We start from the raw sequence: 142,325 nt of genomic DNA on the forward strand, positions 1-142,325 counted from the left end.
GTAGCCTACAGTATATAAGTGGGATTGTTAGCCTGGATGCTTTGATACGTGAGGAATGGCGAACCACTCCCTGTACCCCCGGTCGGAGGGGGGCCCCTCCCCGGTCGGTTTTGCTTATGCTTTATACGAACCTCAATTATACTAAATTACTTACTGCCAAATTTTGTATATTCTTAAATATATGCACTTTGATTGTTTCATCTCCAATACTTTAATTGTCATCTCCAATACTTTGATTGTATTCATTTTGTTACTATTAAAAACTTACTATTAAATTTAATCTTGTTGCTTGATAAATTGAGAAAAATAGAAAATCATTCATAACAGCCCATTTCAAGGTTGAAACTTTCTATTTCTAGATGCTGCTTGTCAGACCTACGTCCTTCTACTATTCTTGTTTGACTTTCTTCCAACCTCCTTCTTCAACTCCCAACATCTGGAAGATGTCCTGTGTCCTGTCTCACCCATCTCCCCCCTCACTCTGTAACAATTGTCTTCTATTGATCTAAATACAATTTTGCTAAAATAGTTACAATTTAATTAGCATGAATCACATTTATCACACCTTAATTTTCTCTTTATGTAAAAAAATCCATACATTCTTGGCGACCAAACATTATTTTGGCCATTGGTTCTAAGTAACACAATTCCCTTCATTAATAAGTGACCACTATTGGCTATGGATTTCTCCAGCTTTATGATTATTAGACCTATTTTAGTACCATTGTCATATTTTTAATCATTTTCTCAGTCCGCATAAAAGGGATCCATTTGGGCTTCATGGAGACATTTCTGGGGTACATTTGAGGCAGTTTTGGGTCTGGAGAGGGAATTTAGACAGAACCTCAGAGTGTGGAGGAAACTTGGGGGACCTGAGATGACACTAGGAGGGGCACTGAGAGATTGTGATGGACACTTAGGGGTCCAGGGGAGCTCTTGGTGGTTCAGGAGGGCTCTTGGGGGTCAGGGAGGAGAATTTGGAGCCATTCAGAGTCGGAGCCGGGACTTGGGGGGCTCTAGCAGGGCTCTCCGTGGCGTGGGGGATGATGGGAGTTGTAGGCGCAGGTATAATAGGGTTTAATAGAGCCGTGGAGCATCATGGGAGTTGTAGGTGCAGCTACAATGTCTCTCGGTGGGGCGCGGGTCATGATGGGAGATGAAGTCACAGCTGGAATTACACTCTATGGGAACTGCGAAGCATCATGGGAGCTGTAGTCCCGGAAGTGGCTCTGACAAAGAAAGAAAACTCCTCTTTGCCAGACCTGGGGAAAGACCCTGGATCAACATCTAGCACATAATGCTGCAATCACCTCTGCTATAAAAAGAACAGTAATAAAATACACCCTTGAAAACAGGAATGGATATTTCTAAGAAGCTCTTTCAGATATTTCTCCATATCTGGAGTTGAAAACCTTCCTAAAATGAATTGCACCAGAGCAGAGGGAAATCAAGGCAGAGCCATGGTTTGTCAGGACTTGCTTGATCCCAATCAGCCCCGTGGTGCATTTGGTGCTGCCAACCAGCTCCAAATGATATTTTGGAAATATTGGCTCTCTCTCTGCAGTGCTGCCTTTGCCAGGAGCCCAGCCCAGCTCAGCAGCACAGACACAGCACAAGGACTTTAATGACCCTCTCGGGGTTGGGGCTGAGCCCCTGAACATCAGTCCCTGAGAGGGAGTTGAAGAAACCTCTCAAGAATTCAAAGTCAGACACAAACTCCAAAGTTTTTCTTACTTTTAGTAAGTCCCACTGATAAACATGAAAGGGAAAGGGTTGAATTAGAGCAGAAAATTGATGGCAGTGATGTCAGGTAGGAAAAAATAGGGGAAAGGAGGAAAAGAAACCTCTGAAGAATTCAAAGTCAGATTCAAAGTCCAAAGTTTCCTGAAGTTCTAATGGCTCTCACTGAGAGACATGACTGAAAATGTGTCCCTGGTTGCAGATTTATTGTTTTTACATTATATTTTTTAAGTGTAGGTTTATTGTTTTTATGACATATTTTTTAAGTGTGTGCTTATTGTTTTTCTGTTAGAATTTTTGGAGGGGATTATTTCTTTTTTCCACATGAAGCAGAGAGACAGGACTTCTGAGTTTCTTTAGAAAGTGTGATTTATTTTTTTTATTTTCTATCCAGGCTGAAAGTGTAAGTTTGTCTTACAGATGTTCAGAGCATGGCTAAGAAGTCACAACACTTATGGTACAAGGTCTTTTTAGGATTTATTAACCAATAAAACACTGTTAACAGAGATATTTAAGGTTCTAATTCAATACTAAGATATTTTGTCTTACTGACTCATATTACAGTGTGAAATTTCTTAGCCAATTATATCCCGACACACAAACTTACATTGCTACACTCTAAAACTTCTTGTTCCCTTTATAAGTACCTTTGTTTCTTCTATATCTTAAATTCTAAAGCTAAACCTATCTCAACTGTTTTTAGTTCTAAGCTTTGCCTTACAGACCCTTGCATTTTGAATTCTAACACAGCAATGAATTGACTTTGCTCTGGATGTTGCCTGCAGCCTCCATCAGCTCCAGCTGGGCTTTGCCTTTCCTAAACACATGAACACACACTCAGGGCAGATTTCTGAATTCCTCCTCTGTACCTTGTCCTCACTTCCACCTCCTGGTCGTTGTGCTGTGGCTCATGCCTGTCATTTGTCCCTGAGGCAGCACAGCCCCCCTGGCCAGCACAGGCCCCACATCCCCTCATCAGACACGGCACAGCACAGGGAGTGTTTTGGGTGGGCAAATGTTCCCCACCAGAGTGTCCACTCCACACCTCAGTGTCCAGTCCCAGCACCCACATCCCGTGCAGGGGTCACAGAGAGCCCTGCTCTGGGCTCTGCCAAGGGCTGGGTGAGGAGGGAGCCCGGGCAGGGCTGATGCTGCCCCTAGAGCAGTGCTGAAATCGGCAGGAGGAAGGAGATGAGCACAGAACAAATAGACCAAGAAACTGGGGTGAGTGCCCAGGTGTGGAAGTGGCTGATGGAAGAGGCTGGAGGGATGCTCAAAACCCTGGGGCACCTTCTCACACTGGCCATGCCACCAAGGCCACAGACCAAGCCCCTCAGTGCTGCACCTGCCTGTGTGAGATCCCTGCCAGGGGACTGGCACAGCAGCACACACCTGCTGGAACGTGTCCTGGCCCTGCAGAGTCACACAGCTCAGCTGACACGAGTGGGTTTTATCTCCTGGGCACTTCCCAGTCTATCCCAGCTTCTGCCCAGCTCTGCCCACCTCCCCTGCACTCACCACAGCCCAGATCACCCCAGCCCAGCCCATTCTGGGTGAGCCCCATGGCAGTGCCTGCTCTGGGGTGCTCCAGCACTGGGGGCACTCACCCCACTGCCCTGACCCCCTTGAAGGGCTCAGCAGTTGCTGAGGGGCAGAGAGGGAGCTCAGCCTCCACATCAGCCCCAGGGCTGGAGCTCCCCATGGCAGGGGAAATGGAGCTCAGGGACAGTGCAGAACTGCTGGTCCTGGCTCCAGGAGATGCCCAGCACAGGCTGCCTCTGCCTGCTCGGTGCCAGCCCCTGTCTCTCCCCAGGCCAGCAGAGCAGCCCTGGGCAGGGGACAGAGGGGCCTGGCCAGAGCTGGTGCCTGCAGCAGCAGCAGCTTCCTCTGCATTCCTCCCTGCAGGCACAGAAACGCTCCCTTGCTCCTCTCCCTGCACATCCCTTTCCCCAGCTGAGCGTGTCCTGCCTGGCCGGGCTGGCTTGTCCTGCTGGCCCAGCCCCTGCTCCCCACAGGGCCCTGAGCTGGCCCTGCTGCTCGGGACACACCAGGTTCTGCTGCTGTCCATGTCCGGGGCTGCAGGGAAGCAGCAGCTCCAGGGGGAAGGTTGCAGAAAGGCTCTGGGCACTGAGGCTGAAAGGGGCACCCCAGGGTCTGCAAGGTCTCTGTGTGGGAGCTGAGCTTGAGACTCCTTGAGCCCTCCCAAGAGCTGGGGCTGCACCTGCAGCTCCAGAGGAGATGTGACAGATGAGAGCAGAGATAAACAATTCCTGCTGCATTTTTTATTGTGTTTGCTTATGCAGGTGAGCTGGATCCTCATGTAGAAGAAGTGTTTTGTGTCAGATAACACTGCTAGAGTGAGAAGAATAATATTTTTTAGCTGAAAATAATATTTAATTCATAATACACAATGAGAAGTAAAAGACATATGATCAGAAGAGCATCTGAGTTTTTCAGAGGATGAGACACTCATTGATGTTCCAGTAGTCAAACCTGTTCAAATACTTTCGTCAGGGCTTCCTTGAGATGAGAGCTGACCACCAGAGGCCAAGGCCAGCCAGAGCTTTCCTGTCCTGGAAGCTTTTGTCTGGGAGACCCCTTGCATATAGGGAATTTTTCAGGGGGAGTATCAGTTTTGGCTGTGGGCATCTGGCAGGACAGATGGTTCTTTTCCATAGGAAGAAAAGCACAGGGCCCCAATTCTCCAGGGGCTGATGAGAAGCAGCCCTCAACATTCCAAATTCAGATGGTCCAGTCAGGTGGGCCCTGGGAAGTGAAACCAGCCAGATCAGTTCCATCTCCCCTTGGTTCCACGAGGCCCCAGAGTGTCACAATGTTCTCCTTGTTTCTGCAGGGTCACAATGGCCCCTTGCTGCCATCAGGCCCTGCAGGGTCACAATGGCCCTTTGGTTCCCCACAGTGTCACAATGGTCTCCATGATTCCATGGGGCCTTGCAATGCCACAATGGTCTCCATGGATCCACGGTGCCCTGCAGGATCACAACGGCCCTTGGGCTGCACCAGGCCCTGGAATGCAACAATGGCCTCTTGGTTCCACAGAGCCCTGCTGCTCCACACTGGCCCCTTGGGACCATGCAGCCCAGCAGGGCCACAGTGATGTCCTTGGTTCCATGGCGTCCCCACAGTGTCACAATGGTCTCCACAGGAAGGAAACCACAGATCCCCAGTGTTTCAGGGGCTGATTAACTGCAGTCACCAGTAGCCAAGGCCAGAATGACCTGTCTTTCCTGGCAGGCTTGTCTGGGAGCAACTCTTGGATATTTGGAATTTTCAATGTTGAATCCCAATTTCAGCTTTTTTTGCCTGGTTCAGAAGGCCAGTTCTTTTCCATACAAAAGGAAAGCATGCAGCCCCAGTATTTGGAAGGCAGGTGAGAGCTGGCCCTCAGGAGGCCAAGGCCAGTCAGACCTATCTGTAATTGCAGCTTTCATGTAGGAGCAATCTTTGGATATAGGACTTTTGGAGATGAAATCCCAATTTTGGCCATGGGTGCCTGGAGAAGGAGGATGGCTCTTTTCAACTGGAAGGAAAGCATAGAGCCCCAGTGTTTCAGGGGTAGATGAGCAGCAGCCACCAGAGGCCAAGACCAGCCAGACTCATCTGTCCTGGCAGCTTCTGTCTGGGACCAATCCTTGGATACACAGAATTTTGGAGGCAGAATCCCAATAACAACCATGAGCACCTGGAGAAGGATGGTTCTTTATATAGGAAGGAAGCACAGAGCCCTAATGTCACAGGGCAGATTAGAGATGACCACCAGAGGTCAAGGCCAGCCTGAGCTGCATGTTCTGAATGCTTCTGTCTTGGAGAAACCCTTGAATATAGGGAATTTTGGAGGAGAAATACCAATTCTGGCCATGGGTGCTTGTGCAGGAGGCATGGCTCTTTTCCATAGAAAGGAAAGCAGTGAGCCCCAGGGTTTGAAGGCAGGTGGGAGCTGGCCCTCAGGAAGACAATGGCAGCCATGCTTGTTGGTAATGGCAGCTTTTGTCTGGGAGCAATCCCTGAATAATTGCAAGTTTTGGAAGCAGAATCCTGTTTCAACCATGGGTGCCTGGATAAGAAGGGCAGTTCTTTTCACTTTGAAGGAAAGCCCAGAGCCCCAGTGTTTCAGGGGCACATGAGAAGAGACCCTCAACATGCCAAGGGCAGTTGGACCAGTCAGGCCAAGCCAACCAGTCCTGTTTCCTGTTCCCTTGTTTTCATGGGGCCCTGCAGTGTCACCATGGTTGTGTCATATTGGATCCTTGGTTCCATGAGGCCTTGCAGTGTCACAATGGGCTTTTGTTTCCCTGGGCCTCCTTAATGTCACAATTGTCCTTTGTTTCCATGATCCCTTGCAGAGTCACAGGGGTCTCCTTGGTGCCACAGTATCCCAATGGACCCTTGGTTCTGTGGGGACTCACAATGGCAGAAGGGTCTCCTTGGTTCCACAAGGTCCTGCAGAGCCCCTTGATTCAACGAGGCCTCAAAGTGTCACCATGGCCTCCAGGATTCCATGAGGCCCCAGAGTGTCACAATGGACCTTTGTTTCCATGGGGTCCAGCACTGTTCCATGAATCTTTAGTTCCATGGAGCCCTGTAGTGTCACAATGGACTCCTTGGTTCCATGGGGCCACAAAGTGTCACAGTGGCCCTTTGGTTCAGTGAGGCCTGTGATGCCTTAAGATTTTAGCCTTTATATTTTTCAAATCCTCTACTGCATTTGGGCATAACTCTAAACTCCATATATAGTGTTAGGAAATTGTCTTCACATTTTGGTCAGACAAAACAATTCCTCTAGGACTGAAATTCAAGGACACTCTACAGCCTCAGTCTCCAACAAATATAATCAAAAGTGAACTGGGGGGAGCAAACTGGGGGAATATGGCTTCATTACCTGAAGCTGTAATTGGAGGATTAATCCCTGATATGTAAATTGACCAAACTTAAATCTGTCTGAAAAACTTGTTACCACTGTCCATCTTGGATGCAGCCCCTGGGAGACTTTTGACTGCCCAAGGTGTATCTACTGAAGGCCTGGAATAAATACCCACTTTATTCTCTTAACCTTGTCTAGCCTCTGTTCTAGGTAGCCACTCCAAGGCATCACCTGTAGTGCCACAATAGTCTCCATGATCCCATAAGGCCTTGTAGTGTCAAAACAGATCATTGATTCCATAAGACCCCACAGTGCCACAACAGACCACTGGTTTCGCTGAGCCCCACAGTGTCAATATGGTTCCCTCGGTTCCAAAATGCCCTGAAATGCCACAATGGCCCTTTGGTTTCAAAAAGTCTCAAATTGTAAAACTGGCCTCCATGGTTTCATGAGGCCCTGCTGTGTCACAATGGCCTCCTTGGTTCCATGATGCCCTGTACTGTAACAAAGGTCTCCTTGGGTCCATGATTTCAGAATGGCCTCTTTGTCCCATGGAGCCCCACACTGACACTGTGGTCCCCTTGATTCCATGAGGCCCTGCCGTGCTACAATGGCCCCCATGGCTACAATGGTCTCCAGTGAGACTCTCTACAACCACCTGAATAGAGGCTGTAGTCAGGTGGGGTTCAATCTCTTCTCCCAGGCAACGACTGACAGAATGAGAGGACACAGTCATAAGATGAGCCACAGGTAGTTTAGGTTTGACATCAGGAAAAAAATCTTCATGGAAAGAGTGATTGAGCAATGGAGTCTTCTGCCCTGGGAGGTGGTGTACTCACTCTCCCTGGCAGCATTTAAAAAATGACTAGACGTAGCACTCATACCCATGGTTTAGTTGATGAGGTGAACTTAGGTCACAGGTTGGACTTGGTGATCTCAAAGCTCTTTTCCAACCTTGTTAATTCTGTGATTCTATGTCATAATGGTCTCCATTGTTCCATGAGGGCCTGCAATGTCACAATGGACATTTGGTTCCATGAATCCCCACAACATAACAATGGACCCTTGGTTCCATGAGGTTCCTCAGTGTCACAATGGTCTCCTTGGATCCACAGTGTCACAATGGCCCCATGGTCACAATGGACTTCTGGTTCCATGAGCTTTCATACTCGCAGCACCAGTTCCGCAATGTCACCATGAACCCTTTGTTCCACAGGTTCTGTAGTATGGTCATGGTCACCTTGATTCCATGATGTTCCACAGTGTCACAATGGACTCCTTGGTTCTGTGAGGCCCTGCAGTGTCACAGTGCACCCATGGTTGCAGGAGGTTCCACAGTGTCACCATGGCCTCCTTGGATCTGCAGTATAACAATGCACCATTGGTTCCATATGGCCACACAGTGTCACAAGGGACCATAGGTTCCATGTGGCCCCACTCTGTCAAAAGGGATTTTGAATCCCTGAGCTCCCACAGTACCAAAACTCCCCTTTGTACCTGCATGTTCCACAGTGTCACAGTTGACACCTTGGTTCAGTGAGGCCCTGCTGTCACCAAATCTCCAAAATATCAGAATAAGACTCCTTAACACTAATTTGGTGTTAATAAGGGCATCATTTTTTCAGGCCTCAGGTCCAATGTGGGATAACTCCTAACCATACGTGGACACGTTATTCTACAAGTCTGGTTTTTATATTGAATCACTACATGTGTATTACAATTTACCCATTTCCATTAAACCCACTCCAAGTTTCCTCATTCAGTCTTTGTTTCTTCTGTCACTGCACCCTTGAGCCAGATGTCTTCTTCCTCTCTTCCAACTGTCCCTGCTGAGAAAGCAGCTCCTCAATGCCTTGATCCTATGCTAAAATTCAAAGGCACAGGAAAAACTGAATGAACTCTTTTGGTGTCAAGCCCAAGGCTCTGTGTGTGCAGGCAGAGGCAGGCAGGAGGCAGAGCTGTCAGCAAAGGAAGGGGCCAGCGAGGTGGGGCAGCCGGGGGATGACGACAGCCTGCAGGGACAGAGGCGCAGGGCATGGACACCGTAGGACAGCCTGGGCTGCAGAGGGCACAGGGATGGGCAGCAGCTGAAAGGCCCTGACACAGCCAACTCCTGCAGCACTTGGGCCATGCAGGCTGGCCCTGGGCCTGAGGCCAGCAGGGGACAAGTGAGCCCTGCTGTGCTGGGGCCTCATTGCCTCCTTGTCCCTGCTCAGCAGCCTGGCAGGGGCCGCCCCATGGTGCTGCCCTTGGCATTGCACATGGCCAGAGCCCAGTGGCCCGGGAAGAGCCCTGAGCAATGAGGGAGGGACAGGATCTGCCTTGCCAGGGGCTGGGGCTCAGCCCTTGGCCCTTTGCATTCCTGAAACACATCCAGGTTTGCTCAGCATCACAGACACCTTTCCCTTGTTTGTCCCCCTCTGTCTTCAGTGCCTCCGATGTTTTGCTCTAACTGGAACTTGGAGAGATTTTCTGAGTCATATCCCTCAGTGGGACCCATTAAAATTTCAAGAAATTTTGGAATTTGAATATGTCATTGAGTTCTTGAGAAGTTTTCCTTCAGCTCCCTCTCAGGGACAGATGTCCAGGGACTCAGCACTGTTGGAAAATCCCAGCTCTACAGAGAGGGGGCAACTGAGAGGGGTGTTAAAAAGATTTTATTCCATTATCAGAATCCTTGAAAGGTGAAACATATGAGAGGTAAATCTTAATGCCATTCTATCAAAAGCCAAGTTATTTCCCGGTTACAATATTTTATAAATGTTTTTCAGCCTATCACCTTTTTCCACACAATGGTGCTAATAATACTAACACCAATCACCTAGTATTTTACTCCACATGGTCTTGCCACAATGCATCATTCACAGTTCTAATTCTCCAAAATATCTGATCTTTTTGCAAGGCCATTGTTTGAAACTTGTTTCTAGTTCAGTCTCTCTCTCAACAATGTCTTCTCTATTCCATGGCCTTTCTCAGTCAGCACACCTTATCTCAGAGTTTGCATCCAGATGTACAAGACTGTGTGAGCTTTCAGTCAGGCTTTGAGAATCCCTTACAAATCCATTTCTCACAAATATCAATCACAGAATGCTGCAGTCATCTCTGCTCTAAAGAGAACAGTAATAAAATACACCCTTGAATATTGGAATGGATATTTCTAAGAAGGTCTTTGAGATATTTCTCCATAACTGGAATTGAAAATCTTCCAAATGAACTGCACCAGACCAGAGGGAAATCAAGGTAGAATCATTGTTTGCTAGGATATCTTGAAGAATTTGGTCAAAATCGAACTCCAAAGTTTCTGATATTGCTCATGGGTCCCACTGAGGGACACAAAAGAGAATGGGTCCCCAGGTTCCAGTGTGAGCAGGAAATTGGAGGCAGAGATGACAGGTGGGGTGGGAAATGCAGGCACGGAGAGCTCTCAGGGCCTTGTGCATACAGGCTCAGAGATTGAGATGGATCCAAGGTTTGACCTAAGAACTTGGAGAAGGCTTGGGGAATCAGAGCATGAAAAGGGAAATTGATATAAAACAAGAATATAAGTTTTTAGTTTAAGTAGAAATATATTTTAAGCAAACAGAAATATGCATTATGTAAGCAAAGCAGTATGTTAAGTAAGATAATAAAAGATTTTAAAGCTTAGCAATAGAACCTGTTATAAAGTTAGTTAGAAGTTTATGTTTTATCAGTGTAGGTTTGTGAAGTGTTCTAGGATTGGTTGAAAAATGATGCATTGCAGCAAAGCCATGAAAAAGAAAGCAATTAATGATTGGTGTAAAAGGATGCTGGCAAACTTCACAGAAATATTTGATTGGCTCAAAAACTAATATAAGGCATTGTAACTAAGAATGAGGCAGCTTCTGATATGATGGCTTTGGATGTAACACCTTTAATGTCTCACCCTTCTATGGCACTGACACCATGAGGCCATAAACCATCTTTTACAACGTCTCTCAGTTGCCTCATCTCTTGTAATATCAATCTCCCAAAACACATTTTTTTGACATCAGACATAACTAATGAAATCAATAGGGACTTATGGACACCAGGTCTATTCCATTAAAGTCAATATGGATTTAGGTACACCTGGTTTATCCATTAAAATCAAGGGGGTTTTGAGGAAATTTGGCCATCAATTAGGGAAATTTGAGTAAATTTGGAGGAAATCTTGGGCTGAATTCTGGGAATTTCCACTCCAGGATTGCAGTGCCAGTACTCTGATGTCCTGGATGAATTCCTGGAGGCCAATCCCCAGTCCCTGATCCTTCACCTGCTGTCCATGCTGGAGTTGTGCCTCCAGGTAAGCCCAAAAATGTCCATTTTCAGCCAGAAAGCTGGGAATTCCAAGCCCAAAATTGGGATTTTTGGTGCCAAAAATGTTGGGACATCAGCTCTGCCCCCTGAAGTAAAAAGGGATTGAAGGACACCAGGCCTACACCAGTGAAGTCAATAGGGATTTTAGGGACACCAGGTCTACCCATTGATAGGGCTTGATTGGGAAGAGTTACTGTTTAAACTGGGAGCACTGGGAAGGGCTAAGAGGGGACACTGGGGTGACTGGGAGCACTGAAGCAAAAGTGGGACCACTGGGAGGGATTTGTAGAGATAAATGGAGATAAACAGGACTCCAGGTCTATCTCATTGAAATGAACAGGAATTTAGGGACAGCGGGTCTAGCCTTTAAAAGTCATAAGGTTTAGGGGCACCAGGTCTACGCAATCAGAGCAATAAGGATGTTTGAGACACTAGTTTTTGGGGGGCCCAGGGGTTTTTGGTGATCCAGGTGTCCAAGGGGTACCCAGGTGTATCCAGGTGATTTCTAGGGGTACTCAGGTGATTTTTGGGCATACCCAGGTGTACCCAGGTGACTGCTTGGGGGGATCCAGGTGATTTTGGGCAGTATCCAGGTGTACCCAGATAATTTTTGGGGATATTCAGGTTATTTTTGGGGCACCCAAGTGCCCTGACTCACCCTGACAGGCCAGGAGAAGATGATGGCCACTGTCCTCCCAGTTGACGCAGACACAGATGACCCTTGGCAGCTGCGGAGCTGTCACAGGGCACTCCAACATTCAGGGGGTACCCCAAAAGTCCAGGTGAGGACATCAGGGGTGAGAGGGAGCCCTGAGTTATCTCGGGAGAGGATGCAGATCAGGTACAGCCAAGTGCTTTGCTCCTTGGGGTTGGTGAAGATGGTATTCTGCAGCAGCCCCAGCTCTGGGGTGGGCAAAAGAGGCACCCCAAAATCTCAGGGGGACACCAGGGGAACTCCCAATATCTCAACAGGGGCACCCAGGTATCCAGGAGTTCGGGTCTACCCATTAAAGTCAATGGGGATTTAGGGAAACCAGATCTACTCATTGAAGTCAATAGGGATTTAGGAACACCAGATCTACCCATTCAATGCAACAGAACCCACCAGCTCCCACTTTAGGCAAGGGACGGGCTGGAAAATTTTGGGGATCTCGCAAAATTGGAGGAGTTTTTTTGAGGAATCTCTCACCTTCCTTCAGCCTTCCAGGGGGCAGTGCCCTTGCTGTAGTTCCTGGTGGGCATCAGCAGCCACAGGCAGTGTTTCCAGGCTGAGAATTTGGAGAAGCTGCAGCTCAGCAAGGCCCTGGTGAAGTCCACCTCAGCCTTGAGGTCCTGCCTGGCCACAAGTGCCTACCAGTGTTCCCAGGTGTGGGCTGGGAAGGCACCAGTATAAACCAGTAAGCACTTGGAGCCACTCCTGAGCTCCTGAGGCCTGTGGCAGCAGCTCCCATTATAAACCAGTAAGGCCTCATGCACCCAAACCCATTCCCAGTGTGGTCCTGGGGCTCCCAGGTTTATACTGGGAGGGCACCAGTATAAACCAGTAAGCACTGGGAGCCACCTCTGAGCCCCTGAGCCCATTGCGGCAGCTGCCAGTAGAAACCAGTAAGCACAACCTGAAGTCACTCCCAGTAGGTCCAAAGTCCCATTCCAGTATAAATCAGTAAGGCCAGCATCCCCAAAAGCTGCTCCCAGTGGAGTGCCAAGCATCCCTAAGCTCCCTCCCAGTATAACCCAGTACACCCCAGTGTAACCCAGTAAAATCCAGAATATCCCTGTTGAACCCAATATAAACCACTACAATCCAGTCACTCCCAGGACCACATCCCAGTATAACCCAGTGACCCCCAGCACCGCATCCCAGTATTAACCAGTATAACTCACAGTTGGCCACCAGGTCCTCCAAGCCAGCAGGGGGCACTCACACACCCCTGCTCCCTTTCTCAGTAGAACCCAGTACAAATCAGTAACACCCCAGCACCCCATCCCAGTACAAACCAGTATAACCCAGTACAGCCAGTACACACAGTGCTCAGTCTTCCCGGACACTCACACACTCTCTCCCAGTATAACCCAGTATAACCCAGTGACCCCAGCCCCATCCCAGCACCCCCTGGACCCCATCCCAGCACAAACCAGTACAAACCAATACAAACCAGTACAACCCACTCACAGTTGCAGGGTTGGCCACCAGGAGGTGCAAGCACAGTGCCTGATCCTCCCAGCCAGCAGGGGGCGCTGCAGCGCGGCCCAGCACCCAGCCCTGGTGGTGCCACACCCCGTAGGATTTGGGATTCAGCCCCAGGATCTGCCCCATGAACGACAGCTCCAACAGCACCCTGAAACCTGTATAAACCAGTCCAGACCAGTATGGACCAGTATGAACCAGTATAAGTGGTAAAAACCAGTAAAAAACAATAACCGACTGTGTAATGCAAACCAGTAGTAACCAGTACAAACCAGTATAGACAGGAAAAAAAACAGTATGGACCTCTACAAACAAGGAAAATGGGTAAAAATCAGTATAAACCAGTGAAAACCCTTGTCTGTGTCAGGAGCCAAGCTGGCTGGGCCTGGTAACAAACCTGCTGCCCAAAGTCAGTAGAAATGCTATGACCAATTTCAGAGACTTTAACACCCATCCCTTCACCCACCAAATGATTTGTAAAGACATTAGCAAACCTCTTTCCTCTCACATTGATATTTCCTGTGCTGGTGACAGTCTTTTAAGCCCACCCTTCAGCCTGACCTGTGTAAGGGTTGGTCTGAAGTTTCCCTCGATTTTGCCTCTCAACCGTTGCAAGGAGACCTCGAGGACCCCCACCCAGGCTGGCTCTGGACAATGGTTTCCTGACCTGGCCACGATGGATGCTTGTCAGGTGCCTGTGTGCTGGTGTATTGTGTTCACTGGACTGTGCTGTTGTGGCACCAACCAGAGATTGTGTTGTACCAACTGGAGACTGCATGTACTGCCCAACTGCACCTGTCTCCTGCAGCACCACGCAATGGTCCATAAATCTTCCCACTTTTTTGGCCAGAGGCCACTTGCTTTGGAGAAGGACTATAAAAGAGCGACCCTCTGGAGCAGACCCTTGAGATCTCCCCACGGATGAAGACTCGTCCATTGGCTGGTCCATGGGGACATCCATCTCATCTGTTGGTAGCTATTTTCCCATCCCCTTCTTTTTCTCTCTCTATACTTTGTTTCCTGTATCTCTCCCCTCTATCGCAACTGAGTTGTTGGCATTTAATAAAAATGCATTCCTGTTGTTGAATAAACTGATTTTGTCCCTTGCTATTTGCCTGTTTGCACCTTTGAGATCAAACGAACCATCACGACCCCCACTCTGTATTAATAGCGGATCGTGACAACCTCTCTGCTGTTGTAGTTCCATGCACAGAGGTTGTTGTCTCTCAGCCCTTCCATGGGCAGGCCGGTGTTCAGCCATCTCCAGGACAGCAGGGCCCCAGCCCACGTCACTGTGCCCTGGGAAGACAAAAACCATCACTCCAAACATCCCCTTCTCCTTCTTCCCAGTCATTTGGCCCTGCCAGTGGGGTTTGCTGCTGGGTGCCACAGGAAAAAGGAGACCCCTGTGACACAGTGGGGCCCCATGGAACCAAACATCCATTGTGACATTACAGAACCTCACAGAATCAAGAGTCCATGGTGACACAGCAATGCTTTGTGGAACCAAGGACTCCAAAGATCTCTAAGATTCCTTGAATATCTCTGCCCTGGGGAAGAGAAACCTCCTTGGTGGAACCTTGGGCTGGCACACACTAAAGGAAGGTGTCTATTTTCAATGGGGAAATTAAAGAGCTTTAGATTATTAAAAAAAAATGAGAAAAGGAAAATATCCTCTTTGGCTGTGTACAGCTAGCTCTCCAAGCAAAGCAGGTCCCAGGTGAGTGAGGACAGACAGGATGGGGTTGGGCAATGTGCAGCAAGGTTGTTCAAACTAGGTCACACCTCAAGGCACAGCTTCTGTGAGCAGGCCAGACCTCCTGAGGAGAGACCCTGGATCAATATCAATCACAGAATGCTGCAATCACCTCTGCTCTAAACAGAAATGTAATAAAATATACCCACTAGAATATTACTAAATATCTCCTAGAAGCTGTTTGAAGTATTTCTCCATAACTATAGTAAGAAACATTTTTAATTGACTGCCCTAGACCAGAGGGAAATGAAGGCAGAGCCATGGTTTGTCAGGACTTGCTTGATCCCAATGAACTCCCTGGTGTCTTTGGTGCTGAGCCCTTGAACATCAGGGCCTGCGAGGAGATTATACAAATCTTTCCAGGAGTCCAAGTCAGAAGAAAAACCCAAAGCGTCTCAAAGCATTAATGGGTCCAACACAGGCTCCACATGGACTCCTTGGAGGAGAGAATTGGAGGCCATGATTGCCCAAAACTCTCTCAAAGACTCAGAGAAGAAAGGAAAAGGAAAGTACCTTAAAAAACTGAAGTACCTTGAAGCATTAATGAGCCCTACTGAGTGTTGTTACTGACAAAGCCTCTCAAGAGACTAATTAAAGCTGATAATTGGAGGCCATGATTGCACAAAGCTCTCAGAGACGCCAAGGAAAAAGCAAAACCCAAAGTCCTCTGAAAAACCTGCAGTCCCTGGGAGCATGAAGGAGCCCCCAGGGCCATTCCTGACCAAGGCTCCCCAGGGACTCGTCCCAGCAGATCCCTGAGGCCACTGGGATGTGGGGGGATGCTGAGGGCAGGACAAGGGGTGACAGTGGCCAGCCTTGCTGGGGCTGTGCCAGGAGGCCCCAGTGGCTCAGGACAAGGTGTCTCCTCTCAGCCCTTGGTGGCACAGACCCTGCTGTGCCCCAGGGCACCAAGACTTGGCTTCTCTTTGTCCCCACCTGTCATCTCTGCCTCCAATTTCCTGCTCTGACTGGAACGTGGGGACACTTTCTCAGTCATATCCCTCAGTGGGGTCCATTAAAACTTTAGGAAATTTTGGAGTTTGATTCTGACTTGGAGTTCTTGAGAGGTTTCTTCAGCTCCCTCTCAGGGACTGATGTTCAGGGCCTTAGCACAAACCCCAAGAGGGTCATTAAAGTCCTTGTGCTGTGTCTGTGCTGATGAGCTGGGCTGGGCTCCAGGCACAGAGGGAGATCCTGGAAACCAAGAAGAGCTTCAAAAACACATTTCTCTTGATGAGCAGCTCTTCTCCCAGCCCAGCAGGGCTGGGGCACTGCCTGCAGCCACCCCGGGCACAGCACAGAGGCACAGAGAGCTTCAATCAGTCAGGGCTGGGAAGATGCTCAGAAGTGCCTGGGGCAGAATCACTCCCAGCCCTTGACACAGGAAGCCTCTGGCTGCAGGACAATGCAGCTGCAGCTCCTGCAGTGATCTCCTAAAGCTGGAACATCCCAATGCCTGCAGACTGTGTGAGTACATTCTCTGATGATCTCTTGTGTAGAGCAGCCAGGGGTGCCCAGGGCTGTCGTGCAGAGCAGGGTCCTGCAGCCCAGGGCGCTGTGCTGGGGCAGGGACTCTGCTGCCTGCCAGGGACAGCTCTCAGCCAGCCCTGGCAGCTGCTCCCAGCACTGGGGGACAAGGTCTGGGTGGAAGGAGACAGCTGGTAATGCTTGGAAGTGTTGTCCTTGTGTGTTGAGGATGCTGCATTGTTCAGGACTGCTCCCAGCATGACATTTAACTCCAGAACATTTCCAAGTAGATTATATAGGGAGCACAGCAATTCAGGGGCTACATAAAAAGGAAAATTCTGCTTTTTTAGCCTACTGCTCTGGGTTGCCTAGATGGGAAATTGCATATAGATATTTATCTCTAAGTTCAGGTAGGGAGAAATAAGAAATTTATTTCTCAGATCTTAATAAAGCAGTCAGTCACAGAGATCAGCAAAAGGTCCCTTACATGCAGCATTAGTGTGACGTTTCCAGCCTCCTCAGGGTTGCTGTGACGTTGCCAACAGAGACTGCAGAGGAAGAGCTGGCCCTGGGCAGTGTCCTGTGCTGGGAGGAGTGTGCAGGGCAGAGCTGAGCCCCCAGGGCTGGGCTGGGCTCTGGCAGCACTGGCAGGGCCCAGCCCTGGGCACAGGGAAGCAGCTGCTGGCAGGGACAGCTCCAGGCACAGAGCCCTGGGCAGGCAGTGGAGGGAAAGTGCCACCAAGCTGGGCTGGGATATTTCAAGTCCTCTCCATACTGAACTATTCCATGATTACTCTTCTTACAGATCCCCATGCTGAGACACATCAAATGTCCAACATCAGCTCCATCAGCCACTTCCTCCTGCTGGCATTGGCAGACTCGCGGCAGCTGCAGCTCCTGCACTTCTGCCTCTTCCTGGCCATCTCCCTGGCTGCCCTCCTGGCCAACGGCCTCATCATCAGCGCCGTAGCCTGTGGCCACCACCTGCACACCCCCATGTTCTTCTTCCTGCTCAACCTGGCCCTCAGCGACCTGGGCTTCATCTGCACCACTGTCCCCAAAGCCATGCACAATTCCCTCTGGGACACCAGACACATCTCCTACTCAGGATGTGCAGCTCAGCTCTTTTTCTTTCTGTTCTTCCTTGGAGCAGAGTATTTCCTCCTGACCATCATGTGCTACGACCGCTACGTGTCCATCTGCAAACCCCTGCACTACGGGACCCTCCTGGGCAGCAGAGCTTGTGCCCACATGGCAGCAGCTGCCTGGGCCAGTGCCTTTCTCAGTGCTCTGCTGCACACAACCAATACATTTTCCCTGCCCCTGTGCAAGGGCAATGTCCTGGGCCAGTTCTTCTGTGAAATCCCCCAGATCCTCAAACTCTCCTGCTCACACTCTAGCCGCAGGGAACTTGGGCTTCTTGCTGTTACTGCCTGTTTAGGACTCGGGTGTTTTGTGTTCATTGTTTTCTCCTATGTGCAGATCTTCAGGGCTGTGCTGAGGATCCCCTCAGAGCAGGGACGGCACAAAGCCTTTTCCACCTGCCTCCCTCACCTGGCTGTGCTCTCCCTGTTCCTCAGCACTGCAGTGTTTGCGAACCTGAAGCCCCCATCCATCTCCTCCCCGTCCCTGGATTTGTCCCTGTCAGTTCTGTACTCAGTGGTTCCTCCAGCCCTGAACCCTCTCATCTACAGCCTCAGGAACCAGGAGCTCAAGGCTGCAGTGTGGACACTGATGACTGGATGTTTTCAGGAACATTAAACTGCTGGCCAATTTATGCAATCACTTGTAATCAAAGTCATATTTGATTATTCTTGTTGGTTTGGTTGTTGGTTTGTTCTTTCTTTTTCTTTGTTTTAGTTTTTCAATATATTCCACAAAGAACTGCCATTGCTTGTGCCATATTTCATTTAAAATTTTTCCACCTTTACTGTGACCCACAGTGTCAATGAGGAGCTGTACCCTCTATGGCATTAAATGAACTAAAGAATCTTACAGCAAAGTTTTATCCAGAGATGCCCTTTTTGTTCCCTTCTCTGGAGCTGCAGCAGCAATGTCTGTGTGCAGAGCTGGGGCAGATCAGTGCTGGCACAGCAGCTGTGCCCAGCAGCAGCAGCAGCACTTGGTGTTGCCAGTGCTGCTCCCGTGCCACTGCCCCGCTGCCCTCCTGGCCCTCGTGTTGCTGCAGGGCCTGAGTGCTCTCGGGGCCGGGCACAGCCCTGGGGGTGGCAGTGCCGGGGCTGCAGCAGGGACAGGCCATGGGCACTGCTGGGGCAGCGCTGATGCCTCAGGGCAGGGCCTGGGGGCTCCAGGCTCCTTGGCCAGGCTCTCTCCACAACACTTGGCCAGCCCAATGCTGAACACAGAAAAGCCCCGGGAGCAGCCCCAGGATGGCCGTGGGCAGGCTGGGGGCAAACAGCATGGCTGGTGCTCTGCATGCTCCCTGCAAGGGGGACACCCTGGCAAGGAGCAGCAGAGCAGGGGGCTGATCCATCCCCACTGCACTGGACACCCCAGGGCAGCGTCCCAGAGCGTCCTCATGCACCTGCCAACAACATCCCCCCTCTGCAGCCCTGGCCTCTCCCCCAGCTCACACAGGAGCCCCATCCTTGCAGGCACACACACGGCAGCACTGGCTCAGGAGCCCCTGTTTGCATTGCACACAGCAGGGTCAGCACCCCCATGGTGCTGCTGTGGGGACATGGAGCTGAGTGAGCACAAATGCCATCAGCCCCTGGGGCCAGCAAGGGCTGGGGACAGCAGGGAAACCACTCAGGTTTGTTGTGGCCTCTGAAGTCAGCCAGAAAGTTTGTTCCCATCAGCTGTGAGTTTCCTGTCCCACTGCAGACGTTGTTGCTCAGAGGCAGGGCTGCCTGGCAGCCATCCCCAAACTGCCCTGAACATTTCCTTTGCTTCACCTTTGCTTTCTTTACTCTTTCTTTGTGTAGATTTCCTCCTCTTGCCCATCCTATCTCCTCCTCTGCAAACAGTCCATCCCTGTTTTCCTTTCCTCTCTGGCCCCACTCCCCATTTCAGTTCCTCAGTTGGCACCATGGGAACATCCCTTGGGGAGCAGGATCATCCTCCAAGTGCTGCAGGAATTGTCTGCAGGGTCCTGCAGTGCCTCGTGCTACTCCCTTGCCAGAGGCACCACAGGCCAGGGTGGCACATCTGGGCTGCTGTGTCTGGGTGTGGGGCTCCCTGTTCTGGGCATTGAGGAGGGGCTGGAGAGGCTCTGCAAAACTGGCAGGATGGGCTTTGGGGCCTGTGTGGAGAAGCTGAGGGACCTGGGCTGCTGGACCTTGTGAAGAGGAGGCCCAGGGCTCATCCTGCACATGCTCCAAGGGTGGTTTCAGAGAATCACAGAATCAGCAAGGCTGGAAAAGATCCTGGAGATCATCAAGTCCAACCTGTGGCCTGACACCACCTTGTCTCCCGGAGCCTCCTCTTTTCCAGGATAAACATCCCCAGCAACCTCAGTCACTCCTCACAGGACTTGTGCTCCAGACCCCTCACCAGCCTTGGTGCCCTTCTCTGGACACTCTCCAGACCCTCCATGTCCTTCTTAAATTGGGGGACCTGGAACCAGCCACAACACTCGAGGCTCTGCCCAACCACTACTGAATACAGGGGAAGAATCACTGCCCTGCTCCTGCTGGCAACACCATTGCTGATCCAGGCCAGGAGCCATTGGCCTTCTTGGCCACCTGGGCACACTGCTGGTTCATGTCCAGCCTGCTGTCCATCAGTGCCCCCAGGTCCCTTTCTGCCTGGCTGCTGTCCAGCCACTCTGTCCCCAGCCTGTAGCACTGCAGGGCTTGTTGTAGCCAAATTGCAGTGCCCAGCACTTGGTCTTGTTAAACCTCACCATGTTGGATTTGGGTCCTGGATCCAGCCTGTTCAGGTCCCTGTGCAGAGCCCTCCAACCCTCCAGAACATCCACTATGCCTGCCAACTTCATGTCACCATGGTTCTTTGAGCTCCTGGATAGTTACAATAGTCTCCATGATTCCATGAGGCCTCCCAGTGTCACAATGTCTCTTTGGTTCCATGGGACCCCAGGGTGTCACAAAGTCCCATGGATCCTTGGGCCCTGCAGTGTCACAATGGATCCTTGGTTCCATGGGGTCTCACAGTGCAGTAATGCTCTCCTTGGTTCCAGTGTCACAATGGACTCTTGGTCCCAAGGGTCACCATGGTGTCAAACATGTTTCCTTCATTCCAGGAGTCCCTGAGGAGCAACACTGGCCCCTTGGTTCCATGGGCCCTGCAGTGTCACAATGGCCTCTGTTGTTCCACCAGGACCCAGACTCTCACAATGGACTCCTTGCTTCCATGTGGCCCCACAGTGTCACAGTGGCCCCTTGGCTCTGTGGTGCCATGTTGTACACAGTGTCACTATGGTCCTCTCAGTCCCACCAGGCCCTGCAGTGTCACAATGGCCCCTTGCTGCCCCAGGGCCCTGCAGTGTCACAATCATCACAGAATCACCCAGGCTGGAAAAGACCGTGGAGAGCATCAAGTGCAACCTGTGACCCAACACCACCTTGTCCCCCAGACCATGGCACTCAGTGCCACATCCAGTCCATCCTGAAACACTTCCAGGGATGGTGACTCACCCACCTCCCTGGGCAGCCCATTCCAATGCCCAACCACCCTTTTTCCTAATTTCCTAATGTCCAGCCTAAACATCCCCTTGGTGCAGCTTTAAGGCTGTGTCCTCTTATCCTTTCACTCTTCTCTGGGAATAGACCCCAACATCCACCTGGCTGCACCCTCCTGTCAGGGAGTTTTAGGGAGTGATGGGGTCTTGCCTGAGCCTCCTCTTCTCCAGGGTAAACAACCCCAGCTCCCTCAGCCACTCCTCACAGGACTTGTGTTCCAGACCCCTCACCAGCCTTGTTGTCCGTCTCTGGACACGCTCCAGCCCCTCCATGTCCTTCCTAAATTGGGGGCCCAGAACTGGACACAGCATTCGAGGTGCTGCCCAACCAGTGCTGAGCACAGGAGAAGAGTCACTGCCCTGCTCCTGCTGGCCACACCATTCCTGATCCATAGGAGTCACAGTTTTTGGATGAGGGAAATGCAGGGGAGGGGGTGAGGACAAAGTGTGATTGATTGTCAGCCATGACGGGTCTTGATTTTCATATCTATACAGACTGCATTAGACGGTTTCTGAGGCTCAATATAATTGGAACATTGTATATATCCATCTAGAAACAGGAAAAGAAATCTTTACAGGACAAACTGTTCTCTCTGCACTGTTTACAATATAGTATAGTCACTTGGAATACACTTCTGAAATCTGTCTAATTAACCACAGAAGAATTGATAACGTAAATGATTCCCAGGGACTTTTCTTGTTCCACTGTTTTGAACAAAAGTTTGTCTTTGTCACTGAATTTGTGAACTGAAGAGCTCAAGAAAGAAGAGGCCTCTGGAGTAGGAAAATTCATCAGCAACCTCCAAGTGGCTGAGGATCCATCCTCATCAGAGCAGGAATGAACAGAAATGGACACAGCTTTCTGGCTGCCCCAGCTCTGGGATGGGGCCTGGAGCAGGAGCAGCTCTGGAGGGCCCCAAGGCCAGGGCTGTTGTGCTGGCCTGGGCAGACAGGATGGCAGGAGGGGCTGCAGAGCTCTCAGGAGCTCAGGGAGAGGGGAGCAGGGCACACAGGGAGCCTCCTTTTGCCTTGGCCAAGCACCTTCCCCCATGGCTGGGGCTGAGTCCTCTCTGAGCTGCAGCTGCTGCTGTGCCCTTGGCAGGGGCTGAGGCCGTGGGGCCACTGCCCAGAGCCCCCTGGCCTGAGCAGAGCTGTGGGGCCAGAGCCGGCTGGGCTGTGCTGGGGAGAGGCCCTTGGTGCTGCACAGAGCTCAGGGCAGCTGGCACAGCTTGCAGGGAGCTGGGCTGGCCTGAGAGAGCCTGCCAGAGAAAGCAGCAGTGTCCATCTCAGCCTGGCTGAGCGGGCAGGGGCACGACTCAGCCCAGGCCTTGTGGGGCAGGGCCAGCGCCTGGGGAAGGCATTGCAAACAGGCAAGTGGCCCAGAGAGGAGGCTGCTCTGTGCCCTTGGTGGCATGCACAGAGCAGGGAGGGGGCCCAGGACATTTGTCACTGCCAGCTTCTGTCCCCAGCCATTGCCAGCCCTGGCTGCTGAGCCCAGGTTTGGCCTGGGCTGAGTTTGGCTGTGGCCCAGCTCCATCCTCCTGCAGGGCTCAGGGCCTGTTCCTGGCCATGGCCAGCCCTGCCTGGCCTCTGTGCTGGCCCAGAGCCCGGCAGAGCCCGGGGCAGGGCTGTCAGTGCAGGCCCACAGGTGCCACGGGCTGTGCAGGAGCTGGCAGAGGCTGCCCAGCAGGGAGGCCATGGGGCACAGAGCCCCAGGGCTGCTGTGGGCACCAGGCAGAGGGGCCGTTCCCACCTGCAATGCTCCTGTCCTGGGCTGGGCCTGCACAGGGGCTGGGCCACCATGGCTGGGGCTGCAAGATTTGATCCGAGGCCAGGGTGACAAAACCCCCTGGCTGCACCTTATGGAGGAGCCTGTTTTGAGTGGGTCCACAGCTCAGGAATCCAACATGGAGTTTTAGTCATCAGTAATAGGTTGATAATTAACTTGTGTTTCCTTGAGATTCCATTGTACCACAATGGTCTCCTTGGTTCCATGAGGTTGCAATGGGAAACAGTGGACACTTGAATCCATGCATTTCTATTCCATCAGAGTGGTCTCTTGCATTCCATGAGGCCCTGCAGTGTCACTAGGGACCCTTTGTTCCACATGTTTCCATTGTGTCGCAATGGTCTCCAGAGCTCTAACTTGTTCATTTGTGCAACATGAAACAGTGGACATTTGCTTCCAAGTGTTTCCACAGTGTCACAGTGGTTTCCATGAGGTCCCTCTTTGCAACAATTCAGACTTGGTTCCATGAGATTCTATTGGGTCACAATGTTCTCCTGGCGTCCATGAGTCCCCGCTGTGTTTACAATTGACACTTGGCTCCCCAAGATTCCACGGTGTCACTATGCTCTCCTGTGATTCACAAAGCTGTGCTGTGTCACAATGGACACTTGCTTCCTCCAAGGCTGGAGATGTCCCAGTGGCACCAGGTTTCCATCAGGCCACGGTTTGTCCCAATGGATTCTTGGTTCCATGAGAATCCATTGTGCCACAATGGTCTCCTGGGTGCCATGAGGATGTCCTTTGTCACAGTGGAGCCTTGCTTGCACAAGCCTTGGCAATGTCCCAGGGGTTCCATGAGGCCCTGCCATGTCACAATGGACACTTGCTTCCATGAGATTCCATTGTTTCACAGTGCTCTCCCAGATCACATGAGGCCTTTTTCTGCCACAGTGGTGTCTTGTTTCTACTAGGCCTGGCAATATTTCCATGGCCCTTGTGTTCCATGTGGCCCCTCTCTGTCAGAATTGACCTTGGTTTCATTGCCTCAGAACACTCCTTGTATTTCCATGACCTGCCCTGTGTCTCAATGGACACTGGATCCCACAAGAGCTGACAATGTCCCCATGGCACCTGTCTCCTACTGGGCCCCACAGTCAAAATAAAGACTTGGTTCCACGAGATTCCACTGTGTCACAATGTTCTCCTTATTTTCCTGAGATCCTGATGTTTTCACAATTGACCCTTGCTTCCTTGAGATTCGATTGCATCACAGTGGTCTCCTTGGTTTCATAAAGCCCAGGTTTGTCACAACAGTCTAAGGATATTCCATTGCAACACAATGGTCTCCACCACTCCATAAGGCTGCACTGTGAAACAGTGGACACTTGGTTCCATGAGATTCCATTGGATAACAATGTTCTCCTGTGTTCCATTACTCTTGGCTCTGCCACAGTGGATGCTTGCATGAGCCTTGGAAATGTCCCAGTGGCACCTGTGTTCCATGACACCCTGCTGTGTTACACCTGACAGTTTGTTCCATGAGATTCCATGGAGTCACAATGGTCACTTGGGTACCATGAGGTCTTTCTGTTTTGACAGTTGACACTTGGCTCCATCAGATTCCATTGCTCACAATGTTCTCCTGGGTTCCAAGAGGCCCTGCTGTGTCACAATGGCCCCTTGTTTCCATGAGCCATAGCACGGTCCCACTTGCCCTGGGTTCCATGAGGCTGTGCTGTGTTCACAATTGACACTTGCTTCCATGAGATTCCATGGAGTCACCATGGTCCCCATGTTTCCATGAGGCTGTGCTGTGTCACAATGGACACTGGATTCCACAAGAGCTGGCAGTGTCCCAGAGGCACCTGTGTCCCATGAGGCTCCACGTTGTCAATGTAGAGCCTTGGATCCGTGAGGTTCCAGGTTGTCCCAATGGTCTGCTGTGTCCATGTCCATGAGGCTGTGCTGTGTCACAATGGACACTGAGTTCCACGTGCCCTGGCAGTATCCAAGTGGCACCTGGCTTCTATGAGGCCCCACTGTGTTTGCAGGTGACACTTGTGTTCCCCAGACTGCCTTGTGTCACAGTGCTCTCCTGGGTGCCCTGAGGCCCTGCTGTGTCACAATGGACACTTGCTTCCATGAGATCCCATTGTGTCACAGTGCTCTCCTGGGTGCCCTGAGGCCCTGCTATGCAATAATGGAGCCTTGTTCCCACTAGGCCTGGCAATGTCCCAGTGGCACCTGTGTGCCATGAGGCCCCACTTGGTCAATGGGCTGATGAGGGTGAAGGTCTGTAGTTATGCAGAGTCCCCAGGCAGCTGCAAAGGAGAAACGCTTTATTGCAAAAACCAGGCAACTTTTAACCTTTTAAAGCATTTAGCCCATTATCAGTTACATACTTTTAACACATAACAAACGTAATTCAATCAAACACCACATGCAACAATGTGAACATGCAATGATTATGAAACGTTTTTCTATCCTTAATTCAGCTGAATCTCTTTCCCACAGTCCTTTTCTACTTAGTTAAAGTGACAGGCTTGAGCCATGATTTTACAAGGCCTTCCTTTTGGAAAGGTTTATTATCAGTAATAAGTTGACAAATGACCCTCGTTTCTTTGAGATTCAATTGGACTACAATGGTTTCCTTGGTTCCATGAGGTCGCACCATGAAACAGTGGACACTTGATTCCATGAGTTTCCACTCCATCACAATGGTCTCTTGCATTCCATGAAGCCCTGCTGTGTCCCTAGAGAGCCTCTTTTCCCACAGTTTTTCATGGTGTCAGAATGGTTTCCAGTGCTCCAAGAGGCTGCAACATGAAACAGTGGACATTATCCTCCATGTGATTCCATGGAGTTACAATGCTCTCCTGGGTTCCATGAGGCTCCACTGTGTTTAAAATTGAAACTTGGCTCCCCAAGATTTGATGGCCTCACTGGGCTCTCCTGGGATTCACTAGGCTGTGTCACAATGGACACTTGCTTCCTCCAAGGCTGGAGATGTCCCAGTGGCACCAGGTTTCCATCAGGCTGTGCTTTGTCACAATGGGACCTTGGTTCCATGAGATTCTACTGTGTCACAATGTTCTCCTTAGTTTTATGAGAACCTGATGTGTTGACAATTGACCCTTGGTTCCGTGAGATTCCATTGCACCACAGTGGTCTCCTTGGTTCCATCAGGCCCAGGTTTGTCACAACAGAGCCTTGGTTCCATGTGTTTCCATTCCATCACAAAGGTCTCTTGGATTCCATGAGACCCTGCAGGGTCACAGTGGAGACTTTGTGCCCTGCATTTTCATTTCAGCACAATGGTCTCCAGCATTCCACGAGGCCCTGCTGTGAAACAGTGGGCACTTGGTTCCATGAGTTTCCACTCCATCAGGATGATCTCTTGCATTCCATGAGGCCCTACAGTGTCACTATGGAGCCTTTGTTCCATGTGTCCCCATTGTGACACAATGGTCTCCAGCGCTCTGTGAGGCTGCACCATGAAACTGTGGACACTTGGTTCCATGAGATTCCCTCTTGTCACTGTCAGGAGAATCCACAAACACCAGAGGTTTATGTCCAAAAAGGAGACAGAGGAGTCCTTCAACTTTATTTGAATAAAGGGAGAGAGTTCACCAGGGCACATACCTGCAGGGTTTTGTCTCTCCAGGTTTCAGAGGGCGCAGCCTCCTTTTATCCTGAACTCCCGGCTGCACGTTGCCCTCTTCCTTTCCCCACTGACCGAGGCACTATGAAGGTAAAGCCTTCCTGAACATCCTGCCCCATATCCCCCCTTGAACCTGGCATTTCCCCCCAAAGTTCAGAAGTTCAGCCTTGTGCAGACCCTTCTCTGTGTCAGGAGCCAAGCTGTCTGAGCCTGGTAAAAAAACTTGCTGCTGAAAGTCAGTAGAAACATTACAACCCATTTCAAAGACATTAACACCCATCCCATCACCCATCAAATGATTTGTAAAGACATGAGCACACATCTTTCCTCTCACATTGATGTTTCCTGTGCTGGTGACAGTCTTTTAAACCCAGCCTTCAGCCTGAGCTCTCTGCTGTTGTAGTTCCATGCACAGAGGTTGTTGTCTCTCAGCCCTTCCATGGGCAGGCCGGTGTTCAGCCATCTCCAGGACAGCAGGGCCCCAGCCCACGTCACTGTGCCCTGGGAAGACAAAAACTCCAAATGTCCCGTTCTCCTTCTTCCCAGGCATTTGGCCCTGCCAGTGGGGTCTGATCCTGAGTGCCACAAGAAAAAGGAGACCATTGTGACACTGTGGGGCCCCATGGGAACAAATATCCATTGTGACACTACAGAACCTCACAGAACCAAGAGTCCATGGTGACACAATAAGGCCTCAGAGAACCAAGGGAGTCCAAAGGTCTAAAACAGTTCTTGCATGGCTCTACCTTGAGAACAGAAACCTCCTTGGTGGCAATATGGGCTTGGCACTCAGTTAAGGAGGGTGTCTGTGTGTAATGGGGAAACTCAGGAGTTTTTAGCTTGCTTCAAAACTAATAAAAAGGAAAAAACCCTCTTTGCCTGAGTGCAGCCAGTTCTCCAAGCAAAGCAGGTCCTAGGTGAAATAGGAAATTGAGAATTGTAGGAGTGTCAGTCGGTCAGGACTGAGAGATCTCTAAAGCCAGGTTTTGGAACTTATGGTTTATTGCATAGGGTGTGGGTGAAAGGGCCCTGCTTGGAGCTGCCAGCTGCAGCTCGGAGCAGGCCTGTGAGAACAGGAGGGCAAGAGTAAAAGGAGTAAAGAGAGGGCAAGGGGTAGGAGGTAAGAAGGGTAAGGGCGGTAAGAGGTAGGAGCATAAGAGGGGTAAGAGTAGTAAGAAAAGTAAGAGCATAAGACAATGAGGTTCCCGTTACAATACAATAAATCTTCTGTTTTGAATATTCTAATTCTCACTAACCAATCTAATACAAGATACAAATTCTATAGCATTTACATACAGCCTACAAGAATCACTAAATTACCATACTGTGTTACACTTTAAACCCTCAAAACTAATCTTTGGACCACCTCTGCCATGCTAGTAGGGTCTTCTCTGACCCTTGGACCTGTCTGCAAGCAAAGGGGATTGTTCAATCAAGAGGGAATTACTTTCAGATGGCCATACTCTTGTTCTCTAGTTGTTCAGTAACTAAGGTTTGGTATCTCAAAGATGGCTTTCATTTCAATCTTGCTTATAGTTTCCATTTTCTCAAAATCTTTTGCCAGACAATCATATTTATAAGGTTTTCCATTTTCATCTTCTCCAACAGAGAATTAAGAATCAAGCATTAAGAAAGGTTTTGACTAAAAAGGGGACTGACAAAACTATATTGTTTGCTATAATTTATCGTGCTTGCAAAACAGGAAGAGAGCCAAGTTGCAGAGTGAAGCCAATGGGTTAAATGTGCAAACAGGATGGAAGGACAAAGGCACCACAGGATAAGGGGGTCCCCAGATCCCTGAGACCGGGAAAACTGATATCAAAGTCCAGAAAATGACCAAAGGACTAAAGAGAGAGCATGCACAAGAAGGTAAGGTGAAAAGTTCAAACTGAGAGGAAGATGATTTACTTCATCTAGAGACCCCCAGACGACCACCAGAGCAACCTAAAAGGAATAATGTGCAGTCCCAAAGAGGCGTGAAACTAATTTCCATATGAAGCAGGGATAGGCAATGGATATGTGTTAGGTGAATTGTGTATTCCTAGTTTGTAGAGAATAAAAGGCAAAGCGCAGGTCACCAAAGGTGTGCATGGTTTTGGAGGAGCTATCCCCCACGCACCTCAGAGCTGAATAAATACATACCTACTCTTATAACTTATTTTTGTGAGTTATAGATTGTTTTCCTGGGCATCAGATTGGCGAGCCAGGCAGGAGAGAGTCTGTGTGGCTGCGGGAGCGGCCGAGGAGCGGATTCCCTGGCGCACCCCGGGACCTTCCTGGAGGGACCCCAACCTCGGCTCGCACACTGCGGGGACAGACAACGACCTGCTGGCAGTGCGGATAAAACGGTCTGTATTAAATATCTATAACAGGGCTGCTGGTGAGTCGTACAGAGACGTCTGACACTCAGCACAGTCCCGGTGGGCTTGCAAGCAGCCGGCCGGGGGGGCAGAGACAGAAGGAGAGGGATCGATCCTGGCCGATAGCGCGGCCGACGGAGGGGTCTCACTGAGCTGATAGAGCAGCCCGCTAGTGACTCTGGGGGTGAGTCGAGTGAACCCTTGTTTTTGCTGCTTTTTGTGTGACTGCCAAGTCCAGACACGTTGGGCCGTTGAGTGTGTCAGTGAGTGAGGGGGTGAGATGTACCTCTGGTACGGAGCGAGTGCGGAGCTCTATCCGCGTTTCCGACCTCGGGCGACTGAGGCGGCCGGAGAAAAGAGAAGCGACTGGGGCCAGTGTGGGGGAGTGCAAGTGTGAACAGAGGAGTGTTGTGCTTGAACAAGGAGTGGTTAGCATTTGTTTTAACCATGTACAGACAGATTGAAGGAGTGTCTCCTCAGCAGTGGTCTGGACTTGATCCCTGGAAATTTGTTGTTCCAATAATTCACTGGGTAGAGAAAGGGAACAAACGGGTCTGTCTAGGTGGGATATACGGTACCTCTGCAGGGAAATTGGGAGCCCTGCCCTGGGAACAACCTGCAGTAGAGACTCTGGGTATTCCAGAGGAGGTGAACAGAATAGCTTGTCTTTGTGGAAGTTTTAGAGCCTTCAGAGGATCAAGGGGTTGGCATTTGGAGTGGGTTTTATTACAGTGTGGAGATTGTGAAATATATTGGTATTGTTGCTCTAGTAACCAGCCGGGCGTATGCCCCAAGTGTAAATTGGAAAATTATCCTCATCAAGTCAATGTTGAATCTAAAATTCTGAAGCTGGTGTGTGTGAAAAGTGAGATTGGGTGCCTGTGAATTGGGTTGTGTGTGGGAAGAAAACTGGGAAAGAACAGTAAAACTGTATGAGGAAAAGTTTGGGTGAAAACAAGACAAGACAAAAAGGAGAAGATAATGGGAACAGGACAAAGTAAAGAAATCCCTAAGGCCAGTCCACTAGGCTGTATTATTGCACATTGGAAATATTGCTGTTTCTCAGGAGAGAAAGGAAGTGGACAAAGGTAGCATATGCAGATATGTTTTTCTCTCTGCCCGAATGGCAGAGGGATTGTGGGCTCAGGGCTCCATCTGACCCTCTGGTATTGGCCTTAGAGAAGGAGAATAAGACTAGGAGAGGAAAACTTAAGCAGTGTTGTTCAGCGTGTAGCATAGGGCAAAAGTGCACAAAATCTGATGAAGTTTACCAAACTGTGGCCCAGGAACAAGACGATTTGCTCAGGTCTCCACACATAAGACAAGAAGGGGATGAGGATGAGGATGCAGACCCAGAGGTACCATCAGCCCCAGCCCATTCATCCCCTCCAATTGCACACCAGACTAGACAGCAGACACACATATTCCAGGCACCTCTGTGAGAGGCAGGGGGAGCAGAGGGAGAAAGGGTATTGGTTAAATCTCCCTTCTCCTCAATCGACCTGGAGGCATGGGAAAACATTGCTAAAAATTACTGCAGTGATCCAGTTAGCACGGTTAACAATCTGTGATATATAATAAAACAACATAATCCAGATTGGAACAATAGGCAATTATTATTGGATGCACTGACCGAGACAGAAAGACTATTAATTATAAAAACAGCAGGGGAATTGACAGAAGATTATCATAAAATCCAACAATTGGATGTTAAAGATTATTTCCCACTCCAAAATCCACAGTGGGACCCAAACAAATCAGCAGAATTAAAAAGTTGGAAAGCTATCAGGAGTGGGTCGTAAAGGGGGTGGAAAAGGCCATTCCCAAAACTATAAATTGGTCAGCATTGTATGAAATTAAGCAGGGGCCCTCTGAGCCACCATGGGAATTCCTCAATCGATGAAGGGATGCAATGCGCTGCCACACACCACTGGAGCCTGGGTCTGACACAGGGACACAGCAGCCAGTCAGTTTATTCCTGGGGCAACCTACGGGGCACATAAGATGGAAACTTCAAAAGATACGGGGACTGGATGGGAGGGACTCAGAGACTCCGGTGGATGAGGCATGGAGAGTCTTTAGGAACAGGGAAGAAGAAAAGAGGGAGCATGCAGCTGTTATAAGTGAGAGGAAAAAAGAAAGAGTGGACAAAGAGCACCTAGACAAGGCCCAGCCCGGCTGGGCAGAGACCAGTGTGTGATCTATAAAAAATATAGTCAGTAAAAAAATCAAAGCCCAGAACAAAGACGTAGTGGCCCATACGTGTCCCCCAGACCCTCCAGGATCCCTAAGTGCCCCCTCAGAGCCCACTTGGGACCCCCCAAGAACGTCCCCAGATCCCCTGAATGTTCCCAACCCCATCGATGCCCGTTACAGCCATTTCTGGGAATTCATCTCCTGCCATCCCCCGCGAGCTCACAGCACCCCATAACCCAGTTCCGTGCCTAAAACTCCTGCCGTGCCCCGCGCCCCGGCTCTCTGCGGAGCGGGCGGCCACTCGCCAATTGCCGGCTCCTGCAGCCACTGTCAGGGCCGTGTCTCCTGCAGCCGCTGTCGCTGCACCTGCAGGGCCGCGTCCGGCTCTGCTGGGCTCCCCAGCACGGCCCGCAAGGACAGGGACGCGCTGGAGCAGGTGCCCAGGAGGGACAGCGAGATGCTGCGAGGGCTGGAGCAGCTCTCCTGCAAGGAAAGCCTGAGACAGCTGGGCTTCTTCAGCCTGGAAAAGACACTGAGGCTTAGGCTTAGGCTTTACTGAACTGTGGCCTTCCAGTACCTGATGGCAACCTACAAGAAAGCCGGACAGGGATTTTTACAAGGGCAGGCAGAGACAGCACAAGAGAGTATGGATTCAAACTGAAAGAGAGTAGATTTAAAAGAGGAATTCAGAAAAGAAGACTTTCCTGGAACACGTGACCCAGAGAATCAATCTGTGGATGCCCCATCCCTGACAGTGTACGAGGCCAGGCTGGATGGAGCTCCAGACAAGCCGGTCTAGAGCAAGGGGTTCCCAGCCACAGCAGGGGGCTGCAGCGATGTGATCTTTCAGGTCCCTTCCCAGCCAAACCATGCCATGACTCCATGATTCTGGGATGCCTCCCCTCCTCATCCTCTGGCAGAAAAAGAAACTTGGGACCAAGTTCCACATTGCAGATGATGTCTTTTGGCAGCCTGCAACTGTCTCAACAGAGAATGAAAAGAGATGATGATACTGACACGATTTCTCTTTTCTGCTTGAAATTTAAATGCTCTGCTCCTGTCCACACTGGCAAAACTGTAAGAAGAGGCAATTCTTCTCCACCAAATGCTTCGTCTCACCCAAAGAAGAAAGCCACAAGCCGACAGTCTTCTTTATTCCTGCATTGCTTTATTTGGTTATTTCTCTAATACGAATTAGCTTCGTTTCTTACTTCTTTGTTTCGTTCCTCGGGGCGCGCGGCCGCTCCTCCGCTGGGCTCGCTCCGGAGGCTCCGCAGCAGCGGCAGCAGCGGCAGCAGCAGCGCTTCTCTCGATTGGTTTTCCGTTCGACTTCCGACTCACTCTCCGTCTTCTTCTCCCTTTCACACTCCCTCTATTCCTGTCCCGTCCTGTCCGTGTTCCTCCTCTCCCAGCCTGGCTCATGCCGCGCCCCACAAGGCGCCCATGGGCGAGCCGGGCCCCTGCCCGCCTCTGTCCGCACTGGCTGCGGCGCCTTTTGAAGAGCCTCTGGAGGAACTCCTCACTCTGCTGGTGGTGGTGCTGGAGCATCATCGCCTTTTGGCTCCGCCTGCCGTGGGCCCTGGCCCGGCCCCGGCCCCGAACGAGGCCCCTCCCGCGGTTCCGCCCGGAGCCGCCCTGCAGCCGCCCGGCTCCCGCCCCGGTCGCCGGCAGCTTCCCGGGTGCGAGCCCCGCCGCCCGTCAGCTCGGCCGCCGGCCCCGAGCCACCGGAGCCCGGGGCGGCTCGACAAGCAGCAGCGCCCGGCGCGAGTGGGTGCCCCGGGCAGAATGCCGAGAGCGCGGTGCCGTCCGCACGGGCGGAGAAGCCTCCCCTGGAGCAGCTCTACCGGGAGGGCCCGCTGCTGGGGAGGGGCGGCTGCGGCAGCGTTTACGCCGGGACCCGGCTCGCCGACGGCGCCCCGGTAAGAGACGGGGCCGGCTCGGAGCGGGGAAGGGAGGATCGACTGACGGCAAGCTCAGCCCGCTGCTTGTCTTGGCTTGCAGGTGGCCATCAAGCAAGTGGGCCGGGATCGCATCTGGGAGTGGGCGCGGCTGGTGAGTGAGCGGGGCCAGCGGGAGCAGCCGGCGGGGCGTGCCGGGCGGGGCTGAGGCCAGGCCCGGCAGGGTGGGAGCCGGGACGCTGCGAGGGGAGCGAGCGTGGAGTGAGCGGGGGCCGCGCAGCGTCCCGGGCCGGGCAATGTGAGCTGCGGTGGCGCCGGGCAGGGGGTGCCGAAGGCGCGGCGCAGCATCGGCCCCGCTGACGGCATCGCGGTCCCCCCGCAGCACAACGGCGCCCTGGTGCCACTGGAGCTGGTGCTGCTCTGGATGGTGTCGTGCCCTGGCTTCCGCGGCGTCGTGCGGCTCCTGGACTGGTTTGAGCTGCCCGACGGCTTCGCGCTGGTCATGGAGCGTCCGGAGCGCTGTCGGGAACCTGTGGCACTTGCTGGACGCGGGGGGTTCCTGCCAGAGCCCGTGGCGCGGGGGCTGTTCCGCCAGGTGCTGCAGGCCGTGCGGCACTGCACCAGCCGCGGCGTCCTGCACCGCGACATCAAGGCCGAGAACATCCTCGTTGACCTGGCCACGGGCGAGGCGAAGCTCATTGACTTTGGCTGCGGCACCATCCTCCAGGACACGTTCTACACCCACATGGCAGGTGAGCCCAAAGCCGGGGCACAGCTGGGCAGGGAAGGTTCTCCCCTTTGCTGCCACAGGGGAACACGGAGGGAGGGAGGGAGGGAGAATCCTTCTTCAGCCGGCTGCAGCCAAGTTGTTTTTTGGCGGGGGCAGGGGCTGGCTGTTGTAGAGCTGGCTGGGAGGGAGGGAGCAGCATCGGCCTCATGAGCTGTGCCCGTGTCCCATAGGAACTCCGCAGTACAACCCGCCAGAGTGGATCCTCTTCGGCTGCTACCATGGCCAGCCAGCCACCATCTGTCCCTGGGCATCCTGCTCTATGACCTGGTCTGCGGGCTCCTTCCTTTCAAAACCCCTGAGGACATTGTCCAGGGCAAGTTCTTCTTGCCACCCCGGGTGTCTCAAGGTGGGGATATGCCTTCAAGGCATGGGAGCAAGAATGGGCTTGAGAGATGGCGTCTGGCATATAAGGGTCCTGCTCTTGCAGCTAGGGTGGAGGTTGATCTCCTGGGTTTAGGCAGAGGAGGTGGCATGTGTACTGTTCTGCTCCATAAGGGAGGATGGATGGGAAGCTTTGGGTGCAGCTCCGAGCACTCCTAGTGTTGGGTGGGCACTGTGGAATCTGGGAGAGCCTGGACAGGAGGTGACCAGCGGTTTCTGGTTTCTCTCTGCAGAGTGCCAGCACCTGATCAGGTGGTGTTTATCCATGGACCCCGCAGACAGGCCATGCCTAGAAGACCTTTTTGAGCATTCTTGGCTACAGGACCCCCAGCTGGCCCAGGAGACAGCAGAGATCCATCCCTCTGCACAGTAGGATCCAGGAGCCCAGCAAGTCCCAGTTGCTTGTGTCTCATGGTGCTCAAAGCAAACCCCAGAGCGTTTCCCTGTGGCCGTGGCACGGAGCAGAGAGCACGGCCGAGGAGACGCTTCCGTGGGTCCCCGGCGAGTTGTGGAGGGAGCGGGTCAGGGCTCCCCGTCCTATTGGAGAAGTGGTGGCACAGTGCAGTGAAGTCTCCACAGACTGGAAAAGGGGAAACATCCCCCTGCAGCTCAATGGCATCGTGATGTCCCCACAAGCCGAGGCACAGCTGGCGTGTTCTTCTGGAGCACGACGCGGAGCCGGAGAACACCATCCTCAAGCTGGCCACTGGCGGGACAAAGCCCACGGGCTTTGGCTGCGGCCCCTCCCTGGAGGACAGGACAGGCTCTGTGCCCCGACGAAATCAAGATGAGTTCCCAGGCGGTGCAGGGGCGGGGGGATGCTCGTGCTCCCAGGCATGCCAGGGCTCGGCCTGGCCACGCGCCGGAGGTTCCCCGCTCGTTGGCAATGGGGAATATTCATCTTTGTGCCTCCCGCCCAGCTGCTTTTTGGCGGGACAGGGCACGGATGTTGTGCAAGGGGAGCCGGCTCCTGGCCTCGCCGATGGCTTCTGCCAGCCAGCCTGGTGCGGGCTGGGGTGGGCACAGCCTGCCTGACAAAAGCATCCATCCATGAGGATGGGGGGCAGCAGAGGGGGGTGGGTTCCAAAGCCATGCCCCAGCTGGTCTGCTTTTCAGGCCCTTGAGGAAGGGGTGGGCTTACAGGCAGGAAAGGTGGGGTTTTTCCCCACCTGTGGTGAGGTTTAATTCTTGCATGGAGCGGTCAGACCCTCCCCAGGCCCGTGAAACATTGATAGCCGTGTTTCCAGGTCTCGTTTTGAATTGGCTTTCATGCAATTGTTCTTTGTTTTTTCCAGGAAGATTGCACCCGGTGCCCAGACCGGGTGGGGAAGTGCCGGCACTGGACGCACTCCATGGAGGTGCCAGCACTGCCCGGGGCAGCCACGGTGTGCAGGGACATCCCCCTCAAGAAGAACGAGGACCTTGTGTGGGATCAGCTCCTCTCCTGGCAGCAGCTCTGCAGAGGTGGGTACCCAGCTCCACAGCACAGGTGGCACAGGGGCAGATGGGAGTGGGCACACGAGAATCTCGCTCTTGCAGCTGCTGAGGAGGTTGCTGTGCTGTGCTTAAGCAGAAGAGGTGGAGCGTGGCCTGCCCTGCTGCTCTCCTCTAAAAATGGGAGAATGGGTTGGGAGGTTTGGGCTCTGGGCACAGCCAGCAGCCTGGGCCACGCACAGGCCCTGGTGGGACAGGGGGGACAGGAGCCTTCTGTGACTGACCGTGGCTTTCTGGCTTCTCTCCCCAGGCTCCCAGCACCTCATGCCATGGAAACGTCACCCATGGGCCTGCCCATCTGGGAGGGCTGGAGGGCAGCAGGTGTTCATTTGCTGCCAAAAATAAATCTTTTTCTTGTTATTACCATCATCATCAGAGCATTTCTTTCATCCTTTTCCAAGCTTTTGTCCTCCCTTCTTCCATGGAAATCTTTTTCTGTCCTTCCTCTTGGTGGCATTTGGGATGGGGGGTTAAGCAAGGTGAAAAATTCAACAGCAGCTCCTGTTGCCAACTGCAGCAGCCCCTTCACGAACCCTGAGCTTCCAGCAAGGTCTGCGTGTGCCTTGCAAAAGGGAGTGGTTTGCAGGGATGGAGCTGTCACCCCTCTGCAGAAGCTGGGAGGAAATCAGAAGTGGCAAAAGGCCATTTTGGCTCAAACACTGCCCAAATTCTTCATCCTTCCCCCTTCCATGCAATTGATCAAACTACCCAGGGAAAACAGCTCAATGTCCTCCAAGAGTCCATTTTGACATGGAAGTTAACGAGTTCAATGTTGGTCATATGCCTTTTTCTGGGCCCCAGATGTTACCCCCTCCATCACCATGCAGGCATCCTGCCTTGCTCCTGGTCCCAGACACAGCAGCCCCACCCCTCCCTATGGCCTGGTGCCCTGCCCTCTTTGCCAGCCCTCCCCACACCCTCTCCCTGTTCCCTGAACTGCCCAGGAAGGAAAAGCCACTTGGCATGGCAGACTGTGTGGCCTGCCTGAGGATTCCAAAGCCACACTAATTTCACAAATAACTCCTGGGATTAGCACATCCAGGTCACATCCTCATTTGAAGATATCCTGCTCTCCCTTCACTCCCCTGTTCCCCACAGACAAGAAGAAGGCTTGTGCTAGAAGAAAACTGTTCATTTTTTAAAATAGAACTTGTTTTTCAAACCTCAGGGTTTTCATTCTTTTTTTGCAAAGATACAGTATTATCTGAACAACCTCTACATATATATCTATATAAAATATATGCGTGCGCATATATTGATAAACTTAAACAATTCTGCAAGCTTGTGTCATTCACAGCAGCCCTTCCTGCTTGATAAGAGAGAAGAAAACTCCAAAAAGGGCAAAAATGCAGCCCCTCTCAACCAGAGGAACTGAAGCACATCCATCTGTGGCTGGAGAGCATCCCACCAGCTCCAGCTTGGAGGCTTGAACTTGAGTGTAAATGCATCTTCTTACAGCATTTCTAGACACTGGCCATTGCTAGACAGGGCCGTGCTGGGACACATGCCACCCTGCCCTGTGCCCATCCCTTGGGGAGGGCACACCAAGCACAAGGAGCAGCCCTTGAACAGGTGGCAAGTGGTCCTCACTCTGCAGGTGGGCTGTGACTTTCTAACTCAAATACCTACAGGCAGAACTGGAGAAAAGGGAAAAAGGCAAGGAGATGCCTTTCTGAGAGAGGTGGCCACAGTAACACAGACCAGCTGCCCGGCCTTGGGCTCCTTTGTCCTCCATAAGGTTCGGCAGCTCAGGGCTCTCGCTTTGTTTCCTTGCTGCTTTTAGTAAATTGTTCTTAACTCAACCTGTGACCTTTCATTTTTTTGCCTGCAGTTCTCTTCTCCATCCCCCAGCCGAGGGAAGGGGAGGGAGAGTGGGAGAAGGGAGCAGTGCGTGGTTTGGAATGTTTCAGTGGGAGCATCACACTGGGGATAACCGGGGTGTCACAAAGGGCTCCCTGCCACCTGCCACCTGCCCCTGGCAACAGCCCCCAGGCTTTGTTGGCATGGACCCAGCCCCCAGGCTGCAGTGTCGGGCAGGACAGCGACGGGACAGGACGGGAGCACGCAGCTGGCGACAAGCCCGCGAGCACAGCTCACATCTTGTCCCGCAGAAGGGAGACAGATATTTCACCCAGCCTTCCCCCTTACCGATCTTTATACATTTTCTCTATTCCATAAGATGGAGAAGAGGCCTCCAAGAAAGCCCAGGGTGGCCTGGGAGGAGGTGGCGGCTCCTCAGGAGAGCAGCTCTGCAGCGGAGCCCCCCGAGGTGACCTTGGTGCAGCCACTGCAGCCCAGTGAGTGAGGGGCCCTGTGGGACTGGGCAGGGCTGGGTCCCCGTGCTGGGATCAGGTTTCCCTGGCACAAGGGCAGCGGGGCTTGCAGGGCTGGGAGTGATGCTGGAGTGCCAGGGCTGCTCAGGGTAGGACACCTGCCCTGGCACAGGCTCTGCTGAGGAGGGGGACAGCAGAGGGGCCCCAGCTCCTGCTCCTTCCTCTGCTCTGTCCTGTCACAGCACCCTCTGCAGCTCTCCCTTCTGTGAAAAACTAGGTTCAGTTTCCTGGTAGATTCTAATAAGTTTAATAAAAGACAGTAAGAGACAATAAAGCAAAAGGTTACAAGTGTCAGGTGCTTGGCATCCTGCCAAGAACACACCATAACTCAGATATTCATAGACCTTTCATGCATTATTCAAGATCCACCCCCAACCTGAAGATCAGCATTTTCACTTTTTAATTTTTTTCCTTGTGGCTCCTTCTTGTTGGTGCACTCCTTAATAACGGTGATCAATAAACCCTTTCCCTGGAGTTCTGGTGTTCGTCACCCCGTCCTCATCCAGATAGGATAATCCAAGAATGTGAAGAATTTCCTGATTATCTTTTTACCATTCTCTGTTAGTTACATGAACAAAAGCTTTTACATCACCATGTTCAAGCCCAAGGAAAATATTTATCACATTACTGTTTCTAAGTTTTTTTAATAGCAGAACTAAAAGAAACTATATTAATTCAGCAAAGTTTTCATTTAAATTCATTTTCCATTCATCCATTTGAATATTTGTGAAAAGTACATAATACGTACTTATAACACTTCTCTCCCCCTCCATTAGATGCCAGCTGGGTACCTGTTCATGTACAGGGAGCCATGGACTTCATCCAGGCCTTTGTCAGCAGCCCCGAGCAGGTAGCCAAGGCCCGTTGGGTGGTGGCTGTGCCTGGCCAGGGGTGCTGGCTCTGCCGAGCAGCTGCTCCCACAGGGCTCTGCAGCCCAGGGCTCTGGTCCCGCTGCCTGGCTCTCCTCACTTCACGCTGCCCCATTGTCTCTGTCCCCCAGCTCCAGGACAATGACCTGAAGCTGAAGTTCCTTGAAAGCATCTGCACCCTGTGTAGAGATGTCAAGGACAGTGGCTTCTCCCAGGACCTGAATGATTTCTGTAGCAGATACAAGCTGGGACAGATGATCCAGGTGAGGAGGCACGCAGCGCTCTGGGGAAGGGGGCAAGGACCCCCACAGCCTGTGAGGGCTCCACTCGGGCAGGGCAAAGCTCTGCTGGCTGTGGGTGCTGGCAGCTGCCAGGTTCCAGCCCAGCTGTGCCCTGCAGGTGCTGCTGAAATTGGAGCCCAAGTACGAGATCTGTACCCAGGTGCGGCAGCTCGCCATGCTCGCCCTCGCTGGACTGAGGTACTGGCCCAAGGGCCTGCAGAGCCCTCCCAATGCTCCGTGCCCACCTGCCCATCCCTGCTGGCAGCCCTGCCCCAGAGCTGCAGGAGACCTTGAGGCCCTGCTCCCAGCACCAGTGTCCAACGGGGCCCCTCTCTCTTTGCAGCACCATCGGGACAGTGCTGGAGAAGAAGAGAAAACTCTTAAGACTCTGCTTTGACAGCATCTTTTTCCTTCCTCCAAAGAGGGAAATGCAGAGACTGGAAGCAACCCTCTTTTCTTCGGTAAGTGCTGCATGAACTGGAGGAGCCTCCAGTCCCTCTGGGCTGCTCCTGGCCACCCCATGCTGCCTTAGCACCAAAGATCCGGGGCAGGCCATTGTCTAAGCTTCACTTTCCTACCCTCATCCCTTCATCCCTTGCCAGGCTCCAGCCACATCCAGCAATGCTGGCTGCTCTGCCCCCAGCACAAAGCCTGCTCCTGTGTCCCTCCCCTCACCCTGGGAGTTCAGATCAGTCTTCTGGGGATGGGAGGGACAGCAGAATCACAGCCACTGCTCTGTGTCATCCTTGCAGACTCTGCATTCCATGGACACCATGCTGGAGGTGATGGTGCTCAGCTCTCCTCCCTCCAAAATCATCTGGATTCTTCAGCACATCTTGGAGGTCTGGCCCGTGCACAGAGTCAGGGGTCAGAGGGCTGTTCCTCACTCTGGAGAGGAAGGAGCCCGGGGTTGTGTCCAGTCTTGTCCTGCCTCCTGCCAAAGGAACCCAGTCCCAGCAAGAACCAGGACACCCCCAGTGCCTGCAGGCAGAGCACGCTGCAGGGAGGGTGCCCAGCTGCCCTGGGGAAGCAGGGGGTGGCCCAGAGGCAGGAGCCCCCTGGCAGGCTTTGCTTGAGGGCACAGGAAGCCTGGAGGGACGGTGCAAGTGTGTCTCAGGAGTGGGGCCAAGCTCCTGCTGCTGCTGGAGTGGGTGTGTGCTTGAGGGGCTCACCTGCAGCTGCTCTCTTCTCTCTTCCCAGGAGCTGCTGGACTACATTGACAGAGTGGCAGTGCAGGAGAGGGTCATGGGCAGGGTTAGGCAGCTGAGCCAATTGCTTGCCCACTCCTCTTCCCATGTGTTGGTAAGGACCTGCTACCCTCCAGCCAAGCCATTTCCCCTTCCCTTTGCTGGGGTACAGCCACAGCTCTGAGATGCCTGCAAGGCCTCAGCTGCCCACCCTCAGCCCTTCTCTTCTGCCTGCCTCCCCCAGGCTGGTCAAAATGAGGACAGTGCTGCTGCCTGTGGAGAGATCCAGATCCCAGTCCTTGGGAAGCTGCTGGGACATCTCCTGTTCAAGTCCTTCAGGACAGAAAAGACAAGCTCTATGGCTCTGGATAGTCTCTGCTCTCTCTTCACATTCATCTGTCATCAGAAAGGTCAGAGAAGCTGTGGTGGGCTGCATCCCCATGCACGGCCACATCCCCAGATACACCTGCTTGTCTTCCTGGGCCTTGTGACAGCCCCTTGTTGTCCTTGGTGCAGGTGCCATCATGTCCCCAGTGCTGCTGTCCCCTCTGCTCCTGCCAGGTTCTGGATGGTTCTGTGTAGCTGAGCTGCTCCTCCATGCAGGACTCAGCCCCACTCTGCCCCTTCCCCATGGCCTCTGCCAAGCTCATGTCCCACCCTGCCACATTCCAGCCCTGCCAGCCCTTCCCCTGACCAGTCCAGCAGCCACGGTGTAACTGGGGGCTGCATGCAGAGCTCCAGGGGCTCAGAGCTTCCCGGGCCAGCAGCAGTGGGTACAGACACTGGAGACAGGTCCCCCTTGCCACCAGTGCCCAGCACCTCTTCCCGTGACCAACTGCTCCCCAGCCATTCCTGCATCCCAACTCTTGTCAGGGTGGGGTCCCCTGCTGGCCCAGTGGCTGTGACTCACCTATGGGTCCGTGTTTCCCCTCTCTTTAGATGCCATAGTGCCAGAGGGTCATGCCCAGTCCCCAGCACACTGGAAATCTGAGATCATCTCCTTGTTGAATACGCCCAGCACCTGGACAGTTAAGGTAAGGAGCCTTCCCCCTTGCTGGGACTCTCACCTGTGGCATCAGCAGGGCATTTGTGTGTGCAAAGGGTGCAGAACCAGTGGGGCTGTCCCTGGTGAGAAGGTTCCCACTGTCCCCGAGCAGGGAACACTGTGGTGTCCAGGCAGCAGCAGCAGCTCCCCAGCCCTGCTGGCCACCAGCGAGCCCTGGGTCTCTGCAGGGCCTGCGCCCCATGCCCGAGAGCCCAGCCCTCCTCCCTGTCTCGGGGCCATCCTCATCCTCCCCTGCATGGGGACTGTGGCCACTGCTGCCAGCTTCCCTGTGGCCACTGCTGCCAGCACTGCCCAGCACCTCTGGCCAGGGCTGCTGACACTGCCCAGCCAAGCAGCACCTCGGGACACTGGCTGGCACTGGCCTCTGATCCCTTCCTTCCTGCCACAGGCCTTTGGGAGATACCTCAGGCCTGCTGGGAGGACAGGCGTTGTCCTTGCAGCCATCGAGATCTTGGGACGCTCCAGCCTCTTGGACAAGAAAGCTCCAACGGAGTTTCTGGAGGTGGCCATGAAATCCCCTGAGCTGTGGCTGATGGATGTAAGTGGCCTGGGGCTGGATTGCCCTGCCCTTGAGCCCTGTCAGGTTCCTGCCTCCTGCCCTCCCAAAGCCAGCTGTGTGAGGCTCCTGAAGCCACCTTGAGGCAGCAGAGAGGGTGTTAGGATCCCACTTCTGACATCCAAATAATGTTAGGATCTGGTCATTTTAAGATACCTAAACCACAGTTAAGGTACGAAAAAGACCATATGCCAAGGTCAATAGTGCAGATTAAATATAAGAATAAATGGGATGTAGAGAGAGGGGGAAGGTGAAGAGAGACAGCCACACAAACACAGATTACAAACACAGATAGTCACCAGCACATGGTGACATTGCACTGGGCCTTCTGATCTTCACGGTGGCAGGGATTCCCCCAGCTGTTCTCAAGGTACCACTTCTATCTGTCCGAGTCCTGGGTATCCACAAGGCACCTGTGCTCTTGGCACAACTGGGGCTGGCCTTCTGTAAGCAGTTCCTTCCTTCTCCCACAGTTTGCCAGGGTAGGAATTTTTGTCCAGACAGGTAACCCAGATCTGCCCCACCAGGCGTGGTGTCCTGCTGTGCTTGCTGTCTGAGCTTTTCCCACAATCTGCACAGTGGCATTTTGTCCACTGTGCTAATTCCAATCCTCCGTTCAGGCCTGGAATTAACACCTCCCTTTTTGCCATCTGTGCCTGCTGTGGTTGCTTATCTTATGTGAACTTCCTTCTTTGTCAGCGCTTTGAGATGAGTTAACTGCGTCCTTTAGGTCCTGACAGAGGGATGGGCAGGGCAGCCCAAGACACGGCTGCACTGCAGTGGCAGCACCAGCCTCACCTGTATTCCCTCCAGGTGCCAAAGATTGTGAGACACATCTTTGCCTACTGCGATGAGAAAAACACACCAGCAGCTCACAGCTTTTACTCACTGCTTGCCCTGATGGCGAATAAGTGGCCTGGGAGAGTCGTTGCAACAGCTCTGGACGTTGCACCAAGAATCAGGTACTGGCCCTGAGAGCCTGGAGGGCTTCATCCCTGTGGGGAGAGACAGCCGAGACACTCTGGCTGCCAGAGCCAAGGAACACTGCAGGATCACCAAAGGGAGCAGTGCCCTCCATCATAGCACACTTCCCAGCCCAGGCCCGCAGCAGCCAAAGCTGGCCAGGCAGCCCAGAGCCAGCTCGCTGCTCCCAGCCCCATGGGGAACACCCTGGCAGCCGTGCCCACCTGCCCGGGCAGGGTCCCTGGGCAGCAGGGCCAGCCCAGGCTGTGCTGCAGTGGCCGAGGCAGCCCTGCTGACAGCGCTGTGCCTTGCAGTGACAAAGTCTGTCTGTGGAAGGCCATGTTCTCTGTGCGCCAGACTCTGGAGAAGGTTCTGAAGGAGCTGCAAATCCAACTGCAGCACTGGCATAATGACATCATCACTGAGAAGCACAAGTCCTGCCTCACGTTCCTGGCAGTGAGTTATCAGGAAAAGCCCACGTGCTCTTGGCCTCAGCTGCTGGTGGGAAGCAGGAGCTGTGCCAGGGAGCCCTGCCAGCTCTGCCTGGGCTCTCTGCTGCTTCCTTCCAGATGCTGGCCTCTGATAATGTGGATGAAGAGGACCTGGATCCATTTTATACCGACTTGAGATCTCTGAGGTATTCAGGAAGAGAAATGGTCCCTCTGGTGCTCAGGGCCCTGGTGACACTGTCGGAGAGAGCTGAGACGGTGAGCAGGCCGCTGTGGGGGGCAGACATGTGGCACCTGGACTCTGAGGTCTCAGGGAAGGTGGTGGCTCGGCCTGGGCTGGGACTCAGGTGCTGTGGTGACTGCTCCAAATGCCCTGCCTGCCATGGTGCGGCCTGGGGCTGCCTAGGGACCAACCAGCCACAGGAGTTCTCACAGAATGGAAACTGTTTTCAAAAAGGCAAGAAAAATGAAGCGCGTTCTCCGAGAGCTCCTGAAAATCCGGTGGCGATTTTCTTGGGACTGTGCGGTGATGGTCATGGACATCTTCCAAAACGTTCTGGGGCACCTAAAGAAGAGTGAGGCCAGCCCCATGGCTGTGAAGGTGGTGCAGAAGCTCTGGCACTTCTTTGATGAGGTAAGGCTGATGTGGGAGCCTGAGCCCCGCAGAGGGACCCTGGGCAATGACCCCTGCCCTACAGCCCAGCCCTGCGAGCAGCACTGGGAGCAGGCCCCGCTCCCCTGGGCTCTCCTGGGATGGATTCCGGGCCTTGCAGCCCAGAGCTGCTTCTGCCCTCTCTGGGCTGGGACCCTGCAGCATCAGCCACCTCAGCTCAGCCACCTCAGCTCAGCCACCTCAGCTCAGCCCCTCCTGGCCATGGGCAGGGAGCCGCTGTGTGCAAAGCTCAGCTTTCCTCCTTCCTACCAGAAGGAAGAGTGTGTACGGGAGCGCTCCATCTGCCTCTTCAGAGACGTGCTGGGCAAAACCGTGTGGAGGGACAAGAAGGCCATGAGGAGGAACTCCTGGAAGGCCCTGGTCCGGCTTATCCTTCACATGAGTGACCAGGCCCCTGGCGTGGCCAAGGTACTGATGTTCAGGCTGGGCATTGATACAGAGAGGGGAGGCTGACACCCCCTGGGGCTCTTGGGCATTGTGGCGAGGCCTCCTTCCACAGCCCCTGGTGCCACCTCCCAGCTTCTGCCCCACAGGCCTCCAAGGAAGCCGTCCTGGCTATAGCAGAGCTCCTCAAGTGGAAAGAGCTCGAGCACCTGGCACAGACAGAGCAGACATGGAGGATGGGCGAGTGCTTGGTGAGGATGAGCCCCAGGCTGGGCAAGGACTGCCCAGCACACTGTGCTGGGGCTGTGAGCTCTGCAGCTGGGCCCAAAGCCTGGAGCTGCACCCTTGCCCCTGTCTCAAGTAGAGCAGCCTCCTCCAGGCCCATGTCCTCTCCATGGCCCCAGCATGGGGAAGGGCTGTGAGACACAGGGGTGCTGGCAGGAGGGGCTGCTGTGGCCACCTGGGGGCCTCCTAGAAATGCCCACAGCCCTGTGCTGTCTGCAGCTGGCCAAGGACAGGAGCAGGGCTGAACGGTTGGTGTGGGACAGCCAGCCCTACCTGCTGAGCCCTCAGGCCCCCATGCGAGAGGCGGCCCTCAGGCTCATTGGTGAGTCCCAGTCCCCAGGGTCCCTCTTGGGGCAGCCTGGCCCCGTCCCCCCAGCCCTGGGGCTGCCATGGGCAGGGCCTCGGCCTCCCTGTGCCCACTGTGCTCACATAGGTGAGGGGCTTTGGTGGCCACCTTGCCCAGTGCCACCCCCAGACTGCTGAGGGGGTCAGGCAGGGCCGGGGGCCACGCTGCTGGGAGCACGCTGGGGAGCAGGGGCTGATGGAGCTCTGTGCCCAGGGCTGGCTGCGCGGCACCTGAGAGAGCAGAGTGAGGACACCCTGGCTGAGATCCTCTTGGGTGAGTGGGGAGCCAGGGCTCGGGGGAGCCGGGGGGGTCTCTGCACACACTGGGGCTCATCTGGGCTCTCTCTGTGTTGCAGAACTTGAAATGCTGCAAGCAAGAGAGAAGGATGCCTCCATCCGTTGCCTGGCAGCTCAGACCAGCTTGATCCTGAAGTCTCTAAAACAGCAGCGAAGATCAAGATCCTCCCTGTGCACGCTGTGCTGCTGGTGCCGCTGAGCAGAGAGGGACCTTCACATAAGGAAGGGACACAAACTCCAACACCTGCTGACCCATGAGGAGTGGGAAGGATGCCCTGGCTTTCTAAGGTCCTTCTCAAAGTGCAGCCCAGCGTTTCCATGACTGCTAACTCCACCATCGCCCTGACCAGTTGGGACCCATTCCCCACAGCCCCTGAGCATGGTGTGAGGTGGTCCAGAATAACCCCGGGGTCGTGGCCAGTCCCCTCCTGGCTCCTGCTAAGAGCCTGAGCTGCCCACCCTCAGCCCTTCTGCTCTTCTGCCTGCCTCCCCCAGGCTGGTCACAATGAGGACAGAGGTGCTGCCTGAGGAGAGATCCAGATCCCAGGCCTGGGGAAGCTGCTGGGACATCTTTTCAAGTCATTCAAGACAGACAAGGCTGCTTTATGGCTCTGGATGGCCTCTGCAGCCACTTCAAGTTCACCTGTCAGCAGGAAGGTAAGAGAGGCTGTGCTGGGCTGCATCCCTGCACTCAGCCACGTGCCCCCGATGCATCTGCTCATCTTCCCGGGCCTTGCCATGGCCCCTTGTGTGCAGACACGGGGGCTCACGTGGGCTCTGCTTCTGTCACAGAGTTTTTGAAACTGCAGGCCAGAGAGAAGGATCCTGGGCACTCAGACCTGGCTGTCTAAAATCCTTGGAGAGGAGTCAGTGTGGCTGGATCCAAGCCCAACCACAGACCTTTCTGAACCAAATTTAGTTCTACAGCCTTACCTTATATATATAATTACCTTATATGTATCTCATTTATTCTTGTAAACGAGATGTATAAATTTTATAGCTTTTAAATATATATAATTTTTATAATAATATGCTTAAATAATATCAGTCATATATATTATCTCATGTATATTAATTATATATATAATTAATATATATTCTATATATTAGTGATATATTAGCTCTTGAAATAAAATAAACAATCTATTTATAATGGATTACAGAAATATTAATGACTGCACCACACAGGTAGCTCTATATATGAATATAGTGCACCATTTCCTAGCACTATGGAAGCACTGATGTTAAAGGTAGCAGAGGCACTTGGGGAAGAACAGTGGATGAAAAATGTGAGGAGGAAAGGGTGGTAAACATGAGGGGACAAAATGGTGGGGAATGTAAAGGGGACAAAATGGTGGGGAACATGAGGGGACAAAATGGTGGGGACTGTGAGGGGACAAAATGGTGGGGAAACATGAGGAGCAAAATGGTGGGGAACATGATGGGACAAAATGGAGGGAAATCTGAGGGGGCAAAATGATGGGGAATGTAAGGGGGACAAAATGGTGGGGAATGTGAGGGGGACAAAATGGTGGGGAATGTAAGGGGGACAAAATGATGGGGAATGTGAGGGGACAAAATGGAGGGAAATGTGAGGGGACAAAATGGTGGGGAATGTGAGGGGACAAAATGGTGGGGAATGTGAGGGAAATGTGAGGGGACAAAATGGAGGGAAATGTGAGGGGAGAAAATGGTGGGGAATGTGAGGGGACAAAATTATGGGGAATGTGAGGGGACAAAATGGTGGGGAAACATGAGGAGAAAAAGCACGGAAAGCAATGGGGGGGGAAAAGGGCGGGAAACGTGAGGGGACAAAATGGAGGGGAACGTGAGCGGACAAAATGGTGGGGAACGTGAGGGGACAAAAGGGCAGGAAACAGTGGGGGGAAAAGGATGGGAAGCCTGAGGAGAAAAAAGGTGGGAAATGGAAAGCAAAAAAGGATGGGAAATTTGAATGAAAAGAACAGGAAATGAGAGAAAGGAAGGGTGTGAAATAGAAGGGAAGAAAAGGTGGGAAATGTCAGGGAAAAAAATGATGGCAAATGTGAGGGGACAGAAGGGCAGGAAGTGTGAGGGGGAACAAATGGCAGGAAACGTGAGAGGAAACAAATGGCAAGGAATGTGAGGGAGGGAAATGGGGGGATAATGTGAGGGGAGAAAAAAGCAGGAAACTTGAGGGGGGAAAAGGACAGGAAACATCAGGGGAAAAATGGGGAAACGTGGGGAGGAAAATGGGTGCAAAAGGAGGAAAAATGAAGGAAAGATGAGGCCAAAAATAGCAGGAAAGGTAAGGAGACAGATGAGCAGGGAATCTGAGGGCAAAAATGGTGGAAAACTTGAGGGGAAAAGGCTGGGAAATGTGAATAAAAATGGAAGAAGGTTGAGAGAAATGACATGAGCCCAGAGTCCTTCGTTCAGGGTCCTGCTCAGGTGCAGCAGCTCCAGCTGTTCCTGTGTTACTGCAGCCTGAATAAATGGCTTTGTGGAACTGGGGTTGAGCCGGGAGGAAACCTGGTCTGACTGTGGGGACTAAATGGGGACCTGTGGGGTCACAGGAGCCACTGCTGTGAAGAGGATCCACTGCCAGCAGTTAAAATCCCTGGCCTTGGGAGCTCTCCCAGAGGGTCCCAGCAGTTGTACGAAGCAGAGTGACACAGAGCTGCCTGGCAGGTGCAAGAGAGAGATCTTTATTGCAAAACCCAGGCCTTTTAAAGCAGTTAGGCCGTTATCAGTTGCATTCCATTTAAGCACAACAAATGTAACTCAACCAAGCACTATAAACCACAGTGTGAACATATAATAGTTATATAACTTGGTTTTCTGTGGACACACACATTTAGAGAGCTAGGGAATTACAGCTTGGAAATTCTTTCCAGGCCTGGATTTCTCCTGACTCTCAGCTCCATTCCCAGGCTGACAAGCTGACTGCAGCTTCAGTTAGGGAGGAGTCTCCCAGGGTGATAACATGGTAGAAAACAGAGTGGAATTCATCATAAAGATTAGCAGCTGGTGTCTTTCCCGTGGGATACACCCTGAGGTGCTGTCCCAAGGATGTTTTTCCCATTTGTCCAATGAACTACTGTCCTGTCCTAGCTGCACGTAACACACTTTAAATACGAGATGTCCTTACAATAAAGTTGGCTTTTTTCCCCCAAAAGAGGTCCGTGTGTGTTACTGTCCTTTCTCTCTCTTTGCAGCCCAGTAACCACATTTTTCTACCTCTAATTCAGCTGAGCCACTTTCCCATAGCCCTTTTCTACTTAGCCAAAATAACAAGCCCGAGCTATGATTTCACAAGGGTAACAAGGCCCTTACTTTGTAAGGCTTTACCTGTACACAACACAGTGTCACAATGGACCCTGCACCACACTGACACTGGTGTCATCAGATTTTTGACCAGCAATGAGAAGATATTTGATTCCCATATTTCTGTGTTGGCAAAGGAAGGATACAGATCTGGAAAACACTTCTGGGGAGTGCTTGCTGTGAGAAGAAGCCTCTGGGCCTTGGGGGTTGGCTGGCAATCTGTGTCTCACAAAGGACCATTGACTCTGTGCCCTGAGAATGGCTTCTGGGCCATTGGCTTGGCAGATGGGTGAAACTCTTGGGCCTCACAGATCATTGGACCTGTCTGAGTGTGGGTGGCAAGGTGCAATACTTTGGGATCTTCCTGCACTTCCCGGACCAGCAGGTGCCTTCTTATGATGCACTTAAGGGAGCAGCTCTGAACACTTTTAGCTCTGCTGATGGCAGCTGCCAGGAAGGGAAATTCACTGCCCTCTTCTCCACAGGCCCTGAGAGTGCAGAGCCTGACCCTGAGCCTCTGAGATACTGCAGTTTTCTGGTGATGATGAAAAAGTCTCTTCACCCTGCATTTCAGAGGTGGATAATGTAAAGGAAGTGATCAAATCACATTGTAATCAGGCTGCTGCCTAATTTGTGTCTCCTTAACAAAGCTAAGGAAGGTGAGGAGAGATCTGTTGTGGTGGTCAGCTCTGAATTTATTTTCATTATGCATCAGAATTAAAAATACTTGGAATTAAATTTTTTGTGCTTGGGGAAAAAAATGTTCCTTCATGGTATAATTGAAAAAGCCCTTCCAGTGGATTCTGAGTTTTCCTGGAAAATGACTGTATTTTTTCCTAATTGTCTGTGATTTGTCATTTTGTTGAGGAGGGATACTGATGACCATCTTGTTGGGCACCTACAACCAGGCAAGGTCACCCCACCACACATCTCCACATGGCTTTGGGATATCTCCAAGGACAGAGACTCCACAGCCTCTCTGGGGAGCTCGTACCTGGACTTGGCCCCCACAAAGTAATAAAGTGTGTCCCAATGTTCAGAGGGAGAATTTGTGCAACTGAAGCAGACTGTCTGCTGAAGGGATTGTCCCTTCAGGCAGGTTTTTTCACTTGAACACTGTCTGCTCGTTGCCCCTGAGAGCCATTTTAACTGGTACTTTTTGACAATATTGTGCTGGGTATGAGTCAGTTCACTAAAACTGGACTTTATATCTAAGTCATGCTGCCAAAATAAAAGGGCTTATTTTATTTCTTCTTATTAAAGATATTATGAAATCCATATAGAGGAGTTTTTTGCTACAAAAATGTGAAATATTTAAGGCTCTCTGACGTGTAACTGAATCAAAGTGCCGAGATTTACATATTGTGTTACCTTGGCTCTCACCAGTTTCCAGGTCTTGGTTTTCCCAGAAAATGAGAGGAGAACTAATTGGGAAAATTCAGCTAAAGCACAAGCTTGAGCTGTGTTGGCTCTCAAAATGTTTTCACTGGAAACTCTGTGATTTCTGATCCAGCAGGATTGAGGGCTGGTTAACAACAAGGCAGAGAGCAGTACTGCTACATTGGGGGCACATCCACATAGCCTGAAAATCCATTTTAGCTTCAGGAGCTCCATTTACATCCCAGAAGCTCCATTTCAGCTCAAGCTTTGGCCTTGAGTCCTTGTCTGAGCTGTGTTAGAGGCAGGTTTGTGTCTCAAGCTCCATTGCAGCCATGCTCCTGCCTGGCCATGGTTCCCAGTGACCCCACCCATGAACTGACTCTGTCACAAACACCTGGAGAAGCTCAGAGTCCCTCCTCCATTCTGTCCATCCTCATCAGCACCTTCTGGAAGAACAGCAGCAGCCTCCAAATTCCTGGCACACAAGGAAGGGCACAGAGCTCTGCTGGGATGGAAAAGCCACCGTGGGATTGAGTTTCCAGTTCTGAACCCGGAGGCCAGGAGTGCCTGCAGCTGGGAATGCTCATTCCCTGTGTCCCCTCTTTGGAGCACTGGTCACACTGGCTGTTTTCCTTCCAGAACTCTGCTGGCAAACCTCCCAGACAGCAAACCCACCCGAGGAGGAATGGAACATCTGAATGTACCTCTCACCCTGCCATGGTGGTACAGACACAGACACTTGACTTGGGCTCTCAGAGTTTCATTGCCATGAGGCACTTGTTGAGTCCTTGCCCATAGGATCAGGGAAAAGCAGCACAATGTTCAGCAAGGACCAGCTCACATTTCTTCTGCCCTTTCAGCCTAAACATTGTTCCTCCTTCTTTACTTCTTTCTTCCATGTTTTATGTCAAGGGAATATTTGAAGATATCAAGATTTTTCTATATAAATGACTAGCACTATAAATTCTGGGTATAGATATGGCAAAATTGGGACTCAAGATTAATAACTGCTGTACATTCCAGATTCTTCACACACACAAATTTGCTCAAACATCTAAAATCCAGGCTTGGCAGGACTCTTACCAGAGGTTTGGTGTAGAACTCGCTGGCTAATTCAGCTGCTCTGGTTTGGGTGGAACTTTGGCTGCTTGTTTCCTTCATTTGCTGAAAGCACACAGCCGATGTATCTGCCATGGCACAGGAGGATCACCCACCAAATCACAGGAAGTAGAAATGCCCTAAAAGTTGTCTGAGTCTTGTGGCTGCACGAGCACTTCCCAGCACAGCAAGCCCAGGGAATGCAGGCAGGGTGGGAGGTCAAACTCCAGAAAAATGTAATGAAGCCTGGACAGAAGAAGTCCTAAGCAACATATAATTGCTCCATTGATTTCTTCTGGGGACATGTAATTTCCAGCTCCATTCTTTCTTCAACCACAACTGAATTAGGGAATGAAGTGATACGGACAACACACTATAATCCTTTTTCCAAACACTTTTGTATTGCTTCCTGACTTCCATTCTGCTTGGTGATCAATACTGCAGCAGCTCCAAAGGATTCTATCCCTCTACATCACACCACTCATCTTCTTATGCACTCTCTATCACCACACCTGCAAAGAAACAGAGGAATTGAAAAGTAAATGCACGAAGGAATTGGGTACAGACACAGCTCTGTCTGACTTTGGAAATTCTGAAAATTGTGGTTGCAGATGTCTCGTGCCCTGCACAGAATCACAGAAACACAGAGTAGTTGAGGTTGGAAATGACCCCAAGAGATCACCTGGTCCAACTCCTCTGCTCAATCAGGCTCACCTGGAACTGGTTGGCCACAACCTCTTCCAGAGGCCTTTCAACATCTCCAAGGATGGAGGCTCCACCGCCTCCCCACATTACAAAGTCTCTAAGACCCAGGGACCAGTTTGGGCCTCAGTGGCCTTGCTACATTTTTCTCTCCGTTTCACTGAGGTACCTTGATGGGGCAAGAGGCAACAGGCACAAGCTGCAACGTGAGAAATTCCTATTACATGTGTGGAAACCTTTCTTTTGGTAGCATTTCACCATGAGGGTGATCCAATATTTGAGCAGGCTGAGGTAATTTGATCTATGATCAAATGGTTTTTTCCATTTTTGCTACAGCGTAAGGAGGCGAGGGTAAATGAAAATGAGAAGCTGTTGCCTCTTGCCATTGCAATATTGCCCTAATTGGTGTCATGCCATAAAGTTTGCCAAGATGATGAGAGCTGAAGCCAAGTCCCAGCTGTACCTGTACAGAGTGAAAACCCATAAGAGAGTGGTTGGAAATTAGAGTAGGAGTGAAGAGATTGTTTTGATCTGACATGAAGATTTTTAAGTAAAATGGGAAACTGAGTGGGATAACATGAGAGATGCCTTGAGAAAGAACAATAATGTTGAGAAAGAACAATAAAGGTATGTGGTGCTGATAAGGATTTTGGTGGTTAAATCCAGGATAAAAAATTGGATTTACTCATCCAGCTTGAACTGTCTCATACACAGGTTAGAAATAGTTCTAATGCTTAAATTAAGTTCTAATGCTTAATTAGATTAAGTAGTTGCAAATCTCAGTAACAGTGACTGAAAACTGAATGAATATTCCTGAGGTCTGAACTCAGACTAATAATAAAATATTTTGCCTTGAGATAAAGGAGGTGCAATACAGCAAGGCGTCAGGAAATGCTCTAAACCCACTGTCTAAGATCAGGTATTGGGTGGGACATCTCTGCACTGGCTGAAGGTGTAAAAAATCAAGGCCATTTCTGATGAAAACTCCCCCAGGGCTTTCATATTTTTATATCAGGTGTTTTTAACATCACCTTCAGCCTGTCTCACACCCCACCTTTTCTCTCTGTGTATGTGTGCTGTGCAATAGGTCACTTGCATTAGGGCTCTGAACTGTGCCCGTTTGGGTGGAGGGGGGTCCAAGGTGGGAGGCTGTGGTGATGGCAGGAGCTGATTCCCAGCTGGCTGCCATGACCCTGTGCGTGCCACATTGTGGGCCTGGGGATCCCTGGGGAAAAGTGGCCACTGAGCTTGTGCTGCAGGTCCCAGTGTGGGGTGGGCATGCGCTGGCCAAGGTGCCAGGGCTTGTGGTGCCAGAGGAGCAGCATGGGTCAGCTGCCCTGGGCATCCCAATGAGGCACTGTCCATCTGGTGGATGAAGAGGAAAAGCATGCCGTGGTGAGTGAAGTTGTGTAAAGGAGCTGCAATGGTGGTGCAGGAAGCCAAGATATTGTTGTGTTTTTGGGGGAAGAAGAGGATCACGTCAGGGTTCAGGGTGTGCCAAGAGGCCAAGCTTGCAAGTGGTGAGCCCTGGGAGCAGGCGAGCACAGCAGCAGTGCGGTGCCTCGGGCCCTTGGTCATTGCCATTGGTCATTGCAGTGACTGTAGGAAAGGGGCATCCCACCACAGGACATTTCTTGGTCAGCTCTGGACATAAAGAGTGGAAAATTGTCTGTGACTCAGGTTTTGGTCTTGAAGCCACTGCCGTATGTTTCTGCTTCAAGACAAATTTTGGGAGAAGATGCCCTGGAGTGAGCATTTCCTCTAAGGAGAAAGGGCTTCAATAATTCCCTTTTATTCTGCCAAAGAGAGAAATGGATACCAGGGGGTGAAACTGAAAAAAAAACCCCAACAAACCTGCTTATTAAATAAAATAAAAATTGACTAAATGCTAGATATTTAAATTGTGGAACTTAACCCACCCCCAAAACCCAATCTCAGCCTTCTCTTTTCAGGCACTTTCCCCTTTGGTGCAGTTCCGGTCACGGCCGGCAGGGGCGCTGGTGGCTGTGGGCCGGGCGGGGCAGCTGCAATGACTCCCCCGCGCCTGCAGGGGGCGCTGTGGCTCCGGCCCCGCCATCTTTGTCCATGTTAACGATGGCAGGCGCAGCCGTGGGACGGGATGGAGGAGGCGCTTCCTTTACAAATTCACAGGGACACCCAGTCCTGGTGCCCCTCTGGCTGTAGCAGGAAACCTCAGGAGCAGAAGGCTGGAACGACAGGGAGGGCTCCCCTGGGACAGCAAGAAAGAGGCAGAAGAAACTGCAGATGCAGCTGGACCGTGGGGCCTGCCAGCAGGCAGGGGCAAAGCAGCTGCAGTGCAGAAAAAAGCTCCAGAACAGCAGCAGAGGCAAGGTGAGGGCCAGGCAGCAGCAGCCTGGCTCCCAAACATGGCAGGGAAATGGCTCCCTGGGATTTTTCACTGGCCCTGTCAGGAGCCTGGGTCCGGGTTATGAGAGGGGAGAAGCCCCAGTGGGAAACAGGGTGTTCCTGGGTCCTGGTGTGCACGTGCTGGCTTTGGGCTTTCTGACAGCAAAGCAGCAAAATAAGCCAAGCTGGCAAGCCCAGTCACAGTGCCAAAGCAAAAAAAAAAATCCCCCAAAACAAACAAAAGAAAGCAGGCACAACCCACAGGAGCAGCAGGATCCTGGTCAGAGACACCGGCTGTGTGTGTCCAGTCAAACAGCGTGCCCCGAGAAGGGAAAGGGCTGCCTCTCACCCTGATCCCAGTGCCCACTGGAAACCCCAACTTGGCTCCCATTCACCATGACAGCCCCAGAGCTGGGGAGGATGGGGACTGTGGCAGGGACAGCTGCCACCCCTGGGCACAAAACAAAACAAAACAAAACCAAACCCCCAAACCGGTATGGGGTTATAAACCATCCCCAGGACACGGTGGTTTGCAGGGAGCTGCAGTGTGGCACGGCCCTGGCTGAGCCCAGGAGTGCTCACTTTGGGGAAGGTGTTGGTCCTGGCTGGCACAGGGAGCTGCAGTGTGGGGGGAATTGATCCCTTCTGGCCTCCTGCCCCAGAGGTCGCCCAGGTGCCAGCCCTGCCTCACGCTCGTGATGCCACCTGCACATGGAGGTGTTGCACACCCAGTGTGTGGCAGGGAAGGACAGAGAAGTGGGGCAGGTCTGGGCATGGGGACAGAAGGGATGACAGGACTATGAGCATGGTTTTCCTGTGGCCTCTCGTGCAGCAGCTGAGAGTGCAGGATCTCTGACCCACCCACTCATGGAGCTAAGGGGCCACTGTGACACTGCAGGGCCTCGTGTAACCAAGGAGATCTCCACTGATTTACTCCATAAATTTGATCATAAATCATAAATCTGACAGGAATAAGATTAATGTGCCTTTGAAAACTGGCTGTGTGACTCTCCTTGTGGGTAAGGCCAGATACTTGTCCATAGGAAATAACGAGGGAAGTCATTAATTTTAGGAAGATTTACTAATTGACATGGACTGCTGCTCAGCCAAGGTTGTGCTAAACTGCTGAACTTTGGGAAGAAAATAAAGACTTACGAGGGTTATGAGTGTTAACTTCTCTGCCCAGAGCTGACTTAAAGATAATTTTAATTACCATGTATCGTATGTTATAGAGTGCATAGGGAAGTCTGTACATTCCAAATACCTCAGCCAATGGGGAAGGGAGGAGGGTGTGATGTGGCTGTGAAATAAAAATAAAAGAAGAATACTAGTTTACTTGCTTCAACTAATCGAGAGAGACCTCCTTGGACATATTCCTTTGTTCATGAATGAAGTCACTTTTACAGGACTCTTCTGTCTCCTTTGTGGCTCCTGACCTCTTGTAACATGAATTTTTCACACATTGATGAAGATAATAAACACCTTTGGTCCCCATATGGCTCCCTGAGGGCCCCCACCTCTGACAGGTTCCCAGTTTGAAAAGGATCCCTTTCCCAGCACTTTCTGGGGACTGCCTGCCAGCCACTTCCCACCCACAGCACGGACCCCTTGTCCAGACTCTCACACATCTCTTTCTTCATCAGGAGGCTGTGGGAAATTCTATCACAAGCTTTGAAATACTCAGGTAGACCATGTCCACTGCTCACCCCACCCCAGCTGAGCTGGGGACTGTCCTAGGAGGTGACCAGGTTTGTCAAGTCCCATTTGCCCTTGGGGAATCTGTGCTGTTCCCACCCTCACGTGTCATCTGACTTCTGATATTTCCCAAGAGGATAGAACTTTCCCAGGGACTCAAGTAATGCTGATGAGCCTGTAATATCTCCTTTGGGATGTGTGATGGGTGAGGCTTTCAGGCCCAAGAAAACCTCTTCTGAGGATTTTTCCAGCCCAATTTTCTCAGGCTCTTCTAGGGTTTTTCCCAAAGCTAGCCCCTTTTCTCTAACGTAAACATAAGAATAGAATTAATAACAAAGATAAACACCTGCTGGATACGTGAGGAAAGCCTAAGAAAGTGGTGTTGCTTTCTCTGGACCAATCAGCTGTATTCTGTCCCTGGAGTAGCAGGTGACTGTACTTAAGCAAGGTGTTTTACAATAAACTCGGCTCTTTCCTATCCTGAAAGATGACCACGTTGCTGCGTGTCTTATTACTGCCCCTCAAAGGGTTAATTCCCTCACATACAGCCACATGATGGGTCCTTCCAAGGCCAAATATTAGGAAGAAGAAGTAGCCAGAGGAGCTGTTGACACCCCATCCCTGGGAGTGTTCAGGGCCAGGCTGGATGGGTCCTGGAGCAACCTGGTCTAGTGGAAGGTGTCCCTGCCCATGGCAGGTGACACAATGAGATTGTCTTTAAGAATCTTCCCAACCCAAACTGTTCTATGATTCTATTTTTATAAGAACTGCCTTCTCCTCCTCCTGACACTCCCCAGCATCTCACCATCTGCCAGAGGATTGTGGAGAGAAGACCAAAAGCCAAGTTCAGCAAGAAGGAGGACGTGCATGGGCCGCAGTTCCCCAGGGACAGGCTGCCTGCACCCTTGGGGAGCAGAACAACGAGGGGGTTTCAGTGTGGCTCCAGAGAAGGCAGGAAACGAGATGGAGCAGCACTGAGGTGCTATGGACATGTGGACGTGCTCTGTTGAAAACAATGAAGCTAATAAGGCAGAGGAGTGATCCGGATATTAACCAGAAACTGAACTTTGCTTCATGAACTCAAAAATTCCAATTACTTTTCACACCCGTATCTATGCTAATGACTGAAGTAACTAAAACTCCACCTAAACATAAAAGGACATTATCTGTAACTTTATCCTTGCTCCTCCCCAATGGAAAACAATATAAATAATGCTTCAGTGGGGAGAGGTCAGAGAAGACACCATCATAACTCCTGGGGTTGCTTTATGGGCTGAACCTGTCTTCTCCCCCATAGGGACACTGAATAGGCAAGGCACTATATTCTCTCTGCACTAAATGGCTATTTCAAGATTTTGTTGGTGATTGTGGCTTGTCTGGATGGCAGCTTGATTCGTTTTTGTAGTCAGTTACAACCAGCAGCCATCTCTGAACCCTAATCTGTCACTCAGGGCTTCTGTTACGTTTTTGTTGATCAAGGGTGTTACTCCACAAACTGTTAAAAGTGTGAGTCCTTCATGGGCAACTGGCAGCCACCAGCAGTGGAGAACATACTTGACAAAACTGATAATGTGCCAAATGAGAATGGGGACAATGTCAGTGTGATCCTGAACATGTGAGTCAAACCCAGGGGACCCCAAAACGGGGCACTGACAGATTGATCAAATATAAAAGCTTCAAGGAAACCTCCCTCTCATGTGAGACAAGGATTTATCTCACAGCACCTTCAGACATTTAATGCCTTTTTCAGGAGATGTGGCACCAGATAAGGAGCAAACCCCAGTGATCACCTCCTGCCCTAACATTTTTTGATGTCCACACACGTGTCCTCCTCCTTTGCAGTTTAACTCCTGCAATCACAAGAGCATCACCAGTACCCAGAACTGACTTTCCTTGAATCCAGCACCTTCATTCTGCAATATAGACCCAAGTGCTCCCAGCCAGGGCAAGGATTTTGAATATCTCAAGATGTGGACCCATCCTAAAAACCCTCAGCCCAAAGGAGGACTATGCACAGTTGTTATCAGAAAGCTGTTTTTCTCAACAACAGCTGGATTTTTTTTGCTGCAGCCCATTGAAGTGCTGCCCTGAGCTGTGGAGAAGACTCGAGAGATGGTTTGGGAATTGATGCAGCAATTCTAGGATTCAGCTTTTGCTTTAGTTAAATTCAGGTACTTGGAAAACATCAGCAATTGACTTCATTTAGGTGGAGATGGACAGCATGTAGAGTTTTCTGCTGCAGAGCCACTCGTGGGTGGGTAGCAACTGGTCTTGTGCTGCCACCAACAAAGATACTGATGGTGATATTAGTCCCTGTCTTGTCCCCTTTTAATAAGGTCGCCTATTCCCATCTAAAATTGTATAATACCATCCAGCTGCTCCGGGGGAGGCTTCTCCGCCCGTGCGGACGGCACCGCGCTCTCGGCATTCTGTCCGGGGCACTCGCCCGCCCCGGGCGCTGCTGCTTGCCCAGCCGCCCCGGGCTCCGGCGGCTCGGGGCCGGCGGCCGAGCTGACGGGCGGCGGGGCTCGCCCCGGGGAAGCTGCCGGCGACCGGGGCGGGAGCCGGGCGGCTGCGGGGCGGCTCCGAGCGGGGCCAGGCGGAGCCAAAAGGCGATGATGCTCCAGCACCACCACCAGCAGAGTGAGGAGCTCCTCCAGAGGCTCTTCAAAAGGCGCCGCAGCCAGTGCGGACAGAGGCGGGCAGGGGTCCAGCTCACCCACGGCCGCCTTGCGGGGCGCGGCATGAGCCGGGCTGGGAGAGGCGGAACACGGACAGGACGGGACAGGAGTAGAGGGAGTGTGAAAGGGAGAAGGAGACGGATGAGCGAGCTAGAAGTCGAACGGAAAACCGATCGAGAGAAGCGCTGCTGCTGCCGCTGCTGCCGCTGCTGCGGAGCCTCCGGAGCGAGCCCAGCGGAGGAGCGGCCGCGCGCCCCGCGGAACGAAACAAAGAAATAAAAAACGAAGCTAATTCGTATTAGAGAAATAACCAAATAAAGCAATGCAGGAATAAAGAAGACTGTCGGCTTGTGGCTTTCTTCTTTGGGTGAGACGAAGCATTTCGTGGGGAAGAATTGCCTCTTCTTACAGTTTTGCCAGTGTGGACAGGAGCAGAGCATTTAAATTTCAAGTAGAAAAGAGAAATCGTGTCAGTATTGTCATCTCTTTTCATTCTCTGTTGAGACAGTTGCAGGCTGCCAAAAGACATCATCTGCAATGTGGAGCTTGGTCCCAAATTTCTTTTTCTGCCAGAGGATGAGGAGGGGAGGCATCCCAGAATCATGGAGTCATGGCATGGTTTGGCTGGGAAGGGACCTGAAAGGTCACATCGCTGCAGCCCCCTGCTGTGGCTGGGAACCCCTTGCTCTAGACCGGCTTGTCTGGAGCTCCATCCAGCCTGGCCTCGTACACTGTCAGGGATGGGGCATCCACAGATTGATTCTCTGGGCCACGTGTTCCAGGAAAGTCTTCTTTTCTGAATTACTCTTTTAAATCTACTCTCTTTCAGTTTGAATCCATACTCTCTTGTGCTGTCTCTGCCTGCCCTTGTATAAAATCCCTGTCCGGCTTTCTTGTAGGTTGCCATCAGGTACTGGAAGGCCACAGTTCAGTAAAGCCTAAGCCTCAGTGTCTTTTCCAGGCTGAAGAAGCCCAGCTGTCTCAGGCTTTCCTTGCAGGAGAGCTGCTCCAGCCCTCGCAGCATCTCGCTGTCCCTCCTGGGCACCTGCTCCAGCGCGTCCCTGTCCTTGCGGGCCGTGCTGGGGAGCCCAGCAGAGCCGGACGCGGCCCTGCAGGTGCAGCGACAGCGGCTGCAGGAGACACGGCCCTGACAGCGGCTGCAGGAGCCGGCAATTGGCGAGTGGCCGCCCGCTCCGCAGAGAGCCGGGGCGCGGGGCACGGCAGGAGTTTTAGGCACGGAACTGGGTTATGAGGTGCTGTGAGCTCGCGGGGGATGGCAGGAGATGAATTCCCAGAAATGGCTGTAACGGGCATCGATGGGGTTGGGAACATTCAGGGGATCTGGGGACGTTCTTGGGGGGTCCCAAGTGGGCGCTGAGGGGACACTTAGGGATCCTGGAGGGTCTGGGGGACACGTATGGGCCACTACGTCTTTGTTCTGGGCTTTGATTTTTTTACTGACTATATTTTTTATAGATCACACACTGGTCTCTGCCCAGCCGGGCTGGGCCTTGTCTAGGTGCTCTTTGTCCACTCTTTCTTTTTTCCTCTCACTTATAACAGCTGCATGCTCCCTCTTTTCTTCTTCCCTGTTCCTAAAGACTCTCCATGCCTCATCGACCGGAGTCTCTGAGTCCCTCCCATCCAGTCCCCGTATCTTTTGAAGTTTCCATCTTATGTGCCCCGTAGGTTGCCCCAGGAATAAACTGACTGGCTGCTGTGTCCCTGTGTCAGACCCAGGCTCCAGTGGTGTGTGGCAGCGCATTGCATCCCTTCATCGATTGAGGAGTTCCCATGGTGGCTCAGAGGGCCCCTGCTTAATTTCATACAATGCTGACCAATTTATAGTTTTGGGAATGGCCTTTTCCATCCCCTTTATGACCCACTCCTGATAGCTTTCCAACTTTTTAAATTCTGCTGATTTGTTTGGGTCCCACTGTGGATTTTGGAGTGGGAAATAATCTTTAACATCCAATTGTTGGATTTTATGATAATCTTCTGCCAAATCCCCTGCTATTTTTATAATTAATAGTCTTTCTGTCTTGGTCAGTGTATCCAATAATTGCCTATTGTTCCAATCTGGATTATGTTGTTTTATTATATATCACAGATTGTTAGCCGTGCTAACTGGATCACTGCAATAATTTTTAGCAACGTTTTCCCATGCCTCCAGGTCGATTGAGGAGAAGGGAGATTTAACCAATACCCTTTCTCCCTCTGCTCCCCCTGCCTCTCACAGAGGTGCCTGGAATATGTGTGTCTGCTGTCTAGTCCGGTGTGCAATTGGAGGGGATGAATGGGCTGGGGCTGATGGTACCTCTGAGTCTGCATCCTCATCCTCATCCCTTTCTTGTCTTATGTGTGGAGACCTGAGCAAATCGTTTGTCAGATCTTGTTCCTGGGCCACAGTTTGGTAAACTTGATCAGATTTTGTGCACCTTTGCCCTATGCTAGATGCTGAACAACACTGCTTAAGTTTTCCTCTCTTAGTCTTATTCTCCTTCTCTAAGGCCAATACCAGAGGGTCAGATGGAGCCCAGAGCCCACAATCCCTCTGCCATTCAGGCAGAGAGAAAAACATATCTGCATATGCTACCTTTATCCACTTCCTTTCTCTCCTGAGAAACAGCAATATTTCCAATGTGCAATAATACAGCCTAATGGACTGGCCTTAGGGATTTCTTTACTTTGTCCTGTTCCCATTATCTTCTCCTTTTTGTCTTGTCTTGTTTTCACCCAAACTTTTCCTCATACAGTTTTACTGTTCTTTCCCAGTTTTCTTCCCACACACAACCCAATTCACAGGCACCCAATCTCACTTTTCACACACACCAGCTTCAGAATTTTAGATTCAACATTGACTTGATGAGGATAGTTTTCCAATTTACACTTGGGGCATACGCCCTGCTGGTTACTAGAGCAACAATACCAATATATTTCACAATCTCCACACTGTAATAAAACCCACTCCAAATGCCAACCCCTTGATCCTCTGAAGGCTCTAAAACTTCCACAAAGACAAGCTATTCTGTTCACCTCCTCTGGAATACCCAGAGTCTCTACTGCAGGTTGTTCCCAGGGCAGGGCTCCCAATTTCCCTGCAGAGGTACCGTATATCCCACCTAGACAGACCCGTTTGTTCCCTTTCTCTACCCAGTGAATTATTGGAACAATAAATTTCCAGGGATCAAGTCCAGACCACTGCTGAGGAGACACTCCTTCAATCTGTCTGTACACGGTTAAAACAAATGCTAACCGCTCTGTGTTCAAGCACAACACTCCTCTGTTCACACTTGCACTCCCCCACACTGGCCCCAGTCGCTTCTCTTTTCTCCGGCCGCCTCAGTCGCCCGAGGTCGGAAACGCGGATAGAGCTCCGCACTCGCTCCGTACCAGAGGTACATCTCACCCCCTCACTCACTGACACACCAACGACCCAACGTGTCTGGACTTGGCAGTCACACAAAAAGCAGCAAAAACAAGGGTTCGCTCGACTCACCCCCAGAGTCACTAGCGGGCTGCTCTATCAGCTCAGTGAGACCCCTCCGTCGGCCGCGCTATCGGCCAGGATCGATCCCTCTCCTTCTGTCTCTGGCCCCCCGGCCGGCTGCTTGCAAGCCCACCGGGACTGTGCTGAGTGTCAGACGTCTCTGTACGACTCACCAGCAGCCCTGTTATAGATATTTAATACAGACCGTTTTATCCGCACTGCCAGCAGGTCGTTGTCTGTCCCCGCAGTGAGCGAGCCGAGGTTGGGGTCCCTCCAGGAAGGTCCCGGGGTGTGCCAGGGAATCCGCTCCTCGGCCGCTCCCGCAGCCACACAGACTCTCTCCTGCCTAGCTCGCCAATCTGATGCCCAGGAAAACAACCTATAACTCACAAAAATAAGTTATAACAGTAGGTATGTATTTATTCAGCGCTGAGGTGCATGGGGGATAGCTCCTCCAAAACCATGCACACCTTTGGTGACCTGCGCTTTGCCTTTTATTCTCTACAAACTAGGAATACACGATTCACCTCATACATATCCATTGCCTATCCCTGCTTCATATGGAAATTAGTTTCACGCCTCTTTGGGACTGCACATTATTCCTTTTAGGTTGCTCTGGTGGTCGTCTGGGGGTCTCTAGATGAAGTAAATCGTCTTCCTCTCAGTTTGAACTTTTCACCTTGCCTTCTTGTGCATGCTCTCTCTTTAGTCCTTTGGTCATTCTCTGGACTTTGATATCAGTTTTCCTGGTCTCAGGGATCTGGGGACCCCCTTATCCTGTGGTGCCTTTGTCCTTCCATCCTGTTTGCACATTTAACCCATTGGCTTCACCTTGCAACTTGGCTCTTTTCCTGTTTTGCAAGCACAATAAATTATAGCAAACAATATAGTTTTGTCAGTCCCCTTTTTAGTCAAAACCTTTCTTAATGCTTGATTCTTAATTCTCTGTTGGAGAAGATGAAATGGAAAACCTTATAAATATGATTGTCTGGCAAAAGATTTTGAGAAAATGGAAACTACAAGCAAGATTGAAATGAAAGCCATCTTTGAGATACCAAACCTTAGTTACTGAACAACTAGAGAACAAGAGTATGGCCATCTGAAAGTAATCCCCTCTTGATTGAACAATCCCCTTTGCTTGCAGACAGGTCCAAGGGTCAGAGAAGACCCTACTAGCATGGCAGAGGGGGTCCAAAGATTAGTTTTGAGGGTTTAAAGCGTAACACAGTATGGTAATTTAGTGATTCTTGTAGGCTGTATGTAAATGCTATAGAATTTGTATCTTGTATTAGATTGGTTAGTGAGAATTAGAATATTCAAAACAGAAGATTTATTGTATTGTAACGGGAACCTCATTGTCTTGTGCTCTTACTTTTCTTACTACTCTTACCTCTCTTATGCTCCTACCTCTTACCACCCTTACCCTTCTTACCTCCTACCCCTTGCCCTCTCTTTACTCCTTTTACTCTTGCCCTCCTGTTCTCACAGGCCTGCTCCGAGCTGCAGCTGGCAGCTCCAAGCAGGGCCCTTTCACCCACACCCTATGCAATAAACCATAAGTTCCAAAACCTGGCTTTAGAGATATCTCAGTCCTGACCGACTGACGCTCCTACAATTCTCAATTTCCTATTTCACCTAGGACCTGCTTTGCTTGGAGAACTGGCTGCACTCAGGCAAAGAGGGTTTTTTCCTTTTTATTAGTTTTGAAGCAAGCTAAAAACTCCTGAGTTTCCCCATTACACACAGACCCCCTCCTTAATTGAGTGCCAAGCCCATACTGCCACCAAGGAGGTTTCTGTTCTCAAGGTAGAGCCATGCAAGAACTGTTTTAGACCTTTGGACTCCCTTGGTTCTCTGAGGCCTTATTGTGTCACCATGGACTCTTGGTTCTGTGAGGTTCTGTAGTGTCACAATGGATATTTGTTCCCATGGGGCCCCACAGTGTCACAATGGTCTCCTTTTTCTTGTGGCACTCAGGATCACACCCCACTGGCAGGGCCAAATTCCTGGGAAGAAGGAGAACGGGACATTTGGAGTTTTTGTCTTCCCAGGGCACAGTGACGTGGGCTGGGGCCCTGCTGTCCTGGAGATGGCTGAACACCGGCCTGCCCATGGAAGGGCTGAGAGACAACAACCTCTGTGCATGGAACTACAACAGCAGAGAGCTCAGGCTGAAGGCTGGGTTTAAAAGACTGTCACCAGCACAGGAAACATCAATGTGAGAGGAAAGATGTGTGCTCATGTCTTTACAAATCATTTGATGGGTGATGGGATGGGTGTTAATGTCTTTGAAATGGGTTGTAATGTTTCTACTGACTTTCAGCAGCAGGTTTGTTACCGGGCCCAGCCAGCTTGGCTCCTGACACAGAGAAGGGTCTGCACAAGGCTGAACTTCTGAACTTTGGGGGGAAATGCCAGGTTCAAGGGGGGATATGGGGCAGGATGTTCAGGAAGGCTTTACCTTCCTAGTGCCTCGGCCAGTGGGGAAAGGAAGAGGGCAACGTGCAGCCGGGAGTTCAGGATAAAAGGAGGCTGTGCCCTCTGAAACCTCGAGAGAGAAAACCCTGCAGGCATGTGCCCTGGTGAACTCTCTCCCTTTATTCAAATAAAGTTGAAGGACTGCTCTGTCTCCTTTTTGGACATAAACCTCTGGTGTTTGTGGATTCTCCTGACAGTGACAAGAGGGAATCTCATGGAACCAAGTGTCCACAGTTTCATGGTGCAGCCTCACAGAGCGCTGGAGACCATTGTGTCACAATGGGAACACATGGAACAAAGGCTCCATAGTGACACTGCAGGGCCTCATGGAATGCAGGAGATCATCCTGATGGAATGGAAACTCATGGAACCAAGTGCCCACTGTTTCACAGCAGGGCCTCGTGGAATGCTGGAGACCATTGTGCTGAAATGAAAATGCAGGGCACAAAGTCTCCACTGTGACCCTGCAGGGTCTCATGGAATCCAAGAGACCTTTGTGATGGAATGGAAACACATGGAACCAAGGCTCTGTTGTGACAAACCTGGGCCTGATGGAACCAAGGAGACCACTGTGGTTCAATGGAATCTCAAGGAACCAAGGGTCAATTGTCAACACATCAGGTTCTCATAAAACTAAGGAGAACATTGTGACACAGTAGAATCTCATGGAACCAAGGTCCCATTGTGACAAAGCACAGCCTGATGGAAACCTGGTGCCACTGGGACATCTCCAGCCTTGGAGGAAGCAAGTGTCCATTGTGACACAGCCTAGTGAATCCCAGGAGAGCCCAGTGAGGCCATCAAGTCTTGGGGAGCCAAGTTTCAATTTTAAACACAGTGGAGCCTCATGGAACCCAGGAGAGCATTGTAACTCCATGGAGTCACATGGAGGATAATGTCCACTGTTTCATGTTGCAGCCTCTTGGAGCACTGGAAACCATTCTGACACCATGAAAAACTGTGGGAAAAGAGGCTCTCTAGGGACACAGCAGGGCTTCATGGAATGCAAGAGACCATTGTGATGGAGTGGAAACTCATGGAATCAAGTGTCCACTGTTTCATGGTGCGACCTCATGGAACCAAGGAAACCATTGTAGTCCAATTGAATCTCAAAGAAACGGGTCAGTTGTCAACTTATTACTGATAAGTAAACCTTTCCAAAAGGAAGGCTTTGTAAAATCATGGCTCAAGCCTGTCACTTTGGCTAAGTAGAAAAGGACTGTGGGAAAGAGACTCAGCTGAATTAGGGATAGAAAAACATGTTTCATAATCATTGCATGTTCACATTGTTGCATATGGTCTTTGATTGAATTACGTTTGTTATGTGTTAAAAGTATGTAACTGATAATGGGCTAAATGCTTTAAAAGGTTAAAAGTTGCCTGGTTTTTGCAATAAAGCGTTTCTCCTTTGCAGCTGCCTGGGGACTCTGCATAACTACAGACCTTCACCCTCATCAGCCCATTGACCAAGTGGGGCCTCATGGCACACGGGTTCCTCTGGGACATTGCCAGGCCTAGTGGGAACAAGGCTCCATTATTGCACAGCAGGGCCTCAGGCACCCAGGAGAGCACTGTGACACAATGGGATCTCATGGAAGCAAGTGTCCATTGTGACACAGCAGTGCCTCATGGCACCCAGGAGAGCACTGTGACACAATGGGATCTCATGGAAGCAAGTGTCCATTGTGACACAGCAGGGCCTCAGGGCACCCAGGAGAGCACTGTGACACAAGGCAGTCTGGGGAACACAAGTGTCACCTGCAAACACAGTGGGGCCTCATGGAAGCCAGGTGCCACTTGGATACTGCCAGGGCACGTGGAACTCAGTGTCCATTGTGACACAGCACAGCCTCATGAACATGGACACAGCAGACCATTGGGACAACCTGGAATCTCACGGATCCAAGGCTCTACATTGACAACGTGGAGCCTCATAGGACACAGGTGCCTCTGGGACACTGCCAGCTCTTGTGGAATCCAGTGTCCATTGTGACACAGCACAGCCTCATGGAAACATGGGGACCATGGTGACACAATGGAATCTCATGGAAGCAAGTGTCCATTGTGAACACAGCACAGCCTCATGGAACCCAGGGCAAGTGGGACCGTGCCATGGCTCATGGAAACAAGGGGCCATTGTGACACAGCAGGGCCTCTTGGAACCCAGGAGAACATTGTGAGCAATGGAATCTGATGGAGCCAAGTGTCAATTGTCAAAACAGAGAGACCTCATGGAACCCAAGTGACCATTGTGACTCCATGGAATCTCATGGAACAAACTGTCAGGTGTAACACAGCAGGGTGTCATGGAACACAGGTGCCATTGGGACATTTCCAAGGCTCATGCAAGCATCCACTGTGGCAGAGCCAGGCGTAATGGAACACAGGAGAACATTGTTACCCAATGGAATCTCATGGAACCAAGTGTCCACTGTTTCACAGTGCAGCCTTATGGAGTGGTGGAGACCATTGTGTTGCAATGGAATATCCTTAGACTGTTGTGACAAACCTGGGCTTTATGAAACCAAGGAGACCACTGTGATGCAATTGAATCTCAAGGAACCAAGGGTCAATTGTGAAAACATCAGGTTCTCAGGAAAATAAGGAGAACATTGTGACACAGTGGAATCTTGTGGAACCAAGTCTTTATTCTGACTGTGGGGCTGAGTAGGAGACAGGTGCCATGGGGACATTGTCAGCTCTTGTGGGATCCAGTGTCCATTGAGACACAGGGCAGGTCATGGAAATACAGGGAGTGTTCTGAGGCAATGAAACCAAGGTCAATTCTGACAGAGAGAGGTCACATGGAACACAAGGGCCACGGAAATATTGCCAGGCCTAGTAGAAATAAGACACCACTGTGGCAGAAAAAGGCCTCATGTGATCTAGGAGAGCACTGTGAAATAATGGAATCTCATGGAAGCAAGTGTCCATTGTGACATGGCAGGGCCTCATGGAACCCCCTGGGACATTGCCAAGGCTTGTGCAAGCAAGGCTCCACTGTGACAAAGGACATCCTCATGGCACCCAGGAGACCATTGTGGCACAATGGATTCTCATGGAACCAAGAATCCATTGGGACAAACCGTGGCCTGATGGAAACCTGGTGCCACTGGGACATCTCCAGCCTTGGAGGAAGCAAGTGTCCATTGTGACACAGCACAGCCTCGTGAATCACAGGAGAGCACAGTGACACCTTGGAATCTTGGGGAGCCAAGTGTCAATTGTAAACACAGCGGGGACTCATGGATGCCAGGAGAACATTGTGACCCAATAGAATCTCATGGAACCAAGTCTGAATTGTTGCAAAGAGGGACCTCATGGAAACCACTGTGACACCGTGGAAACACTTGGAAGCAAATGTCCACTGTTTCATGTTGCACAAATGAACAAGTTAGAGCTCTGGAGACCATTGCGACACAATGGAAACATGTGGAACAAAGGGTCCCTAGTGACACTGCAGGGCCTCATGGAATGCAAGAGACCACTCTGATGGAATAGAAATGCATGGATTCAAGTGTCCACTGTTTCCCATTGCAACCTCATGGAACCAAGGAGACCATTGTGGTACAATGGAATCTCAAGGAAACACAAGTTAATTATCAACCTATTACTGATGACTAAAACTCCATGTTGGATTCCTGAGCTGTGGACCCACTCAAAACAGGCTCCTCCATAAGATTCAGCCAGGGGGTTTTGCCACCCTGGCCTTGGTTCAAATCTTGCAGCCCCATCCATGGTGGCCCAGCCCCTGTGCAGGCCCAGCCCAGGACAGGAGCATTGCAGGTGGGAACGGCCCCTCTGCCGTGGTGCCCACAACAGCCCTGGGGCTCTGTGCCCCATGGCCTCCCTGCTGGGCAGCCTCTGCCAGCTCCTGCACAGCCCGTGGCACCTGTGGGCCTGCACTGACAGCCCTGCCCCGGGCTCTGCCGGGCTCTGGGCCAGCACAGAGGCCGGGCAGGGCTGGCCATGGCCGGGAACAGGCCCTGAGCCCCGCAGGAGGATAGAGCTGGGCCACAGCCAAACTCAGCCCAGGGCAAACCTGGGCTCAGCAGCCAGGGCTGGCAAGGGCTGGGGACAGAGGCTGGCAGTGACAAATGTCCTGGACCCCCTCCCTGCTTTGTGCGTGCCACCAAGGGCACAGAGCAGCCTCCTCTCTGGGCCACTTGCCTGTTTGCAATGCCTTGCCCAGGCGCTGGCCCTGCCCCACAAGGCCTGGGCTGAGTTGTGCCCCTGCACGCTCAGCCAGGCTGAGATGGACACTGCTGCTTTCTCTGGCAGGCTCTCTCAGGCCAGCCCAGCTCCCTGCAAGCTGTGCCAGCTGCCCTGAGCTCTGTGCAGCACCAAGGGCCTCTCCCCAGCACAGCCCAGCCGGCTCTGGCCCCACAGCTCTGCTCAGGCCAGGGGGCTCTGGGCAGTGGCCCCACGGCCTCAGCCCCTGCCAAGGGCACAGCAGCAGCTGCAGCTCAGAGAGGACTCAGCCCCAGCCATGGGGGAAGGTGCTTGGCCAAGGCAAAAGGAGGCTCCCTGGGTGCCCTGCTCCCCTCTCCCTGAGCTCCTGAGAGCTCTGCAGCCCCTCCTGCCATCCCATCTGCCCAGGCCAGCACAACAGCCCTGGCCTTGGGGCCCTCCAGAGCTGCTCCTGCTCCAGGCCCAGGGCCCATCCCAGAGCTGGGGCAGCCAGAAAGCTGTGCCCATTTCTGTTCATTCCTGCTCTGATGAGGATGGATCCTCAGATACTTGGAGGTTGCTGATGAATTTTACTGCTCCAGAGGCCTCTTCTTTCTTGAGCTTTTCAGCTCAGGAATTCAGTGACAAAGACTCACAAACTTTTGTTCAAAACACCCAAACAAGAAAAGTCCCTGGGAATCATTTACGTTATCAATTCTTCTGTGGTTAATTAGACAGATTTCAGAAGTGTATTCCAAGTGACTATACTATATTGAAAACAGTGCAGAGAGAACAGTTTGTCCTGTAAAGATTTCTTTTCCTGTTTCTAGATGGATATAAACAATGTCCCAATTATATTGACCCTCAGAAACCGTCTAATGCAGTTGTATAGATATGAAAATCAAGACCCGTCATGGCTGACAATCAATCACACTTTGTCCTCACCCCCTCCCCAGCATTTCCCTCATCCAAAAACTGTGACTCCTATGGATCAGGAATGGTGTGGCCAGCAGGAGCAGGGCAGTGACTCTTCTCCTGTGCTCAGCACTGGTTGGGCAGCACCTCGAATGCTGTGTCCAGCTCTGGGCCCCCAATTTAGGAAGGACATGGAGGGGCTGGAGCGTGTCCAGAGACGGACAACAAGGCTGGTGAGGAGTCTGGAACACAAGTCCTGTGAGGAGTGGCTGAGGGAGCTGGGGTTGTTTACCCTGGAGAAGAGGAGGCTCAGGCAAGACCCCATCACTCCCTAAAACTCCCTGACAGGAGGGTGCAGCCAGGTGGATGTCAGGGTCTATTCCCAGAGAACAGTGAAAGGATAAGAGGACACAACCTTAAAGCTGTACAAGGGGATGTTTAGGCTGGACATTAGGAAATTAGGAAAAAGGGTGGTTGGGCATTGGAATGGGCTGCCCAGGGAGGTGGGTGAGTCACCATCCCTGGAAGTGTTTCAGGATAGACTGGATGTGGCACTGAGTGCCATGGTCTGTGTGACAAGGTGGTGTTGGGTCACAGGTTGGACTTGATGCTCTCTAAGGTCTTTTCCAGCCTGGGTGATTCTGTGATGATTGTGACACTGCAGGGCCCTGGGGCAGCAAGGGGCCATTGTGACACTGCAGGGCCTGGTGAGACTGAGAGGACCATAGTGACACTGTGTACAACATGGCACCACAGAGCCAAGGGGCCACTGTGACACTGTGGGGCTACATGGAAGCAAGGAGTCCATTGTGACAGTCTGGGTCCTGGTGGAACCACAGAGGCCATTGTGACACTGCAGGGTCTTGTGGAACCAAGGGGCCAGTGTTGATCCTCAGGGACTCCTGGAATGAAGGAAACATGTTTGACACCATGGTGACCCTTGGGACCAAGAGTCCATTGTGACACTGGAACCAAGGATCCATTGTGACACTGCAGGGCCCAAGGATCCATGGGACTTTGTGACACCCTGGGGTGCCATGGAACCAAAGAGACATTGTGACACTGGGAGGCCTCATGGAATCATGGAGACTATTGTAACTATCCAGGAGCTCAAGGAACCATGGTGAAATGAAGTTGGCAGGCATAGTGGATGTTCTGGAGGGTTGGAGGGCTCTGCACAGGCACCTGGACAGGCTGGATCCAGGACCCAAATCCAACAAGGTGAGGTTTAACAAGACCAAGTGCTGGGCCCTGCAATTTGGCTACAACAAGCCCTGCAGTGCTACAGGCTGGGGACAGAGTGGCTGGACAGCAGCCAGGCAGAAAGGGACCTGGGGGCACTGATGGACAGCAGGCTGGACATGAGCCAGCAGTGTGCCCAGGTGGCCAAGAAGGACAATGGCTCCTGGCCTGGATCAGGAATGGTGTGGCCAGCAGGAGCAGGGCAGTGATTCTTCCCCTGTATTCGGTAGTGGTTGGGCAGAGCCTCGAGTGTTGTGGCCGGTTCCAGGTCCCCCAATTTAGGAAGGACATGGAGGATCTGGAGAGTGTTCAGAGAAGGGCACCAAGGCTGGTGAGGGGTCTGGAGCACAAATCCTGTGAGGAGTGGCTGAGGGTGTTGGGGATGTTTATCCTGGAAAAAAGGAGGCTCCGGGAGACAAGGTGGTGTCAGGCCACAGGTTGGACTTGATGATCTCCAGAAACTTTTCCAGCCTTGCTGATTCTGAGATTCTCTGAAACCACCCTTGGAGCATGTGCAGGATGAGCCCTGGGCCTCCTCTTCACAAGGTCCAGCAGCCCATGTCCCTCAGCTTCTCCACACAGGCCCCAAAGCCCATCCTGTCAGTCCTGCAGAGCCTCTCCAGCCCCTCCTCAATGCCCAGAACAGGGAGCCCCACACCCAGACACAGCAGCCCAGATGTGTCCCCTGGCCTGTGGTGCCTCTGGCAAGGGAGCAGCACGAGGCACTGCAGGACCCTGCAGACAATTCCTGCAGCACTTGTAGGATGATCCTGCTCCCAGGGGATGTTCCCATGGTGCCAACTGAGGAACTGAAATGGGGAGTGGGGCCAGAGAGGAAAGGAAAACAGGGATGGACTGTTTGCAGAGGAGGTGATAGGATGGGCAAGAGGAAGAAATCTGCACAAAGAAAGAGTAAAGAAAGCAAAGGTGAAGCAAAGGAAATGCTCAGGGCAGTTTGGGGATGGCTGCCAGGCAGCCCTGCCTCTGAGCAACAACGTCTGCAGTGGGACAGGAAACTCACAGCTGATGGGAACAAACTTTCTGGCTGACTTCAGAGGCCACAACAAACCTGAGTGGTTTCCCTGCCGTCCCCAGCCCTTGCTGGCCCCAGGGGCTGATGGCATTTGTGCTCACTCAGCTCCATGTCCCCACAGCAGCACCATGGGGGTGCTGACCCTGCTGTGTGCAATGCAAACAGGGGCTCCTGAGCCAGTGCTGCCGTGTGTGTGCCTGCAAGGATGCAGCTCCTGTGTGAGCTGGGGGAGAGGCCAGGGCTGCAGAGGGGGGATGTTGTTGGCAGGTGCATGAGGATGCTCTGGGACGCTGCCCTGGGGTGTCCAGTGCAGTGGGGATGGATCAGCCCCTGCTCTGCTGCTCCTTGCCAGGGTGTCCCCCTTGCAGGCACCTTGCAGAGCACCAGCCATGCTGTTTGCCCCCAGCCTGCCCACGGCCAGCCTGGGGCTGCTCCTGGGGCTTTTCTCTCCTCAGCATTGGCCTGCCCAAGTGTTGTGGAGAGAGCCTGGCCAAGGAGCCTGGAGCCCCCAGGCCCTGCCCTGAGGTGTCAGCGCTGCCCCAGCAGTGCCCATGGCCTGTCCCTGCTGCAGCCCCGGCACTGCCACCCCCAGGGCTGTGCCCGGCCCCGAGAGCACTCAGGCCCTGCAGCAACACGAGGGCCAGGAGGGCAGTGGGGCAGTGGCACGGGAGCAGCACTGGCAACACCAAGTGCTGCTGCTGCTGGGCACAGCTGCTGTGCCAGCACTGATCTGCCCCAGCTCTGCACACTGACATTGCTGCTGCAGCTCCAGAGAAGGGAACAAAAAGGGCATCTCTGGATAAAACTTTGCTGTAAGATTCTTTAGTTCATTTAATGCCATAGAGGGTACAGCTCCTCATTGACACTGTGGGTCACAGTAAAGGTGGAAAAATTTAAAATGAAATATGGCACAAGCAATGGCAGTTCTTTGTGGAATATACTGAAAAACTAAAACAAAGAAAAAGAAAGAACAAACCAACAACCAAACCAACAAGAATAATCAAATGTGACTTTGATTACAAGTGATTGCATAAATTGGCCAGCAGTTTAATGTTCCTGAAAACATCCAGTCATCAGTGTCCACACTGCAGCCTTGAGCTCCTGGTTCCTGAGGCTGTAGATGAGAGGGTTCAGGGCTGGAGGAACCACTGAGTACAGAACTGACAGGGACAAATCCAGGGACGGGGAGGAGATGGAGGGGGGCTTCAGGTTCGCAAACACTGCAGTGCTGAGGAACAGGGAGAGCACAGCCAGGTGAGGGAGGCAGGTGGAAAAGGCTTTGTGCCATCCCTGCTCTGAGGGGATCCTCAGCACAGCCCTGAAGATCTGCACATAGGAGAAAACAATGAACACAAAACAACCGAGTCCTAAACAGGCAGTAACAGCAAGAAGCCCAAGTTCCCTGCGGCTAGAGTGTGAGCAGGAGAGTTTGAGGATCTGGGGGATTTCACAGAAGAACTGGCCCAGGGCATTGCCATGGCACAGGGGCAGGGAAAATGTATTGGCTGTGTGCAGCAGAGCACTGAGAAAGGCACTGGCCCAGGCAGCTGCTGCCATGTGGGCACAAGCTCTGCTGCCCAGGAGGGTCCCGTAGTGCAGGGGTTTGCAGATGGACACGTAGCGGTCGTAGCACATGATGGTCAGGAGGAAATACTCTGCTCCAAGGAAGAAGAGAAAGAAAAAGAGCTGAACAGCACATCCTGAGTAGGAGATGTGTCTGGTGTTCCAGAGGGAATTGTGCATGGCTTTGGGGACAGTGGTGCAGATGAAGCCCAGGTCGCTGAGGGCCAGGTTGAGCAGGAAGAAGAACATGGGGGTGTGCAGGTGGTGGCCGCAGGCTACGGCGCTGATGATGAGGCCGTTGACCAGGAGGGCAGCCAGGGAGATGGCCAGGAAGAGGCAGAAGTGCAGGAGCTGCAGCTGCCGCGAGTCTGCCAATGGCAGCAGGAGGAAGTGGCTGATGGAGCTGCTGTTGGACATTTGATGTGTCTTGCCATGGGGATCTGTAAGAAGAGTAATCATGGAATAGTTCAGTATGGAGAGGACTTGAAATATCCCAGCCCACCTTGGTGGCATTTTCCCCCCACTGCCTGCCCAGGGCTCTGTGCCTGGAGCTGTCCCTGCCAGCAGCTGCTTCCCTGTGCCCAGGGCTGGGCCCTGCCATTGCTGCCAGAGCCCAGCTCAGCCCTGGGGGCTCAGCTCTGCCCTGCAGACCCCTCCCAGCACAGGACACTGCCCATGGCCAGCTCTGCCTCTGCAGACTCTGATGGCAACGTCACAGCAACCCTGAGGAGGCTGGAAACGTCACACTAATGCTGCCTGTAAGGGACCTTGTGCTGATTTCTGTGACTGACTGCTTTATTAAGATCTGAGAAATAAATTTCTTATTTCTCCCTACCTGAACTTAGAGATAAATATCTATATGCAATTTCCCATCTAGGCAACCCAGAGCAGTAGGCTAAAAAAGCAGAATTTTCCTTTTTATGTAGCTCCTGAATTGCTGTGCTCCCTATATAATCTACTTGGAAATGTTCTGGAGTTAAATGTCGTGCTGGGAGCAGTCCTGAACAATGCAGCATCCTCAACACACAAGGACAACACTTCCAAGCATTACCAGCTGTCTCCTTCCACCCAGACCTTGTCCCCCAGTGCTGGGAGCAGCTGCCAGGGCTGGCTGAGAGCTGTCCCTGGCAGGCAGCAGAGTCCCTGCCCCAGCACAGCGCCCTGGGCTGCAGGACCCTGCTCTGCACCACAGCCCTGGGCACCCCTGGCTGCTCTACACAAGAGATCATCAGAGAATGTACTCACCGAGTCTGCAGGCATTGGGATGTTCCAGCTTTAGGAGATCACTGCAGGAGCTGCAGCTGCATTGTCCTGCAGCCAGAGGCTTCCTGTGTCAAGGGCTGGGAGTGATTCTGCCCCAGGCACTTCTGAGCATCTTCCCAGCCCTGACTGATTGAAGCTCTCTGTGCCTCTGTGCTGTGCCCAGGGTGGCTGCAGGCAGTGCCCCAGCCCTGCTGGGCTGGGAGAAGAGCTGCTCATCAAGAGAAATGTGTTTTTGAAGCTCTTCTTGGTTTCCAGGAGCACCTTCTGTGCCAGGAGCCCAGCCCAGCTCATCAGCACAGACACAGCACAAGGACTTTAATGACCCTCTTGAGGTTTGTGCTGAGGCCCTGAACATCAGTCCCTGAGAGGGAGCTGAAGAAACCTCTCAAGAACTCCAAGTCAGAATCAAACACCAAAATTTCCTAAAGTTTTAATGGGTCCCACTGAGGGACACAACTGAGAAAGCGTCCCCATGTTCCAGTTAGAGCAGGAAATTGGAGGCAGAGATGACAGGTGGGGACAAAGAGAAGCCAAGTCTTGGTGCCCTGGGGCAGAGCAGGGTCTGTGCCACCAAGGGCTGGGAGGAGACACCTTGTCCTGAGCCACTGGGGCCTCCTGGCACAGCCCCAGCAAGGCTGGGCACTGTCACCCCTTGTCCTGCCCTCAGCATCCCCCCACATCCCAGTGGCCTCAGGGATCTGCTGGGACGAGTCCCTGGGGAGCCTCGGTCAGGAATGGCCCTGGGGGGCTCCTTCATGCTCCCAGGGACTGCAGGTTTTTCAGAGGACTTTGGGTTTTGCTTTTGCCTTGGAGTCTCTGAGAGCTTTCTGCAATCATGGCCTCCAATTATCAGCTTTAATTAGTCTCTTGAGAGGCTTTGTCAGTAACAACACTCAGTGGGGCTCATTAATGCTTCAAGGTACTTCAGTTTTTTAAGGTACTTTCCTTTTCCTTTCTTCTCTGAGTCTTTGAGAGGGTTTTGGGTAATCATGGCCTCCAATTCTCTCCTCCAAGGAGTCCATGTGGAGCCTCTGTTGGACCCATTAATTCTTTGAGACACTTTGGGGTTTTTCTTCTGACTTGGACTCCTGGAAAGATTTGTACAATCTCCTCGCAGGCCCTGATGTTCAAGGGCTCAGCACCAAAGACACCAGGGAGTTCATTGGGATCAAGCAAGTCCTGACAAACCATGGCTCTGCCTTCATTTCCCTCTGGTCTAGAGCAGTTAATTAAAAATGTTTCCTACTATAGTTATGGAGAAATACTTCAAACAGCTTCTAGGAGATATTTAGTAATATTTTAGAGGGTATATTTTATCACATTTCTGTTTAGAGCAGATGTGATTGCAGCATTCTGTGATTGATATTGATCCAGGGTCTCTCCTCAGGAGGTCTGACCTGCTCACAGAAGCTGTGCCTTGAGGTGTGACCTAGTTTGAACAACCTTGCTGCACATTGCCCAACCCCATCCTGGCTGTCCTCACTCACCTGGGACCTGCTTTGCTTGGAGAGCTAACTGTACACAGCCAAAGAGGATATTTTTCTTTTGTAATATTTTTTTTTAATAATCTAAAGCTCTTTAATTTCCCCATTGAAAATAGACACCTTCCTTTAGTGTGTGCCAGCCCAAGGTTCCACCAAGGAGGTTTCTCTTCCCCAGGGCAGAGATATTCAAGGAATCTTAGAGATCTTTGGAGTCCTTGGTTCCACAAAGCCTTGCTGTGTCACCATGGACTCTTGATTCTGTGAGGTTCTGTAATGTCACAATGGATGTTTGGTTCCATGGGGACCCACAGTGTCACAGGGGTCTCCTTTTTCCTGTGGCACCCAGCAGCAAACCCCACTGGCAGGGCCAAATGCCTGGGAAGAAGGAGGAGGGGACATTTGGAGTGATGGTTTTTGTCTTCCCAGGGCACAGTGACGTGGGGTGGGGCCCTGCTGTCCTGGAGATGGCTGAACACCGGCCTGCCCATGGCAGGGCTGAGAGACAACAACCTCTGTGCATGGAACTACAACAGCAGAGAGGTTGTCACAATCCGCTATTAATACAGAGTGGGGGGCGTGATGGTTCGTTTGATCTCAGAGGTGCAAACAGGCAAATAGCAAGGGACAAAATCAGTTTATTCAACAACAGCAATGCATTTTTATTAAATGCCAACAACTCAGTTGCGATAGAGAGGAGAGATACAGGAAACAAAGTATAGAGAGAGAAAAAGAAGGGGATGGGAAAATAGCTACCAACAGATGAGATGGATGTCCCCATGGACCAGCCAATGGACGAGTCTTCATCCGTGGGGAGATCTCAAGGGTCTGCTCCAGAGGGTTGCTCTTTTATAGTCCTTCTCCCAAGCAAGTGGCCTCTGGCCAAGAGGTGGGAAGATTTATGGACCATTGTGTGGTGCTGCGGGAGACAAGTGCCATTGGGCAGTACATGCAGTCTCCAGTTGGTACAACACAATCTCTGGTTGGTGCCATGACAGCACAGTCCAGTGAACACAATACACCAGCACACAGTCACCTGACAAGCATCCATCGTGGCCAGGCCAGGAAACCATTGTCCAGAGTCAGCCTGGGTGGGGGTCCTCGAGGTCTCCTTGCAACGGTTGAGAGGCAAAATCGAGGGAAACTTCAGACCAACCCTTACACAGGTCAGGCTGAAGGGTGGGCTTAAAAGACTGTCACCAGCACAGGAAATATCAATGTGAGAGGAAAGATGTTTGCTAATGTCTTTACAAATCATTTGGTGGGTGAAGGGATGGGTGTTAATGTCTCTGAAATTGGTCATAGCATTTCTACTGACTTTGGGCAGCAGGTTTGTTACCGGGCCCAACCAGATTGGCTCCTGACACAGACAAGGGTTTTCACTGGTTTATACTGATTTTTACCCATTTTCCTTGTTTGTAGAGGTCCATACTGTTTTTTTCTTGTCTATACTGGTTTGTACTGGTTACTACTGGTTTGCATTACACAGTTGGTTACTGTTTTTTACTGTTTTTTGCCACTTATACTGGTCCATACTGCTCCATACTGGTCCTTACTGGTCTGTACTCGTTTATACAGGTGTCAGGGTGCCATCAGAGCTGTCGTTCATGGGGCAGTGCCTGGGGGTGAACCCCAAATCCTACGGGGTGTGGCACCACCAGGGCTGGGTGCTGGGTCTAGCTGCAGCGCCCCCTGCTGGCCGGGAGGACCTGGCACTGTGCAAGCACCTCCTGGTGGCCAACCCTGCAACTGTGAGTGGGTTGTACTGGTTTGTACTGGTTTGTGCTGGGATGGGGTGCTGGGGTGTTACTGGTTTGTACTGGGTTATACTGAGAAAGGGAGCAGGGGTGTGTGAGTGCCCCCTGCTGGGGGGGAGGACCTGGTGGCCAACTCTGAGTTATACTGGGTATACTGGTTTATATTGGGATGGGGTGCTGAGGGTCACTGGGTTGTACTGGGTTATACTGATTTATACTGGGATGTGGTCCTGGGAGTGACTGGGTTGTAATGGTTTATACTGGGTTATACAGGGATATTCTGGATTTTACTGGGTTAAACTGGGGTGTACTGGGTTATTCCAGGAGGGGGCCTCGGGATGCTTGGCACTCCACTGGGAGCAACTTCCGGGGATGCTGGCCTTACTGATTTATACTGGGATGGGGCTTGGGACCTACTGGGAGTGACTTCAGGTTGTGCTGGCCTTACTGGTTTATACTGGTAGCTGCTGCCATGGACTCAGGGGCTCAGGGGTGGCTCCCAGTGCTTACTGGTTTATACTGCTGCCCTCCCAGTATAAACCTGGGAGCCCCAGGACCACATTAGGAGCCCCTAGACTACACTGGGAATGGGTTTGGGTGCATGAGGCCTTACTGGTTTATACTGGGAGCTGCTGCCATGAGCCTCAGGAGCTTGGGGGTGGCTCTCAGTGCTTACTGGTTTATACTGGTGCCTTCTCAGTCCACACTTGAGAACACCGGTGGGTGCTGACAGCCAGGCAGAACCCCAAGGTTGAGCTGGCCTATGTGGGATCTTTCTGGGCCGTGACTTCTCCAACTTCTCGGCCTGGCACCACCGCCTGAGGCTCCCAGTGCCTGCCAGGAGCTCCAGCAACGGAGAGGTGAGGATACTGCCCTCTGAAAAGCTGTAGGAAGGTGAAGGATTGCCTGGAAAAATTCCCACAATTCTGTTGGATCCCCAAAATTTTCCAGCCCCTCCCTCACCTAAACTGGGAGCTGGTGGGTTCTGTTGGGTTGAATGGGTGACCTGGTGTTCCTAAATCTCTCTTGACTTCTATGGGTAAGTCTGGTGCCCTAAATCCCTGTTGATTTTAATGGGTAGACCTGAACTTCCACACACCTGGATATTCAGATATTTGGGTGCCCCCTTTGCCACCCCAGAGCTGGAGCTGGTGCAGAACGCCGCTTTCACTGACTCCAGAGTCCAAAGTGCCTGGGTGTACCTGCACTGCATGCTCTCCCGAGGTAACTTGGGGATTCCTCGCACCCCTGGGCCCCTCACCTGGAGTTTTGGGGTGCCCCCTGAATGTTGGGGTGCCCCTTGACAGCCTCCCAGCTGCTGAGGGTCATCTGTGTCCAGGTTGACCAGGAGGATGCAATAGTGGTCATCATCTTCTCTCATGGCCAGTCAGGACACTTGGGTGCCCCAAGCATCACCTGGGTACACCTGGGTACACCTGGGTATTCCCAAAAATCTCCTGGATCCCCCCAGAAATCACCTGGGTACACTGGGGTGTCCCCAGATATCACTTGGATATCCCCAGAAATCACCTGGGTATACCTGGGTACCCCTAAAATATCCTGGATCACCCCAAAAATCACCTGGGTACACCTGGGTACCCCTTGGACACCTGGATCCAAACCCAAAACCCATGTGATTCCCAAAAACCAGTGTCCCTAAATCCTCATTGCTTTGACTGGGTAGACCTGGTGTCCCTGAATACCCATTGACTTCAATGGGGTACACCTGGTGTCCTGTTGATCCCTAATTATATACACTAATCTTTACCAGTGGTCCCAGTTATGCCCCAGTGCTCCCAGTATCCCCAATGCTCCCCCCCCCTCCCTTATCTGCTCCCAGGAATAGCTCCTAGTTTGACTAATTTGCCCTCCCATTTCTCCCAGTGCTCCCAGTTTGCCCCTTTCCTCCTTTCTAGTGCTTCCAGTTCCCCCTCAGTAATTCCAGTTCCTCCCCCTTAGCCCTTCCCAGTGCTCCCAGTTTAACCAGTAGCCCTTCCTGATCAAGCCCTATCAATGGGTAGACCTGGGGTCCCTAAATCCACAAAAGACTTCCATAGGTTAGACCTGGTGTCCCTCAGTTCCCATTGGCTTCAATGGATAGACCTGATGTCGCAAAATGTTTGGTTGTAAAAATGCCAATTTTGGGCTCAGAATTCCCAGATTTTGAGCTGAAAATGGAGATTTTTGGGCTTACTTGGAGGCACAGCTCCAGCACAGGCCCCAGGTGTGGGATCAGGGATTCAGAACCGGCTTCCAGGAATTCATCCAGGACTTCCAGAGCATCAGCACCGTGATACTGGAGTGGAAATTCCTGGAATTCAGCCCATTTCCCCCAAATTTCCCCACTTTAGAACCAAATTTCCACAAAATCCACATTGACTTTAATGGAAAGACCTGGTGTCCCTATATCCCCTTTAATTTTAATGGGTAATCCTGATGTCCAAAAAATCCCTAATGGGAGATTAATATTATGAGGGATGGGGAATCTTAGAGACATTGTAAAAGAGGGTTTATTGCTTTATTGCATCCGTCTCATAGAAGGCTGTGACACTAAAAGTGTTACATCCAATGCCATAATACCAGAACCTGCTGCATTCTTAGTTACAATGCCTTATGTTAGTTCTTTAGCCAATTAAATACTTCTATGAAATTTGCAAGTGTCTTTTTATACCAATCATTAATTGCTTTGCTTCCCATGTCTTTGCTGCATTGCGTCATTTTTCAGCCAATCATATAACACTTCACACACTTACATTGACACATCTTAAGTTTCTAACTAAATTATAAATAACAGTTTTTATTCCTAAATTTTAAAATCTTTTACTATCTTACTTAATAGACTGCTTTGCTTACGTAATAGATATTTCTGTTTGCTGAAAACATATTTCCACTTAAACTACAAACTTATATTCTTGTTTCATGTCTGTTTCACTCAAATGCTCTAATTCTCCAAGCTTTCTCCAAGGTCTTAGATCAAACCCTGTATCCATCTCTATCTCTGAGCCTGTATGCCCAAGGCCCTGAGAGCTCTCCATGCCTGCATTTCCCACACTGCAGTATCCCAATGGTCCCTTGGTTCCATGGGGACTCACAGTAGCAGAAGGGTCTCCTTGGTTCTACAAGATCCTGCAGAGCCCCTTGATTCAACAAGGCCTCAAAGTGCCATCATGGCCTCCAGGATTCCATGAGGTCCCACAGTGTCACAATGGACCTTTGGATCCATGGGGCTGCAAAGTGTCACAACAGTCTCCATGACTCCATGAGATCCCACAGTGTCACTATGGCTCCCTGGTTCCATGGAGCCTGACAGTGTCACTATGGATTCCTTGGTTTCATAAGGCCCTGACATTTCAGACCACAATGGTCTTTCTGTTTCACAAAGCCTCAAATTGTAAAAATTGGAGGCCTCCATGATTTCATGAGGTCTTGCTGTGTCACAATGGTCTCCTTGGTTCTGCAGTGTCAGAATGCCCCCTCGGTCCCTTGGAGCTCACAGGGTCACTCTTGTGTCCTTGGTTCCATGAGGCCCTGCAGTGCCACAATGGTGTTTTGGTTCCACGTGGCCTCAAAGTGTCATCATGGTCTCCATGGTTCCATGAGACTCTGCAGTGCCACCATGGTCTCCTTGGTTCCACGATTTCAGAATGGCCCCTTTGTCCCATGGAGCCCCAGAGTCACTGTGGTCCCCTTGATTCCATGAGGTCCTGCCATGCTACAGTGGCCCCAATGGCTACAATGGTCTCCAGTGAGACTCTCTACAACCACCTGAACAGAGGCTGTAGTCAGGTGGGGGTCAGTCTCTTCTCCCAGGCAACCACTCATAGAACAAGAGGACACAGTCTGAAGATGAGCCAAGGATAGATTAGGTTTGATGTCATGAAAAAATTCTTCACAGAAAGAGTGATTTGGCACTGAAATCTTCTGCTCAGGGAGGTGCTGGAGTCACTGTCTCTGGCGACATTTAAAAAAAGACTAGATGTGGCACTCAGAGCCACTGTTTAGTGTTGCGGTTCAGCTTTTAATTTATATGTTGTATAAGTTGTTATATCCCTTGTTCGTAATGGTTTTTCCCTTGGTTGTTACCCCTGGTTCAATGTACAATGGTTTTGCCCTTTCCCACCAGTACCCCTGTCCATCACCCTAAGCCCCGCCCATTCTTCTAGCGCTTTCCCTGCCAGTTTTTCTAATCCACTCCCAAGCCCTTGTCAATCCCTCTTGGCCCTTCCTATTGTTCTAGCACCTTCCGTGTTTGTTATTCCATCTTAAGTATATGATTTGATGCCATGTATAAGTCCCAGCCTATGTTTCCCCCTATTGGTTGCATGTATAATTAGTCCCGCCTTATGTTACACCCCTAAACTGTTGTGATTGGTTGCTGTATGGTACCCTCCCCTGTGGGAGGTCCCCTATTTAAGTTGCTGCACACCTGTGTTCCTCGCCTTTTTGGATTCCCTTCCCTCGTGTCCAGTTCTCCTCTCACCTTCCCAATAAATCCTACCCTGGAACCTTGAAAGGTCTCCCTCTCGTTCCTTTGCTTCTCCCCACATGTGTGAAGTGGCCAAAGGCAGCTTGGAGCCCTAGCTCCACTCCTGGTTCTGGGAACCTGGGAGGTAGCCCACTCGTGACGCCGGCAGTCAGCAGAGCTAGCTGGCTTGTCAGGGTTCGGGTGGTCAAGGCTGCCGCGTCAGTTTAGTTGATGAGTTGATGTTAGATCATAGGCTGGACTTGATGATCTCAAAGGACTTTTCCAACCCTGTTCATTCTGTGATTCCTTTTCATAATAGTCTCCATTGTTCCACAAGGCCCTGCAATGCTACAGTGGACCTTTGGTTTCATGAGTCCCCACAGTGTAACAATGGGCCCTTGGTTCCATGAGGTTCCTCAGTGTCACAATGGTCTCCTTGGATCCACAGTGTCACAATGGCCCCTTGGTCACAATGGACTTCTGGTTCCATGAGCTTTCATACTCTCAGAAACAGTTCTGCAGTGTCACTGTGATGAATATGATTCATGCTAATTAAATTGTAACTATATTAGCAAAATTGTATTTAGATCAATAGAAGACAATTGTTACAGAGTAAGGGGGGAGATGGGTGAGACAGGACAAAGGACATCTTCCAGATGTTGGGAGTCAGAGAAGGATATTGGAAGGGAGTCGAAGAAGGAGGTTGGAAGGGAATAGTAAAAGGATGTAGGTCTGACAAGCAGCATCTAGAAATAGAGTCTCAACCTTGAAATGGGCTAAAATGGGACAATTCCAGGCATGGGACTTTAATTAAGTCTTGCTATGGAAAACATCTGCTCAGTCACATAGTGCACCTGTGCTACCTGCAGGTCCCACCTCGGTCACTGATGAAGACGATGAGCCTTCATCGGAAATAAGACCCTCAAAAGGATGAGAGACCCCCCCTAACCCATTAGTAGAGCGTGTGCTGTACACATAGTGACGGAGATTTAAGGAATAGAAACTGGGAGGAGTTTTTTAAAAACTTCTGTAGCATATCACATATAAGTGGGATTGTTAGCCTGGATGCTTTGGTACAAGAGGAAGGGTGAGCCCCTCCCTGTACCCCTGGTCGGTTTTGCTTATGCTTTATACAAACCTCCATTATACTAAATTACTTATTCTCAAATTTTACTTATCCTGAAATATATGTATTCAATACTTTGATTGTATTCATCTCCAATATTTTGATTGTATTCATCTCGAATACTTTAATTGTATCCATTTATAATTTTTACTATTACAAATTTGCTGGTACATTTAATCCCATTGCTTGATAAATTGGAAAAATAGAGAATCATTCATTACACGGGGACAGCCTGGGAAGGTGCCCCAGGGCAATTGTCCCACACCAGCCTCTGCAATCACCACACCCAGCACTGGCCTCTCCCCCAGCTGCAGGAGGTTGTTTGTCCCTGCATGGAGGGACACCGAGTGACCAGGCCAGCAGGGCACGTTTGCTCTGTATGAGGAGATTTCAGCAGTGCATCGTTTGTGTGTGTGGGGAGATGAACCCGAGTGAGCACAAACACCATCATCACCACTCGGGGGTGGCACATTTCTGCTGGCACAAACAGTGCCTTGAGGCCACTACACTCTGGGAAACCACCTGAATTCATTACTGGGCTGTGGTTAGAACTGCATAGAAAGAAACATCCCAGGCAGGGAGGGTCCAGGAAAAAATGCTCAGGACAGCCATGGACTGCACAGAGAGACTTTGCAGTGAGATCTCTGGGGAGAAATCAGAGCTGCCTCTCTTCTGTACCATCCCGAGGACCTGGACAGGGCTGTCCCTGGAACTGAGGGATGTAGAAAAGGCCCTTGGTGTCAGGGATGTTGAGAAGGCTGGGCAGTGTCACTGTGAGACCTCTCTCAAACCCCTTGGAAAGGGCAGAGCCATCCCAGAGGGTCCTGGGCACTTGGGAAGGGCAGACATGGAACCAGTCTGCAAACAGGGCAGGGAGGGGCACTGGGACAGTCACAGACTGGTCAGGCTCAGCAGGGAAGGGCAGGTGGCAAATCCTCCTGCAGCCATTCCAGGCACTGGCAGCACAAGGCAGGGATTGCAGAACCCCCGTGGGAGGGAAAAGAAGGGGATGTTGTGTGCCCAGACTTTAGCCAGGCCTGGGACATGGTCTGCTGTGCTCTCCTCAGAGCCAGATTGGAGAGAGCTGGGCTGCAGGAGAGGAACATGGGGTGGGTGGGAATTTGGCTGAACAATGAGGGTCAAATGTCATCCATGGCACAGAGTCCTCTGGGCAGCCACTCCCTGGTGACATCCCTCAGTGACCAGCCCTTGACCACCAGTGTAGAACATTTCTATTATCTCTACAATAGTATGAAATATATTTTCCATTTCTTTTGTGGATGCTGCCAATTTGCAGGGAGTCTGAAACCAAGCTCATCTAGTTAATGTTGACTGCAAAATGCAATTGGGCAAGATGACTGAGTTGGATAAATTTGTCTTGCCATTAGGTGCCAAGCAAGCAACAAGAAAAGGCAGAAAAGATTTAGGCATCAGAAGAAAGGCAGTTCAAAAGGGGAAAAACCAAACCCAACAAAAAAATCTAAAGCAAAACCCACCCACAATAACACAAAAACCCCACAAACAAACCAACCACAAAAAGCAAAGTCCACAAAGAGAAGAAACAGAAATCCACAGGAAATCTCCTATCAACAGAAAATGTTTAACCATCTTGTGGCAGGAAAAGATTCTGGATGTGTTGGTGCTGTTCTGGAAGAAAAATATCTTTAAAAAGAAATCAGTCCCCTACACCCCTTGCTCCTCGCTTCTCCCAGTTTATTTCTGATCATGGTGTGACATGGAATGGAAAATCCCTTGGGTCAGTCCAGCCCAGCTGTCCCATCCCTTTTCCCTCAGGAACACTTGCCCACCCCAAGACCATGGGTTGGAGGGGGTTGCAGACACGCCTCATCTGTGGCAAGCACTGTGACAAGGACAGGAGAACAGAACAACATTTCTTCTTGTCAAGGACAGTAGAACAGAACTGAACAGCCTTATAGAAACAGATCAAGGATGTAGATGAGGCAAAGAGAAGTCACACAAACGCAAGTAGGATGGCAGCTCAGCTCTGCAAGGCTGATAAAGCAGAAGTTACACAAAACAATAATATTGCCCTTACCCAAAAGCGGGGGTGGAGGAACAGCCACCTAAAAAGGACACTGGATGTTTAAGACAGAGCCCAAAGGACCATATAAGGTATGTTAAGGGGTACAATTATAGCAAATCAAGTCAAAAGAAGTGGGGATAGCTAATGAATATGTAATCAGTGTGTGATAAAAATTCTGTTCATTTGATGCTCAGTGCACTCGGATGGAGGAAGGATCACCCAAGTGACCACTATGCTGTAACAAAGAATACCTGCTTTCAGATATTCAAAATTGTGTTTAAAAGTTTCTATCCTGTGGGTTTCAGTATCAGTGGTGTTCCTGACTCCATAATGCCCCTTGCACAGTTTAACAATGGCCCCTTGGTTCCATTTGGGTCTGTACTGTCAAAATGGCCTCCATGGTTCTGCACTGCCACAATGCTCTCCTTGGTTCCACAAGGCCTTGGTGTGTCACAACAGCCCCTTGGTTCCATGAACTGCCATAGTGTCACCATGATCTCTTGGATCTGCAGTATCACGATGGACAATTGGTTACAAGCAGCCCTGCAGTGTCACAATGAATATTTGGTTCCATGGGGCCCCACAGTGTCACCATGGCCCCTTGGTTCCACGAGGCCTCGCTGTAGAACAATGACCCCTCAGTTCCATGAGGTTTTGTATCGTCAATGCTCTCCTTGGGTCCACAGTGTGAAAATGGCTGCTTGGTTCCATAACGTTCCTCAGTGTCACAGTGGTGTCCTTGGTTCCTTGAGGCTCTGCAGTGTCACAATGTCCCAACATTTCCATGAGCTGCTGTCCTATCAACCATGTCCTTTATTCCAGTGAGGCCCCACAGTGTCACCATGGCCCCTTGGATCCATGAGGTTCCATAGCCTAACATGGTTTTCTTGATTCCAAGAGGTTCTGCTGTGTCACACTGGACTCTTTGTTCCATGAGGTTCTATAGCCTCACCATGGTCTCCTGGGATCCACATTGTCACAATGGACAATTGGTTCCATGGGACCCTGATGTGTCACAATAAGCCCTCAGTGCCATGAGGTTCTGGAGTGTCACAGTGGTGTCCCTGGTTCAACATGGATTTGGAATGTCACAATATCTGCTTGGTTCCATGAGCTTCCATAGTGTCACAAAGGTCTCCTTCTTTCTTCTGTGTCATAGTGGACCCTCAGTTCCATAAGGTTCCTAAATGTCACAGGTCTCCTTGGTTCCATGTGGCCCTGCTGTGTCACCACAGCCCCTTGGTTCCAGGAGTTTCTGGGCTGTCAACAGTGGTTCCTTTGTTCCAATCAGGCACCGCTGTGTCACACTGCACCCTGGCTTCCATGAAGTTCTTCAGTGTCACAGTGGCCCCTTGGATCCATGAGGTCCCACAGTGTCACCATGGTCTCCTTGGATCTGCATTGTCATAAGGGACCATTGGTTCCATGTGGCCCGGCTGTGTCACAGTGATGTGGATTCCGTAATTGCCTTCAGTGTCACAATGGAGCCTTGTTTCTGTGAGGCTCTCAACTGTCACAATTGTCTCCTTGGTTCCATCAGCCCCCGCTGTGTCACAAGGGTCTCCTTGGCTCCATGAGGATACAAAAGCTTTGAATAAACACTGAGCAACACCTGCCTCACAAACCTGGGAACATCTGTCTGTATTGAAAAGAGGGGTTAAAGGTGAGAATGGCACCAGCAGCTTCCATCCACAACAGAGACCAGGGAAAGAACAGGGACAGAGAATTCAGCTGAAAGACTCAGAGAATTCTGCTTACAGAGATCATTTCTGGTTACTCTGTCCCTTGTAGAAAGGTGATATAATTCCAGGCAGCCTGTACTGAGCATGTGGTTCCTCAGTGGGGTTTTTTGTTCAGAAAACCTGCTCAGGCTTTTCCATTCTATCCTTATAAGCAGGAAAATTTCTCCTGGGCCTGTGTGCAGGCAGAGCCCTGAGGAGAGCAGATGGGACATGGTGCAATGGGCTGGGACACCCAGCTGCAGAGCTCAGGGGACAAGGTTCTGCTGCAGGGCACAGGGATGTCAGTCCCAGGTGGGCAATGTCAGACATGGTGAGGCTGGGCTTGGGGAGCAGGTTGTCCAAACAGGGTCAGCCTGCAAGGGGCTCATTCTTCTGTGGGCCCAGACCTCCTAAGGAGACATTCAGCATCAAGACAACTTGGAGAATGATTCAATTACCTCTTCTCTGAGCTGAAAAGTAAAAAAAATTCCATTGATTAAAACCAAAAAATCATGAGGTGCACTTTGAAATCTTCCTCATTAACAGAACTCTAAACTGACTCCAAACAGCTGCACAAGCCCTGGAGACTTGAAGACAATTGAAGGAAGACAAGGAGCTCCTGAGGGCTTTCTGTATTTTGATCAGTCCCATGGTGGATTTGAGGCTGAGTCCAAGACTCTTAGGCACTGAGAGAAGGTTGAAGAAGCTGCTCCAGGAGTCAGAAGCAAAACTCCAAGTCCCTTGGAGCATCACTGGCCCCACTGAGGGCAGGGAGTGCCAAAGGCTCCCCAGGGAGTGGTGAGAGCAGATCCTTGAGGCCAGGATTGCAGGAGCCCGAGGCTGTGAGCAGGGAACTGCAATGCTGAGCAAGGCCTGGGCTGGTTGGAGGAAGCAGAAAGGCCAAGGCCTGAGCCCAGGCCTGGGCCAGCAGGGCCTGTCCCTCACAGGTGGCTCGGGGCTGCTCCTGGGGCAGTGGGATGGCAGGGGCAGCAAGGACAAATGTCATCAAGCTGTGTGACACTCCAGATGCTCATGGAACCAAGGGCCAGTGTGACACAGCAGGGCCTGATGGAAACAAGAGGCCATGCTGAGCCTGCAGGGCTGTAACACCCCAGAACACTGAAATGCTGGGGGTGACCAAAGGTTCCTTTACTTGAGTTTGGTACAAAGGAGGAACCCCAGCCAGATATTCTCAAGAGGTCAAAATGACATAAAAATTTTGCTGGCAAAATATAGAAAATCAAGGAACTTTGGAAAAGGATTTAATACAACATCTAGTCAACATAAAACACTTATCATAGCAGTAACTTCATTAACTTTTCCAATTTTACCTTAGAAACATTTAAACACTTAAGATGTTGAGGTACCCAAAAGTCTTCTATATAAAGAGCATTAGAAGAAAAGAGAGAGACAGAAAGACAGAAGCTCTATAGACAGACACACACATGGCTCCCAGCCCCTGGGGTTCCAGTGTGGGTGAGACACAGACCCCAGGAGCAGGCAGGGTATGGACCATGGGCTGAGCACCTGCTCCGTGTTTTAAGCCCCTGGGCCTTCGTGGGCCTCCCCCAGGTGGGACTTGTGATTGCTGGGGCAATCAGAGCCTGGGTCAGCACCACCCCACTGTGTGACTGATTGACAGCTCATCTCCAGGTGTCTGGGACATTGATGTCATCCAGCCTCTGACAGCGACCATGGTGACACTGCAGAACCTCATGGAACCATGGGTCAGTTGTGACAATGCGGGCCCAAGGACACCATGGTGACATCATGGAACCTCATGGAACCAAAGAGACCATTGTGACACTCTGGTGCCTCATGGAATCAGGGCGACCAGTGTGAAAATCAGGACCCCTATGGAACCAAGGGTAGAGGATGAAGCTGTGGGGCCTGTAGAACCAAGGAACCATTGTGACACAGTAGGGCCACATAGAGCCCAGGGACCATGGTGACACTGCAAGAAATTATGGAAGCACAGGGCCAATGTGAAGCAAGGAGAATATTGTGACACTAGAGGGACTCATGGAATCAAGGAGATCATGGTGACACTGTGAGGCCACCATGGAACCAAGGGACCATGTAACAGGTCTGGCTGGTGTCACGATCCACTATTAATACAGAGCAGGGGTCGTGATGGTTCGTTTGATCTCAAATGTGCAAACAGGCAAAATGCAGGGGACAAAATCAGTTTATTCAACAACAGCAATGCATTTTTATTAAATGCCAACAACTCAGTTGTGATAGAGGGGAGAGATATAGGAAACAAAGTAGAGAGAGAGAAAAAGAAAAAGAAGGGGATGGGAAAATAGCTACCAACAGACGAAAGGGACATGCTCACAGGCCAGCCAATAGATGAGTCTTCATCCATGGGGAGATCTCAAGGGTCTTCTCCAGAGAGTCGCTCTTTTATAGTCCTTCTCCAAAGCGAGTGGCTTCTGGCCAAGAGGTGGGAAGATTTATGGGCCATTGTGTGGTGCTGCAGGAGATAGGTGCAGTTGGGCAGTACATGCAGTCTCCAGTTGGTACAACACAATCTCTGGTTGGTGCCACAACAGCACAGTCCAGTGAACACAATACACCAGCACACAGTCACAAGCATCCACCTTGGCCAGGCCAGGAAACCATTGTCCAGAGTCAGCCTGGGTGGGGGTCCTCAAGGTCTCCTTGTGATCGTTGGGAGGCAAAATCGAGGGGAACTTGGGACCGACCCTTACACCACCCCGTGACTCACGATCATCATCAAGAGCTCTACTTTGTAGAGTTGTGGTGAAGTCTTCAGTTGTGGCGTCTTCAGGACTTGTTCAAGTTGGTAGCATATCCCAGAAAACAGAGACACAAAAATAGGGGAAAAAAAAAGAAGGAAAGGAGAAAGAAAAGGAGAAAAAGAGGAAAACAAAGCAAATCAATTATATTCAATTTTTGATTGCTAACAGTTTTAAACAACTTGTTCAATTCTTTAATTTTTCAATTTTTTATTAGAAATAAATCAATCTTTCATTACAAAAAAGTAAATTTTTGATTAAACAATTTTAATTACAATTAAAAGATAATCAATTTTACTTAAAAATCATATTTTATCCTATTTAGAATCTTTTTTTCAATAACCCTAAGGATGTCAACAGTAACCGATCTGGATACATCTATCACAGATGACAATTGTGCTAACTGTTTCATCATTCTCGAACTCATAATGTATAGGATTGCTGATAAAACAAAACCAATTAAAACCAAAATCAAGAGAACAATGGTGGGATGACACAATTTGTTCAGGACACCTGTAGCAGTAGGTGACCACCCAAATAGAGTATCCCAGCACCTGTGTTCAGCATCTGTCTTTACCCTTTCCAAAACACGATGTATTTTTTCCACATTGTGATGAACAGCTATTAGAGTTTTTTGTCCGTTTTTCTTGATCCTCTCCAAAATTTCGATCAGATCTTGGTGGAGCAACAATTGCTTCACCTGAGAGAGGATCATTCCAATTGGAGTGGGCAATAGATGGTGGATCAGTGTGTGATTTGACTGCAAAACATGGTAAAAAGTAACTGGGGCTACATAGGAGAAATCACAGCCTGCAATCCTGGTAAAGTTAGAAACACAAAGATTAGAATGATTTTTAGTATCCACTACCAAATTTTCTATAAAAACACTGTCACAAGCAGTTCTAAAGCATGCACATCCATTGCCTATACACACCAGTACAGTTTCAGGAATCTCGTTTGGATGAATTTCAAAATTACAAACATTCTGTTCTGCATCCAAGCAGATATCTTGACATCTGATTGCATTACTTTCACAGATAAACCCTTCTTGTTCCAGGACAATGCAAGTTTCCAAACTGACCGTTTGCCATTTCTCACCAATTTGACAGGCCCATTCCCTGTGCTCGAAAGGATAGAGAATAGCTCCATCATGGTTCAACCCTAATGCAATGATGGGGAATATTGAATGCACAGAAGCATTGTGTATGGTCAGTACAAAGGCTGTGGCTGTGTTTGTGCTGGGGTCATAGGTAAAATTCACTAAGTTCCACCAGGACTGGAATTCTCTTTCAAAATCGGTGCCACTGTCCCAGACTATTTTTTGAATTTCAGTGGGAAAAGTGCCTTCCTCACCTTCTCTTATAATTGAAGCAGCAACCAACTGCATCCACAACTGGGCCTGGATACAGCTGAGAGCCAGAGAGATGTTATTTTGTGTAGCACCAAGTGCATCGATTATCAATTTGTGGTCATTCACATTTACCTTTTCCCAGTTTGGCAATATGTTTGATAACAACCACTGTTGGGTTCCCAAAGCTGTTAAGGATGATTGCAGGGGCTGCTGTAATTTGGTTACATCTCCAGCTGTGGTAGCCAATTTATTCATTAGTACTTCTGAATCGATGCTATTCAAAATTCCCAATCCTGTTCCCACAACACCGGTTATGTCTCTTGCCATGCATTTTTTAGAAGGATTCTGTTTTCGTAACCAGGTTGTCCATCCCTCAAAAGAAGTCTGCAGAAAGGGTGAACAAGCTGGCTGAACTTCTGAGACATTATTTTGCATCAGCAATTTGATTTGTTTGAGAGACCATGCCGGATTAAACAATATTTGTTGTTGGCCAGTTTTTCTAATTACATATGGTCCAAATTGAAAAATCGTAGGACTCAACACAACCGGTGGTTGGGTGGTAGGTGTTACAACATTAACATCAAGTTCCCCCCAGTATTTTGTATTGTTTTTACCACACATGATTTTATAGGAAAAGTGTACAACAGTTAAGTTTAGCCAACAATTCTAATTTTGAATTTCACAATATAAAACATGGCCATCAAGTCCTGTGCCATAACTGTATACAGGTTCGGTGAGGGATCCAGACACTAATTTACAAGTTATTGTGACATCATCACCTTGTGTTACTATAAAGGGAGGAAAAACCTTGTTTTTGTCATCCAACACTAAGGGGGTGCTTCTTCATGTCCCTTGGTGTTCTTCTGTGAAAAGTAAACACAACAGAGTCTGCCTCCAGGAGGAAGGAGATTAAAATGATGGAACCATCCAGAGTGTAGTACGGACTGGAATTCTGTTAACTTCCCAATCATTTTGCTGCTGAAAAGGAAGCCACTCTGTACCTCCTTTAAACACAGCATAGGAGTCAGTGTAGATGTAAACAAGAGAGGTATTCTGTACCTCAAGTTGGAAAACACTCCAAACAACTGTCAGCTCCCCAGCCTGAGAGCTGCCTTCTCCCTCAGGAATAATTCGTTCACCAGCAGAAGTGGGGAGGGTTACTGCCCTGTATTTCCCCACCTTTCCCTCTCGTTTGGCAGAAGCATCAGTGAACCAAGAATTTGCTGATTGTTCAGGGGAGAAAGGAGGGGCCACTTTAATTACCAAGGCAGGTTTGTCATGGCTATTAGCCAAGCTCTCAGTTTCTTGTATTGCCAGATTTTTTACAGCTCTTTCTATCACTGAGAAGATGTTACAGTCATGTTCTATCTGGGCATACCACTGCCTACCTGAGGATCTCTGGGCCACCCCGTCAGGGGGAGGGGTCTTAATAGTGACTGTGATGTGTTTTCTCCAGAACACCAATAATTCTAGAGCCTGTTGGATCTCTTTCCTGGATTCAGGCAATTTAATTTGATCTAAGGAGGTTAGAGTGTCAGGTGGAATACATGTCATACCTCCTTTCCACCAAATTCCCAGGAGCTTCACTTCCTGAGAAGGTTTTCGAATTTTCTCTGTGGGAATTTGTAAGTCAAGGCCTTCCAAATGAGAGATTATTTTTTGTTGGGTATCCCCCACTACTTCTATTTCATCCCTTCCCACCAGAATATCATCAATGTATTGATAGACAGCTACATTGTCAGGTTTGGGTATCTTTTCTAAATCCTGGGCTAATGTGTGGTGGGCCAAAGCAGGGGAATATTTATGCCCTTGGGAAAGCCCAGGGCAGGTGAACTGCTTTGGCTCAACTCCCAGAGCCTGTGGAGGAGATTGATTTGGTACATTGTTCAGAACTTGTGGAGAAGTTTGCTCTGGTACACTGCCCAGAACCTGTGGAGAAGGTTGCTCGGGGGGTGCATCGCTGATATAATCATATTCTATTTTAATCACAGGTTTCAAGTTAGGGCAGCAGTGTTCCCCACAATTTTTCATCAAAGTCAGGTCTTTTTGAGAGTGTATTGGATTAATGTGAACAGCTTCCTTCTCCTGTGTTTCTTTTGGTGTTACACCCTGCTTTGAATTGTTGGCACGTTCTTCTCTTAAGGCAGCTTTTAACAAATGATTTTCATCTCGCAACAAATTATTCTCATTCCTTTCTTGATCTAATTGTTTTTGCAAAATTTGAACAAGATTTTGTAGAGAGTCTATAATTGTTCTTTCCTCACTTCTTCGCTTAGAGCAAGTTTCTATATCGGCCGTAATACAAGCTCCCAAAACTGAGCAGAGCATGGTTTTATTTTTAGCCAGTTTGTAATTTGATTCATGTTGCAAAGAACATATTCTATCAATCACATTCTCCACATTAAACCAATTATTGTTCGCCCATTCCTCCCCACCTTGGGACGGTCTGGTGCTATACATAGCTAATAGAGACTAAAATGCAGCTTTATCTGTTACAGTGGAATTCTCAGTCATTTTGTGAAGGGATAAGTAAAAACCACAACAGGGAGGTCTATTGCTTAAGTTACCACACACAACGAAACAGCTTTTGCTGTGTGCCCCCCTTCGCTTCCCTGTGCGGGAGAAGAGACCAAACTACTTGGGAGGCACTCCTTAGTTACAAAACACCAGGATGTCTCTTCACTGCACCAAGTAGTCAAACATCATAAAACAACAACAACAACAATAACAGTGTCCTGCCTTTTGCACCAGTAGATCTTTTGTGAAATTCTGACGACAGAGCCCTCAAGTCTGGGGATGCTCCACACCAAGGTGTCTGCAGTCTGTGGGAAATCAGAAAAACCCTCCTTGCTTTCTAGACAGGCTCACCCATTCAAGGTGGCCAGCTAGGTGCGGCTGGAGTAAGACTTCCTTCCCCTGATACAGATTACACACAACCTTGCATCCCTTTCTGTTTGCCAGAAAATCCTGTCTGTGACGCCAATTTAATGTCACAATTCGCTGTTAATACAGAGCGGGGGTCGTGATGGTTCGTTTGATCTCAGAGGTACAAACAGGCAAAATGCAGGGGACAAAATCAGTTTATTCAACAACAGTAATGCATTTTTATTAAATGCCAACAACTCAGTTGTGACAGAGGGGAGAGATACAGGAAACAAAGTAGAGAGAGAAAAAGAGGGGGATGGGAAAATAGCTACCAACGAGATGAGACAGACATCCTCATGGTCCAGCCAATAGATGAGTCTTCATCCGTGGGGAGATCTCAAGGGTCTTCCCCAGAGGGTCTCTTTTTTATAGTCCTTCTCCAAAGCGAGTGGCTTCTGGCCAAGACGTGGGAGATTTATGGACCATTGTGAGGGTTGCTCCAATAAACAGGTGTACAGAACCTGCTGCTCCAGCTAGTGCCTGCTCCAGAGCAGTGTACCATGAAGCACAGCGAGCACCTGCACACAGTCCCTTGGCAAGCATCCACCTTGGTCAGGCCAGAAAATCATTGTCCAGAGTCAGCCTGGGTGGGGTCCTCGGGGTCTTCTTGCGACGGTCGGGAGGCAAAAATGAGGGAAACTTGGGAGTGACCCTTACAAGGGGGAGGAGAGAGCCAGTGTGTGCAGCCCTGGGCACGGCCCTGAGAGCAGGGGCCGGGGGACAGGGCCTTTTACAGGGAAGGAGGAGAGGGAACCTCCCAAAGGGGGAGCGACACCTCCTCCGTTCTCAGGCCTGTGAGGTGCCATGGCAAACCAAAGGCCAGGGAGCTGCCTCGGAAGGTGACAGCATCAAAGATCACGGACACACAGCCTGGCAGCAGAGTCACAACAGGTCTTGTTTGATGCTTTCCAGGATTGGGACTAGCCGAGATCGACTCTTGGCTACAACAGAGTCAGACAGCTCTTACTCAAACGACTCTGAGGAGGAAGAGGAGGATGAGGAAACGGACGAGATTATTGCTGCCTTAAACAGGCAGAGGAGGGGAAGGATAGCAAGAAAAGCCCTCAGAGAGTGTAGCCCAATTGCTCACTGCACTAGATCAAAAAGGGGAAGAGACAGAGAACCAGTTTTGCAAGCCCCTTTATGACAGGCAGTCGGTAATCAGGGGCCAGTATATGTGAAAGTACCATACTCCCTTATAGAGTTAGAGCAGTGGAAAACTACAGTGGGAAAATATAAAGAGAACCCAAATAAAGTGGCAAAATTGGTGGAACAGGCTATTAACTCACAAAACCCTGACTGGGCAGACTTAAACTCCATGTTGGATACATTACTCGCCCCCACTGAGAGACAAATGGTCAATAAAGCCATCATAACCTCAGTGGAGGGGAGCATAGCCAGTGGATTGCTTCAAGGTACTGTCACTCAGATATTTCCCCATGAGAATCCTGGGTGGGATCCAAATATACCAGAACATATCACGAGGCTAAAACGATATCAAAGTCTTGTGGTATATGGGTTAAAACATGGAGTACCTAAAGCTATAAATTGGTCAAAGCTTTATGAAGTAAGACAAAATGATGATGAATCACCATCTGATTTTTTGAACAAGTTAAGAGAAACTGCTATCAAATATACTGATCTAGACCCTGAATCAGATGATGGTAAAGCACATCTGGTTTTGCTGTTTATGGGCCAGGCCTCAAATGATATAAGAAGGAAGCTGCAAAAGATAGAGGGGTCCAAGATATGGAGAGACTGCTAGAGGTTGCCTGGAAAGTGTTTTGAGATAGAGGTTCAACTGAAAGAGTTAAATCCCAACCTAGTAAGAAGGCAACTCAGGAAAGGTCACCCAACAAAGCTTCCCCTACACAGAAGGACCAGTGTGCATACTGTAGAAAGTGGGGACATTGGAAAAAGGACTGTCCAGTGTTAAAAGAATAATCCTCAGTTCCCCAACTCTCAGTAGCACAAACCTCAAGTGGCTCAGGCTCTGAGTGATGGCAACCAAGGGCTATTCCCCAGCAGAGCCCTTGATTATAACTAAGCTGGGGAAATTGACATCAAGTAATTTTTGTAGATTCTGGAGCAGCATATTCTATGTTAAATACCTTAGAAGGGAAACTGAGTCACGACACTGTACATGTTATTGAGTAACTGGGGTAAGGGAAACAGTTTTTTCTTCCAACCTTTGGTATTCAAATTGGAGAAGCATCAATTCCTTTACATGCCTACCTCACCAAAACCATTGCTGGGGAGAAGAAGAAGAATTGGAGGCTTGGAAGCTTGTAACCAGACTGTGTTTGGTAACATAAAGATGTGTATTTGTAATGTAACTACAATTAGAGACTGTGGTTTTGTGTATAAACACAAACACTTGTAGAAGAAATGTTAGAGCAGGCAAATCTGCAGCAGCTGCCAGAAAATGCCAAGGCCAAAGCTAAAAAGATCCTAATAACAGTTCACCATGATGGTAAAGTTATAAAATAGGGAATAGAACAAATTAGGAGGTCAGGAGAACACCACTGGTGGGAAGTTCCTTTTGGCTGGTTCCCCATGGCCACTGGCATTTTCAACGAGCTGCTGCCCCCCATTGTAGTTCCACTGTTAATGCAAATTTGTGTGCTTTGGTAGCCACTTGTTGCCGGATGAGGCAGGTGAAACTCTGCTTTGATAACCAGGTGAAAGGAGCAGGGCTGGCCAAGACCCTCATGAAATAATCAGGGGCAAGCCTGGGTTGGCCTCTGTGTTTGCCACCAAGAAGATCTTATGGTTCCACTGGTGGCTGCAACCCAGCAGGTGTTGGGTGGTGGGGACACACGCCATGCCAGACCTTGATGAAAGGGAGGGGAGGACAGGCCAAAGAGCCTGCAGTTAGTCTGAACCAACCTGCTCAAGTCAGGGCACCTAGAACTGATTGCCCAGAACTGCATTCAGCTGGGCTTTGACCATCTCCACAGATAGAGACTCCACAACCTCTCCGGGCAAATATGTTTCATTGTTTGATTGAAGCAAAAGTTAACATATGGTAGACCATGTAAAACCTCATGTATTCCAGGTGAAATTAATTCACATGAAGAGGAAACGTGATTTACAGTGTTATTTAATGGCTCTAAGTTTCACTTTGCAGAAGCTCCAAAAGCTTCAGAGTTACATTGTGCTATCCAGACCCATAGGGCTGGACACCCCTGCACATCTGTTCCAGCCTGGAGACTGGGTCTATGTGAAGTGGTGGGACAGTGATCCTCTGCAAGCCAAGTGGAAAGAACAATTTAAAGTCCTGCTGACTACCTTCACTCTAGTCAAAGTTGCTGGCAGAGGACCCTGGATTCCCTACTCCAGAATTAAGAAAGCTTCTGCTTCTGAACAATTGTGACAACAAAGACTGGTGGAAACGATAGTTTTTCTTCTGGACCTAATTAATTTTCTTTTATATAACACTTGATTGTATAAGATATTGTTCTTGTTAGAGGTTTATTGTTATTAGGTTTATGTTTACATTTATTATCAAGTATGTATTTACTAGTATGTATTTATCTAATGTTGGGTATTTATTATTATTGGTCACTTATCTGTAATTAAATACTTGTTATTAATATTTAGAATAGACACTCGACAAGGTAAAGGCCTTGTCGAGCCTCTAAAGGGGGGAAATGATGCCTTTAGTTTTAAGTTTTCCTGTTCTCCTTGGATGTGCTTTTCTGATGTGCTAGGCTGAGGAAGACAAAACAGTCCTATTCTAGTTAAGAACTCAAGGACAGTTTCTCCAAACTTCAGGCCATAAGCGCAAACTACGTGGAAAGGTGGAGGGTGGGTTCATGCAAATTAACCAGAACCTATAAAAGTGTAAGATTTTGTGACCAGCCCTCTCCTTTCCTTCCATCTTGGAGCCATCTGGGCAGGGGCCATGACTGTGGCACTTATATTGCTGGGGTGTGGCTTTTGTAGGCCTTTCGTGGGCCACACAATAAATACCCATTTTGTTCCCCTTAACTCTGTGTGCAGCCTCTGTTCCAGCTCCTCAAGGCATCAGTTTACAGCCACACTGATTCTGAGATTGAAGTGTAGCTCAAGCAATGAGGAGTCAAAGCTGAGACTCAATGATCCTCAAGGGTGCCTTCCAACATGGAAATCTATGAGATTGCCAATGCAGGGCAGATAAAATTCAACCCAAAAGAAAAAACAGTGGGAGCCCTTTGAAGAACATTCACTCAAAAGAAGCCTTAACCAGTGCACAGGGGTCACTCTGAGTGGCTGAGGCAGGTTGGGGACAAAGGGTAGGGTTGGCTGCGTTGTGATGCGCTGTGACACCTGTGACATCGGGGGGACGTGTCACAATGGGGGCAGGTATAAAAGGGCCCAGCAGGTAACGCTGGCCCTGCATTGCTTGGGCAAGCGGTGAGTGCACACGTGGAGAGGAGGCTGGGCTGGGGACAAGGGCCGGGGCATAAAAGCTGCACCCGGGGCTGGGTTCTCCCCCTGCATGCAGGGACAGCCCCTGATGGGAGAGCTTTGGGCAGGCCACGCTGGCGTGGGTAGGCATTGCTGCCTGCCAGCTGTCTGGGGCCCTGTCCTTCCTGCCCTCAGACCCCTGAGGATCCCAGTCCCTGCTGCCCCTACTGCCAGCTGCCTCCCTCACAGCCCCACTCAAGGCCTTCTCTCCATCCTCCTGCAGACCATGAATTCCATAGTGTTGCTTTTCGTGCTCTTGAAAAGCCTCATCCAGTACCCGAAGCTCGTGGGTGATGATCAGGATGAGGAAACCCGTCTGTGCATGGAAATGCGTGCAAAATACCTGGAATGGCAGAGGATTAGGCTGAAGCAGGAGGTGGAGCAGCTCACCCTGAAGCAGGTGCAGCTCTTGCAGCTCTTAGCTGTTGCTGTGCTCCTGGTCCTTGTCTTGGTCCTATGGTGGATGCGGTGCAAAAGGAGCCTGAGGAGAGAGGAGCGTGAAGAGGAAAATGTGAATGCAAATGAAGAAGATGAGGTTGGAAATGAGGCTGTCAATGAGGCTGCAAATGCAGAAAACAATGATCTTGCAATTGCAGTCCATGAAGAAGACAATGATTTTGATGATAACATTGGAAGAATTCTAATTGAACACATCCAGTGGCCTGTACAGGACCTGCAGAAAGGCTGTGAGAGGACAAGGAACCTCATGGATAATTATGCAATTTACTTTGGACACGTCCTATCTAACAGCTTCTACCCAGTCCTGCAAGGAGCCATAGGGGTGGGCAGCGCCTTTGAAGGCTGGAGTCCACGTGAGCAGGATGTTGTGTACCAGGTGCTCATCCCCATGACTCCTCCCCGAGGCCACAGCTTCCACCTGGAGCTGGACTCTGCAGAGCAGAGGCACGTGAGGAACTTCCGTGTCCGCGTGCAGCTGGAGTGCACCTGCACCAAGGAGCAGCAGGGTGAGAACATGCTGTGCTTCCTGCACCACCCCGAGGAGGAGCTGAGGAGGAATCAGGATCCCAGCCTCCTAGACACCCTGTGCACCGACTCCTACCTGGATGTGCACAAAACTGCCCGCTGGTTCTGCCAGCTGGTGAGAGCAATCTGGCCAGCTTTGCCTCAGTCCCACAACTGGCATTTAATGCTGCTGCCCTCCAGACGCTCCTGCCAATTCAAGGTGACCAGTGGCAGAGAAAGCTTCAGGATTGAGATGTTCTTCGGGGTGCAGAGAGGTGACTCTGACATCTTTGTGAGCAGCCAGCCTAGAGAGGCCCACACCCAAAGCACAACCTGGCCTGAGACTTATGCTGTGGCAGAGGCTCAGTTCTTCCAGCACATTGCCATGCAGGCACCCCCTGACAGTTTGCACCTCAAATGCCTGCAGTTCTTCATCCGTCTTCAGCTGGACATAGGCTTTTCCACCTACGCCATGAAGACCATTGTCATGCACCTGCTCAACGTGCTGCCCGTGTCAGAGTGGCGCAGGAGAGATTTGCTGCAGTGACTCACGGATATCAATGACAGCCTGGGCTTATGTGTGCTAGCAAAACACCTCAACCATTTCATTGTGGGGAACCAGAAGGTGCCTCAGGACATCTGTTTACCCCCTGATGTTCAAAGGGGTCACACATACAATCTCTTCCATTGCCTGGCAGAGGAATCGGCCGCCCACACCCAGGCGATCCATGAGATGTGTATGGCATGGCACCACAGAGCCAAGGGGCCACTATGACACTGTGGGGCTACATGGAAGCAAGGAGTCCATTGTGACAATCTGGGTCCTGGTGGAACCACAGAGGCCACTGTGACACTACAGGGCCTTGTGGGACCCTGCAGAGCATTGTGACAGAGCAGGACCTCGTGTCACGATGAGGCCATTGTGACACTGCAGGGCCCATGGAACCAAGGGGCCACTGTTGCTCCTCAGGGACTTGTGGAAGGAAGGAAACATGTTTGACACCGTGGTGCCCATTGGGACCAAGAGGCCATTGTGACACTGTGGAACCAAGGAGAGCATTGCAGCACTGTGAGACCTCATGGAACCAAGGATCCATTGTGACACTACAGGGCCATGGGACAAAAAGTGCCACTGTGACACTGCGGGGCTCAAGGATCAAAGGGACTTTGGAACACCAAGGGATCCCATGGAACCAAAGGGACATTGTAACACGGGGAGGACTCATGGAATCATGGAGACCATTGTGACACTCTAGGATGTCATGGAACTCTGATGGCACTAAGTTGCCTGGGAGGGTTGATCTGGTGGAGGGTAGAAGGGCTCTGCAAAGGGATCAGGGCAGGGGGCAGAGCCTGCAGGAGAGATGGCCAAGGGCTGGGCAGGGCTGGCAGCCCGGCTCTGCAGAGGGACCTGGACAGGCTGGATCCAGGGCCCAAATCCAACAAGGTGAGGTTTAACAAGACGAAGTGCCGGGCCTGCACTTTGGCCACAACAACCCCTGCAGTGCTCCAGGCTGGGGACAGAGTGGCTGGACAGCAGCCAGGCAGAAAGGGCCTGGAGGCACTGATGGACAGCAGGCTGGAGATGAGCCAGCAGTGTGGCCAGATGGCCAAGAAGGCCAATGGCACCTGACCTGGATCAGGAATGGTGTGGCCAGCAGGAGCAGGGCAGTGATTCTTCCCCTGTGCTCAGCACTGGTTGGGCAGCACCTCGAGTGCTGTGTCCATTTCTGGGCCCCAATTTAGGAAGGACATGGAGGGGCTGGAGCGTGTCCAGAGAAGGGCAACAAGGGTGGTGAGGGGTCTGGAACACAAGTCCTGTGAGGAAGGGCTGAGGGAGTTTGTAATGTTTATCCTGGAGAAGAGGAGGCTCAGGGAGACAAGGTGGTGTCAGGGTGCAGCTTGGACTTGATGATCCCCAAGGTCTTGTCTAGGACTGCTGATTTTGTGATTCTCTGAAACCACCCTTGGAGCAGTTGCAGGATGAGCCCTGGGCCTCCTCTTCACAAGGTCCAGCAGCCCAGGTCCCTCAGCTTCTCCACACAGCCCCAAAGCCCATCCTGCCAGTCCTGCAGAGCCTCTCCAGCCCTTCCTTATTGCCCAGAACAGGGAGCCCCACACCCAGACACAGCTGCCCAGATGTGGTTGCCTGGCCTGTGCAAGGGAGCAGCACCGGGTACTGCAGGAGCCTGCAGACAATTCCTGAAGCACTTGGAGGATGATCCTGCACCCCAAGGGATGTTCCCATGGTGCCAACTCAGGAAATGAAATGGGGAGTGGGGCCAGAGAGGAAAGGGCAAACAGGAATGGTCTATTTGCAGGGGAGGGAACAGGGATGGGCAAGAGGAAGAAATCTGGATCAGGAAGGAGTAAAGAAAGCAAAGGTGAAGCAAAAGAAATGCTCAGGGCAGTTTGTGGGTGGCTGCTAGGCAGCTCTGGCTCTGAGCAACAATATCTGCAGTGGGACAGGAAACTCACAGCTGATGAGAACAAACTTTCTGGCTGAATTCAGAGGCCACGACAAAGCCGAGTGGTTTCCCTGCCGTCCCCCAGCCCTTGCTGGCCCCAGGGGCTGATGGCATTTGTGCTCACTCAGCTCCATGTCCCCACAGCAGCACCATGGGGGTGCTGAGCCTGCTGTGTGCAATGCAAACAGGGGCTCCTGAGCCAGTGCTGCCGTGTGTGTGCCTGCAAGGATGCGGCTCCTGTGTGAGCTGGGGGAGAGGCCAGGGCTGCAGAGGGGGGATGTTGTTGGCAGGTGCATGAGGACGCTCTGGGACGCTGCCCTGGGGTGTCCAGCACAGTGGGGATGGATCAGCCCCTGCTCTGCTGCTCCTTGCCAGGGTGTCCCCCTTGCAGGGAGCTTGCAGAGCACCAGCCATGCTTTTTGCCCCTCTTCTACCCATGGCCAGCCTGGGGCTGCTCCCGGGGCTTTTCTGTGCTCAGCATTGGGCTGGCCAAGTGTTGTGGACAGAGCCTGGCCAAGGAGCCTGGAGCCCCCAGGCCCTGGCCTGAGGCATCAGCGCTGCCCCAGCAGTGCCCATGGCCTGTCCCTGCTGCAGCCCCGGCACTGCCACCCCCAGGGCTGTGCCCGGCCCCGAGAGCACTCAGGCCCTGCAGCAACACGAGGGCCAGGAGGGCAGCGGGGCAGTGGCACGGGAGCAGCACTGGCAACACCAAGTGCTGCTGCTGCTGGGCACAGCTGCTGTGCCAGCACTGATCTGCCCCAGCTCTGCTCACAGACATTGCTGCTGCAGCTCCAGAGAAGGGAACAGAAGGGGCATCTCTGGAGAAAACTTTGCTGGAATAGCCTTTAGTTCACTGAAAGCCACCCAGAGCACAGCTACTCATTTACACAGTCAGTGCCCTGATGGAGACATAAAATCCAGAAATGGCAGGAAAAAAGCATTGATTTAGGGACAATATTAAACAAACAAACAAACAAACAAACAAAAAAACCCAACCAAACTATAGGCACATTCAAAGTTTACTTTCATAACCAGTGATTTTCAGGAATTAACAACCAGTTTAATGCTTCCTAAATATTCGAGTCATCAATGTCCACATGGCATCCTTGAGCTCCTGGTTCCTCAGGCTGTAGATCAGGGGGTTCAAGGCTGGAGGCACCACTGAGTACAGAACAGACAGTGTCAGATCCAGGGATGGGGAGGACATGGAGGGGGGCTTCAGGTGAACAAATGTCCCAGTGCTGATAAACAGAGAGACCACAGCCAGGTGAGGGAGGCAGGTGGAAAAGGCTTTGTGCCTTCCTTGCTCAGAGGGGATCCTTATAACAGCCCTGAAGATCTGCACATAGGAGAAAACAATGAACACAAAACAAACAAGTCCTGAACAGGCACTAACAGTAAGAAGCCCAGCTTCCCTAATATAGGGTTTGGAGCAGGAGAGTTTGAGTATCTGGGGAATTTCACAGAAGAACTGGCCCAGGGCATTGCCATGGCACAGGGGCAGGGAAAATGTATTGGCTGTGTGAAGCAGAGCAGTGAGAAAGCCACTGGCCCAGGCAGCTGCTGCCATGTGGGCACAAGCTCTGCTGCCCAGGAGGGTCCCGTAGTGCAGGGGTTTGCAGATGGACACGTAGCGGTCGTAGCACATGATGGTCAGGAGATAAAACTCTGCTGACATGAAGAACACAAAAAAAAAGAGCTGAGCAGCACATCCAGCATAGGAGATGTGTCTGGTGTCCCAGAGGGAATTGTGCATGGCTTTGGGGACAGTGGTGCAGATGGAGCCCAGGTCGCTGAGGGCCAGGTTGAGCAGGAAGAAGAACATGGGGGTGTGCAGGTGGTGGCCGCAGGCTACGGCGCTGATGATGAGGCCGTTGGCCAGGAGGGCAGCCAGGGAGATGGCCAGGAAGAGGCAGAAGTGCAGGAGCTGCAGCTGCCGCGTGTCTGCCAATGGCAGCAGGAAGAAGTGGCTGATGGAGCTGCTGTTGGACATTTCTTCACTCTGGACATGGTGGACTGTTGAAAGAAGACATTGTACAGCCGTGACCAACTCCCTTGACTCAATCCTATGCTATTTTCTTAGGAATCCCCTCAAAATACTGCTCTTTTTGTTGGGGTAACTTTGCTAAACCTTTTTCAGTTTGGGTATCTGTTGATGCTGATTTACTGCCTCATCCTCAGACTTGCTCTCAGCCAGAACACTGAGAAGCCCAGAAGGAAAACAGGGATACATTTGACACTGTGCAGTCAGTCCTGCTGGTCCCACACTCTTGCACTTTGCTCATTTCCCCTCTCTCTATTTCATTGTGATCGCCTTTAAAACATTCTTGAAAAACTAAGTGGACTTTGAAGGCTCCATGTTCAAAATACTTTTCCCCAAAGTATTTTTAATTTTTTTGCAGATAGACAGAGAGATACCAAGGGTTGTTCTTGCTCTCTGCTGCCTGGAGTTGTGCCTACTGGGAGCTGTTTCTCTCTATCCAAGCCTTGTCCCTGCCAGCGCTGCCAGAGCCCAGCCCAGCCCTGGGGGCTCAGCTCTGCCCTGCACACCCCTCCCAGCACAGGGCACTGCCCAGGGCCATCTCCCTGCCAGCAGGGCCTTAAGGGCAGCTCACACAAACTGAGATGCTGCAAGCCAAGGTGCTGCTGCTGCTGTCTGGAGGCACAGGAGGATGAGGAGGCACTTTGTGAGGGAGATGTGAGGCAGATGTGCTGAAGCCCAGGGGGACAGTGCAGGAGTGTCAGTGACACAGACACACCTGACAGCCCCTTTGCCTTGCCTTGAGGAGAAAGCTGAGAGCAGCCCTGGCCATGCAGCACCATCTCCACAGCAGGAGGAATCTGCCCTGATGGGGGTGGCTCCTTGCACCTCCAACTTCTCCCCACAGTCCATGGGGAGCTGCCAGGCAGGCTGAGAGCTGTCCCTGGCAGGTGGCACAAGAGCCCTGAGGGCTGCAGGAGCTGCTCTGCAGGACAGCCCTGGGCAGCCCTGGCTGCAGCCCCAGCTTAAGCCCCTGCAGCCGTCCCTGGCAGCAGGAGCCGTCCTGCCCTGTCCCTCTGACGGTGCCCAGGGCAGCCCCGCTCTGCAGCACATCCTCCTTCTCCTCCTCCTCCTGTGCCTCAGAGAAACTGGGGGAGTCCTCCTGACACATCCCCAGGCTGTGGGCTGTGCTGGCTCCAGGAGATCCCTCCAGGAGCACAGGGGACATTGCCCTGCACCCACACACTCACCATGTCCAGGGCTGTGAAGATGTTTCCCCAAGTGCAGTCTCAGCTCAATGTCTTCCCAGTCCTGATTGCCTTGAGCCTGTCTGTGCCTGGCTCCTGTGCCCTCAGTGCCTGCAGGCAGTGCCCTCAGCCCTGCTGGGCTGGCAGAGGAGCTGCTCCTCAGCAGAAATGTCTTTTTGAAGCTTCTCTTGGTTCACCTTGGGAGATGCCTCTGTGCCAGGAGCCCGGCCCAGCTCAGCAGCACAGACACAGCACAAGGACTTTAATGACCCTCGTGGATCATTAAATATTTACATCATAATTATTCCCTGAGAGAGTGTTCAAAAACCTTCTCAAGAACTCAAATTAAAATGCTGTAGTTTCTTGAAGTTTTAATGGGTCCCAATGAGGGACACAACTGAGAAAATGCCCCAGGGTTCCAGTTAGAGCAGGAAATTCGAGGCAGATATGACAGGTGAGGACAAAGAAATGTCAAGTCTTTCCCTTTTGACACCAACTCTTTCAGTAGTTTATAGAATCATGCCCCCAATTATCTACTTTAATTAGTCCCTTGAGAGCTTTGTATTAACACTCAGTGGGGCTCATTAATACTTTGAGATACTCAAGGTTTGGGTTTTGCTTTTGCCTTGGAGTCTCTGAGAGCTTTGTGCAATCATGGCCTCCAATTATCTGCTTTAATTAGTCCCTTGAGAGCCTTTGTCAGTAACAACACTCACTGGGGCTCCTTAACACTGCAAGGCACTCGGGGTTAATTTAAGTTCTACTTTTTGACATTGAGTCTCTGAGAGGTTTGTGTAGGGATGGCCTCCAATTATCTGCTTTAATTAGTCCCTTGAGAGCCTTTGTCAGTAATGATACTCAGTGGGGCTCATTAATACTTGAAGGTACTCAGTTTTTTTAAGGTACTTGGAGTTTCCCTTTTAACACCAACTCTTTCAGTAGTTTAGGCAGTGATGCCCCCAATTACTGCTTTAACAAGTCCCTTGAGAGCTTTGTACTGATATTCACTGGGGCTCATTAATACTTCAAGGAACTTCAGTTTTTTAAGGTATTTTCCTTTTTCCTTTCTTCTCTGAGTCTCTGAGAAGTTTTTGGGCAATCCTGGCCTCCCATTCTCTCCTCCAAGGAGTCCATGAGGCGCCTCTGTAGGGGATGGACCTCAGTAGGACCCATTAATGCTTTGAGACACTTTGGGTTTTTCTTCTGCCTTGGACTCCTGGAAAGGTTTGTGCAATCTCCTCTCAGGCCCTGAGGTTCAAGGGCTCAGCACCAAATGCACCACGGGGCTGATTGGGATCAAGGAAGTCCTGACAAACCATGGCTCTGCCTTGATTTCCCTAGGGTCAAGAACATATCCAGCCATTAGTTACACTGAGTATTTTGGCTACTTTGATATTTACATGTTCATCACAATTTTCATGACTAATCCTTGGTAAAACTAGAGGTGTTTCTGGCAAACAAAGATTCTGGCTGCCTATCAAGATATAATTTACAGACTTCAGTAGCACTTTAGTGACACGGCTCTTCATTCTTTTTCCTCAGTCTCATTTGGGTTAGGAACAATAATTCTGTTGCCCACAGAGCTGGGGCAATTTAATTCCAGAATAATGTCCCCAAGGTCCTTTGCTGTTCAGCTCTACTGTGCTGTCTGTGGCTGACAAGGCTTGGTGGGGTCCTTTCCCCTCTGGCTGGAGAGGTGCCAGGTCCCAGTCCCTGAGGGCACCCAGGCTCCTGGCTGGAATTCGTGTGGAATTCCACATCCTCAGTGTCACATCAGCCTTCACATGGAGCCCCGTGGATCATTTTCCAAAGAGCTGTTGGGGCAAACAGGGAGATTTGGTCTGGCAGGATCTGTAAAACAATATCCCATAACATCCACTTGTTCTGGCACAGAACACTTGGCTGCAGGGACACATTCCCATTGTTCTCAGCCAGGTTTCAGGAGTCAAACAGTGTTGTCTTTGCCCAGAGCTGTTCCTTCAGCTGGCCTGGGAGGGCCATTGGGCCTCTGCACCCACACTCTGGCTCCATTATTAGGACTGGTGCATCCAAACCCTTTATCTCCATCAACAGCAGTGATTTGAGCTGGATGTCCTTTTCTCACAGTTGTTTTAAAAACTGCAATATCAACAATTGTGCTACCCTTCCACAATTGAATATGGGGTTGAATAATCCAATTGTTCACTTCTGTTTAACAGAATTACTTTAATTTCTCTTTGATAATCTGCACCAATTCCTCCTCCTATGACATGAACAATTTCAAGGCCAAGCTTGAGTGAGCAATGATCAAACCAAAGTGTCCTGGAGGAATCTGAATCGCTGTTCCAGTATTGATAACTCTAATTTGATCCTGATTTATCCTAATTAATTCCTATGCATGAAGGCCCAGCCCTGCAGCCTCTGGGGTGGCCCTGTCAGGGGCCATCACACCCGGAATAATTTCCCAGGCAGTCACAGTGTCACTGTCCTTGGCTGTATTTGCAAACTGGGTGCAGCCATGCACATCCAGGGGGTTCCCATTTCCCAGTGGGGCCATTGTTAAGGGTATGGAGCATATCTGGGAGATGGTTTCTCCATCGGGACAGGTTCCCATCTCCTCGTTTGTTCAACTGCTCTTTTAACAACTCCTTCATCTGTTCAATGAATGATGCAGCTTATGGGTAGTCTGGTATATGAGAAACCCAGCAGTCTTACTCACTGTATTTTTCACAGAAATAAAGCACTCCACATCCTAGTGTCAGCAAACCCTGTAAAAACTGCCAATTTCATCCTTTCCTCTTTCATTCATTGTATAAAATCTCACAGTTTACCAGTGATATTCGTGTCCTGGCCAATCATTTTCAGTAGGGTATTTAGTGTTACATCCGTGAGCAGTCAAAGCTAAAAAATTACTATTTGGAACATTATTTTATGATGGTATTATATCCATATAAATATATACATTAAAAATTAATTATTTTATATATATGTATATAATTATTTATTATATTATTATTATTTCTCTTGCACAAACAAATCCAAGCTCAAGATTAAAAACCTTTTCTGTTCTTCCATGTGGGAGAGTTCCAACTACAATTGATCCTTCTGTTGGTGCTGTTTCTGGGATTCTGTTTACAAAATTCACCCTCATCTTCCTACATCCTTTAAGTTCTTTTTCTTGTTCCAAGTGCAATTTTTGGATACATTTTAATACATCCAGTGGTTCAGCTTCTTTCAGCTGCCTTCCCCATTCCTCACACTGTGCTCCAACCTCAGCCCAATGCAGAGCCAGCAAACTCTAGGGAAGGTTTTCCCTATACCTGGGAATTCCAGACAAGACTGATTCCTTACATTTACATTTAAAAAGCAACATTTTGTGGTGATCTGGCCAGACTACACCAGCTTTGTTTTAGCAGTGGGCAGGGGCAGCAGCAGAGACACAGGCACAAGTTCAGCAATCAGTGTCATTTACTGTAGTTCAAAGCAGCAAAGAATCACAAAAGGAGAAGCTCAGCAATGCAGCCAACCATCAGCACCAAAGATTGCCTGCAGGGATTAAGAGACAGCACCAGTCACCCTCAGACTTTGCCATCAGCCAGGTGCACACATCAGCTGGGGAAGCTGTCACAGCCAAGGACTGCAGAGCCACTCCTGGACACTGGGAATTCCTGCAGGTGCCTCCAGCCACAGGTGAGGCTTCCAACCCCGCTGTGAGAGGGCCCAGCTCTGACAGTGCTGAATAAACAAACTGACAGCACTTCTAGTGCAGGAACAGCTGCTTTCATTCTCCTCTTGGGCTCCTCCCAAAGCCTGGCCAGGGCTCAAGGAGGAACCAAGGGAGCTGACTTTGACCATACAGCCCCAAACAAGGCCAGATGTCAGATTTCATGGCCTTGTCTGGTTTCTAAATGCACAAAGGTCAATCCATGTTTCATTAATGAGTGGATACATCTATCACAGCACTAATGACCATGTATATTTGCTAATACAAGGATAACCTTTGGTTGGAAGGTTCATCCAGAGGTCACCTTGGGCTCAGGGCCTGTTGTCCAGGCCTTGGCACTTCAGGGACTGGGTTTAGTGCTGGGCTTGACAGTGCTGGCTGAACAGCTGGACTCCATGTGCTCAGAGGTCTTTTCCAACACAAAGGATTCTGTAATTCCAGGATTCCATCTGCTGCATTCAGGTAGGTCCATGTTGGCAGCATTACTTTGGTCAAAAGTTCCCTCTTGGTCAGCTCTTGTGGCCTAAGGCTTCAGCTCCTTTAGCTCCTGGTGCTGAGCTGCTCATGCTGAACGAGATGGCTCAGAGAGAAGAATACAGTTCATCCAATTCCTTCTGGGACACTGAGAGGGGAGGCTGTGGAAACAGGAGCATTGTTTGCTGTGCTCTCCTCTCTGCCCTTCACACCTTTCAGCACTTTGAAGCAGCCAAGAGCTTTCTCCAAGGGTGCAGTGAAGCAGCTGCTCCTGCTCCCAGCTCTGGCTCTTCCCACTCTCTGACCTTGACTGGTTTTGTCCCTCTTGCTGTGCCCTCTGTTCCCCCTGTGCTCGGTGGCTGCTGCCCAGGACTGTGGCACTGGCACAGATCAGGGGCTCCAGCCCCTCCTTTCTGTGCCCTTGGAGCTGCCTGCTCACAGCAGCCTTTTCCATCTGGAAGCTCCACACGGACAGGGAGTCCCCACCTCTGTTCCCTGCACAACCTCCAGGAGCCCAGGGCTGCCATCTCCAGTCCCTGCTGGCCCTGGGGGCTCCCAGGTGGCCCAGGCTGCTGTGACACCACTGCACATGGGAGGGAAGAGTGGCAGGGGCTGTGCTGATACTCAGGTCCATGTGGTGCTGCTGCTGCTGCTGCTGTGGGGGTCATTTGTCCAGCCCTGCCCCAGAGTCAGGGATCAGATCCAGGCCCTGCTGCTGCTCCCTCGGGATCAGCCACAATTTGGGGGTTGCTGTCAGTGCCAGCAGAGGCGGTGGCTGCAGCAGTGGGTGCTGACAGTGCCCCAAGCCCCGGGGCCAGAGGGGTCCCTGCGCTGGGGGCTGGGAGGGAGCTGCCCCTTGTTCTCCCTCTGCCCCACACGGAGCTGGGCTGGGCACAAGTGGGGCAGCACAGCAAACAGGAGCCTGTGAGTCTCTGCCAGCCCTGTCTGCTCAGAGTTTGGCCCTTGCAGCTCCAGGTGGACAAAGGCAGCTGCTCCTGGTCCCTCTGTGTGTCCCCGTGCTCTGCAGTGCTGCTCCATCAGTCTGAGCCCAGCAATGGGGAAAAGCCTCAGCCCTGCAGGGCCAGGAGCTGCCGGGCTCTGCCTGAGCAGCTCAGCCAGCGGGAAGGAGCTGCTCCTCATGGGAACCAGGAGCAAAGAACACTCCTTTTTTATGGCATGTTTTCTGTTTTAAGGAAAAGAAAAACGATAAAGAAAAGGAAAAAAACTCTATAAAATGTGAAAGATAAAAACACCCAAGTGTGCAGTGAAAAATTTTCTGTAACTTTGAATTAAGAGGTAACAGATCCTCTGAAACAGAAAACTCATTTATTGATTTGGTAAATGAGCTGCTGGCATTGATGCATCTTACTGGCCTCAGTAACCTTTTTAAAAAAGATTTTGGGGTTTGTTTCCAATATTATTATTTTAAATTGTGGTGAAACTGGTGGGAAGCAAGAAAAAATTCCTTTGTGCTCTGCCAGCTCCAAGCAGGACTGGGAATCTCAATTCTGTCACAGCCCAAATCCTTTAGAAGATGCCCTTCTTTCTCACCCTGTGAATGAGCTCCACATTACCTTTGAAATTATCAGGGTTTTTTTAAAGAAAGTCTCACTTATGGCTTTTTGCTTGGTTTGGGAGTGCAGAAGGGCAATTCTCCATCCCTCAGCTCCAGACTGCACTGCCTTAGGAGCACGGCCCACTCGCCAGGTTTTGTCCACTCGGGGCACTTCTAGAGGAAAAAGAAAGTGCAATTGCACAATTGCAGCCAAGAAGGAATGAAGAGTGGGACCAACAAAACATCCCGTGGAGATCCAGGTGTTCAGCTGGGACTGTGGAGAGTTTGGGCTCTTGCCAACTGGATGTGTGTCCCTAACTGCAATGTCTTGGCCTGCAGGAGAGTCTCCCTCACCTGCAGAAGCACAAAGCTCAGGTGCTGTGCTCGGAATGGGTTTGTCTGATGCAAAGCTGTCAGAGCCATGTGAGGGCAGAGCGGGCCCAGCCGTGCCCAGGGCTGAGCCCAGCAGAGCCCTGGCAGAGCCCAGAGCAGCCTCAGCATCTGCAGAGCCCGGCTGCAAGGAGAGAAACCAGAAACCGCCCGTCAGCTGAAGGCTCCTGTCCCCCTTGTCCCAGCTCCCGCCGTGCCCAGGCCATGCTGGCCGTGCCCAGAGCGGTGCCCAAAGCTGCCCATCATTGCTGCCTTGGGCACAGAGCAGGAGGGCAGGACTGTGCCCAGCCTGCAGCCAGCCATGGCACATCCAGCCCCTCAGAAACTGCCCAGAGCCAAAAAGCAGCTTGGCAGCCACTGAAGAATTCATTGCATCTGCCCCAGCAAAGGGGGGAACCTTTGGTGCCTGGCCAGGCCACGCTGTGCCCAGATCTGGGAGCATCCCCCTGGCTGTGGACTCACCCACAAATTGGGTGTGGATCTGTGCAGAAGGTGCCAGAATCCAAGTCCATCATCTTCAGCTGGCCAGGCTGAGGAAGAGATTGTCATCATTGAGGTTGTCCTTGGTGTCTCCAGCAGCAGCCCCACCTGGAACAGCTTCTCCAGGGGCTCCTTCTCCTTCCCTGGGGGCCAGACCAGGCTGTCAGTGTTCTGCCCAGGGCCCCAGCCATCAATGAACCAGACAAGCAAACCCAGGGTGGACGGTGGCCACCAGTGCTTGCCACACCAGGTCTCCAGCTCAGCTCCAGCCCAAGAGCTGCGTGTTCCCTTCTGATGATCCCTGCCCAGAGCTACAGCAGGACAAAACCAGTCTGGTTTGCTTTGCCACTGATTGCCAAGGGATGTGTGCAGCTGTTACCTGCCAGGCTCCTGGATCCAACTGTGCCCATGGATCTCTCCCATCTTCTAGGGCAGATGAACACTCTGCAGCCAAGGATCACAGAAAAGATCTTCTAAGGACAGTCTGTCCAAGGGTTGCATGGACAAACACCTCTTAATAACATCTTGGCACTCTGAAGACAGAAACCAGAAATCACCAGTCAGCTGGAGAAGTTGTCCCCCTGTTCCTGTGCCCAGGCAATGCTGGGTGTGTCCAGGATTGTGCCTAAACTTCCCCATGGATTCTCTGTTTGGAGGAGAGCAGGAGAGCAGGACATGTGCCACCTCCTCAGCAGCTGCCAGAGCAGGATGCTCACGAGCCTGCTGCTGTCTCCCAGCACTGGTATTCCCCCCGTGCCCAGAGATGAGGATCCACCTTGAGAGAGCCCTCGTGGGAACAGGATCCATCCCCAGATGATCTCCTGGCCCCTCCTGAACGGCTGCTTCCCCATGACCAGGTGGTACAGCAGGAGGCCCAGGGACCAGATCGTTGCTGCCTCGCCATGGTAGCGTTGGTGGTGGATCCACTCTGGTGGGCTGTAGGACGGGGCTCCTATGGAATCCAGATGGAGTTCATCAGGGGGATGCTGCTGCTCCCAGAGCCTGCTCCCAACATCCCTGGGCATGTGGGGGCTGCCCCAGTGGCACAGGGTGTGACCCACTGCCCTCTCGCCAGCACCTGGGACTTGTGTACAAACTCGGGGTTGGAAAAGAATCCACTGGTGCTGGAAGAGGGCAGCAGAAGCCCCAGGGAAGCACAACCACGACATGGAAAAGAAAACCCCACCCAGAGGTGGAGAAAACCCACTCTTCTCCCCACCTGCATGGCCCCAAAAATAAGCCAAGGTAAACAAGGGGAGAGGAGCAGTTCAAGCCTTTCCTTGCCTGCACACCAAACTGGCTGGGGCATGAGGTCTGACCCCCCTCTCTGCTACCCCCATGGGGTTTTTGTCAGCCTGGCTGCCTCAGCTCCAGCCCCAGCTCAAGGCAGAGTGGGTGATGAAGGCTGTCAGCAGGGCTGGGAGCTGGCACCCCTCACACCCCCACCCAAATCAATTTGGCTCAAGCATTGATCCCATCCCGGCTGCAATAGGGGGAAGCCCCGGTGCTACACCCAGGCTGGGCCATGAGATGCCCAGGAGCATCCCCTGGGAGGGCTCATCTGAAAACTGCGTGTAGGCTGTGTCCTGGAGGAAGGTGCCACAGCCAAAGTCGATCAGTTTCAGCTCCCCAGTGGCCAGGTCGAGCAGGATGTTCTCTGCTTTGATGTCCCCGTGCAGGACCCCGCAGCTGGTGCAGTGCACAGCCTCCAGCACCTGCTGGAACAGCTCCTGCACCTCCTGCTCCAGCAGGAATCTCCCCTCTGCCTGCAAACCCAAGAGGTCCTGGCACCGCTCCGGACGCTCCAGCACCAACAAGAAGCTGTTGGGCAGCTCAACCCAACCCACTCCAGGAGCTGAATGACCCCAGCACACCCAGAGGACACCTTGGCCAGCAGCACGATCTCCAGGGGCACGATCTCAGTGGGGCTGGGGCCGTGCCAGGGCTCTGGGACCCCTCAGCCAGCCCGGGATGCTCTGCATCAGGGATGCAGCGCTCAGCCCACGCCCGCTCTCCCAGCAGCGAACCCAGCCGGTACCGCTCCTTCAGGCCCTGCTGCGCCTTCCCTGCCGGCGAGACGCGGCTGTCAGCGCTCGGCCCGGGGCCAGGAACGGCCCCCGAGCGCCCCTCAGCCGCCCCGGGCCGGGCAGCCCCAGGCGTTCGCTCTGTGGAACGGGACAGCGGCGGCTCGGGGCCGGCGGCCGCGCTGCCGAGCGGCGGAGCTCGGGCCGGGGGAGCCGCAGCGCAGGCGGCGGGAGCGGCCGCGCCGCGTGTGTCCTCCGCGGGCCCCGGGAGGAGCCGGGGCCGGGGCCGGGGCCGGGACAGGCGGAGCCAAAGGGAGGCGATGCCGCCCCAGCCCCAGGCACTGATGCCCGCCCAGCAGCGGCACCGCCAGCACGGGCAGAGCCGGGCGGAGGCGAGACCGCGGCGGGACGGCCGAGGACGGGGACGGGGACGGGGACGGGGACGGGGAGGGGGACGGGGACGGGGACGGGGACGGGGACGGGGACGGGGAGGGGGACGGGGACGGGGACGGGGACGGGGACGGGGACGGGGATGGAGACGGGGACGGGGATGGAGACGGGGACGGGGACGGGGACGGGGACGGGGACGGGGACGGGGACGGGGACGGGGACGGGGACGGAGCAGCCCCGCCCGGGACCAGTGGTATGGCCTGGTCCGGAAAAGGGAGAGGGAGGTCGGGGAAGGAGGGGCTGGTAAAGCACGAAAGAGAGAGCGGGAGAGGGAGAGGAGAAGCATGAAGGAGTCGACAAAGTCGCTTCTTTCGCTGCTGTCGCTGCCACTGAAGCGCCACGGCCATTTGTCCGTGTGTCCATTCCCTTCTCGTCCCTGTACCGAGCCCCGCGCTCCCCGTTGGCAGCTCCTGGGTCTCTCCAAACACGGGAACTTTGCCGTGTTGAGCAAAGATCCAGAGTCCTGACTCCTGCACAGTGGCACAGGAATCTCCTTGGCTGCTGCTGTGCATTGTCCCTGCTGAGGCCCAAACACTATCTGAGCACATTCCCTGAACGCAGAATTTGTACCTGACCCAAACACTGCACTCTGTCTCCAGCACTGCTTTCCAAGAAAAAAAGGGAAAGGCAAACTGTGTGCAGCTCATGGTATTTTACAGTGTCTAAAACTTGCCAAGTCACGGATCTTAGAGCTGAGATCCATTTGGAATTAAAGGGATGGAGAAGTAGTGCAAGATGGAAAATGGAACCACAGAAATAAATAGAGAAAAACATATTGGATTGTTTCTTTCCATTTTCATTTCACTTCTTTAAAGCTGTTTTCAGTTTTCCCAGAATCTTCTCCACAGTCCTGTTTGCTCTTTCCAAGAACCTTTCCTGGAGAACGAGGTGCAGCTCCTGTCACAAGATGTGCCACCAACTGCAGCTTCTCTTGGCTTTCCACACTGCACGTGCAGCACAACTTATGCAGTAAAGCAGGACAAAGGTTTTAAGAACTTGACAACTTGTCCTTTCTTTTCCTGGTGGACTGGGGAGTTGTGCCATGGGTAAGGTTTCCATTGTTACTGTTCTAACCTAAGAAAACAGGAGGTGCAACCAGGAATTGTTAGGGAACGCAACCCTGACTGAATGCAGAGAAAGAATCTCCAGAGCCTGCAGCCAGAAGTGGAGAGTTGTGTGATAATCATTCCAACACCCCCATGGACATCTTGACAGTGATCTAGAACATGAAAATGGGCTGACAGAGGGAGTTTGTGTTCAGTTTAGCTGATTCTACATCTCTTGCACTGGTATAAATCAAGAGTACCATCAGTTCATGAGAAGCACCAGAACAAGCTGGACCTCTCCAAGTAGATGACTGAAAGAATCTGAAAAGGAGAAATGCAAGGAATGAACTTTGTCTGTAAGAAGGGTCATTTTTCCCTCATAATTTCCAATTCATTCCCTCTGCTTTTGTCCTTTTTAGCAAGGGATTTGCATCCCAGATTCCCCATGAAATGAGAACCCTGAGCTTGTGGAAGTGCCTGAGAGATGCCGTGTTCCTCTGCAGGGTCACTCAGGCTGAAAGAGGAGCCTGAGGCCTGTGTGGGGAAGCCTCCTCGGAGCTGGAATTTGTGCCGTGCTGGGAGAGGAGGAGCAGGGGGAGAAGGCTGGGCGCTGTGTGGCAGGAGCAGGAGGTTTGGGCTCAGGACATTCCGCCTGCGCCGCTGCCCCGCAATGGGCGGCCGTGCCCGGGGCTCTGGGCCTGGCCCCGCGTGCGCTGAGCTCCCGACACTGCGGGAGCTGCCCGGGCTGGGCTCAGGATCCCGCTGGGGCTGGGCAGCAGGCTGGGCTCCCACTGGCATCAGCAGCAGCTGGAAATACCTCTGGGCATCTCCATTTCCTGCTGCTGCTGGGAAGGAACAATGAAGCGAGTTGAAGAGTTCTGCTTTCTCTTTGTCCTGGTGGATTTTTCATTTTATTTGACACTCCATGGCAATTTCTGTGATGGCTTCTGTCAGCTGCTTCTATTTCAGCAGCACCAGCAACAGGGCTGTGTTTGAGTGCTGCAAATGTGGCCTGTGTGGCTTTCATTCTCCTTGACTTTGTGCTCATGGACTTGTGAGCAATACAAGATGTGCTACTCATGATGGCTGCAACGAACAGCCCGAGTTCCCCATCACAAAAGCACTCTGGATAGCACTGATCGAAAAAGGCAATTGCAGTATTAAGGATAAAATTCAAGTGGCAAACAGAAGAGGGTCAAGAGCAGCCATGAGCTACAATTCCCAAGGCAAAGGCAACAACAGCCTCCTGCTGTCAGCTCAGGGTGTGTAAAACAGGTCTGAAAGCAGCGCTGGAACCCGATCATTTCTTTCTCTGCAGGCTGGGTCAGGGTGGGCCCTGAGGAATCAGGGCTGTGTGTGGGTGATTGTTGCTGTACTCCAGAATTGCCCTGGACAAAGGCCTTGGAAGCCGAGGCAGGAGCAGGTGGGAAGGGGCCGGCGCTGCTGCTGCTCCTGCCCGGGAGCCCCGGCTGGGCCGGGCCGGCGCCCACTGCGCTGCGGCTGCTGCTGCTGCCAGAGCCGGGCGGGACTCGGGGACAGGGAATGGACACGAGGGGACAGCAAAGGCCTTGGGGGCTGCAGGGATGTTGGTGCTGGGGCAGCGCCAGCACAGAGCTTCAGCCTGCAATGAATCCCGAGGGAAATGCTGGGGAAAGGCTCCATTTCAGCCTTTCTTTACTCATTGCTGTGAAGGGACCAAAATAAAAGGGGAACAAGCAGGGCCCGACCCCTTCTCCTTTGGGAGGAGCCATGAGGGGCTGTGAGGGGCCATGAAGGGTTGTGAGGGGTCCTGAGGGGCTGTGAAGAGCTGTGAGGGGAAGTAAGGGGTCATAAGGGTCTCTGAGGAGCCATGAGGGGCTATGAAGGGTTGTGGGAGACTGTGAGGGGCTGTGGGAGGCCAGGCACCTCATGGAACAAAGGGTCCATTGTGACACCGTAGAACCGAGGAGATCGTTGATGGTTGTACAAAAGCTCGTGGAACCAAAAGCCCATTGTGACATTGTGGGGCCTCAGGGAGCCATGGAGACCATTATGACACTTCAGGACCCATTGGAACCAAGGGGCCATTGTGACAATGCAGGGCCTGGTATAACACAGGGGTCATTTTAGCACGGCAGGGCCTCATGGAATCAAGGGGATCGTAGTGACACTGTGGGGCTCCATGAGACCACGGGGACATTCTGACTCTGTGGAACCAAGGATCCCATTGTTACACATTGTGACACCAAAGGGCCATTGTGGAACTGCAGGGCCTCATGGAACCAATGAGACCATTGTGACATCACAGGGCCTCACGGAACCAAGGAGCCATTGTGACACTGTGTGGCACCATGGAACCAAGGGGCCATTGTGACACTGTGTGGCCTCATGGAATTCTGGAGACCATTCTGACACTCTGGGGCCCATGGAGCCAAGACGCCATTGTGACACTGCAGGGCCTCATGGAACCAAGGCAACCATTGTGACACTGCAGGGTCTCATGGACACAAGGGCCCAGTGTGACACTCTGGGTCTCCATGGAAGCAAGAGGACAGTGACACAGCCAGGCCTTGTGGAACCAAGGGGTCATTCTGGCATTGTGCAGTCCCATGGAACCAAGGAAACCATTTTGACACTGCAAGGCCTCATGGAAGCAAGGGACCATTGTGCCACTGTGGAGCCAAAGAGACCATTGTGATATTACTGGGCCTCATAGAAACAAAGATCTGTTGTGATACTATGGAACCAAGGGAGAATCATGATGCTGCAGGGCCCCAAGGATCCAAGAACATGGAACAGGTCTGGTTGACTTGGCCTCCTAAGGGCCACCAGAGTGGTCCAGCTGACACTGGAATGTTGAGGGTCGCTTCTCATCTGCCCCTAAAACCTTGGCATTCAATGCTTTCCTCCCTGTGGGAAAGAGATGTCCTTTAAATCCAGGGGTTCATGGCCAAAATCGGGATTCCAACTCCAAATTTGATTATGTCCTTGGATTGTTCCCGTATGAAGCCTGCCAGGATAAAAAGCTCTGTCTGGCCTTGGTCTCTTGGGGGCCACCTTGCATCTGCCTTTAAAACACTGGAAGGCTGTGCTTTTCTTCCCATGGAAAAAAGCATCTTTCACATCCAGGGGTCCATGGCTAAAATTGGGAATCTGCCTCCAAAATTCCTTATAACCAAGGATAACTCCCAGACAAAAGCTGTCAGATTTCCTTGGCTTTCTGAGGGCCAGCTCTCATCTGCCACTGAAACACTGGGGGTCTGCCCTTTCCTTCCCATGGAGAAGAACTGTCATTACAATCCAGGGACTCACAGCTGAAATGGAATTCCACATGCAAAACTCCACAAATATCCAGGAGTTACTTTCAGACAAAAGATGCAAGGATAGACAGGTCTGGCTTGCCTTGGCCTCTTGTGAGTGCTTCTGATCTGCCTTCACAACCCTGGGGTTCTGTAGTTTCCTTCTTAGAGAAAAGAATTGTCCTTCTTGTCCAGGCACCCATGGCCTCAAGCACATGATCACTGTATAGGGACACAGAAGTTCTCTGCTTAATGGATTGGAGTCTGAGGACAGCACAGGAGAGCCCTGGGAGTGTTTCAAGGACGGATTCAGGGATGGTGGATCCCTTTGAAATGATAGAGAATTCCATGAAAAAGAAAGAATTAATGCCAGGAGCAGCTGGGGAGGTCCAGACTGGACACAAGAAGAGAAAGGAATTCCCATCCCAGAGCAGGGCTGTGGTGCAACACATCCCCCAGAAGGAGTCTGGAGCAGCCCAAGGCTCTGTGTGTCCAGGCAGAGGCAGGCAGGAGGCAGAGGCAGGCAGGAGGCAGAGCTGTCAGCAAAGGAAGGGGCCAGCGAGGTGGGGCAGCCGGGGGATGACGACAGCCTGCAGGGACAGAGGCGCAGGGCATGGACACCGTAGGACAGCCTGGGCTGCAGAGGCCACAGGGATGGGCAGCAGCTGAAAGGCCCTGACACAGCCAACTCCTGCAGCACTTGGGCCATGCAGGCTGGCCCTGGGCCTGAGGCCAGCAGGGGACAAGTGAGCCTTGCTGTGCTGGGGCCTCATTGCCTCCTTGTCCCTGCTCAGCAGCCTGGCAGGGGCCGCCCCATGGTGCTGCCCTTGGCATTGCACATGCCCAGAGCCCAGTGGGCCGGGAAGAGCCCTGAGCAATGAGGGAGGGACAGGATCTGCCTTGCCAGGGGCTGGGGCTCAGCCCTTGGCCCTTTGCATTCCTGAAACACATCCAGGTTTACTCAGCATCAGAGACACCTTTCCCTTGTTTGTCCCCACTGTCATCACTGCCTCCAGTGTTCTGCTCTAACTGGAACCAGGGGACACTTTCTGAGTCGTATCCCTCAGTGGAGTCCATTAAAACTTCAAGAAACTTTGGAGTTTGAATATGATTTTGACTTCTGTGAAGTTTTCCTTCAGCTCCCTCTCAGGGACTGATGTCCAGGGACTCAGCACTGTTGAAAAATCCCAGCTCTACAGAGACAGGGCAACTGAGAGGCTTTTAAAATATTTTCTTCCATTATCAGAAGGATGAAACGTAAGAGGTGTAAAACTCCATGCCATTCTATCAGAAACCAACTTATTTCCTCGTTATTAAACCTTAGAAATGTTTCTTAGCCTATTAGCTTTTGCCACATAATGGTACTAATAATTCTAATATCAATCACCTGTTATTTTACAACACATGATCTTGCCAAAATGCATATTTAACAGTTCTAATTCTCCTAAATATCTGGTCTTTTTGCAAGGCCATTGTTTGAAACCTTTTTCTAGTTCAATCTCTCTCTCAGCAACGTCTTCTCTATTCCAGGGCCATTCTGAGTCAGCACACCTTATCTCAGAGTTTGCATCCAGATGTACATGACTGTGTGAGCTTTCAGTCAGGCTTTGAGAATCGTTTACAAATCCATTTCTCACAAATATCCATCACAGAATGCTGCAATCATCTCAGAAAACAGTAGTAAAATACATCTTTGAAAATAGGAATGGACATTTCTAAGAAGGCCTTTGTCATATTTCTCCATAACTTGGTTTGAAAACCATCCAAATGAACTGCACCAGACCAGAAGGAAATCAAGGGAGAATTGTGTCTTGCTGGGAAACCTCTGAAGAATTCAGTCATAATCGAACTCCAAAGTTTCTGATGCCATTCATGGGTCCCACTGAGGGACACAACTGAGAAAGTGTCCCCAGGTTCCAGTGAGAGCAGGAAATTGGAGGCAGAGATGACAGGTGGTGTGGGAAATGCAGGCACGGAGAGCTCTCAGGGCCTTGTGCATACAGGCTCAGAGATTGAGATGGATCCAAGGTTTGACCCAAGACCTTGGAGAAATCTTGGACAATCAGAGCATTCAAAGTACAATAGATATAAAACAGGAATATAAGTTTTTAGTTTAAGTAGAACTATGTTTTAAGCAAACAGAAATATGCATTATGTAAGGAAAGCAGTATGTTAAGTAAAATAGTAAAAGATTGTAAAGCTTAGCAATAAAACTTGTTATAAAGTTAATTAGAAGTTTAAGGTTTATCAGTGTAGGTTGGTGAAGTGTTATAGGATTGGTTGAAAAATGATGCATTGTGGCAAAGCCATGAGAAGCAAAGCAATTAATGATTGGTGTAAAAGGATGCTGGGAAACTTCACAGAATTATTTGATTGGCTAAAAACGAACATAAGGCATTGTAACTAAGAATGAGGAGGCTTCTGATAGTTTGGTGTTGGATGTAACAGCTTTAGTGTCTCACCCTTCTATGAGACTGACACCATGAGGCCATAAACCATCTTTGACAACGTCTCTCAGTTGCCACATCTCTTGTAATATCAATCTCCCAATGCACATTTTCTTGACATCAGACATGACTAATGAAATCAATAGGGACTTATGGACACCAGGTGTATCCCATTAAAGTCAATAGGGATTTAGGGACACCTGGTTTATCCATTGAAGTCAATGGGATTTTGGTGGAATTTGGTCCTAAAATAGGGAAATTTGGGTCAACTTGGGGAAAATCTTGGGCTGAATTCTGGCAATTTCCACTCCAGGATTGCAGTGCTGATGCTGTGGTAGTCCTGGATGAATTCCTGGAGGCCAATCCCGAATCCTTGATCCCTCACCTGTGGTCCATGCTGGAGCTCTGCCTCCAGGTAAACCCAAAAATGTTCATTTTCAGCCTGAAATCTGGGAATTTTGAACTCAAAATTGGGATTTTTAGCACCAAAAATGTTGGACATCACCTCTGCTCACTGAAGTGAAAAGGGGATTGAAGGACACCAGGTCTACCCATTGATAGGGCTTGATTGGGAAGAGTTACTCTTTAAACTGGGAGCACTGGGAAGGGTTAAGGGAGGACACTGGGGTGACTGGGAGCACTGAAGCAAAAGTGAGGCCACGGGGAGGGATTTGTAGAGATAAATGGAGATAAACAGGACTCCAGATCTAACCCATTGAAGTCAATAGGAATTTAGGGACAGCAGGTCTACCCTTTAAAGGCAAAGGAGTTTAGGAGCACCAGGTCTACCCAGTCGAAGCAAAGAGGATGTTTTTAGGGACCCCAGGAGTTTTTTGTGATCCAGGAATTGAAGGGGTAACCAGGAATATCCTGGTGATTTCTGGGGGTACCCAGGTGATTTTTGAGGATAGCAAGGTGTACCCAGGTGATTTTTGAGTGGAATCCAGGTGATTTTGGGCAGTATCCAGATGTACCCAGGTAATTTTTGGGGATATTCAGGTAATTTTTGGGGCCCCCAAGTGCCCTGACTCACCCTGACAGGCCAGGAGAAGATGATGGCCACCATCCTCCCAGTCGATGTGGACACAGATGACCCTTGGCAGCTGCGGGGCTGTCAGGGTGCACCCCAACATTCAGGGGTGCCCCAAAACTCCAGGTGAGGACATCAAGGATGGGAGGGGGCCCTGAGTTACCTCAGGAGAGGATGCAGTGCAGGTACAGCCAGGTGCTTTGGTGCATGGGGTTGGTGAAGATGGTATTCTGCAGCAGCTCCAGCTCTGGGGTGGGCAAAGGGGGCACCCCAAAATATCAGGGGGGCAGCAGGGGAAACCCCAATATCTCAGTGGGGGCACCCAGGTATCCAGGAGTTCAGGTCTACCCAGTAAAGTAATTCGGGATTAAGGGAAACCAGGTCTACCCATTCAACCCAACAGAACCCACCAGCTCCCACTTTAGGAGAGGGAGGGGCTGGAAAACTTTGAAGATTCCACAAAATTGTTGGAGCTTTTTGGGGAATCCCTCACCTTCCTTCAGCCTTCCAGGGGGCAGTGCCCTTGCTGTAGTTCCTGGTGGGCATCAGCAGCCCCAGGCAGTGTTGCCAGGCCGAGAAGTTGGAGAAGTTGCGGCTCAGCAAGGCCCTGGTGAAGGCCAGCTCGGCCTTGAGGTCCTGCCTGGCTGCAAGTGCCTACCAGTGTTCCCAGGTGTGGACTGGGAAGGCACCAGTATAAACCAGTAAGCACTTGGAGCCCCTCTCGAGCTCCTGAGGCCTGTGGCAGCAGCTCCCAGTAGAAACCAGTAAGGTCTCATGCACCCAAACCCATTCCCAGTGTAGTCTAGGGGCCCCTAGTGTGGTCCTGGGGCTCCCACGTTTATACTGGGAGGGCACCAGCATAAACCAATAAACACTGTGAGCCACCCCTGAGCCCCTGAGCCCATGGCAGCAGCTCCCAGTATAAACCAGTAAGGCCAGCACTACCTGAAGTCACTCCCAGTAGGTCCCAAGCCCCATCCCAGTATAAACCAGTAATGCCAGCATCCCCAGAAGTTGCTCCCAGTGGAGTGCCAAGCATCCCCAAGCTCCCTTCCAGTATAACCCAGTACACCTCAGTTTTGCCCAGTAGAATCCAGAACATCCCTCTATAACCCATCACAACGCAGTCAACCCCAAAACCACATCCCAGTATAAACCAGTATAACCCAGTGACCCCCAGCACTCCATCCCAATATAAACCTGTATAACCCAGTAAAACTCACAGTCGGCTACTAGGTCCTCCCAGCCAGCAGGGGGCACTCACACACACCCCTGCTCCCTTTCCCAGTAGAGCCCAGTACAAATCAGAAACACCCCAGCACCTCATCCCAGTACAAACCAGTATAACCTTGTACAACCAGTACACACAGTGCTAGGTCTTCCCGAAAACTCACACACGCTCTCCCAGTACAACCCAGTATAACCCAGTGACCCCAGCCCCATCCCAGTACCCCCTGGACCCCATCCCAGCACAAACCAATACAAACCAGTACAACCCACTCACAGTTTCAGGGGTCGGCCACCAGGAGGTGCTCGCACAGTGCCAGGTCCTCCCGGCCAGCAGGGGGCACTGCAGCATGGCCGAGCACCCAGCCCTGGTGGTGCCACACCCCGTAGGATTTGGGGTTCACCCCCAGGCACTGCCCAATGAATGACAGCTCCAACAGCACCCTGAAACCTGTATAAACCAGTCCAGTCCAGTATGGGCCAGTAGAAGTGGTAAAAAACAGTAAAAAACCGTAAACAACAGTGTAATGCAAACCAGTAGTAACCAGTAGAAACCAGTATGTACAAGAAAAAACAGTATGGACCACGCCAAACCAGGAAAATAGGTAAAAACCAGTACAAACCAGTGAAAACCCTTGTCTGTGTCAGGAGCCAAGCTGGCTGGGCCTGGTAACAAACCTGCTGCCCAAAGTCAGTAGAAATGTTACAACCCATTTCAAACACCTTAACACCCATCCCTTCACCCACCAAATGATTTGGAAAGACATGAGCACACATCTTTCCTCTCACATTGATGATTCCTGTGCTGGTGACAGTCTTTTAAACCCAGCCTTCAGCCTGAGCTCTCTGCTGTTGTAGTTCCATGCACAGAGGTTGTTGTCTCTCAGCCCTTCCATGGGCAGGCCGGTGTTCAGCCATCTCCAGGACAGCAGGGCCCCAGCCCACGTCACTGTGCCCTGGGGAGACAAAAACCATCACTCCAAATGTCCCCTTCTCCTTCTTCCCAGGCATTTGGGCCTGGCAGTGGGGCTTGCTGCTGGGTGCCACAGGAAAAAGGAGACCCCTGTGACACTGTGGGGCCCCACGGAACCAAGAGTCCATTGTGAGACACCTGGGCCACGTGGAGCCAAGGAACCATTGTGACACTGGGGAAACTCATGGGACCAAGGGGCCACTGTGACATTGTGGGGCCTCATGGAACCTGTGAGCCATTGTGACACTGCACGGCCTTGTGGAACCAAGGAGACCATGGTGACACTGTGGGGTCACATGGGACCAAGAGTCCATTGTGACACTCTGGAACTACAGAGACCATTGGTGAGAGTATGGAACCTCAAGGAACAAAAGTCCATTGTGACAGATCAAGGCCTCATGGAACCCAAAAGAGCATTGTGACACTGTGGGGCCCCATGGACCCAAATCTCCATTGTGACAGTGCAGAACCTCATGAACCAAGAGTGCATGGTGACCCAGCAAGGCCTTGTGGAACCAAGGAGTCCAAAGGTTTCAAACATTCCTTGCAGGGTTCTGACTTGGAGAAGGGGAACCTGCTTGGTGGTACCTTGGGCTGGCACACACTCATAGAAGGTGTCTGTTTTCAATGAGGAAATTAATGAGTTTTAGAATGCTTCAAAACAAAACAAAAAAAAGGCAAGAAACTACTTTTGGCCTAAGTGCAGGCAGTTCTCCAAGCAAAGCAGGTCCCAGGTGAGTGAGGACAGACAGGATGGGGTTGGGCAATGTGGAGCAAGGTTGTCCACACTGGCTCAGACCTCAAGGCACAGCTTCTCTGAGCAGGCCAAAGCTCCTGAGGAGAGAACCTGGATCAATATCAACCACAGAATACTGCAATCACATATGTATAATGAGAAGAGCTATAAAACACTCTCTTTAAAATAGGAATTCATATTTCATAGAAGCTCTTTGAAATATTTCTCTCTAACTGTAGTAGGAAATCTTCCTAATGAATGGCACCAGACCAGAGAGAAATCGTGGTAGAGCCATGGTTTGTCAGGACTTGCTTGATCCCAATCAGCCCCGTGGTGCATTTGGAGCTGAGCCCTTGAACCTCAGGGCCTGAGAGGAGATTGCACAAACCTTTCCAAGAGTCCAAGGCAGAAGAAAAACCCAAAGTGTCTCAAAGCATTAATGGGTCCCACTGAGGTCCATCCCCAACACAGGCTCCTCATGGACACTCTTTGGAGAAGAGAATGGGAGGCCAGGATTGCCCAAAAATGTCTCAGAGACTGAGAAAAGAAAGGAAAAAGGAAAGTACCTTAAAAAACTGAAGTTCCTTGAAGTATTAATGAGCCCCAGTGAGTGTCAGTACAAAGCTCTCAAGGGACTCATTAAATCAGATAATTGGGGGCATGATTGCATAAACTACTGAAAGAGTTGGTGTCAAAAGGGAAACTCCAAGTACCTTAAAAAAACTGAGTACCTTCAAGTATTAATGAGCCCCACTGAGTATCATTACAGACAAAGGCTCTCAAGAGACTAATTAAAGCAGATAATTGGAGGCCATCACTTCACAAACCTCTTAGAGACTCAGTGACAAAAAGTAGAACTTAAATTAACCCTGAGTACCTTGAAACATCAATGAACCCCAGTGAGTGTTGTTACTGACAAAGGCTCTCAAGGGACTAATTAAAGCAGATAATTGGAAGCCAGGATTGCACAAAGATCTCAGAGAACTCCAAGGGAAAACAAAACCCAAAGTCCTGTAAAAAACCTGCAGTCCCTGGGAGCATGAAGGAGCCCCCAGGGCCATTCCTGACCAAGACTCCCCAGGGACTCATCCCAGCAGATCCCTGAGGCCACTGGGATGTGGGGGGATGCTGAGGGCAGGACAAGGGGTGCCAGTGGCCAGCCTTGCTGGGGCTGTGCCAGGAGGCCCCAGTGGCTCAGGACAAGGTGTCTCCTCACAGCTCTTGCTGGCACAGACCCTGCTGTGCCCCAGGGCACCAAGACTTGGCTTCTCTTTGTCCCTACCTGTCATCTCTGCCTCCAATTTCCTGCTCTAACTGGAAATAGGGAACACTTTTTCAGTCATGTCTCACAGTGGGACCCATTAAAACTTCAAGAAACTTCAGTATTTTAATTTACATTTTAGTTCTTGAAAAGTTTTTTGAACACTCTCTCAGGGAATGATTATAATGTAAAGTAAACTAAAGCCTCCAGAGATTGATTAAATTCCTTGTGCTGTGTCTGTGCTGCTGAGCTGGGCCGGGCTCCTGGCACAGAGGCAGCTCCCAAGGTGAACCAAGAGAAGCTTCAAAAAGACATTTCTGCTGAGGAGCAGCTCCTCTGCCAGCCCAGCAGGGCTGAGGGCACTGCCTGCAGGCACTGAGGGCACAGGAGCCAGGCACAGACAGGCTCAAGGCAATCAGGACTGGGAAGACATTGAGCTGAGACTGCACTTGGGGAAACATCTTCACAGCCCTGGACATGGTGAGTGTGTGGGTGCAGGGCAATGTCCCCTGTGCTCCTGGAGGCATCTCCTGGAGCCAGCACAGCCCACAGCCTGGGAGATGTGTCAGGAGGACTCTCCCAGTTTCTCTGAGGCACAGCAGGAGGAGGAGGAGGAGGAGGAGGAGGAGGAGGAGGAGGAGGAGGGGGATGTGCTGCAGAGCGGGGCTGCCCTGGGCACCGTCAGAGGGACAGGGCAGGACGGCTCCTGCTGCCAGGGACGGCTGCAGGGGCTGAAGCTGGGGCTGCAGCCAGGGCTGCCCAGGGCTGTCCTGCAGAGCAGCTCCTGCAGCTCTCAGGGCTCTTGGCCAGCCCAGCCCATGTGCCACCTGCCAGGGACAGCTCTCAGCCTGCCTGGCAGCTCCCCATGGACTGTGGGGAGAAGTTGGAGGTGGAAGGAGCCACCCCCATCAGGGCAGATTCCTCCTGCTGTGGAGATGGTGCTGCATGGCCAGGGCTGCTCTCAGCTTTCTCCTCAAGGCAAGGCAAAGGGGCTGTCAGGTGTGTCTGTGTCACTGACACTCCTGCACTGTCCCCCTGGGCTTCGGCAGATCTGCCTCCCATCTCCCTCACAAAGTGCCTCCTCAGCCTCCTGTGCCTACAGACAGCAGCAGCAGCACCTTGGCTTGCAGCATCTCAGTTTGTGTGAGCTGCCCTTAAGGCCCTGCTGGCAGGGAGATGGCCCTGGGCAGTGCCCTGTGCTGGGAGGGGTGTGCAGGGCAGAGCTGAGCCCCCAGGGCTGGGCTGGGCTCTGGCAGCACTGGCAGGGACAAGGCTTGGATAGAGAGAAACAGCTCCCAGTAGGCAGAACTGCAGGCAGCAGAGAGCCAGACCAACATTTGGTATGCCTCTCTCTCTTGATCAGAATAGGGCAAAAAAGAGTTTAGGGAAAAGTGTTTTGAAATTGGAGCCTTCAAAAAGGCTATTTTAATTTTCCAGCACATTTGAAGTGCGATCACCTTGAATTAGAGGGAGGTATTATAAGCAAAGGGCAGCTGTATGGGATCAGGTCAGACTGCACTGTGTCAAAGGTAGCCTTGTTTTCCCTCTGGACTCCTCAGCATTCATACTGAGAAAAATGCTGACGATGAGGCAGTAACTCAGGAGCAGAAACTCAAATTCAAAAATAAAAGTTTTAGTGAAGTTCCCCCACAGGAAGAGAAGGAGTTTTGAGAGGATTCCTATCTGAATTGTACAGGATTGTCTCAAGGAAATGTCTCCCAGCTTATCAATGTGTTCTTTTAACAGCCCACAATGCCCAGAGTGAGGATATGTCCAACAGCAGCTCCATCAGCCACTTCCTCCTGCTGCCATTGGCAGACACGCGGCAGCTGCAGCTCCTGCACTTCTGCCTCTTCCTGGCCATCTCCCTGGCTGCCCTCCTGGCCAACGGCCTCATCATCAGCGCCATAGCCTGCGGCCACCACCTGCACACCCCCATGTTCTTCTTCCTGCTCAACCTGGCCCTCAGCGACCTGGGCTCCATCTGCACCACTGTCCCCAAAGCCATGCACAATTCCCTCTGGGACACCAAGAACATCTCCTATGCTGGATGTGCTGCTCAGGTGTTTACTTTTAGCCTTTTTATTTCATCCGAGTTTTCCCTCCTGACCATCATGTGCTACGACCGCTACGTGTCCATCTGCAAACCCCTGCACTACGGGACCCTCCTGGGCAGCAGAGCTTGTGCCCACATGGCAGCAGCTGCCTGGGCCAGTGCCTTTCTCAATGCTCTGCTGCACACAGCCAATACATTTTCCCTGCCCCTGTGCCATGGCAATGCCCTGGGCCAGTTCTTCTGTGAAATCCCACACATCCTCAAGCTCTCCTGCTCACACTCCAAACTCAGGGAACTGGGGCCCACAGCAGTTAGTGCTTTTCTATATTTGGGATGTTTTGTGTTCATTGTTTTCTCCTATGTGCAGATCTTCAGGGCTGTGCTGAGGATCCCCTCTGAGCAGGGACAGCACAAAGCCTTTTCCACCTGCCTCTCTCACCTGGCCGTGGTCTCCCTTTTTGTCAGCACTGGCTTTTTTGCCTATCTGAAGCCCCCCTCCATCTCTTCCCCATCCCTGGATCTGGCCCTGTCATTTCTGTACTCAGTGGTGCCTCCAGCCCTGAATCCCCTCATCTACAGCCTGAGGAACCAGGAGCTCAAGGCTGCAGTTTGGACACATATGACTGGATGTTTTAAGAAACAGTAATCTGGTGGCCAATTGCTGCAAATCACTTGTAATAAAAGTCATCTTTGATAGAACTTGTTTGATTTGGTGGATGAATTTTTAATTTCTGTCCTTCATTTTAATATTTTATTATATTCCACAAAGAAATGTCATCCTTTGGGTGATACTTCATTTTGTTTCTCCCCATGTTTTTTGCGGACCAGATTGTGTCAATGAGGGGCTGCACTCCTGGTTTTAAATGAAATAAAGGATCTCTCTCCCACCAAAGTTTTCTCCAGAGATGCCCCTTCTGTTCCCTTCTCTGGAGCTGCAGCAGCAATGTCTGTGTGCAGAGCTGGGGCAGATCAGTGCTGGCACAGCAGCTGTGCCCAGCAGCAGCAGCACTTGGTGTTGCCAGTGCTGCTCCCGTGCCACTGCCCCGCTGCCCTCCTGGCCCTCGTGTTGCTGCAGGGCCTGAGTGCTCTCAGGGCCGGCACAGCCCTGGGGGTGGCAGTGCCAGGGCTGCAGCAGGGACAGGCCATGGGCACTGCTGGGGCAGCACTGACACCTTAGGCCAGGGCCTGGGGGCTCCAGACTCCTTGGCCAGGCTCTCTCCACAACACTTGGCCAGCCCAATGCTGAGCACAGAAAAGCCCCGGGAGCAGCCCCAGGCTGGCCGTGGGCAGGCTGGGGGCAAACAGCATGGCTGGTGCTCTGTGAGCTCCCTGCAAGGGGGACACCCTGGCAAGGAGCAGCAGAGCAGGGGCTGATCCATCCCCACTGCACTGGACACCCCAGGGCAGCGTCCCAGAGCATCCTCATGCACCTGCCAACAACATCCCCCCTCTGCAGCCCTGGCCTCTCCCCCAGCTCACACAGGAGCTGCATCCTTGCAGGCACACACACGGCAGCACTGGCTCAGGAGCCCCTGTTTGCATTGTACACAGCAGGCTCAGCACCCCCATGGTGCTGCTGTGGGGACATGGAGCTGAGTGAGCACAAATGCCATCAGCCCCTGGGGCCAGCAAGGGCTGGGAGACGGCAGCGAAACCACTTGGGTTTGTCATGGCCTCTGAAGTCAGCCAGAAAGTTTGTTCCCCTGAGCTGTGAAATTCCTGTCCCATTGCAGATGTTGTTGCTCTGACCCAGGGCTGCCCATCCTTGTCCAAGCTTGTCACCTCTCCTGCAAACAGCCCATCCCTGTTTGCCCTTTCCTCTCTGGCCTCACTCCCCATTTCAATTCCTGTGTTGGCACCCTGGGAACGTCCCTTGGGGAGCAGGATCATCCTCCAAGTGCTTCAGGAATTGTCTGCACGGTCCTGCAGTGCCTCGTGCTGCTCCCTTGCCAGAGGCACCACAGGCCAGGGGGGCACATCTGGGCTGCTGTGTCTGGGTGCGGGGCTACCTGTTGTGGGCCATGAGGAGGGGCTGGAGAGGCTCTGCAGGACTGACAGGATGGGCTTTGGGGCCTGTGTGGAGAATCTGAGAGACATGGGCTGCTGCACCTGCTCTAAGGGTGATTTCAGAGATTCAGCAGGCCTGGGAAAGACCTTGGAGATCATCAAGTCCAACCTGTGCCCTGAAAGAACCTTGTCTTCCCTGAGCCTCCTCTTCTCCAGGATAAACATCCCCAGATCCCTCAGTCACTCCTCACAGGACTTGTGTTCCAGACCCCTCACCAGCCTTGTTGCCCTTCTCTGGACATGCTCCAGCCCCTCCATGTCCTTCCTAAACTGGGGGCCCAGAACTGGACACAGCACTCGAGGTGCTGCCCAACCAGTGCTGAGCACAGGGGAAGAATCACTGCCCTGCTCCTGCTGGCCACACCATTCCTGATCCAGGCCAGGAGCCATTGGCCTTCTTGGCCACCTGGGCACACTGCTGGCTCATGTCCAGCCTGCTGTCCATCAGTGCCCCCAGGTCCCTTTCTGCCTGGCTGCTGTCCCACCACTCTGTCCCCAGCCTGTAGCACTGCATGTGGTGTTGTGGCCAAAGTTCAGGACCCAACATTTGATCTCGTTAAACCTCACCTTGTTGGATTTGGGCCCTGGATCCAGCCTGTCCAGGTCCTTCTGCGGAGCCCTCCTACCCTCCAACAGATCCACATTCACATCCAACTTGGTGTCATGAGGGTTCCACAAGGCCCCCGAGTGTCACAATGGTCTCCATGATTCCATGAGGACTCCCAGTGTCACAATGTCCCTTTGGTTCCATGGGACCCCTTGGTGTCACAAAGTACCATGAATCCTTGGGCCCCACAGTGTCACAACAGCACCTTGGTGCTGCCAAAGCTCCGCAGTGTCACAATGGATCTTTAGTTCCATGAGGTCTCGCAGTGCAGCACTGGTCTCCTTGGTTCCACAGTGTCACAATGGCCTCTTGTTCCCAAGGGGCACCAGAGTGTCAAACTTGTTTCCATCATTCCACAAGTCCCTGAGGATCAACACTGGCCCCTTGGTTCCATGGGCCCTGCAGTGTCACAATGGCCCCATCATTACACGAGGTCCTGCTCTGTCACAATGCTCTGCATGGTCCCACAAGGCCCTGTAGTGTCACAGTGGCCTCTGTGTTTCCACCAGGACCCAGACTGTCACAATGGACTCCTTGCTTCCATGTAGCCCCACAGTGTCACAGTGGCCCCTTGGCTCTGTGGGGCCATGTTGCACACAATGTCACTCTGGTCCTCTCAGTTCCATGAGGCCCCGCAGTGTCACAATGGCCCCTTGCTGCCCCAGGACCCTGCAGTGTCACAGCCATCAGAGAATCACCCAGGCTGGAAAAGACCTCTGAGAGCATCAAGTCCAACCTGTGACCCAACACCACCTTGTCACTGTGACCATGGCACTCAGTGCCACATCCAGTCTTTCCTGAAACACTTCCAGGGATAGTGATGCACTCACTCTGAGCAGCTCATTCCAATTCCGAATCATATATTTTGTGAAGAATATTTCCCAATGTCCAGCCTAAACGTCCCCTGGTGGAACTTTAAGGTTGTGTCCACTTATCCTGTCACTGTTCCCATAGAAAAGAGCCCAACCCCACCTGGCTGCATCCTCCTGTGAGGGAGTTGTAGATAGTGATGAGGTCTCCCCTGAGCCTCTTCTCCATGATAAACATCCCCAGATCCCTCAGCCACTCCTCACAGGACTTGTGTTCCACACCCCTCACCAGCATTGTTGCCCTGCTCTGGACACACTCCAGCCCCCCCTCCATATCCTTCCTAAATTGGGGGGCCCAGAACTGGACACAGCACTTGAGGTGCTGCCCAACCAGTTCTGAGCACAGGGGAAGAATCACTGCCCTGATCCAGCTGGCCACACCATTCCTGATCCATAGGAGTCCCAGGGGCTGGAATGGGAAAGTGGTGGGGAGAGGGTGGAGGCAAAATGTTATTGATTGGCAGCCATCAAGGGTCATGATTTTCATACCTCTTTAGACTGCATGATAAGGTGCTGGGGGTCAATATAAATTGGACCTTGCTGATATCCATTGTTAAACAGGAAAATACAACACGACAAAACAGTTCTGTCTGCATTGTTTTCAATATAATATATTCACTTGGAATATACTTCTGAAATCTGTCTAATTAAGCACAGAAGAATTGATAGCTTACATTATTCCCAGGGACTTTTATTTTTCCCATGTTTTGAACAAATGTGTATAAGCTTTTCTCACTCAATTCCTGAACTGAAGAGCTCAAGAAAGAAGAGGCCTCTGCAGTAGTAAAATTTATCTGCAGCCTCCAAGTGGCTGAGGATCCATCCTCATCAGAGCAGGAATGAACAGAAATGGGCACAGCTTTGTGGCTGCTCCAGCTTTGGGATGGGCCCTGGGCCTGGAGCAGGAGCAACTCTGGAGGGCCCCAAGGCCGGGGCTGTTGTGCTGGCCTGGGCAGATGGGATGGCAGGAGGGGCTGCAGAGCTCTCAGGACCTCAGGGACAGGGGAGCAGGGCACCCAGGGAGCCTCCTTTTGCCTTGGCCAAGCACCTTCCCCCATGGCTGGGGCTGAGTCCTCTCTGAGCTGCAGCTGCTGCTGTGCCCTTGGCAGGGACTGAGGCCGTGGGGCCACTGCCCAGAGCCCCCTGGCCTGAGCAGAGCTGTGGGGCCAGAGCCGGCTGGGCTGTGCTGGGGAGAGGCCCTTGGTGCTGCACAGAGCTCAGGGCAGCTGGCACAGCTTGCAGGGAGCTGGGCTGGCCTGAGAGAGCCTGCCAGAGAAAGCAGCAGTGTCCATGTCAGCCTGGCTGAGCGGGCAGGGGCAGGACTCAGCCCAGGCCTTGTGGGGCAGGGCCAGCGCCTGGGGAAGGCATTGCAAACAGGCAAGTGGCCCAGAGAGGAGGCTGCTCTGTGCCCTTGGTGGCATGCACAGAGCAGGGAGGGGGCCCAGGACATTTGTCAGTGCCAGCCTCTGTCCCCAGCCCTTGCCAGCCCTGGCTGCTGAGCCCAGCTTTGGCCTGGGCTGAGTTTGGCTGTGGCCCAGCTCCATCCTCCTGCGGGGCTCAGGGCCTGTTCCCGGCCATGGCCAGCCCTGCCCGGCCTCTGTGCTGGCCCAGAGCCCGGCAGAGCCCGGGGCAGGGCTGTCAGTGCAGGCCCACAGGTGCCACGGGCTGGGCAGGAGCTGGCAGAGGCTGCCCAGCAGTTCTCACAGTGATGTTCAAATGCTGGGAGCAGCAGAAGAAAACAAGACATTTTTTTATATCACAGCATCAAACAATCTGAATTAATAAGATTAAATAAATAAACGGGTTAGGATGGAATAAACCTCATTCTGTTCCATACTGCTTTCCATAATCATAAAACTTGGCTTTATGGGATTGATTTTTAGCATTTTTCACTTTTCTTTTCTTGAGTAAACATGAAAAGGTGCATTTAAAATAAAACCAAGATGTACCCACTCTTGGCAGTGACCAAGCCCATCAATGATGGCAGTAATGCCTCTGGGATAAAATACTCAAGAAGGAAAAATAAAAAGTATGCACTTTAAAACAAAACTGTACATTTCAAGAGGATGAAGTAGAAAATTTTAGAATAAAACTGAAAATATGCAAAGTACAGTTAAAGCTCTGATTTTATTTCCAGTGACTGTGGCTACAAAGTTCAGACTAGGAAAGTAGGTTAGGTGGGAAAGAGGCTGGGCAATAGGTATTGTGTCTCTGCTCAGGGCAGGCAGCAAACACTGCTCTTACTGCTGTGGCTGGAAGCTCTCTTCAAGAGAAATTTAATAGGAAATTCCCTCTTTTCTCCGAAAAGTTTCTTTTGTAGATTTGCAGTATGACAATAAAACGCAAAAGAGGATTGGAGAGCTGGAAGGCAGGTGGAGCAGCTGAACTACAGGAATCTGATCTATGAAAAAATCATCTGGGAATTGTTTTTCAGCGTAGATCTCCTTGATTTGTTTAGCAAATGAGGAATTCTTGGACATGAGTTGTGCCTTATCAGTGGCATGTTGATTCTGACTATTTTGGATTCATTGTTTCTGTTTGGCTGAGATGATTTAATACTTCATTCCCCGTCTGATGGAGTTACTCTTGTGGAAAAAGCTTCTCTCACATTAGGTATTTCAAGAATTCTCTGTACTTGCTAGAAACATACAGAATTTGTGAATGATATAGATTAGTTGGGTTGCTGTGGAGTTCTGTTTTTTTATCCCAGTGACAAATAATTTACACATGAAATTCTTATTGAAGAGTCCCCAGTCCAGGGGTGCTCCTGTCTGCACTGGGATGGAGCCTCCCTAATTTTCCATCAGTACTCAAGGGTCACAAGGCGTGCAGGTCATAGAATTGAATTTCTCAGCTTTTTTTCACGGAATGTCCCCAAGCTTTTGGACAAAGCAGCCGCAGCTCTGGCCCTGCTCCCTGGGGGCTCCTCAGCGGCTCCTTCCCGGCTGCCGGGCAGGGCTCGGGGGCTCGGTGGCACTCGGGTGTAGCAATGGTGGGACTTTGGCACCACTTAATTAGTGGCTTGGTTTTGATTGTTTTGTTTTGTTATGTTTTTTTTTCCTTTTTCTTAGAGTTAGGATTAACAGAAACACAATGGAAACGTTTTTTTCTCGTGTTTGGACTTGGTTGTTTATTAAATTTTATCAGAAATTACAGAGCGTTAAACAGCGTTTCTAGCTTGGAAAAAATGACGAAAGATGCAGCTGCTACAAGGATTTTTAAAGCTAAACAGTTCTATAGAGAATTAACACATATTTATCCTTTTAACCCAATAATTAGATTTTTATGATTTTTACGGTGATGCTGATTAACTAGAAACTATTACCTGAAACTCATGATGAAGAAGGAAGATGAACACCGAAAGAGACAACTCTCAAAATCTTTCATATTGTCCCATACTTATTACTATACTATAAAAACCTAAAATTTAAAACCTGTTACCCTGTGAAAGCACACACTTCTATTTCACTACACACTCGTGATTTTTATTTCACCACTCATATTTAGAAGCCGTTTTCAAGGCCTCAGGTCAAAAGCAGGGTTTTCCAGGGAGTCAGTGCCTGACAGCACAGTAAGCTCAAAAAAAAAAAAAAAAAAAAAAAACCAAAAAACCCCGCAAACCAGGTTTGTGGGATTCATCACTCGGGGACAGCCGGGCAGGGCTTGGTGGCACTTGGGGACAACCCGTGCGCTGCTGCCGGGCGGGGCCGGGGCTGCGGGCGAGCGTTCCGTGCCCGTCCCGTGCCCGTTTGCCCGTTCCGTGCCCGGCACGCTCCGTTGCCAGCCGGGCGGTGCCAACGGCAGAGCCGCACTTGGGCTGCGGCAGCGCTGAGCGCTCCATCCCGGAGCTCTGCATTGCCCGCTCCATCCCGGAGCTCTGCTCTGCCCGCTCCATCCCGGAGCTCTGCCCTGCCCGCTCCATCCCGGAGCTCTGCCCTGCCCGCTCCATCCCGGAGCTCTGCTCTGCCCGCTCCATCCCGGAGCTCTGCATTGCCCGCTCCATCCCGGAGCTCTGCATTGCCCGCTCCATCCCGGAGCTCTGCTCTGCCCGCTCCATCCCGGAGCTCTGCATTGCCCGCTCCATCCCGGAGCTCTGCATTACCCGCTCCATCCCGGAGCTCTGCATTGCCCTCTCCATCCCGGAGCTCTGCTCTGCCCGCTCACTCCCGGAGTTCTGCATTGCCCGCTCCATCCCGGAGCTCTGCTCTGCCCTCTCCATCCCGGAGCTCTGCTCTGCCCGCTCACTCCCGGAGTTCTGCATTGCCCGCTCCATCCCGGAGCTCTGCATTGTCCGCTCCATCCCGGAGCTCTGCATTGCCCGCTCCATCCCGGAGTTCTGCTCTGCCTCCTCCATCCCGGAGCTCTGCATTGCCCGCTCCATCCCGGAGTTCTGCTATGCCCGCTCCATCCCGGAGCTCTGCTCTGCCCCCAAAGCCTGTTTGGCAGAGCATTCATTGCCACAGGGGAGGAATTCCTGGCCCGCACGGCCGGCTTGTGCCAGGTAATTCTGCACTTGGCTACCAAGGGGCAAACTGGCTGGGCACGGATGTCCCTGCTGGCCACCAGCGCTGGGCATCAACAGGAGCATCTTCAAAGCCAATGCTCCTGCTCCTGCAAGCTGGCAGCAGTGTGCTGAGAAAGAGCCACTAACCAGGGAAATTACCTTTAAGGCATTCTTTATATAGCAAATATTTAAGATTATTATTCCCCAGCTTAGATCAGGACAAATTACAAGGTTGCAGCAGGCCTTGCTGCTGCTACTGATGCTTTAATCCCAAATGTCTCCAAGCCAATCCCTGGGAAAGGAGGGTGACATGGGGAGCACAGAGGGCCCTTGGTTCTGCCCCGTGTGCTGCCAAAAGGTGCCAGCACTGAGAAGGAGAGGGCTGAGGGCAGAGCCAGTAGATGTGTGTCAGGGGGAACTTTATTTTTTTGCTTTTCCTGGGCAGTGCTTGCAGCAGCTGCTCCAGATGTGGCCTGGGATTGCCCCATTGGGAATGGGAGCAGCTGCCAGGGGCTGTTCTGGCAGTTGAATTGTGGCAGCCAGGTACTCCAGAGGGAGGTGGCAAAGCCCTTGTAGAAACACCCACACCCCAAAGTGAAGCCAAAGTTATTGATTTGTTATTTTTCCAGTTTCAAGGCTCATGGCTGTTATCATTATAATAGCCTTGTATGTATATTCATATGTTATATTTATCTAAGTACAACAGCCACCAGAATGTTGAAATCATTCAAGGCCAGGTCTGACAGGCCTTTGAGAAACCTGGTCTAGTGAAAAGTGTCCCTGCCCATGGCAGAGGGGCAGAATCTGGTGACATTTAAGGCCTCTTCCAATGTAAAGCATTCTGTGATTGTATAGATTTATGGTTCTCTGGTTCTATGAGTCCAGTACGTTCCCTGACTGGATGTCAAATTGTTGCTTCAAATATATATGTAAAACACCAAGCTTTGCCCATAAAAATATCATGGGAACGTTAGTGATGGCAACATTTGAAAGAAAAGCTCTTGAGATGGGTACATCAAGTTTCTAAGCAGTTTTCAAGCAGTTTCCAAGCTTCCTTGTTCCACTAGAGCAGCTCTTTGCCTGGAGCTGGATGGACAAGGCAGAAAGAAGAGCAATCAAATACGTCCTGCTAAGGGATGCAGAAATGAGCCTGGCCAAAATCAGCCCTGTCCAAAGCTTGTAGGAATTCCCACCAGGGTACTTGGGTACCTGCTTTCCTCTCCAGAGTGAGGCAAGCTTGTGTTCAGAAGCACAGCCTGGTTGCAGGAGCATTTGTGCCTTGTGGGAATAGTGTGGTCAAAAACCCCGCCCTGTCAAGGGCATTTGCACAACTTTTGGACTGTTTAGTGCAATCTAGATTTTCCTGCTGGCCACTTGTGTGCTTTGTGGCCATGTCAAGGATAAGCTGGTGACAGGGCAGGCTTCCCTGTCATGCTGTTTATTCACATGTGGGCATGCATCTCTCTCTGCCCAAGTTCTGCCAATGCCAGGTCTATTCAGCAGAAATGGGAAGAAATTTGGAATTACTTCTCCCTGCATGCACTTCCTACTTCTCCCACTTTTGTTCCTCTTGAAATTCCAGTGGGCACCATGTTCTTTGAAGGCACTTTATTTCCCAGCCAGCAGGATGGTTTTCATGCTCGTGAGGGAGGAACAAAGATGCAGTGTTTGTTTGCTTCCAGGTGTGTCCTCTTAGCTTGGTGTCAGTGTCTCTTGGGAGGCTTGCCAGCTGCAGGGGGAGGTGGGGGTCTGGCAGGATCCCCATCCACAGGATTCCCATTCTGTGGCTTGCAGAATGGTTCCGTGCTGGTCCCTTCCCTGGTGTTACAGCCATGGCTTGGAGCTCAGCTGCTCCAGCTCTTCCCCAAGTGTCTGTGCTCCTGTTCCACACCACTTGCTCTAAGTGGGTGTGTTGGTTTGAAAGTAAAACCAGTGCGAGACTCCAAGTCACTAATACAATTTAATAGGAGAAAAGAGAAAAAAAAAAATAAAATACATGCAATAATATAAAAGAAACAACCACCAACACAGTCAGAAATACAACCTGACACCCTGTCAGTCAGGGTGTTGGTAGCAGTCCGTATAAATGGTGGCTGCAGTCCTCCTGGATGACAGATGTGGTTCTGTTGAAGCAGTGCTCCTGTAGAAGGTGCAGTTTTCCTCCGAAGATCCAGCAATGATGTGGAAAAAGGTCCGACTTTCCTCTGGGATCCAGTAGAAAGGTCTGCCCTCGGGTCCCAAACCCCAGTTTTTTATCTAGGTAGGAAAGGCTTGGCTCCTGCCCCTGGCTGGGGCATCTCCCAATGGGATGATGTAATCTTATCAGTCACACAATAGGACTTAATGGCCCATTAACAGAATATATCTTCTGGAGGAGGGATGGGTTGTGAATGGATAACGATGATCATCCCCCCATCTTATCAGATGGCACATCAGCAGAGGATATCTCCCACAGAGATAAGGATCACCACCCCTCCCACATTTTAACAGATGGTGATAGAATACACATTTTTGCATTGTACCCCAGGACAGTGGGGTGGCTCACAAGACTGCACAGAAAACTCCTGTAGCCTCCTCCCCAGCAGGAAATCATTCTGCTCTCTCTGGAGTGTGAGATGCTGTAAATGAATGTCACAAATTGAAATGGAAATGTTCTCAGTCCTATTTCAGCCAGTTTGAATTTTTTTACTTCTGCTGAGAGGATCTCGTTATCTTTTTATCTAGAGCTGTGTTTTCAGGACTTTATTTCCCTCCTTTTCTTTCATTCCCCTTTCCAAAATTGCTGCCATTTATGTGAGGCCCATTTGTGTTGGAACTTTGAAGCCTGGGAATTTTGAACTTTCTGTGCTTTCTGACACTGACTCTCAAAAGAGCACTGCCTTTGACTTGAGGTCTTGGAGAAGGCTTCCAAATTAGAGTGATAAAGTTAGAATCACTGGTGTGTAGTTAGAATAGAAGTGTGTAATTTCACATGGTGAAGGGTTTGGAATTTGGGGTTTCAGAATATAGTAATGGGTATGGAACAAGATGGAGGTTCCTGGGCATTGTTTGGGTTTTTTTTCCTTCTTGTTCCTTCTTCTTCATGATTTCAGGTAGTGGTTTTTGGTTGGATAGTGTCTTGGTTTGAAAGACAGGTATGGTCTAAGGAAAGGCAGGAGCCCCTTTTTCTGCGATGCAGAGTGCAACCCCCCCTCCCTTTTAATTATTTTAGGTCCAATTCAGACACCTTCAGGCAGGAGATATGGGGATAAGAATAACAGTTCTTTACTGGTATTTAACAAAGCAGAAAAACAACAACAGCTATAAAAATTGGCAACAGAAACAGTCTAGCTCCGCTCCAGTCCCTTCTGGCCGCAGGCCGTCTCCCTGTGCTGTTACCGGTGCTGTGGGGGCAGGGCAGGTCCCGCGCAGTTGAAGAGGGCTGGGTGATGGCGGCCGCGGCCCAGGGGAGAGAGGGGATGGGGAAAGTTACTCCCCCTCACGGTGTCGGTCGTGGTGCTCAGCAGAGTGTCCGGAGGTAGTAGGGTGAGCTGGGAGAGCCGCGGAGCGATGTCCAAAGGCAGGGAGCGTGGATCTCAGCGCTGGGATGACAGGGGAAGATGCCAGATTGGAGCCCAGGTTGTCTTCCCACTCCAGGAGCCAAGCGAGAGAGCGTCCCCCGCTCCAGACCCCCCTATCCCACCTTTCCTTTTCCGGTTCCCCCCCCCCTCCCCCTCCAGCCACCCCCCTACGAGAGAACATTATCTGTCGTTTTAAGGTGTAGCCACAATTAATTAGCATAACAATGGGAGAAATTCCACAGAAAGAAAAGCGAAGCATTCAACCCCCAACATTATCCACCCCTGAATTTCTCCCATACTAATATGCTATATCAAATTAAACTGTTACATTATATATACATACATGCAGTTAGAGACATAGGCACAGTACTATAGGTATTTCACCCTAAAACAAGGTCTCCTTGGGGTATGCATCTGGTCTCTCCATTCTTTTGCATCACCCACCAGGTGCAACCTGGTCCTTGAGCGAATACAACTCCATGGATGGGATTGTCTTTGCTGGAGGCAGGATTCACCCAAACAGTTTTTCCTAGCATACCTCTCATGTGTACCACTGGAACCTTATCTCCATTCGATATTCCCAAGGGCTCAGATTGGGCAGGGCCTGCTCGGTTAGTGGAACCTCGGGTGTTCACTAACCAGGTGGCCTTTGGTAGATTAATCTCCCAGTTCTTGAAAGTTCCCCCACCCAGTGCCTTCAAGGTGGTTTTAAGCAGGCCATTGCACCGTTCAACTTTCCCTGCAGCTGGTGCATGGTAGGGGATATGGTACACCCACTCAATGCCGTGTTCTCTAGCCCAGGTGTTTATAAGGCTGTTCTTGAAATGAGTCCCATTGTCTGACTCAATTCTCTCAGGGGTACCATGCCTCCAAAGAACTTGTTTTTCCAGGCCCAGGATGGTGTTCCGAGCAGTGGCATGAGGCACAGGGTAGGTCTCCAACCATCCAGTGGTGGCTTCCACCATGGTCAGTACATAGCGCTTGCCCTGGCGGGTTTGAGGCAGTGTGATGTAATCAATCTGCCAGGCCTCTCCATACTTATATTTGGACCATCGCCCCCCATACCAGAGGGGCTTCACCCGCTTGGCTTGCTTGATGGCAGCGCATGTCTCACAGTCATGGATAACTTGAGAAATACTGTCCATGGTTAGATCCACCCCTCGGTCTCGTGCCCACTTATATGTGGCATCTCTGCCCTGATGACCTGAGGCATCATGGGCCCATCGAGCCAGGAACAACTCTCCCTTGTGCTGCCAGTCTAAATCTATCTGCGACACCTTTATCTGTGCAGCCTGATCTACCTGCTCATTGTGTCGGTGTTCCTCATTAGCCCGACTCTTGGGGACATGGGCATCTACGTGACGGACTTTCACAGGCAACTTCTCTACCCGGGTGGCAATGTCTTTCCATTCATTGGCAGCCCAGATTGGTTTTCCCCTACGTTGCCAGTTAGCCTTTTTCCACCTTTCCAGCCATCCCCACAGAGCATTGGCTACCATCCATGAATCAGTGTAAAGGTAGAGTTTTGGCCACTTCTCTCTTTCAGCAATGTCCAGGGCCAGCTGAACAGCTTTGAGTTCAGCAAGTTGACTCGATCCACCTTCTCCTTCGGTAGCTTGTGCAACCTGTCGTGTGGGGCTCCATACGGCTGCTTTCCACTTCCGGTTCATCCCCACGATGCGGCAGGAACCATCAGTGAAAAGAGCATAGCATGTTTCATCTGCTGGCAGTTGGTTATACGGTGGGGCTTCTTCGGCCCGGGTCACCTGTTCCTGTTCCTCTTCGTCAGCAAGGCCAAAGTCTTCCCCTTCCGGCCAGTTGGTAATTATCTCCAAAATCCCAGGGCGATTCGGGTTTCCAATACGGGCACGTTGTGTGATGAGGGCAATCCATTTACTCCATGTGGCGTCAGTGGCATGGTGGGTTGAGGGAACCTTTCCTTTAAACATCCAGCTCAGCACTGGCAGTCGGGGTGCCAGGAGGAGTTGTGTTTCTGTGCCAACCACCTCTGAGGCTGCTTGGACCCCTTCATAGGCGGCCAAGATCTCCCTCTCTGTCGGAGTGTAGTTGGCCTCGGACCCTCTGTAGCTTCGGCTCCAGAACCCCAGTGGTCGGCCTCGCGTCTCACCAGGCACCTTCTGCCAAAGGCTCCAGGACAGACCATGGTTCCCGGCTGCAGAGTAGAGCACGTTCTTCACATCTGGTCCCGTCCTGACTGGGCCAAGGGCTACTGCATGAGCAATCTCCTGCTT

At 51.2% G+C, this 142,325-nt stretch overlaps 3 protein-coding genes, 1 long non-coding RNA gene and 1 pseudogene across 4 annotated transcripts; 3 read left to right on the forward strand and 2 right to left on the reverse strand.

Annotated features, from left to right (window-relative positions):
* Positions 1-17,178: 17,178 nt before the first annotated feature.
* On the forward strand, positions 17,179-18,111 carry LOC148217347 (olfactory receptor 14J1-like). The gene has a single exon (XM_088158683.1). It carries the CDS (start codon positions 17,179-17,181, stop codon positions 18,109-18,111), a length of 933 nt encoding a protein of 310 aa, XP_088014809.1.
* A 15,366-nt stretch (positions 18,112-33,477) lies between these two features.
* LOC148217348 (uncharacterized) lies at positions 33,478-34,489 on the forward strand. Its single transcript, XR_015801077.1, has 3 exons — positions 33,478-33,609; positions 33,818-33,960; positions 34,262-34,489. It is a non-coding gene; the product is annotated as an uncharacterized LOC148217348 (long non-coding RNA).
* Positions 34,490-53,675: 19,186 nt separating this feature from the next.
* LOC148217349 (uncharacterized) lies at positions 53,676-91,921 on the reverse strand. Its single transcript, XM_088158699.1, has 2 exons — positions 90,445-91,921; positions 53,676-53,926 (listed from the first exon to the last, which is right to left on the reverse strand). Exons 1-2 carry the CDS (start codon positions 91,919-91,921, stop codon positions 53,676-53,678), a joined length of 1,728 nt encoding a protein of 575 aa, XP_088014825.1.
* Positions 91,922-98,903: 6,982 nt separating this feature from the next.
* LOC148217350 (inositol 1,4,5-trisphosphate receptor-interacting protein-like 1) lies at positions 98,904-100,415 on the forward strand (annotated as a pseudogene).
* Positions 100,416-103,168: 2,753 nt separating this feature from the next.
* LOC148217351 (olfactory receptor 14J1-like) lies at positions 103,169-104,101 on the reverse strand. Its single transcript, XM_088158691.1, has one exon. It carries the CDS (start codon positions 104,099-104,101, stop codon positions 103,169-103,171), a length of 933 nt encoding a protein of 310 aa, XP_088014817.1.
* Between the last annotated feature and the right edge of the window lie 38,224 nt (positions 104,102-142,325).

Source organism: Sturnus vulgaris, unplaced genomic scaffold (assembly GCF_052056855.1).
Source record: "Sturnus vulgaris isolate bStuVul1 unplaced genomic scaffold, bStuVul1.hap1 Scaffold_85, whole genome shotgun sequence".
Classification (NCBI taxonomy): Eukaryota; Metazoa; Chordata; class Aves; order Passeriformes; family Sturnidae; genus Sturnus; species Sturnus vulgaris.

Coding starts and splice junctions, on each gene's coding strand:
- LOC148217349 (XM_088158699.1), bottom strand. CDS start 91,921: ATGTGTGGTAAAAACAATACAAAATACTGGGGGGAACTTGATGTTAAT. Junction 53,927..90,444: donor AGGTGTCCTGAACAAATTGT/GTCATCCCACCA, acceptor TTGCTGTCCCAG/GGGAGCCCTCCCTGTCGTTC.
- LOC148217351 (XM_088158691.1), bottom strand. CDS start 104,101: ATGTCCAACAGCAGCTCCATCAGCCACTTCTTCCTGCTGCCATTGGCA.
- LOC148217347 (XM_088158683.1), top strand. CDS start 17,179: ATGTCCAACATCAGCTCCATCAGCCACTTCCTCCTGCTGGCATTGGCA.